The sequence below is a fragment of the Lissotriton vulgaris genome, chromosome 12, assembly GCF_964263255.1.
Source record: "Lissotriton vulgaris chromosome 12, aLisVul1.2, whole genome shotgun sequence".
NCBI lineage: Eukaryota > Metazoa > Chordata > Amphibia > Caudata > Salamandridae > Lissotriton > Lissotriton vulgaris.
Window position 1 is genome coordinate 134,312,138 of NC_141700.1, and position 144,179 is coordinate 134,456,316.

The window sequence follows — 144,179 nt, forward strand, 5'->3', positions numbered from 1 at the left end:
GCATTGCATTTATGCTTTGGTTATTTTCAAATTGTACATAACAATTTTTGCTTTGGTTAATTTTAAATTGTACATAACAATTTTTAACCTTTGTAAATATGAGTCTGTTTTCTACCATGGATGAACTACAATTTATGTGTTTCTTCAGTTTCTATTAATGTGTACGCCCTGCTATTGTGTTAATTAGTCACCCTATAAATGCACTCTTATTGGTTCTATCTGGCATGTGATCAAGGTCACCGTGTAGTGACCGAAACGCGTCATGCTGGCGATTGCGTGTGAATAAACCACCTTGAATTCACCTTTGCGCTGTGGAGTGGTCTGTACCTGTGGGTTCCGTTGGTGAGGATTGGATTTCTGTCCATTTTCTAAAGTAGCGGAGCAGGATTGTGAATCGTATATATATATATATATATATATATATACACACACACACACACACACACACACACATATTACATAAATTATATACTTATCATGCATTATAAAGGCATTGTGTGGTGAAGACATGTGTTGTAGATGCATGTGTGTTAATGTCATACATTCCCCCATATGCTTTGCAACATTATATACTATCTGGAAGATCCTTCCTTACCTACCCTGTAAAGTACAGCCTTGGTACTGATCTTGCACCTCAACTATTCCAACACCTCTTCGTGGGGCTGCCTGCCTACCGTCTGGACAAACTCCAAATTGTCATGAATGCAGCATCTCAGGGCCATTCTGAATCCATCGCCCATGACCCCCTGTTAAACCATTGCTCTCCAAGTTGCATAGTCTTCAGATTCGGCAGGGATGCACTTTCAAGGCTGTCTAGCTGGCTTTTGCAGTCATGGCAGGCACGGTTCTAAGAAAATGGACACCCCTGCATGCATCTTATGTATTATCTTCAATTTAGACCCTGCCAGAGAGGAGGGTGTTCTTTCTTTGATCAATGTGCTAAGCTCTGGAATTATCTGTTCCCTATCTAAGATTACTAACTGGATGTTCTTTCAGAAAATCTCTTGGTTTTCTCAACAACTGTAAGTATTCTTTCTTTTTATTTCAAGTTTTTATTGATTTTCCAAAGAATGATACAAAATGAAATCACAGTAAAGTAACATAAGGAACAAAAATATTGACATATGAGAAACCAAGGAGAATTTAAAAAAAGAAGAAGAAGAGGGCAGCAAGTATTCTTTCTGATGTCTTTTGTAAGGCTTGGAGACCCCTTTCCAGGGATAACTTCTTACGCTATAAATATTTTTTAATTCACGGTTTCTTAACCAATACATTTTTATGGACTTGGGTGTAATTATGTAAGTTATAATCACAATTCTGTCTAAGGTAACCCCTTCAAATCCTAAAATCTTTGATGTGAGGTCAATGGACTGATTTTGCTTGGTGGATGAGGTACACTGTCACAAATGTTGAAGAGCACACTGCCAACAAAACTGATGGACGCTTGCTCTATTTTGAGTTGGGTGACCTGTCATGTTTCCAGAAGCAGTGCACCTGAAGAGGTTTGGGCCCTCAGTGTATATGCATCAGACCTGGTGCCCTATTTTGAACCATACTCCAATGCAAACATACTTGCCCTAGTATGGGAACTCTGGTGGTCAGGAACTGGAAACCAGTCAAAATGACACCTCACACCCTGAGATAAAATACCAAAGGTGTCAGGGTCACTTCTACTTTTTCTAAAACAAGCGCCCACATTGGGGGTTTGTTGATTAAAAGCAACTTTTTGTGTGACCATTCAAAACATGGAAGTCCCTCAACTAACTTTCGGTCAGGTCAGAGGAGCTGTGGTGGTAGCTCTTAAGGCAGAGGTCTCTGTAGGGGTGAAAGAAGATGATCAGCCGTGCGGCCAGGATGGCCAAGACAGCAGCCTCTCCAACCCTGACAGATTGTGGGTGACATGGCTGTGGTCTACGGGGCAGCTTTACAAGCCCTATGCTCTGGCAGTGCGTCACGTTTTGGGACGCACTGGCAGCAGATTTCTCTGCCCGATATTTACAAGGACAGGAAAAGCCACCCTGCGTGGCTTTTCCTGTCCTTGTAAATATGGCCAGTTTACATGCAAGACTTTGCGTGAAAGGAGCGATAGATGGGTGTTGCAGTGGGTGTTCCCATGCAACACCCATGGAACCAGACACATTTGCAGATTTACAAGAAATCGTAAATCTGGAAATGCGCCTGAATGCTTCGTCTCCCCAGGGGAGGTTTAGGGAGGCGCAACAAGGAGAACTATATTAATTTCTCCTCGTTTTTTCCCCTCTTTCTATGTGTGCTGCATTTTGCAGCACACATAGAACAAGGAAAAAACCTCTGGTGATTGTTTATGTACAGGAAGGTTTCCCTTCCTGCACATAAACACTCCCTTAAATAAATAATGTTTTACAAGTTTCATGTGAGCTAATGCAGCACACACAGAAGTTGTAAAATGCCATTTCTGCAGATAAACAACCATCCCTGTGATGCAGGCATCGTTGCACTACGGTGCAAGGGTGCCTGCATCGGAGCATTGCAACAAGAGTTGCACCAGTGCAGGGGGAAGCACACAGATGCAACATATTGTTGTAAATATGTCGCATCCCTGTGCTTCAAAACTAACGCAGAGTGGCAAAATGACTTGCTGCACCGCGCTGCGTTAGTTTATTGTAAATCTGCCCCTAAATGAGCCCCTATGCTGGCACTCCAGAGTGATACTCAAATGCTTTTATCCGATCTGTATACTTAATGTATGGTTTCATCAAGATAAGTGTAAAGGAATATTTGTTATAATAACCGATTTAAAATGTTTTGGATTAATAAACACAATAATTGGGTGAAATGATGTCATAGATGGAGTCTGCAATTACTGCATTAGTACTGCAGAGGTCTTTTGACTTATATTATGTGTACATTGTGTAAACTCTTCAAAAATACATCTGTACTCCCATTGAGCTTATCAAAATACCTCTGGTTTAGTTACACATATCTATTCCAGTAATTTGTTTATCCTGGGCGTTTCTCTACAGCATTTGCTGAGACATCCGTGTTTACATACTAATGATTTCAAGTGTGGATATTAGTCTTTAACCCCTTCGATGCTCATGACGGAACTGTTCCGTGATGGTTCCATAAGCCCAATGGAACGTTGTAATGTAATGTAAAATGGCTTTTATATAGCGCATACTATCACTCCAGGGAGCATCTTGGCGCTGTAGGTCACCCCAGAATAGAATAGGGTGAGTAAGCTGGAACAACTCTAAGAGATCAAACATTACACCAAATCCTTACAGGCTGCATCGGAGAGCGTAAAAACCCAGGTCTTTAGGGCTTTCCTAAACAGAGATTCTGTTGAAATTTGACGAAGTGCGGGAGGAAGTTTGTTCCAGGCTCTAGAGCCTAAGACTACAATGGATTTTCCACCTTTGGTCGCTAGTCTGAATTTTGGGACCACTAGTAAATTGAGGTGGGAAGATCTCAGGTTTCGGGATGGCAGATGTCGTTTAAAGTTGTTGGATAGATATCTGGGTCCTTGTGCATGATAGGCTCTAAAGGTGAAAATCAAGATTTTAAACAACAAGCGCTTATGGATGGGAAGCCAGTGGAGAGCACGGAGTGCTGCAGAAGCCGATGATTTCCTGGGCCAGCCCAGGACAAGACGGGCGGCGGCATGCTGGACCATCTGCAACTTGTGGAGCACGGTCTTATTAGCTCTAGACTGTTGCAGTAGTCCAGTCTTGATGTAATAAGTGCCACCGCCACCGTCTTTCTCGTGGACAAAGGAAGGAGATCGAAAAACTTCCTTAGCATTCTGATGATATGAAAGCAGGAACTTGCTACCCCAGTGGCTTGTTGCTTGAATGATAGGGCATTGTCGAACTTAACACCTAGATTCGGGCAGAGGAAATGGTGTTTGGGGGAGCTTCAGCGCCTTCAGGCCACCACTGCTTAGGGGAGAATAGATTTTGCGAGCCGAATGGAAGTATTTCTGTTTTACCAGAATTACACTTCAAGTGGTTGATCTTCATCCATTCGAACATCGCAGTTAAGCATGTTTTGAGATTTTCTTCAGCTTGTTGTGACTCCCTGTCGAGTACCAGAATGAGCTGCGTATAGTCAGCATAGGAAATAGTGCTGATCTGATACGAAGAGATTAGCTCAATCAGGGGTACCATATAAAGATTGAAAAGTAGCGGGCTCAAAGTAGAGCCCTGTGGTACCCCTGTTTTAATCGGTTTTTCCTCGGATCTGTATTGGCCCAGCACTGTGATTTGTCGTCTCAGGCTCAGGAAATTTTGGAACCACTCAAGCACTACTCCGCCTATCCCTGCGCTCCGGAGACGTTCAGCACAGCGCACAAATTTGCGCCGCGCTGATGAGGTTAAAGGTAAAGGAGATGAGTTAATTCTAGGTAGTTAACTTTGTGCTTATTGGTAACAGTCATAATAAAAAAGATATCCCCGTAGTGAAATGTCTGTGGTAAGTTGTTTCACAATGACATCATCAGCTAATTACTGAGCTTTGTATTTATGTTAATAAGCTTGAACAACTCAAGGTAGATGGGCCTAAAATGGATGGTAAAAGTACAGCGTAGATGGTTAACCTACTAACTATAGATGCTATTGTAACAAAGGGTATTAGCAGAGTTTTTTTAAATACCTGTAGTTCAAAGTAGCAATTTACTCCACAATGTTGAAAGAGTCAGAAACTAAACATTGTGGTATTCCTCTTTGATATCTAAGCACGTTTCCAAATATTGGTAACAGTGTAAGACAACTTCAGTGTGTCGTTTCTCTTGTGTTTGTGGTTAATAATTTTGGGGCATATTAGCAAGAACGTCGTTAAAATTATCGCAGTTTTAGCAGCAGGAAACTGCCACTAAAGCGGCGATAATGGGCTTAATAATATGCGATATAGAATTCCAATAGAAGCCCTGGTTAGATGTCCTGCACAGCTATCCTGGGCTTCTATTGGAATTCTATAACGCATATTAGCAAGCCCATTATCGCCGTTTTAGCCTGCCGCTAAAAAGGCGATAATTTTAACGAGGTTCTTGCTAATATGCCCCTTCGTTACCATGCTGCAACTTAATGTTTAAATTATGTGTAATGTTGGTATGGTAGTTTCTACTAGACCAATCTTATTGATGTCTATTGCAAAAGTGCAAACCTACCTCTAGGCATCCAAGATATTTGGAAATACTTGTCCTTCAAATAACATCCATGAGTCAATTATGGATTATAAAGAAAGACTACGTTTATTCTCTTCTGTGATTAATGTTACTGCGATAATATTTATTTAGGTGTCCTTTCCAGCATTATTTGCAATAGTTTGTCCTCTGCTGTCTGCTATTAGTCCCTCATGGATATCTGCTTAACTATGTGTGGGAAGACTTTAGTATGCTTTTCATTTTGTGTTTCTTTTTTTGTGGAGTGTTTATTTTTATTGTAATAGCGATACTTAATATTCATAGGTACATGTACTACTGATATGGGCTTACTACCAATCAAATCTTATTGACACCAATTGAAATATATGAATCAGAATTTAGACAACCGTATTTCATAAATATTTGTCTTTTACTTATTCCATAGACCTGTGTATTGCTGGCCATAAATCCAGACTGGGGGGCTGATTACGATGGTGGGCGGATCGCCACTGCCTGAATAGATGTATGCAAAGAGGTAACCTCTAAGGTACAAGTCCAGAAATTCTTTGAGATTCAAGGTCAATGTTTGTAAATCTGTGGCATCTTACAAATGTTTCATCACTTTGTGCTATTTTCCATAACAAAGCATCAATAAGAGGTTCCTATAATGAATAAATTACAGAAATGATGAGTCAACGAAGTAGATAGTTTTGTTGTTTTATTCAGTTTTTTTGGAAGTAATTCAATTGCAAGTACTCTTGGTGTTATTTGTTAGAACTTCGTTTTGTTGTAAAATCTAACCGTGTTCTGCTTTCTATATTTTTATTAATACTCTTACTAGTTTTGTGGAATCCAATAGTATTTAAGTAATTCCGTCACTGATATTCTTTAATATTTTTCTTGTAGCATAATATGTCTTCGATGACTAGCATCCTATTTAGCCACCAACTTAATTATGTTTTCATTCTCACCCTGTTGCTTTTGAATGCTAAACTTTACTAATCACTGCAAACTAATCTCAAAGGAACCTCCTGTTGTATGAGATATTGATGCTTTAAAGGTTGTTTTGTAAAAGAAAATCTATTTGATTTTTTTCTATATAAATGTTGTAATCAAGCTACTATCTTCTGGCATTGTTTTTGGTATTAAAAGATTTTTAAAATGTTTCTCACAAATATATTTGCGAAGGTAAACAGTCATAATATCGATTCCAAAATATAGAATGGACATAATATCGAAGTAAAAATATAGAATGGACAAAATATCGAATGGACACAATATAGTGGTTACAAATATCGAATTTAAGGTAAGTAATATCGATTTTTAAAATATAGAAGTCAAAATATCGAAGTATACAATATAGGCATTAAATATATTGATTTTTTAATAATATAAATTTTTTTAAAGTGTTTTGTATGTTAGTATATGTGTGAAAAGTGTATATTAATTGTTGTAATGTATGTTTAATGTATTTTAAGTAATGAATTTTATGTTATTTAATTTTTGCGTAATTTAATTCTGTAGCGGGTTATGGGTTTATAGGGGAATAGGGTGGGAAGTAATTTAATTGTAATTAATTAAATATTTTTATTTATTTATTGGTATTCATTTTGAATTTATTGTTATTTTTTAATTGGTAATGAATTTTTATTAATTGCCAATTAATTTGTATTAATTGATTAATTGTTAATTATGTTAATTTTCTAAATGTATTTTCTGTAGCGGGTTGTAGGTTTATAGGGGAATAGGGTGGGAAGTCATTTAATTGTAATAAAGTAAATAATTTTTTTCATTTATTGGTATTGATTTTACATTTATTGTTAATTAATTTTTAATTGGTAATTAATTTCTATTAATTGGCAATTATTTTTTATTAATTGGTAATTATTTTGTATTAATTAAATATTTGATAATTGTATTAATGTATTTTCTGTAGTGGGATGTGGGTTTATAGGGGAATAGGGTGGGAAGTAATGTAATTGTAATTAATTACATATAAAAATACTTTTTGTGTATTGATAATTAATTTACTGTTAATTTTTTATTGGTATTAATTTTTATTATTAATTCGTTTTTGTTATTGAAAATTAATTAGTTGTTAAATAATTATGATTAGGTTATTAATTTTTAATAACTAATATGTAGTTGTATTTCTAATTAATTATTACATAATATTAAATTGGTTATTCATTTCAATTAATGTTTTATTGGTATTGATATTTAATTTATTTTTAATAATATATTAAATCATTACTTTCCCTACTGTTAAACTCACTGGAGTGGGAATAGTAATTTTCACCCTCCCGCTCTCCAACGCTTTCCCTACTGTTGCACTCTCTGGAGTGGGAATAGTAAATTTTACCCTTATGCTATCCAACGCTTTCCCTACTGCTGCACTCTCTGGAGTGGGAATAGTAATATTTACCCCTACGCTATCCAACACTTTCCCTACTGTTGCACTCACTGGAGTAGGAATAGTATTTTTTTTTACCCCTACGCTATCCAATGCTTTCCCTACTGTTGCACTCTCTAGAGGGGAAATAGTAATTTTTACCCTTCCAATATCCAACGCTTTCCCTACTGTTGCACTCTCTGGAGTGGGAATAGTAATTCTTACCCCTACGCTATCCAGCGTTTTCCCTACTGTTGCACGCTCTGGAGTTGGAATAGTAATTTTTACCCTCCCGCTATCCAACGCTTTCCCTACTGTTGCACTCTCTGGAGTGGGAATAGTAATTTTTACCCTTATGCTATCCAACGCTTTCCCTACTGCTGCACTCTCTGGAGTGGAAATAGTAATATTTACCCCTTCGCTATCCAACGCTTTCCCTACTGTTGCACTCACTGGAGTGGTAATATTAAATGTTACCCTCCTGCTATCCTACGGTAAAATATTGTACATTTTTTATTAATAACTTAAATTAATTATATCTTAATTTTAAGGTTATTTGAGTATTTTTAAATATGTTTTAGTTAATTATATTTATTATTTCATTAATTTTAAATTACTTTTAAGACATTTAAAAAATTTCGATATTTTGACTGACTATATTTTTTACAGACTATATTTTGGATTCGATATTTTTGTACTTACCTGTTTGTAGATAGGAATTCGATATTTTGGCATTCTATATTTTGGTGACTATATTTTGGTAAGTGTATATTTTGTCATTCTATATTATGTCAGTGATCCGGTGATGTACATCTCTGAAGAAATTTTGACAGAATTTCTGACAACTTACTTTAATTGGCAACCTGGGAGAGGGTTTACAAGCTTAATGACTGACCCAAGCATCACCCAAGACCTCCAAAACAACATCACCTCCAAAGTAAACATTAACCATCAGGAATGAGTCAATTACGATTAAACACTAAATCTCAAAAGGCACAGGAGATGGGGCCCGAGGCCTAATGGGATTCCACCAGCCTTCTTTAAGCAAGAATCAGACTTTTGGGCTGGAACCTTATATCACATCTTTCCAGAAATTAGGCAACTGGGGCAACTCACGGCCTCCTGGAAGGGCTCGGTTATCTCCCCAATCTACAAGATTGGAGAATAATCTTCTCTGAAAAACTACCACCTTGTTGCCCTGCTTGATATCGAGGCAAAGTACTTTGCAGGCACTTTATTAGAAGAACTCCAGTGTTGGTCAGTGGAGCATGACATCATACCACACAATCAAACTGGGTTTTCTAAAGCTATAGGTACAACAACCAACAGCTTAGCAATGTCGCTAGCTCATAGACATAGCAAAGCAATCGAAAATGACCCTGCATCTTAGCTTCATAAACTTCAGGGCAGCATTTGATTACATAGACCAAGCAAGACTCTGGAGAAAATTGGTTCACTGGAAAATTCTGTAAGCACTCTTCAGCATGCTAATATGTCACAGACAGCTGTGTGCAGGTGAAACTGGGTGACGGCACATTTCTCTCAAGGCGCATCTCCATCAGTTAAAGGCTCATACAAGGATGTGTGCTTGCCCCAACTCTGTTCAATCTTTATATGGAAAACATGATGCAGAACCTCAATTTCTGCAATGCACATGCCCCAAGGATGGGAGGCAAAGCCCTACCTAGCCTTCTATATGCTGATGATGGGGTTCTGGTTAGCCACACACAAGTGTGTATGCAATGCCTCCTTACTACACAGCAGGGGTACGCAGCAGTCAACTTCCTTGAAGTAAACTTAGGGAAAACATAAACAATGACCATAAAAGGGGCAGGAAAAAATCTCATGTCTGGTATTTGGGCAACCCCCAAATCCAGAGTACAACTAACTACAATTATTGCGTTGTAACTAATGATAATGGTGGTCAATTTGTTAGCCAGATGGAGATGATTAGAAGGAAAGGTCAGGCTCTGGAAATAAACTTGAGTAACTTAAAATCCAAGCTGACACTCCCCATGCTCCCTCCTCTCCTTCAGGTTACACAATCCAAAATATTACCTACTATCACATATGGAAGTGAGCCTGGAGCAGAAGAGACTCCTAAAATCGTGGACATTACATCAGTCAGGGCCTAGAGAATCATGTTTAACATACCGATGTTTGCCTCTGCAGCACAGATCCGGCTGGAGTTCAGCCTTACCAAACAACATCTAGCAAGGAAGGGGGCTTACATGCTCTTTTGGCACAAAATTAGGGGATGTATGACGTGACAACGCATACTGTTACCACGCATACCTTTACAACGCGGTATTTACAACGAATACCGTTACAACGCATAGCGCTTAGAGGTGCTGGATAGTGGTAAGTATAATTTTATATTCCAACTCCAGTCCCCGTGGACACTAGGGAAGGTGTTGGATATAAAATTATACTTATTCCCTATCCTAGAGCGCCCCCCAGCGCAATGTGTTGTAATGGTATGCGTCGTAATGCCTGCGTTCTAATGGTAGTGCGTTGTAAAAATTCAGTTGTAAACGTTGTATACCAAAATTAGGAACGCCACCCCAAATACCCTAAATCCTCTACTCTGGCAAGAGCTCTAGCACAGAACAATATCACCGGCTAGAAACTTCCTACTGGAATCCCTACCAACCACTGGACTCGCTCATCGCTGGGACACTCCAACCATCCAGTTTTTTTAAAAAGCGGCGCGGAAAGCAATAATTAGTCTCCCCTTAGTAGAAGACAAAGCTGCTTTCTCAGTCCAAAGCCATGCCAGGATGATAATTAATTGCTACAAATGCTTAGCCCATAGCCATACTTCAGCCTGGGATATCCCACGATTACAAATGAAAAGTTTTTGAAGTACCTGCGGGGCAAACTTCAATCTATCCTGCACCTCCCAGGCTCCCACCATGGTTTAGGGGGCAAACCCCAACATGTGGCTGCCTGTTCAGCAACGTAATCGAGGACATGGCACATCTGCATGTGCATGTGCATAAACCTGAAGGAGGAGAGTGTCTGCATCATTAAACCGCAGGTCAACCTTCGAGGAATCCATACGTGGATACAGTCTGTGATAGCTTGCGACAAACCAGAGGACCTGTAGCTAAACCGCAAGTTAGTAAAGTTTCCGATACTAGTAGAAAAAAACATTGTCTGTCACTACAACAATGAACTGCATTTCTTAACTTAACAACCATTATTTCCCCTCTGACCGGCCCTGAATGAAGGAGTTTGTGATCAAACTAACTCCGACCAAGACTGTTGCTGCTGAGTCTTGCTACTTTTAACAATTTGTTATTTTATTAAAATTGCTCATTTACTCAGCTAAGCCTATATACCAATGATCACATGAAGAACCACACTTTTATCTCAATGTTCACTCTCTGGAGTGGGAATAGTAATATTTACCCCTACGCTATCCAACACTTTCCCTACTGTTGCACTCACTGGAGTAGGAATAGTATTTTTTTTACCCCTACGCTATCCAATGCTTTCCCTACTGTTGCACTCTCTAGAGGGGAAATAGTAATTTTTACCCTTCCAATATCCAACGCTTTCCCTACTGTTGCACTCTCTGGAGTGGGAATAGTAATTCTTACCCCTACGCTATCCAGCGTTTTCCCTACTGTTGCACGCTCTGGAGTTGGAATAGTAATTTTTACCCTCCCGCTATCCAACGCTTTCCCTACTGTTGCACTCTCTGGAGTGGGAATAGTAATTTTTACCCTTATGCTATCCAACGCTTTCCCTACTGCTGCACTCTCTGGAGTGGAAATAGTAATATTTACCCCTTCGCTATCCAACGCTTTCCCTACTGTTGCACTCACTGGAGTGGTAATATTAAATGTTACCCTCCTGCTATCCTACGGTAAAATATTGTACATTTTTTATTAATAACTTAAATTAATTATATCTTAATTTTAAGGTTATTTGAGTATTTTTAAATATGTTTTAGTTAATTATATTTATTATTTCATTAATTTTAAATTACTTTTAAGACATTTAAAAAATTTCGATATTTTGACTGACTATATTTTTTACAGACTATATTTTGGATTCGATATTTTTGTACTTACCTGTTTGTAGATAGGAATTCGATATTTTGGCATTCTATATTTTGGTGACTATATTTTGGTAAGTGTATATTTTGTCATTCTATATTATGTCAGTGATCCGGTGATGTACATCTCTGAAGAAATTTTGACAGAATTTCTGACAACTTACTTTAATTGGCAACCTGGGAGAGGGTTTACAAGCTTAATGACTGACCCAAGCATCACCCAAGACCTCCAAAACAACATCACCTCCAAAGTCAACATTAACCATCAGGAATGAGTCAATTACGATTAAACACTAAATCTCAAAAGGCACGGGAGATGGGGCCCGAGGCCTAATGGGATTCCACCAGCCTTCTTTAAGCAAGAATCAGACTTTTGGGCTGGAACCTTATATCACATCTTTCCAGAAATTAGGCAACTGGGGCAACTCACGGCCTCCTGGAAGGGCTCGGTTATCTCCCCAATCTACAAGGTTGGAGATTAATCTTCTCTGAAAAACTACCACCTTGTTGCCCTGCTTGATATCGAGGCAAAGTACTTTGCAGGCACTTTATTAGAAGAACTCCAGTGTTGGTCAGTGGAGCATGACATCATACCACACAATCAAACTGGGTTTTCTAAAGCTATAGGTACAACAACCAACAGCTTAGCAATGTTGCTAGCTCATAGACATAGCAAAGCAATCGAAAATGACCCTGCATCTTAGCTTCATAAACTTCAGGGCAGCATTTGATTACATAGACCAAGCAAGACTCTGGAGAAAATTGGTTCACTGGAAAATTCTGTAAGCACTCTTCAGCATGCTAATATGTCACAGACAGCTGTGTGCAGGTGAAACTGGGTGACGGCACATTTCTCTCAAGGCGCATCTCCATCAGTTAAAGGCTCATACAAGGATGTGTGCTTGCCCCAACTCTGTTCAATCTTTATATGGAAAACATGATGCAGAACCTCAATTTCTGCAATGCACATGCCCCAAGGATGGGAGGCAAAGCCCTACCTAGCCTTCTATATGCTGATGATGGGGTTCTGGTTAGCCACACACAAGTGTGTATGCAATGCCTCCTTACTACACAGCAGGGGTACGCAGCAGTCAACTTCCTTGAAGTAAACTTAGGGAAAACATAAACAATGACCATAAAAGGGGCAGGAAAAAATCTCATGTCTGGTATTTGGGCAACCCCCAAATCCAGAGTACAACTAACTACAATTATTGCGTTGTAACTAATGATAATGGTGGTCAATTTGTTAGCCAGATGGAGATGATTAGAAGGAAAGGTCAGGCTCTGGAAATAAACTTGAGTAACTTAAAATCCAAGCTGACACTCCCCATGCTCCCTCCTCTCCTTCAGGTTACACAATCCAAAATATTACCTACTATCACATATGGAAGTGAGCCTGGAGCAGAAGAGACTCCTAAAATCGTGGACATTACATCAGTCAGGGCCTAGAGAATCATGTTTAACATACCGATGTTTGCCTCTGCAGCACAGATCCGGCTGGAGTTCAGCCTTACCAAACAACATCTAGCAAGGAAGGGGGCTTACATGCTCTTTTGGCACAAAATTAGGGGATGTATGACGTGACAACGCATACTGTTACCACGCATACCTTTACAACGCGGTATTTACAACGAATACCGTTACAACGCATAGCGCTTAGAGGTGCTGGATAGTGGTAAGTATAATTTTATATTCCAACTCCAGTCCCCGTGGACACTAGGGAAGGTGTTGGATATAAAATTATACTTATTCCCTATCCTAGAGCGCCCCCCAGCGCAATGTGTTGTAATGGTATGCGTCGTAATGCCTGCGTTCTAATGGTAGTGCGTTGTAAAAATTCAGTTGTAAACGTTGTATACCAAAATTAGGAACGCCACCCCAAATACCCTAAATCCTCTACTCTGGCAAGAGCTCTAGCACAGAACAATATCACCGGCTAGAAACTTCCTACTGGAATCCCTACCAACCACTGGACTCGCTCATCGCTGGGACACTCCAACCATCCAGTTTTTTTAAAAAGCGGCGCGGAAAGCAATAATTAGTCTCCCCTTAGTAGAAGACAAAGCTGCTTTCTCAGTCCAAAGCCATGCCAGGATGATAATTAATTGCTACAAATGCTTAGCCCATAGCCATACTTCAGCCTGGGATATCCCACGATTACAAATGAAAAGTTTTTGAAGTACCTGCGGGGCAAACTTCAATCTATCCTGCACCTCCCAGGCTCCCACCATGGTTTAGGGGGCAAACCCCAACATGTGGCTGCCTGTTCAGCAACGTAATCGAGGACATGGCACATCTGCATGTGCATAAACCTGAAGGAGGAGAGTGTCTGCATCATTAAACCGCAGGTCAACCTTCGAGGAATCCATACGTGGATACAGTCTGTGATAGCTTGCGACAAACCAGAGGACCTGTAGCTAAACCGCAAGTTAGTAAAGTTTCCGATACTAGTAGAAAAAAACATTGTCTGTCACTACAACAATGAACTGCATTTCTTAACTTAACAACCATTATTTCCCCTCTGACCGGCCCTGAATGAAGGAGTTTGTGATCAAACTAACTCCGACCAAGACTGTTGCTGCTGAGTCTTGCTACTTTTAACAATTTGTTATTTTATTAAAATTGCTCATTTACTCAGCTAAGCCTATATACCAATGATCACATGAAGAACCACACTTTTATCTCAATGTTCCTTTAAACGCCACTGGATGGAAATCAAACTGGGTCTGGCCAAAACTGCTGATTTGGGCTTTGCCATTTTTAGGAACTTGCCATTTTCTTAAATTTGCTTATTTGCACAGTTAAGCTCATATACTAATGAGCACTGCATCACTGTATTTTTACTTCTAATTAATATTTTCAATGGCATCAGCTGACAACCTGTTATGGAATGATAAAGGCTGGTTTTAAAAATGTTCTTCCTGTTGTATTGCCAGTGTTACCGTTGTAATTAACTATGTTCTTTAAAAAAAAACTTGAACCTGAAACTTTAACTTCTTTTTATACATATTTTGAACTCACAAACTTCGTTTAAGAGTAAGTACAGTTTTCAATATAAATATTCACAGGTTAGTAAAACGTTTAACTTTTATGCACAATGCAATCCTATGGGAGGAAAAGTCAAAGATGCATAAAGGTAGGGTACAGTCAGTTTCAGGGGGTCCACATACTGGCATCAGAATAGTAGTGGGCCAAGGTTCAACGTACTACCAGCAGTTCTTTGTGAGCTGCCCGGGTTCTACCAGGAGCATGGTGCCTGATGGGACTAGTAGCTGGCATGCTCTGGAGTAGGGGGGGGGGGGCACCTGAAAAGAGGCTGCACAGGCAACTCTGAAGGCTCCCAAATGGGTGCTCAGGTTGCAAGGGAAATTGGAGCACGGGACACAGTTGGTTCGTCGGGACCAGGGCCGGAGCAGATTGGTTAGGTCAGATGTACTCGTGTGCAAAGATGCACCTCGCAGTCAGGGACACACAGCTGAAAGAGGAGAAATCAAGGCAGTTGGGCCACTCTTGAAGTGGATCTCAGTAATGTCCCTCGATGGCTGCTTGGTCCTGGTGCAGTGAGAATCCGTACTAGACTCTTGCAGTTGGTGTTTGGTGCAGGGCGTTTGGTACCCCTGGTGTTGGTACTGCACAGCTCTTGTTGGTCCTGGTGTCTTCACACTCGGTGGGTAGGGAGACAGATCTGAGCTTACAGAGCATGAGTACCTTCTCCTGGTCATCTGCGCTGTCGGTCGGTCAGTTGGCCCGGGAGCTACAAAAAAGTGGACTAGACTCTGCTTGTCATTGCCTACTAGCTTCATGGGAGTAGCTCCTCTAATCCAAGGAAGCATTTTGGTGTTTGTTGAAGTGCTGGTAGGTTACCCAAAGTTTTGATAGTTCTACAGCTCACAGGATGGGTCACTCTGTTGTGATTGGTGAGAGAGGGCTGAGGACGGCAGGGTTGCACAACAAAGTTCTATTGCAGTTCTCTCCAGTCAGTGACCGTTCTTCATCCTTCTTCTGTTGGTTCTTCAAATCTGAGTTCCTAGATTGAGGGTTCCCACCTAAATACATATACATGGAGTGTCAGGTAGTAGACAATGGGCTACCTACCTTAGGGTGTCTACCCCCTTTATAGGACCACTTTCTGTGTAAAGTGGGCACATCCTTGACCGTAGAAGGCTAATTCTGTCCCAAAGCAACATGGAGGAATACGATAAGTGGGGTGGTACTGGCTGAATGTGGGCACACCTCGTAATCCTACTAAGTTCCCGTCTGTCTTGCATCAAAAAGTGGGGTCAGGACAGGGGGTGGGCACCTCCACTATCTGGAGAGGCCCAGGCTAGAAAACAAAGGCAGCAGGGCCTTTGAAGCTTCCCACCTTGGAATTATCATCTTGCATGGAGGAGGAGTGAACACCTCTGCCCAGAGCAGGCTATAGTCCTGTCCTCCGAGAGTGAAGGGTATTCAGTTCAGGAGGTCAGAAACCTGTCCATGGTGGCTGGGTGGTGGAAACCTGTCAGCCAACACACTAGTAGTCGGTAGGTTATCAGGGGGCACCTTTAAGGTGCCCTCTGTGCGCATGTATTAATAAACGCAGCAATGGCATCAGTGTGGGTTTATTAAGATGAGGTGTTTGGTACTAAACACCTTGAGGTATAGTGAAGCCATCATATAGCTCGGGAACTCATAATGATGAGTGTCCAGCCCATGCACTCGTTATAGCTTACCTTTGCACTCGTAATATCTAAGGGTGAGCTTAGATACCACAAGGACACATGTGCTCCGACAAGCATGCCCACACGTGGCATAGTGCACCCTGCCTTTGGGCTGTAAGGCCCGCTGTAGGGGTCACTTACCTATACCACATGTAGTGCTTTGTTGGCATGGCACACAGCAATGTGTGCAATGTTGAATCTTTGGTTGTCTCTGCACCAAGACACACAGGATGCAATGGCAGTTTGTATGAGCTTAGTGAGGGGTCTCTTAGGGTAGAGCAATTCCTGCTGCAGCCCTAATGGACCCTCTTTAGTTCCAAGACCCTAGGTACCAGGGGTACCACTTACTAGGGACTTATAAAGATCCTAAAGGGATGACAATTGTGGAACAATCGTACAGTTTAGAGAAAGAACACTGGTGCTGGGGGCCTGGATAGCAGGAACCTAGCACACTTTCAGTCAAAGTTGCACCAGATACCAGGCAAAAAGTCGGGAGTACCCATATCAGAAGGGGCACTTTCCTACACCTCCCACGAGCAAATCAGAGCTGAATACAATAGGCAGAGAGGACTCAGCTGAACTCCACAGAATATGAAGGGTGGAGGCTGTGGGCATCATTTTTTGACACTAAGGTCACACATTCTGCTTGACCTGCCTTTTGAACAACATGTACCTCTTGACAGCACACATGAAAGGGAGAGAACATTATGACAAGACAATTATTGTGGCTTCCCGGGCTGGTTGCAGAAGGATCCTGATTTTTTCCTATAAGACTTTGATCTATGGGCTTGTTTGGGTACAGCGCCTCCCTCAAACTGCATTTTAGTGTTGGATACGGGGAGACATTACAATTACCACAGTACACTATCCACACACCGCCTGCCCTCAGAGGCCCAAGTTTAGTGCAGTTCAAGGCTTCCACCATCTTGTAAATGCCCTAACACATTGCATTTAGGCCTGTTTGCAGTATGCAGTATGACAGACAGAACTATTGCAAAAGTTGGTAAGTCAAGGCCTAGGAACTTTTACCTCATTGGTCATGGAAGGGGGAGGAATCACCCCTACCTACTAACTAGTACCAGGTATAAATTAATCATCTCCAGGCCCCATGTATGAAAACGTTCTGGACTGGTACTGCAGAGGATCAAAAGACAACTGGACCTGCTGTCACTAACCTGAGAGGAGCCCTGAAGGACTGTGCCTACCCTGCTTCCACCCCTGACAAAGAAGTAATTTCAAGGGACAGTTGACTGACCTCCTGTGTGGCTACAGGGAGGCAACAAGCTGCAAGCAGTATTTTCCTGGATGTACCCAGCTGACGAGCGGCAACTGGACCTGGACTGACCCTTCTGTTCTGTTGGCCTCTACCTAACATCCTGTGAGTCTATAAGTGCCTCGTCCGGAGACCTTGAGAGGGGTACTCCTGTGGTGGATTGAGACTTAAAAAACTAAGTCAGATGGTACACTTTTTGACCAAGACAAACCTGGTTGGTCTATCCAACCCATGCTCCATCGCTGTCACCCTGAAATTGCACCTAGGAACCAGTCTACTACCACCACCACAGACTATCATTGGCACCTTGTACTTTTTTGGTCTCATTTTCCCCAAATCGTTAAAAACTTGAATCTCTGATTCCTCATATTGGATGGATTTTTGTCATTTTCAATATTGAATTGCACTCTATTATTCTAACTCAGTTTGGGATTTTTATTGTTAGTTGTTTTGACTTAAATATTGTTTGAAGAACAAGGGGAGCTTGGCCCTTAGAGGACAAGTGAGGAGTCTGGGCCTAAATATACGTACCGTATTTTCCGGCGTATAAGACGACCTTTTAACCCCTTAAAATTTTCTGAAAAGTCGGGGGTCGTCTTATACACCGGGTACAAAATTTTATGGTATTTTTTCATGCGCTTTTTCATAGCGAGGACTTCACTCGAAGGTGTCAGACCGCTTCACAATACGAAATAACAAGAAACAACACACCTTATGTTAAAAAATACAGCCACCGACCCTGGCAACGTCCAAAAATACAGCCACCGACCCTGGCAACGTCCACACCCAGGCCCCGCGCCATGAATTGTGCAAGTATCGAAAGCGAGCGTGTTTTTGTCATAGCGAGGACTTCACTCGAAGGTGTCAGACCGCTTCACAATAGGAAATAACAAGAAACAACACACCTTATGTCAAAAAATACAGCCACCGACCCTGGCAACGTCCACACCCAGGCCCCGCGCCATGAAGTATCGAAAGCGAGCGTTTTTTTCATAGCAAGGACTTCACTCGAAGGTGTCAAACCGCTGCACAAGCGAGCAAATGGCGCCATGAGTCTTACCTCGACTGCCGCTGCCGCTGTACACGCGCCTCCAACCGCTTGCACATCCCCAGGCAGACGAGGCAGCAGGACGAGGCAGCAGGACGTCCGAAACACGGTACATGGTAATGGGCAGCCAGCGCCGAAGATGGCAGCGCCCAGTGTGTTGACACGTTTGGCACGTTTTGGCACGCTCACCTCTCCCCTTGGCATGGGCGTGGCATAGAAAGGGGACTGTACAATGTTCCCGAATGTTCCCGAAGGCAGTAGAGCACTTGCCGTGATTGGCTGGTTGTTGCTAAGAGGAAAAACAGTCTCGTGACCAGATAGCGTATTTGCCGTACCGTACGTGTGGTGTTGAAGACAGTCTCTGCACCTGTCCATTCTGTACAGCACCAGTACCGTACATCGAGTGCAAATGGCAGACAGCGAAGAACCCGGCAAGGCTCCAGCAGCGCATCCAGAGCAAATGGCTGGCAGTGTAGAACTCAGCAAGGCTCCAGCAGTGGCAAGGAGAAGAAAATATGATGCCAGCTACAAACTCAAAGTTGTGGCTTTTGCCACGGAACATAATAACTGTGCTGCTGCTAGGCAATATGGAGTGACAGAGAAGATGGTTCGGGCCTGGAGAGCAAATGAGCAAGCATTGCGGAGTATGCCAAGGGGCAAGTGTGCACTAAGAAGAGGCACCCCACATTGGCCAGAACTGGAAAAGCATGTGGCAGACATGGTGGCCGAGCATCGGCAAAGCGGGTATGTCGTGACCCGAAATAAAATCCGCTTGGTTGCACTTCAGTGGGCCAAATCTAATCCCGATCTCAGCCACAGATTTAAGGCCACTGTGTCCTGGTGTACCAGATTCTTGGGAAGGCATAATCTGGTATTGCGGCAAAAGACAAAAATTGCCCAGAAATTACCAGCGGATCTTGATGCCAAAATGCATAGCTTCCATCGCTACGTCATTAGGCTGCGCAATGAACATGTGTATGCGCTAAGTAGCATCGGAAACATGGATGAAACTCCGATGAATTTTGATATGATCGCCAACAAAACTGTCCATCAAAAAGGCGAAAAGACAATTTTAATAAAAACAACAGGACATGAGAAGTCCAGTTTCACTGTGGTACTTGCATGCACAGCTGATGGTGGCAAACTGAGGCCAATGGTTATTTTTAAAAGGAAAACAATGCCGAAACTCAAGTTTCCTGCTGGTTGTTTTGTGCATGTGAATGAGAAAGGATGGATGGATGAAGAAGGGGTAAAGCTATGGCTTGATAACGTATGGAGCAGGCGACCAGGTGGACTTCTACAAAGGCGTAGTCTACTGGTGTGGGATATGTTCAGGGCTCATTTAACTCCCAGCACCAAGCAAAGGCTGGCAAGACTGAAAACGGATGCTGCTGTTATACCTGGAGGACTGACATCGTTGGTGCAGCCACTGGATGTGTGCCTAAACAAGCCATTTAAAGATCGCATCCGAGAACAGTGGAATGAGTGGATGGTTAGCGGTGAAAAAACATTCACAAAAGGAGGAAACATGCGTGCGCCACAGTTGGATGTTTTGTGCAACTTTGTCATAAAGGCCTGGAACGACATCGATGCAGAAACAGTCATAAAGTCTTTCAAGAAGTGTGGCATATCGAACTCATTAGATGGTATGGAGGACGACTATCTGTGGGAAGGTGAAGAGGATGCCGAAGAAGAGACCACATCATCTGATACGGAATTGGTACAAGATCCATACGATGACTGCCTTACAGATGTACCACAAGATCTCATAGACTTACTTATGAGATCAGATGACGAAGAGGAGGATTTTGAAGGTTTTTAAAGGGAACGTTATTAATCCTGTAGAAATCGCTTGGATTTATGGGAAGTTATGGAACGTTTAATGCACTTGCACTGTTTCATGCACTACGTTATTTATGTTTGCCGTTATTCAGAAGTGACAGTTTTTGATATGGTTTTAAATAAAATGTTTCCGAGTAAAGCAAGATTGTTTCTACAACCAATTTCTTTGCGTTCAGTCTTTCAGTTTGTAAAATAAACGCTTATAGGTACCCACTGCCCACTGATAAAGCCTTACTGCTCACCCACAGGGAGGAGGACTAGACTAATACGGTAAGTTCAAAATACCGGTACATACTCGGAATGGCTATGCTGCGCTGGAAGTGGGGGGTCGTCTTATACGGCGAGTATAGCACTAAACCTAAAATTTTTCTGCCAAAGTCGGGGGTCGTCTTATACGCCGGGTCGTCTTATACGCCGGAAAATACGGTAATCAAACAAGAGTGCCTCCCACTAATCAATCACAGCCAAAGATCAAGGCAGGTTGAAGACGCTATTTGTCGTTTTCAACAAGGTACTTTTATTTATACCAGTTACTTTTTTAGTTTATACTATGTTTGTCGAACACAACATATGATGAGCAGAAAAGACCTATACATAACATGAATTTTAAACAAAGTTAAGTTATTCAATGCAACATAATGTCAAAATTAAATGTGGACCTAAATGTGATCACAACTATACAAAAATCAATGTGAAACAGACAGAAACATTAGACATGTATACCAAATACATGGTGCAACACATTTTTACATAAGTGAAAGGTTTGATTAAAGCAAAGAGAATGGAATGCAAGGAAAGGAAGAATTAAGAAAAGGAGCGCGAAAGTGAATTCGAGACTCTTTTTTGTCGCCAGCAATAGCTTGAATTTGAATTGTCCTTTTCTAATTAGCCGACGCGTTTCGAATCCAGAAATTAACTATCAGGATTCTCATCAGGGCATAGTTAATCTGTCTGAAAAATTAAAAAAGCAGGGAAAAGGGTTTCAGTGTCATGATTAAGTGCAGAGGCAAAACTCCTTACGTTGTGACAATCAGCTATAACCTACCGCTTTAAATTTAAATTAAAAAAGCAGGGAAAAGGGTTTCAGTGTCATGATTAAGTGCAGAGGCAAAACTCCTTACGTTGTGACAATCAGCTATAACCTACCGCTAGGTTATAGCTGATTGTCACAACGTAAGGAGTTTTGCCTCTGCACTTAATCATGACACTGAAACCCTTTTCCCTGCTTTTTTAATTTTTCAGACAGATTAACTATGCCCTGATGAGAATCCTGATAGTTAATTTCTGGATTCGAAACGCGTTGGCTAATTAGAAAAGGACAATTCAAATTCAAGCTATTGCTGGCGACAAAAAAGAGTCTCGAATTCACTTTCGCGCTCCTTTTCTTAATTCTTCCTTTCCTTGCATTCCATTCTCTTTGCTTTAATCAAACCTTTCACTTATGTAAAAATGTGTTGCACCATGTATTTGGTATACATGTCTAATGTTTCTGTCTGTTTCACATTGATTTTTGTATAGTTGTGACCACATTTAGGTCCACATTTAATTTTGACATTATGTTGCATTGAATAACTTAACTTTGTTTAAAATTCATGTTATGTATAGGTCTTTTCTGCTCATCATATGTTGTGTTCGACAAACATAGTATAAACTAAAAAAGTAACTGGTATAAATAAAAGTACCTTGTTGAAAACGACAAATAGCGTCTTCAACCTGCCTTGATCTTTGGCTGTGATTGATTAGTGGGAGGCACTCTTGTTTGATTACATATTGTTTGTGTACTCCGAAATACTTTACAAATTGCCCTAAATTAAACCTGTCTACTCTGTACCATAGTCATCAGGGAGTTGAACCCAGATTAATTTAGTGACTAAGGGTTTCCAATGACAACGGTTGTGAATATTTCTTGAAGTTGGGTGTAGCCTGCTCCAAAAAGTAATTCAATTTCCTACAGACGCTTTTTGGATGTTTCTTTAATTAAAACCATCCACTATTTTGTAGCCACAGCTTCTTTGAGGCCTAAACAGCCCAATGAGCAAAGACAAAGAAATTGGTAAGAACAAAGACCTTTGTGCTGCGTATTTGGAAACTTTAAAACTGCTCTTTTCATCTACCTGTGACTGTTTAAATTTATCTCTTGGTTTCTGTGCAATTTGTACTTTTAAAACTGCAGTTTCCTCCTACCTGTGATTATTTAAATTTCTCTCCTGGTTTTCCCCTGTATTGTGCTTAGGTCACTATAAGGCAGTCCACCCCTCCTCCATCTTTTATAAAAGCTAAAAAGGCTCAAAACATCCCATAGACTATCCAGAGTCTGTTTAAGGGACTGCTTAATCAGCTTTGTGGTTAAAATTGTGTTTGGAAAATGTATGTAGCACTCATTTTGGACTACAAAAAGTGATTTCTTTAAGTGCGAGGAAAGCAATATTTTTAGTGGCTTTAGATTTGAGCCATAGCTGCAGGGTTGAAGAGGGACTACAAAGTGTGGATTAAGTCTGACTGTATCCAAGGAGATTCTTTCTTCAGGAGCACCTCCCTGTGTACACCAGCCTGTGCTTAAGGTCACATGCACCTTATAAAACTTCTTACGGTTGAGACAGCTTCCCGGGCTCACACACAGCGGCACCCAAGCACTTCACAGGTCTTTAAAAGACCATTTGCATGTTAATGAGGCCTTGCTGTTGTTTCACTGCTTCTAAGAGCCCCTGCAGCTCCACTCTACCTATTGCTTAAATATTCACCCCCTTCCCCCCCAAAATCCTAAAGGGAGCACCACGTCACCCAGGTACACCACTAAACAAGCATTAGAAATGCAATAGGTCTCGCAGCATTAGAGTTAGTGCTTTTAGAATTGTTTATGGGTTTTTTTGTAAATCTTTAGCATGAGGTTGAGGGTGAGTGAGGGTGAGGGGTTGAGGGTGAGTGAGGGTGAGGCTGAGGGGTTGAGGGTGAGGGTGAGTGAGGGGTTGAAGGTGAGGGGTTGAGGGTGAGTGAGGGTGAGGGGTTGAGGGTGGGTGAGGGGTTGAGGGTGAGGGGTTGAGGGTGAGGGTGAGTGAGGGTGAGTGAGGGTGAGGGTGGGTGAGGGTGAGTGAGGGTGGGTGAGTGTGAGTGAGGGTGAGTGGGGGTGAGTGTGGGTGAGTGTGGGTGAGGGTGAGGGATTGAGGGTGAGGGGTTGAGGGTGAGTGAGGGTGAGGGGTTGAGGGTGAGTGAGGGTGAGGGGTTGAGGGTGAGTGAGGGTGAGGGGTTGAGGTTGAGGGGTTGAGGGTGAGGGGTTGAGGGTGAGGGGTTGAGGGTGGGTGAGGGGTTGAGAGTGAGTGAGGGTGAGGGTGAGTGAGGGTGAGGGGTTGAGGGTGAGTGGGGGTGAGTGAGGGTGAGTGAGGGTGAGGGGTTGAGGGTGAGTGAGGGTGAGGGGTTGAGGGTGAGTGAGGATGAGGGGTTGAGGGTGGGTGAGGGTGAGTGAGGGTGAGTGTGAGTGAGGGTGAGTGAGGGTGAGTGAAGGTGGGTGAGGGGTTGAGGGTGATTGAGGGTGAGGCGTTGAGGGTGAGTGAGGGTGAGGGGTTGAGGGTGAGTGAAGGTGAGGGTGAGGGTGAGTGAGGGTGAGGGGTTGAGGGTGGGTGAGGGGTTGAGGGTGAGTGAGGGTGAGTGAGGGTGAGGGGGTGAGGGTGAGTGAGGGTGAGGGGTTGAGGGTGAGGGTGGGTGAGGGTGAGTGAGGGGTTGAGGGTGAGTGAGGGTGAGTGAGGGTGAGGGGTTGAGGGTGAGGGGGTGAGGGGTGAGGGTAAGGGGGTGAGGGGTTGAGGGTGAGTGAGGGTGAGGGTGAGGGGTTGAGGGTGAGTGAGGGTGAGGGTGAGTGAGGGTGGGTGAGGGTGAGGGTGAGTGAGAGTGAGGGTGAGTGAGAGTGAGGGTGAGTGAGGGGTTGAGGGTTAGGGGTTGAGGGTGAGTGAGGGTGAGGGGTTGAGGGTGAGGGTGGGTGAGGGTGAGTGAGGGTGAGGGGTTGAGGGTGAGTGAGGGTGAGTGAGGGTGAGGGGGTGAGGGTGAGTGAAGGTGAGGGTGAGTGAGGGTGAGGGGTTGAGGGTGAGTGAGGGTGAGGGTGAGTGAGGGTGAGGGGTTGAGGGTGAGGGGTTGAGGGTGAGTGAGGGTGGGTGAGGGGTTGAGGGTGAGTGAGGGTGAGGGGTTGAGGGTGAGTGAGGGTGAGTGAGGGTGAGGGGTTGAGGGTGAGTGAGGGTGAGGGTGAGTGAGGGTGAGGGTGAGGGTGAGTGAGGGTGAGGGGTTGAGGGTGAGGGGTTGAGGGTGAGTGAGGGTGAGTGAGGGTGAGGGGTTGAGGGTGGGTGAGGGGTTGAGGGTGAGTGAGGGTGAGGGTGAGGGTACATGCTTTTCACTTTCTTCAAAGGTTGTCCGTGCATCAAGGGTAGTTGACTGAACTTTAAGTATAATAATTGTACGTACTCTTCGGTGGCATTGAGCTCACACCCTCGAATGGTCTTCGGTAGTATTGTTTCCTGTAGAATTCTATTTCCTGCTTATAAAGCAGTGGTATGTGCATGTGAAAGTCGGAGAGTTGGAGGCGGTTAAGGAAATGCAAAACATTCTGCAAAAGTAATGGGAAACCATTTTTATCTTGAAACTGTTTTTAACCGACAGTCTTTTATTCCTAATCATAGATGAGTGGGAGTAATACAGGGACTGGAGCAGCAGCGCCTCAGTTTGGATTGGTGTGGCAGGCAGGAGAAAGTCAGGAGAGGGAGGAGGGGGAACTGCTTGCGAAATGAAATTAAAAGCGGCCGGGCGGGAAATGCTCTCGGTAGCATTTGTGTGAAGCAGGGGGCGGGAGCAGCCTTTGATGTGCGGATAATTAGGGGAGGAGTAGCCAGGAGATCCAAGCTGGGGAACAGATGGCTGGCGCGATGAGACTGACACAGTAAAGACATTACGGTGAGGCCGGAAACTGTCCACTCGCAGAGTCCATTTATCTCTCCAGGTCTTCATTAGACATGTGCCTTTGAGACCAGTGTTTTACAAAGGATTCTCTGGAGCTGCTGCGCATAAGCATGAGTGTGGCTGTTGTTGTTGCGAAGGCACATGATCTATCCTGCTGAATAAATCCATTGGCAAGACAAGATTAAATCTGTTAGCTTTCTTCCTGTTGTATGCTAGTCACATACCCTGCCAGGGGCGGAAACTCTTATAAAACAAGTTATACCTCAAAGAACTCCCTTTCTTGACTTTATGTGAAGGGCTAAAACTAATGGGCATGAGGAGCCAACTGGCATGCAGGTGGTGGCGGCGCAGTGGGGCACCTCTCCTTGTGAGAGAAAAAGGGGGTTGTTAATTGCTGGATGATAAGCTGGATCACGTGATAGCGGCTTGAAGTCAAATCAAAGTCAGAAAGTTGAAAGAGCGCCTCTGCTGCTGTTTCCCCTCTCTTCACACGCGACGCTGCTGTGCTGCCTGTGGACGCACAGAAGCGAAGGCTGCAGCTGGGGGCTGCGGGGGAGAGGCGGGGGCGCTGTCACTGGAGAGAGGGGTGAACAGAGAATGGGAGAGTGTGGCAGATGGAATGTCGGTGAGGGAAGGGGGCAGGCAGGTTACTAGCAGAAAGGTGCGGTGTTACTGTTACGGAGGAGAGTGTGACAGGGGCCAGAGTGGAAAGGGCTGACAGGCGGGAAGGAGAGTGTGCCAAGGACTATTGGACAGAGAGCGCAGTAGTGGAGAAGAAAAAGAGTGATCAAGAAAGATAAACTGAGAAGGAAAAAGAGACAAGTAGGAAATCATTAGAACGTGAGCAAGGTGAGAAGTGTATTGTTGTGAACACATGAGTGACTGACATGAATACTACAATAAAGTTGAAGAGTAATACAAAAACAAAATAGTAAGAGATAGAGATGGCATGTGCCGGACTTCAAATACAGTACAGTATTGATCAATTCTAAACGGTACCAAGTGAGTAGCGTTTCAGCAACAGGGTGGACGTGGCAAGTGTAGCACGAATCCTGAGATAGGTCGGAAAACAGATTACAATGCAATGAAAGAGGCAATAGATAAAATTATATCCATCCGTACTATGGGAGCGTACCATAAAATAGAAGGTACATTCGGAAGGGAATGACATGGGTAAAAGGTGATTCAAAAACACCCGCGCTTCTAACGTGTAAACACTAATGGGTGTCAGAGGTTCATACTTAAGACATATGCAAATGTAAACAGGCAAATTAGGTCTGATATGAAAGCAATACCGCGTGGTTAAACAACATACATCACAGAAAACGGCTAAAAAGACTTGTCCGGTAGGCATAATAATGCGTGATGTCATTATAGCCTTCAGTAGTACAAAAATAGTGTGGGCGCTTCGTGTAAAACAGCAAGTGATACTGTGAAGCAAATAACATGGGTGGCAGGTGAATCCAACATGACGTTGTCCAACAGCAATTAAAACTGCTAGGAATCCCTGATATGAAAGTAAATCATGTGCAGATATAAATAACTGGGTGCCACTGATTCAAAGGATGACTCTGTGCAAATATAAACAGGGAGATGAGTCTGACATAAAAAACAATGTGCAGCGTGGTAATGCTGCAAAAATCACGGTGGTCGGCTATTGAAGACAAAAACTGGTAGGCAAAATGGTCCGTGAATGTAAAAACCGGCGCAGTAGAAACCACAAAGAGGTGATTGCGTAAGAAAAAAGATGCTGAGGAAGGACGGGGTGTGTGACAAGGGAGGGAAGGACATAAGATGGAAAGAAAGAAAACTGTGGGTAGATGAGAAAAAGTGAGAGAAAAAGATAGGAGAAAGGGACGACAGCGAATAGTGGTTACAATGAGGTTCGGAGAGAAGAAAGGTAATTTAAAGGGAAAAAAGAAGGAAGAAAAAGAATTACGCATTGAGAGAAGGAAACTGTGGAGTACAGGGAAAGAAGAAGTAAGCCCTGAAGTGAGAGAAGGACTGTCATAGGGAGGATGAGGAAGACGAGGCAGACTGAGGCAGCTGGAGAATAGTGGAACGTGAGAGAGTGATGCGTGGGCAGAGAGAAGGCAGGCTGGAGAGGGAGGGGGTGGGATGCCTAAACAAGTTAAAAGGAGACTAAAGTGAAAGTACGGCCGGCAGGCCGTGAATAATTAGGGGGTGACAAATGCGCTGCAAGGGCTGCCTTTGATGTGGTAATGCGAGGCAGGCAGGCAGGCGGCTGGTGGCATTGTGCACGCGCTTCATGCACTGCAAGGAATCGCCAGCCAGTGGTGGTGTGGATAAAGACTGGATAAGCCCCTATATAGCTTGCCAGCTGTGCTGCGCACAACAGGCGAGCCCTAACCAGCCTGGGGCGCCGTGGCCACAAAACTATTGTTCAGCAGTGCAGCTTTAGCAGGTCGTTTAAACAAACTGCAGTTGTAACTTTAGCCACTAGATGACAGTATGAGCACACGGCTAGGTTAGAGAGCGTACATTTGATGTATTTGGCAAGAGGTCAGTAATAAGAAAACTACAAAGAGAACGATTCAGGGTTTTGAATGTAATTTATGGTGGTGGAGTATAATTACATCTTTTGAGAAAGCATTGCAGGGAACATCGCATACGTCAAGCATACAAATACGGCAAAGCAGTTTAAGCTGACTTGTTTATTATTTCCTTCTAGTATATTTCATATCTGTTTCACTGTGCAGCCTATACAAAACATATTTGTATCTTTAATCATGGTTCACACACTTCTATGCTGCATTTTTTTAACCCCACTGATAGCTTTCCCACAATGTATTACTTTTAATCTTAAGGCGGGGTTGTTTATTAAATTCAATGCTCACCCGAGTCACCACATGGCCGACAACTTTCCATTTTGCCAAAGTCAGTGAATTGAGTCTTTGGTCACGGAAAAAACATCTGTTCTCCTGTGGCATAATGAAACCCAGTAGGCATGGTAACCTTAACCAATTTACAAAGGACGGTTGTGTAAAAATCCACTGCCTCAATTAGTATTGTAATGGGGAGCCGTGACCAACGACCAATTGGTAAAGTGAGCTGAGGGTTGAAAATGCTTGGAAATAAATTCCATATGTATTACACAACAAGGCTACTCTACAAAAACAACACACTCACAAATTCACTCTCAACCACCATCTCCCCCTCCTACACATGCAGACGCAACAAAATGCCTCCTAAGCCAGCTGGACGAGTATTACGATAAAGAAAAACAACATGATGGCTATCTTCATACAGTTAATAGGAATGCTAAAATACACATGCTACAAGTTCAAAGAGTACTACTGTTAGACGGACCGGGAGGGTCGGCCGAGACTACGGGGAGAGGCCTCCGGGGAGAGCCGTCTCCAACGACTGTACAGACAAGTAACTTCCCCCCCACAGACGGACACCACACAAGATTGAAGGTTAACGAAGCTTTATAGGCAATTCTTAGGTTACGATGATATGATACAAGGAGGTCTGGACTCAGGGGTCCCCTCGGTTCTAGTCTCTGGCTTAGGAAAGGGGTAGCGGGACAGTCTTTGTTACCAATGAGTGAAAAATAGCTCTCAATCCTCGAGCTCGGCGTTCTAGATGATCGGGCCGCGGCGGAGCCAGGCAGGTCCCGAGATGGACGAAGGAAGACGACGGTCCGCGGCGGAGCCTGCAGGTCCCGGTGAAGATGACGGTTACAACGGTCCGCGGCCACGCCAGCAGGTCCCGACGACGATGAAGGATATGAAGGTTTGCGAAGACTGTGGCAGCGCCAACAGGCAGGACGATGGTGCACAAGACAGAGCTACGGCAGCGCCAGTAGTCCGTCAAGGATGAGTTCCTCTTTACGTCTCTCGACTCCAAGATACAACTGCCTTCCTGCTCTGGAGCTGCCCCAGTTATAGGGCTGGCGTGCTTTGATGTCCGGACCCTCGCACTTGGAGGTCGGGAGGTCCGGGATGAGGGAGTCCAGACACCCAGCAGGGGGGTGGAGCCAGCGCCCGGGGAGGCGATGGGCGAGCGGCACTTGGCGGGGGAGAGCCATCGGCACCTCTTCCTCCCATTGACTTGCCAAGTAGCCCGCTCACCTCCTGGGTGGAGGGTGGTGCCGGAATGTCTGAGGCCGGCCAGGCCCAGGGTTGAGGTCGATCGGGGGCCAGGCGGCCTCGTGGTGGAGTGTCCAAGATGGCGCCCCAGGCTGGGCGCGTGGGCCGGCAGTGGATCGGACCCACGAGGTCACTATGCTCGAGGGCAGGGGTCCCTGAGGGGACGGAGGACGTGCAATGGTGGTGTGTGGTACGTGCGTGACTAGACTCAGGCCTGGTTGGGCCGGGGGAGTGCGGCCCTTCATGTGGCCTGTCCAACATGCGTCCCCCCCCAGCTGAAGGCGGGGAGAGTTACCCATCCTCTTGGGGACTCTCCTCGTCGAGGCGGAAAAACCGGGACAGGCCATCCGCGTTGGCGTGATCTGGCCCAGGCCGGTGTTCGACTGTGAAGTCCATACCTTGCAAGGAGATGGACCAGCGTAGCAACTTTGGGTTTTCCCCCCGCATATGCATCAGCCACTGCAGGGGTCGGTGGTCGGTCTGCACCCGAAAGTGGGTGCCAAAAAGGTAGGGCCGGAGCTTCTTGAGGGCCCATACCACAGCGAAGGCTTCCCTCTCTATGGTGCTCCAGCGTTGCTCCCGTGGCAGGAGTCTCCGGCTGATGAAGGCCACCGGTTGATCAAGGCCTTCGGTGTTTATTTGAGACAGAACTGCCCCAATGCCCTGGTCGGAGGCGTCCGTCTGGACGACGAACTCCCGGCTGTAGTCTGGGGCCTGGAGCACAGGGGCGGAACACATGGCGGCCTTCAATTGTTCAAATGCAGTTTGGCACTCTGGGGTCCAGTTGACTTTCTTGGGCTGATTCTTTGACGTGAGCTCTGTGAGGGGTCCCACTATGGTGCCATAGTCTTTCACGAACCTTCGGTAATAGCCCGTGAGGCCCAGGAAGGCTCGTACCTCGGTTTGGGTGATGGGGGGCTGCCAGGCCTGGATGGCGGCAATCTTCAGCTGCAGAGGGGCCACTAGGCCGCTTCCCACCTGGTGTCCGAGGTAGGTTACAGACCCTTGCCCAATTTGGCACTTGCTGGCCTTGATCGTGAGTCCAGCTCGCTGAAGGGCTTGCAGCACTGCCCGGAGGTGGTGGAGGTGCTCGGTCCAATGGTGGCTGTATACAGCGATGTCGTCTAGGTAGGCGGCGCTGAATCCTTCGAGCCCCGCCAGGACCTGATTGACGAGTCGTTGGAATGTTGCTGGGGCATTCTTCATGCCGAAGGGCATGACCGTGAAATGGTAATGGCCATCGGGGGTGGAGAAGGCAGAACGTTCTTGCGCTCGGGGTGTGAGGCCGATCTGCCAATAGCCTGCTGTCAGGTCGAAGATGCTGAGGTAGCGGGCAGCTCCCATTCGGTCGACTAGTTCATCCGCCCGGGGGATGGGATGTGCGTCTGTTCGGGTGACCGCATTCAAGCCCCGGTAGTCGACGCAGAACCGGAGTTCTGGCGTGGTGCCGGGGGCAGCTGCTTTGGGGACCAGTACGACAGGGCTGGCCCAGGGACTGTCTGAGGGCTCAATGACCCCGAGCGTGAGCATCTTGGCTACTTCCTCCTGGATGCAGGCCCGTACCCGATCTGGCACGCGGTAGGCCCGGTGGCGGATAGGGGGGCTGTCCCCGGTGTCCACATCGTGCACACACCAGGAAGTGACCCCTGGGGTGAGGGAGAACAGGCTGGCGAACTGTGACAGGAGGGCTTGACACTCTTGGCGTTGTTCTCTGGTGAGGGCCTCCGAGAGCCGGACCCCATCCACGGAGCCGTCTTGCTCCTGAGTCCGTAGGAGAACAGGGAGAGGCTCGGAGTCTTCTTCAACCCCATTGTCTGTGGCCATCAGGAGGCTAAGCTCCGTTCGCACAAAGTGGGGCTTTAGTCTGTTAGCGTGGAGGACCCGGAGAGGGTTCCGGGAGGATTCCATGTCGATGAGATAGGTGGCAGGACCCTTGCGCTCGATTACTTTGAAGGGCCCCGTCCATTTGTCTTGTAGGGCGCATGGCTCAGTGGGGGACATCACCCATACCTGTTGGCCAGGTTCGAATTCAATGGATGAGGCATTCTGGTCATACCATTTTTTCATGTCCTCTTGACTGGCCTCTAGGTTGGCTTTCGCTAGTTCTCTGAACCGCCGGGTCTGGTTGCGGAGGGTGAGGAGGTACCGGAAGACATCTGGAGGGTTCTTTAACGGGGGCATCTCCCAGCCCTCTTTGACTAGGCTGAGCGGCCCCCGCACTGGGTGTCCATATAGCAGTTCAAAGGGGCTGAAGCCTAGGGATTTCTGAGGGACCTCTCGGTAGGCGAAGAGGAGGCACGGCAGCAGCACATCCCACTGGCGGCGGAGGGGCTCTTCCAACCCCCGATCATCCCCTTTAGCGTGCGGTTGAACCGTTCAACAAGTCCGTTCCCTTGGGGGTGATAGGGGGTCGTGAATCGGTAGGTGACCCCGCACTGTTGCCAGAGGGATTTCATGCATTTAGAGATAAAGTTCGTGCCTCTGTCGCTGACGACTTCTCGGGGGAAGCCCACACGGGAGAAGATCCCCATCAGGGCCCGGCCGACTACCGGGGCTGTCACAGTTCGCAGGGGAACAGCCTCAGGGTAGCGGGTGGCGTGGTCCACTAGCACCAAGATGAATCGATGGCCTTGTTTTGTGCGCGGGTCCAGGGGCCCCACAATGTCTATTCCGACCCTCTCAAATGGGGTAGTGACCACAGGGAAAGGTTGCAGGGGGGCCTTTAGTTTGCGGCCGCTCTTTCCACTGGCTTGGCACGTGGGGCAAGATCGGCAATGCTGGTGCACATCGTTCCTCATTTTGGGCCAGAAGAAGTGGGTCACTAGGCGACTGTAGGTTTTATCCTGTCCCAGGTGCCCTGCCAGGGGGACATCGTGGGCCAGGTTTAGCAGAAAGTCTCTAAAACGGAGGGGCACCACTAATACTCTGTTGGCCCCCAGCTCGGCGATTCTTTGCTCGCTGTACAGCAGATCATTGTCCCAGTAGACCCAATGAGTTCCGGGGGTAACCCCTGCGCTTTGGGCGAGCGCTTGCTGGCGGAGTCCCTCGAGGGAGGGACAGGTCTTCTGTTCTTGGCGAAATTGTTCTTGCGTGGGCCCTCCCTCTTGAGGCCACTGGTCGAGGTTAGCGAGGTCGGAGGGTTGAGCTGGTTCGAGGGGGATGTCATGGTCGGTTGTTTCGGCTGGGGCGACCGGAGGCGGTGGCGCCGGCCATTCGGGTTCTTCTGGGCGGTGGTTGGCACGGGCGGCCATGGACCGGGTGGTGACGCACGCCCAGTCTGGGACGCCTAACATCCCCAGGTGTTCTCTTCGCTCCACGGTTGCCCACGGAGAGCTTTCGAGGTCATTTCCAAGGAGGCAGTCTACGGGGGCGTCGTCTCGGACTGTTACTTTCAACATGCCGGAGACCCCTCCCCATTCGAAAGGGACGCAGGCCATCCGACACAAACTTTCCGAGTTATCGGCTGATCGTACAGGGCAGAGAATGTTCGGTAGATACTGTTCTGGGGTCACCAGGTGACAGCGGACGGCTGTTACACTGGCCCCGGTGTCACGAAGGGCTTCGGCCCGGCGTCCATTGATGTTCACCCATTGGCTGTACTTCTGGGTGTTAGCGGGTAGGGGGACCCGCGGGACCATGTCTTTTCCCCCTAAGCATGCTAGAGCCATGGCGGCTGGCTCCCACTCCTGATGCTCCTGTTCGTATTCTTCCCGCTCTTCGGAGATCTGTTCTTCTCCTAGGGCCGCGGCGGCCACTTGGCGGGGTCTTGGGCTCTGGTACTGCGGGCAGTTTGGGTCGTTTGCGTAGTGGCCGACTCGTTGGCATCGGTGACACGTGACATTGGCTCTGTACCCCGGACGCGCCGGGGTGCTGCCCCGGTTGGCCGGGGGGGTGGTGCTGGTTGCGGGGGCGGTCGGAGCGTTGTCTTTTCCTCGTCCTTGGCCCCCTCCTCCTCCTCTGGGTCGGTGCTGACCATTGTTGTTCCGGTTCTGTTCGTAGAACCCATTCCGGCCTACTCTGGTGATCTCCCACCGGTCAGCTTCTGCTGCGAGCTGCCGGGGATCTGTTAACTTGCTGTCGAGGAGGTGCTGGCGGAGTTCAATGAAGCAATTGTTCGACAGATGCTCCCATACCATCAGATTGAACAGTTGTTCGTAGGTCGTGACGTTGCTTCCTCTGATCCAGCCCTCGAAGGCTCGGCTGAAGTAGGTTACATAGTCCACCCAAGTTGTACCCGGGATGCGGGTGCAGTCTCGGAACCTCTGACGGTACATCTCGGGTGTGAGGCCATAGCGGGTGAGGAGTGCCGCTTTCATATGGTCATAGGAGGTCATCTGGTGGTCCGGGAGCTGTAGCAGGGTATCGCGGCCCTCATTGAGGAATCTCCCCCATAGACCGGCTCCCCAATCGCTTCTATCGATCCGGTGTGCAGTCATCGCGATTTCATAGGCCTTAAACCATTGCTGGATGTCGTCCTCTCGGAAATATTCTCGGACAACATCCTTGGGGATGTGTACCTTTTTCTCTGTGGCCCCTGAGGTGTGGGGTCGCTCGGGCACCCCTGCTTCTTTATTCTGCTTGCGCAGGTTGATCTCGGCTAGGTTCCGTTCGTGTTCGTACGTCAGTTTCTTTTCCTCGAGCTCCCTTTGTCTCTGTTTCTCCTCTCTTTCTTCTCGGAGACGCAGGTGCTCTAAGTTGATTTTTTGTTCGGTCAGCTTGAGTTCAATGTCCATCTTGAGTCGGGCCATTTCCAGCTCGTGTAGTCGGGTTCTTTCTCTTTCCTGGATCTCGTCTTGCGAGAGACCCGTTCTTTGCCCTTCAGGGGCCGTGGTGGTTCTTTCTGCGGTGCTTTGATCGGGGGTTCCGGCAACCCCGGTCTCTGCCCAAGATTCTAGGGCGTGCTTGAAATCGTCTTTGGTGCTTAGTCCGGTGGTAGCGATACCCAGTTCGATGCAGAATTGTTTTAGTTCACGATGGCTGTACTCTTCCAGTTTCTCCATTTGGAATTTCTCGGTTGATCCGCTTTCTTTAGTTGTCATTGTGATTTCGTCGTGGGGTGAGCTACTCTCTGTACGTTATGCGGTGATTCGAATCGCGCCGCTGGCCACCAATGTTAGACGGACCGGGAGGGTCGGCCGAGACTACGGGGAGAGGCCTCCGGGGAGAGCCGTCTCCAACGACTGTACAGACAAGTAACTTCCCCCCCACAGACGGACACCACACAAGATTGAAGGTTAACGAAGCTTTATAGGCAATTCTTAGGTTACGATGATATGATACAAGGAGGTCTGGACTCAGGGGTCCCCTCGGTTCTAGTCTCTGGCTTAGGAAAGGGGTAGCGGGACAGTCTTTGTTACCAATGAGTGAAAAATAGCTCTCAATCCTCGAGCTCGGCGTTCTAGATGATCGGGCCGCGGCGGAGCCAGGCAGGTCCCGAGATGGACGAAGGAAGACGACGGTCCGCGGCGGAGCCTGCAGGTCCCGGTGAAGATGACGGTTACAACGGTCCGCGGCCACGCCAGCAGGTCCCGACGACGATGAAGGATATGAAGGTTTGCGAAGACTGTGGCAGCGCCAACAGGCAGGACGATGGTGCACAAGACAGAGCTACGGCAGCGCCAGTAGTCCGTCAAGGATGAGTTCCTCTTTACGTCTCTCGACTCCAAGATACAACTGCCTTCCTGCTCTGGAGCTGCCCCAGTTATAGGGCTGGCGTGCTTTGATGTCCGGACCCTCGCACTTGGAGGTCGGGAGGTCCGGGATGAGGGAGTCCAGACACCCAGCAGGGGGGTGGAGCCAGCGCCCGGGGAGGCGATGGGCGAGCGGCACTTGGCGGGGGAGAGCCATCGGCACCTCTTCCTCCCATTGACTTGCCAAGTAGCCCGCTCACCTCCTGGGTGGAGGGTGGTGCCGGAATGTCTGAGGCCGGCCAGGCCCAGGGTTGAGGTCGATCGGGGGCCAGGCGGCCTCGTGGTGGAGTGTCCAAGATGGCGCCCCAGGCTGGGCGCGTGGGCCGGCAGTGGATCGGACCCACGAGGTCACTATGCTCGAGGGCAGGGGTCCCTGAGGGGACGGAGGACGTGCAATGGTGGTGTGTGGTACGTGCATGACTAGACTCAGGCCTGGTTGGGCCGGGGGAGTGCGGCCCTTCATGTGGCCTGTCCAACAACTACTCACTCCTCTAGCAAACAATTTCACACCACCACCAAAAGACAATCTCTAGACTGCCTACAAATAAACGCTCGGTCACTCTCTAAAAGCAAGCACCACATCTACAACCTACTCACTGACACACAACCTGACTTACTCTTCTTATCTGAAACATGGTTAGGAGATGACATGGCTTCAGTGTTGCATGAAGTAATTCCTCCATGTTATCAAAGTGTCACACAAAAATACATAGGCAGAAGATGGGGTGTTATATCCAAGAAAACAATACATTTTGCCAAAGCTGACGACATTTCGATACAAGGTTGTGAGGCCCTCATGACCACATGCAACCCTACACCAATTTCCTCCTTCTTTAAAGAACACCACCTAGAGATGCAACATTCTGAGGCAAGTTTCTAGAATCTGTTTAAAACCTTATGACCCTAAACTTCAATTTATGCATACCTGATGACCTAAACATATGGGGGCATATTACCAAGAACCTCGTAAAAATTATCGCTATTTTAGCGGCAGGAAACTGCCACTAAAATCGCGATAATGGATTTGCTAATATGCGTTATAGAATTCCAATCGAAGCCCAGGTTAGATGTCCTGCACATCTAACCTGGGCTTCTATTGGAATTCTATAACGCGTATTAGCAAGCCCATTATCGCCATTTTAGCAGCAGTTTCCTGCTGCTAAAACGGCGATAATTTTAACAAGGTTCTTGCTAATATGCCCCATGGTTTGACAAACCCAATATGCTGCATCCAAGACCTATCACCACTGCCCTAGAAATGCTGAATCTACATCAGATCGTCGATAAACCCACATACATCACTGGACACATCCAAGATGTCATTTTTGCACATCCAGAACAAGTTACCTTTCAAAGGATTACTCCAGTCACATGTTCAGACCACCATCTGGTAGCTTTTCAACACAAAACACCAGAAATCAACATACCTAAGGCCACCAAACATGCATCCAATCATCGACTGTGGGTCAAACTTAATTTTGAATAATTAGTAACACAATTAGCTTACAACACAGATCTAGACACAACAAATTCCCTTCAAAAACTTGGAATGGCTCTAGGAAGCGTTTGATATCTAATATCACTACGAAAAACAAAACAGGACAAAAGAAAACAAACACCTTGGAGGAATGTGGAACTGAAAAAGATGAAACACATTTCAAAGCTGCAATGCACCTAGCTTATAACAAGCAGTAATCAAGATAAGCTTCACCTATACACATTTAACAGAATATACAAGCCAACAATCAAAAAATCTATTACAAAGACAGAAGTCGAAATGATAAATATAAAATTAAATAATTTTATAAAATTCTCACAGAAGTTTGTAAACCTAAATGCACAAAAGGAACTCATCCCATGACTCAAGAATTTACTAACAAGCCGTCAAATCATTAATTATATATCCAAAGTAGACATATTGGACTCCTATTTACAACAGAAGAAAACCCGTAGCACCGATCCATTTCCAAAAATTCCCTCCAAGAGGAGGCTATCCCAGACTCTGCATTCCCTCAAACAACTATTACAAAGTGAATTTATATATCTTGTCAAAGCAAGCAATAAAGCTAGCCGACTGCTCTTCTGACCCTTGTCCCCCACAAATCTTCAAGAACATTCTTTTAACTACCTCTGCTGCCACACCATTACGAAAAATGATTCAATAATTCATTAACTACAGGAATCTTTTCAGGAAGACTTAATAGAGGCATACATATGCCCATTATTAAAGAAAACAAACCTCGACCTGCATGACCCAGAAAACTAGAGATCAATTACAATTGGACCTTTCCGGGGCAAACTGATAGAAAGAGCAGGATTCCCCCAGATGTCACACTTTATTGAAGATAACTCCATACTTTACAACTTCCAAACAGGATTCTGTCCAAGAAGAAGCACTGAAACTGCCCCCGTGGCCATCTGTATGACCTTAAAAACACACTAGACCGCTGCACTACTTCTCTTAGACCTTCCAACTGCCTTCAACACAGTTGACCATGACACTCTAATCCAAAGACTCTCCGAAGCTGGCATAGAGGGGACGGTTCATGACTGGATCGCATCCTACCTTCAAAAACAGAACAAATGCCATCCATACTACCCCTTTCTCATTCAAACTGTACCTCACATAAGCAGGCGGCCCTCAAGGCTCTATCATCTCACCCATGCTTTTCGACATCTACATGAAGTCATTACGGACAATGATCAATGATTTTCAGTTTACATGCTATAACCATGCAGATGACTAAGCATGGGCAAATTTTGCGAATCTCGCGTTCGCGAATTTTGCGGATTTGCGAACTCGCAATCCGCAAAAATCCGCAAATTCTCGCGAATTTGCAGATTTTTTTTTTTGTGTTCGCGCGGGTTTCTGCCAGTTCGCGAGGGTTTTGTACAATTTCGCAAACGCGACCTTACCTGTTGGGTCGCAAGTTTTGCGAACTTGTTGTTTCTACGTGTCCAGCCTGTTTGGGACACTCTTCTTCATCACTGCCACCCTCTGTCACCACTGCCACTCTCTGACTACTCATGCCACCCTCTGGCCCACCCATGCCACCCTCTGTTTCATCACACAGCACCCTCTGGTTGTCCAGTGTACATTATTGTGGCAAAGCAAAGCACACCTTCCCTGCCTCAAGTGACCTGAATTAATTTGGGGCTGATTAATGTGTCACAGAATATTTTTTTAGCTGGCACCTGCTTCCTTAGTGCTTCCTGATTAGTGATCTTTTGCACTTGCTAAGTGCTTTCATTGTTGCAAAATGAGTTACAACACCTGCCCTGCCCCAACTGACAATAATGAATTAGGGGCTGATTATTGTGTCACTATTGGATTTGAACTTCCAGCCTGGCTCCTGCTTGTCTCCCTTAGCTGTAATTCAGGACCTTTGTGGCATATGGGGACACTGAAACGCCGAGGGCTTACCGGCGTCTTTCCACGTTTGCTGCCAAGTTTGTTGTAGCTGCATCTGCCTCTTGCCTCTTGCTACAGCTAGCCGCACCCGCTGCGCGGGTGCCGCGTCGCAGTTTTGGAGAGTAAAGCTGTTGGGAGCACGTTTGCTCACAGCCTCAAGGAAGGACTTCAGGGAGCAGGGTCGCGCTCTATACATCAGCGCTGCCGCTGCAGGGACTCAACTAACCAGGAGTCCCTGCGCCCCGGCACACCTGCAGACCTATTGCCCCTCCCACCATTCGCTCTGAAGGTGAAAAGGAAGCAGATCCCTTCATCCCAGCGGGACACTGAAACGCTGAGGGCTTACCGGCGTCTTTCCATGTTTGCTGCCAAGTTTGTTGTAGCTGCATCTGCCTCTTGCTACAGCTAGCCGCACCCGCTGCGCGGGTGCCGCGTCGCAGTTTTGGAGAGTAAAGCTGTTGGGAGCACGTTTGCTCACAGCCTCAAGGAAGGACTTCAGGGAGCAGGGTCGCGCTCTATACATCAGCGCTGCCGCTGCAGGGACTCAACTAACCAGGAGTCCCTGCGCCCCGGCACACCTGCAGACCTATTGCCCCTCCCACCACTCGCTCTGAAGGTGAAAAGGAAGCAGATCCCTTCATCCCAGCGGGACACTGAAACGCTGAGGGCTTACCGGCGTCTTTCCACGTTTGCTGCCAAGTTTGTTGTAGCTGCATCTGCCTCTTGCTACAGCTAGCCGCACCCGCTGTGCGGGTGCCGCGTCGCAGTTTTGGAGAGTAAAGCTGTTGGGAGCACGTTTGCTCACAGCCTCAAGGAAGGACTTCAGGGAGCAGGGTCGCGCTCTATACATCAGCGCTGCCGCTGCAGGGACTCAACTAACCAGGAGTCCCTGCGCCCCGGCACACCTGCAGACCTATTGCCCCTCCCACCACTCGCTTCACGCCCCCTTAAAGGAGCGCTCCGTCCCCGCGGTGCGGGAGCACGCGGGAGCATCGCGGGAGAAGCCCGGGACAAGGGCGGGACCATCTTAGGCCATCAGGGGCCAGAAGAGGCCGGGCCGGGCCACATCTCTTGGCTCCGTAAAGTGGGTACGCAAATAACGGGAGTATGGCTTCAGGCACTAGATCAAGTAAAACAAAGAAAGCTGCGGGAGACGTTGTTATAGGCACAATGGACCAATTTATAACTCGAGCTGTCTCTATAGTGGAAAAGGAGATAATCTTGGCAGAACGAAGATTATCCCGGGATTCCATGGGCATGTCTAACAAGCGCTCATCCATGGGCGCACTCGCCCTAGCTCCCAGCCCTGTATATGTTTCCCCAACTCCACTGGTGATAATTGATTCCCCGAACATTGACGAGAGAGTGAGTCGGATTAGGGCAAGTTTAGAAAGGGTAACTACCACCGCACCAAGCATTGTTCTTGACCCATCACACCCTAATCCACTCGTCCAAACTGATCATTCGCCGGGGGAGCAAAATCAGGATTTTGACTCTGAAATCAACAAAGCTCTTAGCCCCCCTGTGCTGTCCAATGAAGTCTCAAATCCTCCACCTTCAGCTGTACATACTGAAGTTAGCACCTCCAGAGTAGTGGCTCATCAAAACACCCCTGTTGGGAATCTAGCTTTAGGACTAGTCGCACAAAAGAAGAGAAAGCGTCCTGCTAGCCCCCGCAGGGGGGGCCCTCATAAGCCGTATAGTAAAGTAAGTAGGCATACTGTGACCAAAGGGGGTACCAGTACTAACCAAATCCAACATCCAAAATCCTCTGCGACCCACATCAGTGATATCGCGTCTGAGGGTGTACTGGGTCCGTTGGCTTCTTTAGATACCAGCATTTTCCCCCAAGTTGATAGTATAATTAAGTCTGTGGTGATGCCTCTCGTAGACAAGATTGACAGTCTCACATGTAAATTGGCTACACTTGAGCAGTCAATGCTGGATAACTTTTACGCTGTGAAATCACTGGTCAAATTTCACGCAAAGGCGCAGGTTGAAGAAAATGGAGGGCTAATGAGTGGTGCTGTCTCCTTAGTCCCCTCTGTCACCTTAGCTCATCCTGAGTCAATATCGTGCCAAAGTCACCTGTACCGGGGAAGGCTTCCCAATTACATCAACCCAATAGTGGAACCATACCCGCACCACAAACCCTTACCCTTGAGCCCAGTTTGGGCCACCCAAGGAATAAACCCAGTACCCAGGCACCCAAGGCCCCCAAGGTTAACTTTGCCCCAAACCCTAAACCCATAGTGCCTACTTCTAAGGCAGCAGGAAATACACCGACTACAAAAAATGTAGAAATAACTCCATCTTTTTCCACTCCTGCCAAACAGGCCGCGCCAAAACCCCCAGCAAAAACCGTAGTTAAATCTCCGGCTAAAACACCAAAAGATAGAGTAAGAAGGCACACTCCAAATGCTAGTCTCCCCCCTGGTTGTAAGCCTTATGTGGTAATTTTAACGGGGGTTCCGGAGCTTGAAGAGGGTTCTTGTGAGTTGTATTCTGATCTCAAACACAAGACGCTCTCCTGGCTCAAAGCAAATAGACCCCTCCCATCGCATATTGATGGTAGAATAGCCTTTGTTCGACGTGTGGGATGGATTGGAAATAGACGTAAGGATCTAACCGGGGACTGCGTGCTGATCAATTTTAACGATCCGAGAGCAGCAGGTATGATTTGCAGTCAGCAGTCGCATTATAACTTCTGCGACATTCAAACTAGGGACCTGGGGTACTTTTATCACCCCCCTCCTTTAATGGGGTATAAGAAATCTTCTCAGGATGGGGGCAGAGGCGCATGGTTTCCACATTACCCAACCTTGGATGTCAGAGCAAGGGCATGGACACCTACCCAAGTAGCCCCATCCCAGGGCTGGGGTTGGTGACTTGGTGATAATGCAGTAATAAAAGCCCCCTCTCTTAGGTTTATTACATCACGTATAGCTGGGCGGGCACCCCTGTCTAACATTTCTGTGCTCCAACCCACGCTCAACCCAATTACTCCCCCTTTCTCAGGCGATCGGTCTGAGACTATTAAGTTGGTGGATGGAGCACAAACTTCGGGTACAGAGGGTAGGGAAGCAGGACGCGTTGAGCCTTTGTATCGTCCTACCCTGAAAGCCATTAGCTGGAATGTGGCAGGCTTAAATAGCAAGCTGGACGTTCCGGACTGGGTGGCGCTCATTGAGCCCCACTCAGTCTGTGCTTTCCAAGAAACGTGGTGTGTGGAACCAAGGCACAGAGTGGGTCATGCCACCTTCTTTGTCCCGGCAGGTATCCCAGCATCAGGAAGAGGTCGCCCTTTTGGAGGCCTCTTAGTCTGGGTAGATATTTCGTTAGGTTGGAGAGTACACCATCATCCCCAAAAATCTCCAGATTTGATGCGCCTTACTGTAACATGCCCAAGGAAAGCTGAAAAGTTGGAGATTATTAATATTTACACACGGGGGGATTCAGGGAGAGCTTTGTCACCAACTCTTTTGGCTCTGGAGGTGGCATTGGGGGAGTGCCATGGAGACTCCTTAATTATGGTCATGGGGGACTTTAATTGTACATTCGAGCCCCTGCTGTCCGATGAATCTTTGGACTTGTATGACGAAGATTCAAGGAGAGGTGTCCCGTCACTTGATCTTCCAATTGTAAGCAGATGGACTCCCAGAATTATTCAATTAAATTCCCTTACACTTGAGCACGGCTTGAGAGCAGCTAACGGGAGAACACGCTCAGACCTAGCGGGGGCACATACATATAATAGGGTGGGTCACTCATCCAGGATAGATTATATCCTTTTAAACTTTTCCTTGTGGGCCCACATGAAGGATATGATAGTTCTACCTTCCCTGGATAGCGACCACAACGCACTTTCATTATCCCTAACATGCTGGTGGAGGGAGAGTTGCTCATCTTGTGGAGATTATGATATTCATGAGCTAAGGTCAACGGGAGGGGTGGTTCCCTCAAACTGCCTAAGACGCTTAAAATGGGACAAAGTGGTAATCGATGAAGATAAACTATCATGCATTAGAGCTGTTACCACTGCAGCCTGCGAACTTTTGGATAATGAGCCTGTCAGCCCAAACCAGATTTCAGCAATGTTTAGCGAGGTCTCGACGTCGATTGGGGACCTATTCAAGGTCAAAATAAAAAAGGGAAACAACAACCTTGACAAGCGCCAGGGCAAATTTGGCTGGTACTCGACAGAGTGTCGTGCTGGTAAGAGAGCACTAATATTGGCAGTAAAAAGTGGAGTCGCAACACTAATAGCCACTAAACGCAAGAGCTACAAATCCGAGTTAAAGGCAGCAAGAAGAGACTGGGAAGATGCATTTTGGCAGGAACTCCGTGTCGCCAGTGTAGAAAAAAATGCAAAAGGTTTTTGGGACTTATTGCGAAAGAAAAACAGACCCCTAGATACTGTCATCACATGCAATATAACAGAGGATCTATGGTATTCACATTTCTCAAAATTGTATACAGCATCTGTAGCAGAAGCGACGGATTTTCCATTACCACAGATCTCTCGAGGTGATGGGAGTTATGAGGAAAGTCTGTTTACCAGGAAAGAAGCGGAAGGTGCCATAAAATCTCTTGTCCCGCGTAAAGCGGCTGGTCCCGATGGCCTTCCTGGCGACCTGCTTCGTGCAGACTTAGGCGATTGGAGTACGCTAATTGCATCAGTATTAAACGCGGCTATGGCGGGTGCTCCTCTGCCCGCTTCATGGATGGCCGCCGAGGTGGTCCCCCTGCACAAGAAAGGCTCAAGAGACGACCCAGCAAATTACAGGCCGATCAGCCTGATAGATTGTTCGCAAAAAGTAGGGGGCAAGGTCCTTTTAGCCAGAGTTCAACAGTGGGCAGACGAAAATAGGATACTTTCGGATTTCCAGGCTGGGTTCCGAGCTGGCACAGGAACAATAGAACAATCGTTAAGGCTGCTCATGATCCACTGGAAGGTCGTCACGATTGGGAAGGGTACCTTATATCTGGCCTTCATCGACCTCCGGACGGCCTTTGATTTGGTTCCCAGAAACAACTTATGGAAGGTTTTGTGTGACCTTGGCATGCCACCCTATTTGCTTCACCTGATCATGAGGTTCCATGAAAAGAACTATGCCCAAATACGCTGGGGGCCGAATGGTCAAAAGACCTCAAGAATAGATGTGAATAGAGGTGTACGGCAAGGTTGCGTACTTGCCCCAACCCTCTTCTCGCTCTACGTAAATGGGGTGGTGGATTACTTGACCAGGATACCAGCAGATGCACCCCGTTTGGCAGGCCGTTTAATTCCCACTTTGCTCTTTGCGGACGATACTTTACTTCTGTCAAAATCCCCAATGGGCCTTCAGCAGCTTCTCTCTGGTTTCGACGATTTTTGCAAGCAGAGAGGACTCTGCATTAATACAGATAAAACAAAGTATCTTATCCTGAACCCCCCGCAAAAACTTGGCCCTCCTCCAACACTGGGGTCTGTTCCACTGGAAAGGACCAAGACATTTGATTATCTGGGTATTCGGCTGGTGGACTCAATGAAATGGGACTATCACTTGACTAAAATGTTGTTGAGTTTAAAAAGAGTAACTGGGGCCCTGCTGAAAGAACAGAGAGCAGCTTCCACAAAACCAATAGCAGCAGTAATGGACATTTATTCGGCTAGAGGAGTAAGTGCCGCTCTTTATGTGGCGGAACTCTGGGGAATGTCAAACACGAAAGAGCTTACTCGAGCAGAGAACACCTTCTTGAGAAGTTTGATGTCCCTTGGTCCATCTGTCCCCATCTTACCATTGCAATTGGACATGGGCTGTCGGGCGATTGAAGACCAAGCAAAGCTACGCCCCTTGCTTCTGTGGGCCCGCATCTGGAGAGTGCCAGAGCTCTCAAGTTATGCGGATGGCCTGCGGGAGATAATCAAATCTACAGGTTGGGCAAAAATAAAATGGTTAAGGGACATTAAAGCACTACTTGCCAATTTGGGGCTGGAAGAAGCATGGCATCAACAGACAGCCCCGCCCAAATCAATGTTAAAACAACTTTACTGGAGATGGGTGGCAAACAAAAGAAACTCTTCTGCTACGATTTGCAAAACAACTAGAAACTTTATGGAGTTTAAAGATGTTCCCATTAGAGAGTTGTATTTGGATATTATTTCAGCCCCATGGGAAAGATCCCTGTACTTTAAATTCAGAATAGGTCTTCTCCCTGTAATGGAACTCACATGTCACTGGAAGATTCCTTACCAGACTGCTCCGTGGTGCCCCTTCTGCCCACAGCGCCGTGAATCTGTCCCTCATTTGTTATTTGAGTGCCCTGCCTACAAGGTTCCACGGATGAAATGGCTAAAACCCATGTGTCTCACCTTGGGCACAAGACATTGTAATGTGGCACTAAGGATATTAACTTCAGACACTCGCACATTTTATGCATGCGCCACCTCGAAGTATCTTGGGTGGGCATGGCGGATTCGGTCAAAGAGACTTAGGCAAATTGTTTAATCATGTTTTTACTTCTGTGGTCTGTTTTTTTCTAAACGTACACCTTTTAGGTAATTTATATAATTCTCCCCCTAAAAATTATAGTAAAAATTGCTGATTTATATCAGGCAAGGGGTTTTTTACACTTTTTACATTCAATGCACCAAAAAGAATTTTATATGTATGTTTGCTTTTTAAGATATTTTTAATGTCGAAATAAAGCCTATTTGACTTTGACTCTGACTTTCGATATGTGTAACTATTCTGAGGGTCAGAGCAGGGTCACATAATAGTTGCAAATAGGCAACTGAACTCTGGAGGGGCCCCTCAGGAAGCACTACAGGAAATGGCTACTAATGATGAGCTTGAACTTTTGAACCTGGTAAGTAGTTTCAGTTTTGCTAAGATCGTATTTCTGCAATTTAGCGCTTATTCGCGGGGCGCGAAGTTGAACTGGGAAGCCGCGAACTCACGCGAACAGTGCAAGCAAGCCATAAAATCCGCTGCTCGCGGATTTGCGGATTTCGCGGGAAATTCGCGAATCTCGCGGATTGCGAATTTACCGAAAATCCGCAAAATCCACGAGCGGAACGGATTTTACGCCCATACTTACAGATGACACAAATACTTCTTCAACTGGAAAGCCCCAAGGACATTGGAAACTCAAAAATCTTCAGTTGCCTCAGAGTCGTTGATCAGTGGATGACACTGAGCCACCACAAATTGAAAGCTTCCAAAACTGATGTACTCTCATGTGGCAATTGGAAAAATTATGACCCACTCTGCACTTAGACTGACTATCAGGGACCATCTTCTAAAATACCTAAGTAAGCAGTAATCCTTGGAATTACCATGGACTCCAAATGATCAATGAATGCCCAATTGGACAAAGTACCAATATCAAGATTCATCGCCATGAATCCTCTGCAACGCATGTTCCCACACCCAGGGTTTTCATACAAGGTCCAGGCTACTATCTCTCTTGTACTGCATAAACATGATTACACCAATGGCCTCTACTACAAATCATTGTTATCAACTATGAAAAAAAACTACAACAAATTCTGAGCTCTGCTGCCAGTCTACTCGTACATGTAAAGCCATAAGCCCACATCTCCCTTGCCTTGAGGGCCCTACATTGGTTACTCATTGCCAAAAGATCCACATTAAAGCTGAGTTGCATCAACCATAAAGCAATACATGGAACAGGACACTTTTTCTCAGTAATAAAATCACCAAATACATAAAACAAAGGAAGCTCCGCTGAAGATTGGCACCCCACCTCAAAACCCCGGCATACAAGAAAAAATATCATGGGTGGTACATCTTTCTCTGTTCAAGTTGCCACACTATGGAATTCATTAGCCCCAAACATTAGAGCCACAGATAACTATGTTATCTTTGGAAGACTACACAAGAGCTGGCTCTTTCCTACATAATCACCACACTCCTACACAAATGTTCAGCATATGCCTGTGCATGTAAATGTTTAGAATGTGATTATTTAGGTCTGCATAACAAATATATATATATGTATGCACACACATTATTTTATGCTTAACATGCATATAGGTCACTGCATAGTTTTCATATCTGTTATTTGATTGATTAGTTGCTTAAGGGTTTCCGTTTATTTCATTTATCTATCACAATATGCAAATATAATCTTAACAGTTGTAACTATAAGTGCTTCACTATTGAAATATTGATTAAAACATAAAATAAGGGAAAATATAAAAACACACAAATAAATTAGGTTTTACATACAGCAACATCTGAAATTTTGAATTTCTATAATCATACTGTAGAAATAATTAAAAAAACCTTCCACTCCTCCAATGCACTACTTTGTCTTATCCTATATCTCTCTCCATATATCCTCAAACTCCACTCTCTGACTCACTCCAAACCTCATTTTACTGCAATGCAATGATCTCCCTCAGATCCTTTCTTGAATCTCCCCTCCTCCATCCCTCCTTGACTCACCCCAAACCTCAGTGTACTACTGTGATCTTCAATATAACTCTTTCTAGACTCTTCTCTCCTATATCCCTCCTTGGCCATCCCAAACAGCTTTCTACTACGCTCTCCAAAATAATACTTCATGGACTTTTCCCTCCTGTAACCCTCCTTTGATTCATCCCAAGCCTCATTTTACACCTATGTTCTACCTAGTAACCCTTTCTAGAATCTTCCCTCCCCTATCCATCCTTTATCCTATTCAAAATACCAGACACACATGTCCACCGCTCATGTTGACTACTTATATTTCCCTATACTCACCCACCACTAATCCTTTGGGTTCCATGGTAGAGTGATTTTCACCAAAAAGCACTTCTATGCCTCGTCAGGGGTAGTAACCTCTATATAAATACAATTACAATTTACCTCCCCTATTAGGAACTGTAGCGTAAACTTTTTTGCTACCAGAGATTCTGAGATACTTTGGCATATTTGTTTATGCGAGCTGACCACATCCTCTCTTGCCTTAGTGCGCATTTACTAGCCAATATACAGATTTTTTTGGTTTCACGTTAGTTTGGGGAAAGAGGATTGAAAATGCTGAGAGAACTGAACTTTGGATGCGTTGATCAAATTATCTTTTTGTTTGCTGCACTGGTTTCCATTGTTTTAGAAACTTTTATGGATCTCAGTGCAAAAATCCCCAGTCCACTGTCTTGGCCCTCTAGCTTTCTTGTCCACAAATGCCATTTTTGAGGTACCTACATTACAATATGTATCTGCCAATGTAAGATTCTGTAGCATTTGACTTTGTGGCTGCGGCCGTCACGTCAAAGAGCTATCAAAATTGTGTACGGGATCCTTCTTGTGCAAGAGCCTCAATAACTGTACATTGTACTCCAGAAGTTGTAAAATTGTGGCATGACCGTTCATGGTGGATGAGCCTTCAATATAGAGGGACACCGCGTAATTACGCGATGAACATCTGGAAAAAGTGAGGTATGATTCCAAGTACTGGAAGAGCCCTCCGTTAGGTTCTCAGTGCTCCTGGTACCAGTCTTCTAGACCAGCGCAGCACAAAATGGTTGCTGCTGACCAGAGACACGATTCTACCCTCGTTCTGCTGAGCCAAGCTCAAGCAGGGGAAGGCAGAACAATAGGCAACCTGTCACAGGGAGGTGTGACCACCTTCCAGGCAGGATTTAGTGTGTTGGGGCCGGGTGGGTGCACTTGCCAGTGCCACTCAGCATGCATGAAGGGCAAATTTGGTGTCCCTATGCATAGTCCAGTTCAAACAAGCTCTGGAAGCCGTTGGCCCCTGCTCTGGCGCGAAACTGGACATAGGACATGTAAGTAACCTCCCCCTGTCCACACCCTCCCCTGGGAGGGTCCCTTGAATCATTCCAACCCTTTACTTAGGGTACTTAAGGGCTTACCTGGGTGTAGGTTCCTATATTTGTCGTGGGACAGGATTCAGATCAGACACCACTTCTTCTTCTACCGTCTGGGCACTCTGGACTTCACTGGACTTCATCGCCCTTCCAGTCTGCTGCATCGTCTGCACCTGTGCACCATACAGGAACCTTCCAAGGCCTATGGGCATCAGAGACACCTGAGCGAATCTCCCTTGAAGTGAAGGATTCTCTTCCCTGCATTTGCAGGCACCACAACTAACTCTACCATTCTGCTAGTCCTGAGCTCCTGCAGGCTCCGAAAGGTTCTGGCTCTCCAACCTTCTATCTTCCACAGGGTTTCTTCAAGGTCAGATGGGAAGATTCCTTAATCTTTATAATTCCAAATGCGACTTACACGTTGATTTGTACGAAGCACGCAGTTGTGTTCCCACACTGCACACGCTCTCCTTGGGGTTCTTAGTCACTCACCTTGGGTGGTTCTTTGGGTCCCCAGAGCTTCTACGCCCTCTCAAGACTGTCTTTACCGGAGTTGTGGTTCTTATACCACTTTCTTAGTATATGGTTAGGTCCCCCCCTGGGCCCACTGTGGATTCTGTGCTATTTACTGTATTTCTATGCAAAGTATTGTGCGCATTGTGCTTATCACCAGGTATTAGATATCTAAACGTGTTAGGGAGTATTATTTAATAAATACATATTTTTATAATTCGCTTGGGTGGTTCTTTTTCACTTAAACTATACCATAAATTTGCATTCTAGTAAAACAAGCTGCTTTGCGCTCCTTCTGGACTAAGCCTGAAGGCTGCTCTCCACAGCTACCACTTGGATAGCTTTCTAAGGTTGGCTAAGAACTCTTAAATCACCATAAGGGCTGTCTGGACTGGTGCAGGGTGCCCACTTACATCAGGGGACATCATATACCAGACCAGCTTCTCTCATGATCTAGTCACTGCAAGGTCTGAGATCAGTATCAGATAATATTGTGTGCTCCTACCAGTCATCCTTATTGCATCACCACCTCTGTCATAACATGGTGCCCACAAGCACCACCCAGTTCTGATAGTTCCCTGTTTTACCAGAATACAACTAATCCTTGGAAGTGTCTAAACTGTGGCGTTCTGTGGTCGCATGTGCTTCGTCTTGAGCACTGAGCAGTCTGTGCTGTGGCAGGAGGTCCAATAAAGGGTGTGAGGTTACTGTCACAGCGAGAGCAACCAGGCTTCACTTCGACATAATGGGATGATAAAATAACAAGCTTTGTGGTGTGTACGTGAGTTTTGCATGTTTTCCGTCTCCAATGCATTCCTGCCCAGTGTGTCAGTGTTAGCATGAAGGTATGCTGAAAGACCACAATTTTGACCTTCGCGCATGTTAAGGAAAGGTGTTTACAGATACTAAATGTGATTGTACCCAAAATTCGTGGCCCTGCATGTAAGACAACAGGTCTTGCCAGTTGTGCTACCTGCCTGTCGTTATGCAGTCCCGTTCTGTTCCCTTTTTTGGAGAGGTTTAGTAAACAAAACCTTATTTCAGAGTGTCACATCTTTTAGCAAAATATGGCTTAAGTGCCCTAAGATGTTGCTCAACCGCTTCCACCCACTACATTAGTGAAATGAAACAGGAATGCTCTGCTAAAATGGCTGACCTCCCTCACGTCACCACATTGCTCGCACTTGCTCTCTAATTTAGGCAATTTTGAATTCTAGCGGGTGAACACTGCCCTCTAGAGGCGAACAAGTGGAAATACATGTTGTGAATCGGCTCGCTCGTGCTACATAAATCTAAAGAAATTATAAATAATAAATAAGAATTTCAATTGATTCTCAAGAAGGACATCATGAAAACTGGGCTGAACGAACATGAGGAATGGACAGACTTCAGTTTAACTTTATTCGAATGTTTAAAAAACATCATAAAAGTATACAGTTAAAAAACATTACATATACATAGTACACAAAATACAAAAACAGTGATAGCCTTGTCACATGGTGTGGGGATTGCTGCACATAAATTTACGGGAAAACCATACTAAGTCTGGCTCTAATAGATTTCAAAATAAAAGTGGCAGTATAAAAACATATATCCGGGCTTGAAAGTGAAAAGAGTAGCCTCAAGGCGTTATCAGTGGTATACATGGAATATTTAAGGAACATAGGCTTGAGGAAACAGATGCGTTGCGCTTTATACAAAGGACAGAGTAATAAAAAGTGCATTGTGCTTTGTTTAGAAAAACCGTCACACGGGCATGGGGTAACTGGGTGAGATTTCATTATCGGGAAAGCAACCAAGTTATGTACTATACCTAATCTTAGCCTTGAAAGAACAAACTGGTGGGACTGTCTGTGGATAACATTAAGGTACATAGGAATACCCCGACTATCATCCTTCAAAGACAAGTTAAAAATATGTGTGGAATATTCTCTAGTAGCATAACTTCGCACATCCGATTTCGCCCTAAGATAGACATTTTTTAGTTCCTGTTTGTCTAGAGAGTTCAGACAGGTAGGATCATTACCCAAATCCATGTCAAACAGGTCTTTAACAGTCGAAACTACATATTTTAACCATGGAATACTTAAAACTTTGTCCAAGAGTAAGCAGTCTTTGATGATATCTTTAGTGAATGCTGTTTCCATCTTGGTAAAAATGGATTTCCATACCAACAATGGCCTTAGTCCGGTAAGATCGGACAGGTAATCCAGATCTAGTTCCGAATGAGTTAAAACAGTAGATGCCGAGGAGGGGAGGCAAAGCAGCCGTTTGATGAACTTGTTTTCTTCAATTTGCAGGGCCTTGGCATTGCAATGTCCCCATACCCCCGAACCATACAATGCTATCGAAGTACATCTGTGTTTGTATATAGTCAGCATATCAACAATACGGCGGCTTCCTACTTTGGAGGCAAAGCGGAAGACGCCTAAGGATGCTTTCCCCATTCTGGCTTTGACATTTGTCTCCTCAGGGGCCCATGATCCTCTATCATTAAATGTAACTCCCAGATAGCAAAAATTAGTGACAGTTGCAATATGGTTTTCCTTAAAAGAAAAAGGTTTAAAAAGTTTCAGCTTTTTCCCACACATCATGACAAACGTTTTAGAGTTATTAATTTTGAGTTTCCTTCTCAATATAAAATCATAGAACCCGTCCATCAATTTTTGTAGGCCTATAGGGGTCCTGGAGAGTAGGACTGTATCGTCGGCATAAAGTAATACCGGTATGGGGGTGCCTCCTACTTGGGGGGCATCAGCATGTATTTGCTTTAATTCTTGCTCCACCGAGTTAATAAAGAGCGAGAAAAGCAACGGGGCCAATACACAACCCTGTCGGATGCCAGATCTTACTCTGATCTTCCGTGTGCACTCCCCCTCAGGACCATAACGAATTTGGGCGGATAGGTTTGAATAAAGTGTGGCTAGGAAATGGATGATATCGGGGGGGGGCTCCCATAGCCAGCAAAGTTGTCCATAACAGGGCATGGTCGACCAAATCAAATGCGCTTGAAAGATCTGCAAAACACAAGAATAGTGATCCCGGCTTGGCCTTGGTATACTTCCCTATTAAAAGGTTCAAGTTGATACATTGTTCGATCGTACCAAGGCCCTTTCTAAAGCCATATTGGGATGGGGCAAGAATATTGTTATCTAAGGCCCAATCTTCCAAGCGTGCTAGCAGGACCCTACTCAAGATTTTTAGTGAGGAATCCAGAAGGGAGATAGGGCGGTAGTTCTTAGCCTCTCCTCTATCCCCCTTCTTGTAGATTGGAATAATAATGGATTCGCCCCAGGTAGAAGGGGTCCTGTTATCCATAGCAGCATTAAAGGCTATGGTTAATAATGGGCTCCAAAGGGCTGGGTCAAATTTGTATAGGTCGATTGGTACCCCATCTGGGCCCGGAGCCTTTCCCCCTTTACTATTCATTATTGCCATATCCACCTCATGGATCGTAATTCTCGGGGTTTCAACTGGGTTAGTGCAGATCGAGTTAAAATTGGCAGTGGACTCTCCAGTAGGATCGAAAATCCCTGAGAAGTGGGACACCCAGCCATCTTCATTAACTTGGGCAGTGAGAACAGGGAAGTCCTCTTTTTGCAGGAATGGGCTATTGATGGTACTCCAGAATAGTTTGCTGTCCCGGGGGCTGCAGCTTTGCTCAGGTCTTCCCAGGCTATTTCTCTTAGTTCTTGTTTCCTGAGTTTGAGCTCATTTTTGTAATTGGCCCTCAGGGATTTAACCGCTTCCCTGTCTCTCGGGGTAGTGGAAAGGGCAAGTTTAAGGGCTTTTAGTGCCCTTGTACATGCTTGGTTAAACCCTGTGTATCCCGTCTAGTTTTAGCCTTCTTTGAGGTGAGTGTTTGCTTAATTATAATACCCAACTTCTCAAAGTTATTTACAGATTGTACTGGGGGGGCTTCCTTATCAAGGCAACTAAGTATCGTTTGTAGGCAAGCTTTCACCACCCTGCGATGTAAATTCTCTGCTTTTTCCCCACTACACTTGATGCGAGTCCCATTTGGTCTACATGGGGTAATGTCATCGACAACCCTACCGGAGAATACATCCCTATGGAGCTCACAATATAAGATCATGGTAAGTGCGTTGTGGTCACTCAGGTCGAGATCTAAGATCTGGGGGACCGAACAATGGGGAGCTACCCGGTTGGAGATGATCAGGAAATCAATAATAGAGGTGGTGTTTCTCCCCGTGAAGGTGGGCGCCAGATTACCCTCATTATCAGGGGCATGTTGGTGGATCGATATATCAATTTTTAGCATCAGATTGTTAAGGGAAGTGCCATATGGAGAGTGTAAAAAGTGGAGTAAATTTTCCCCATTTTCCCCATCATAACCACAAGTAGTTGAATATGAGAGAGGGCAAGTTCTGATATTAAAATCTCCCCCCCAAACAATATCATAGGATACAGTTGAATTGCAAAGAATGGAATCCAGAACCGATTCGAGTTCGTCTACTACAGTGGTACTGGAGGGGTCAAAGGTGTTATTGTAATGATTGATCAACAATAGATTTCTGTCTCTGCCAACCGAAATTTCCAAAATTTGCGTATGGGACCCCACAATATGGCTTTTCCTTACATGTAAAGGTAGGTGTACAGACAGTAAAATCAACAATCCCCCTTTGGCCCTCCCCATTTCAGATTCCACCGCATTACAGTTGTATGAGACAAAACCATCAAAGGCAATATCTTCCACTGACCACGTTTCCTGCAGACATAAAATATCAAAGTCCACAATGTGTTCCCTCCAACCCAGGGCTGAAACTTTTTGCCGCCACCCAGCGATGTTCCAGCTCATCAATGAATATCCCTTAAGCTTTGGGTCCAGTACTGTATTAGTGTGGATAGTTGAGGTAAAGGGTGTAGTATGGATCGTTTCTGGGGGGATCAGGTCTGGTTCAGTGGGGGTAGCTGGGGTAGGGGTAATGGGGATGGTTTCGGAACATTGTATAGTAGGGATCATAACGGGTGGGATCTGGGCCGGATTAATGGGGATAGCTTCGGTAGGGGTGGATAAATGAACCATGGGTGGGACATCAGGGTTAGCCAGGATATTGGTCGGCTTCAAGGAGGGAGAGACGGGGTGTAGTCAGTCTACTCCCTCTAGGCCATCTAAACAACCAAAGCGGTTATGATCCATAAAGGGGTGGAATTGGGGTGCGTATTGAGGTTGTCTTGGTGGTCTAGCATCATACGCTCGTTGTCTGCCCCTCCGTTCCACAACGGACCAGTCCCCTCTTCTTGGTTGGTAGCGAATGTTGGTTGGTGGGAAAAAATAGGAAACAGGAAGGGTCTGGATCGTTGAGTCAAAGGATCTGTTGAAACCTGCACATATATGGGATACTGTGCGGGGGTCTCTAAAACTAACGGTTAGGCAGTCCCCATTGATGTTTTTAGGGGTCTTGCCTATCCAAGGAACCCTCCTTACCATAATAATTTCATTGTGTAGGTGGCCCGGGAGTGGTCTATTCCAGTTGAGCCATTTTATTACTTTGTTCTTCAAGGAACTAAAGGTTTCTGATTCCCCTGTTTCTAGTGGTGGTACTCCGGCTAAGATGACAGTAAACCGGTTTGCCTCCGGTGGTAGATCGGGCCGTCTAGGTCTAGGGGTATTGTGTGCCTCACTTGGTGCTCCCTGGATTCCCTCAGCCATATGGTCTGATGGGTTAGTTTGGCTTGGTTGTTGACTCGCCACATTGTCAGTTGTTGAATTATTGGGCTGAGGGGGGATAAGGGGTGGTATGCAGGTATTAGGTGGGGGGATATTAGGTTGGTTCGGAGCCGGATTGGGGGGGCGGGGATCGCAGGGGTTATGGTAGTCGTGGGGATGTGTTGGTTCTGAAGGTTACCAAGGGTGGCTAAAATGGAGGCAGATGTTTTCTCTACATTAGATATTCTGGAGCAAAGCCTATCCAGTTTAGCCTCTAATGGGGATATGATTGATTTAAGTAAGGCCACGGCCCATTCCATAGATATTTCTCTGTTCGGAAGATGGACATCAGGGGGAGTAAAGGTGGTCTGGGGTGGTGCCTCCCGCACCTTAGCAGTTTTTACAGCTATTTCCCGTTTTAACTTCTTTTTTGTTAAACACTCTTTTCCGTTTCCTAACTGCACCCTCCCTTTCCCCTTGGCTCTTAGACTCAGTAGTACTCACATCAGGGTGGGATAAGAGGGAGACATTATCGCTTACGGGTACACAGTTAGGGTCAGCCACAATGTCAGTTGATATAACCGGGGTAGCCAGGAAGCCAGGGTCTTCTCTAGGCGGGGATATTGTATCCGCAGTAGCAGACTGATCGCTGTTTCTAATGGGCGTTTTAGCGTTGGCAAGGGGTCCTATGGATGATCGTTTTAGAGAAATGAGTTCAGTGGATAAACGCTTTTCCAGTATGACTATCTCCTTGTCTATAATGTTATTGGCCCTTATGAGAAATTTCTCCATACCTCCGGCGGTTGACAGGCTGCCAGTTAAGGAGGATTTAATCCTATTGTCTCTGCCGGCCATGGTCCTTAGGGATGGAGACTCACACAGGTTAGAGGGGTGGCCCGGTCCGGTCACTCCGGGTCACGAACGGCCACAAACGGTCCCGCCCTTGTCCCGGGCTTCTCCCGGCACGCTCCCGCACGCTCCCGCGTAGCGGGGACACTGGGAAACCAAATACACAAGCCTGCTTGTTCGTTGGCTGATAGGCAGGGGGGCGTGGCCAGCGGGGAGAGCAGCCCAGGTGTAGCAAGTTGGGCGCGCAGGGGCTCCTGGTCGCTGGAGTCCCTGGCCAACAGCTCGCAGCCCCGCTGGTCTCTACACCTCACCCGCGCTCCTCCTAACAGGTACCAGCAGGTACAAGCAAACAGCCTCCTCAGTCAGGGGATCGAAGCGGGACCCCCGAAGCGGGTCCGGCGAGTTGTGATGAAGAAACTGCTCCGTGCAGCAAGGCACACCAATCCCCAGTCCGCCTCGAAGGGTCCAAGCAAGGAAAGGCTACAAATCAGCAAAGGGTCCCAGCCACTCTGGGGTGAGTGCCGCTTTTCACTCCGTCGGCAGGGGGGCGTGGCCAGCGGGGAGAGCAGCCCAGGTGTAGCAAGTTGGGCGCGCAGGGGCTCCTGGTCGCTGGAGTCCCTGGCCAACAGCTCGCAGCCCCGCTGGTCTCTACACCTCACCCGCGCTCCTCCTAACAGGTACCAGCAGGTACAAGCAAACAGCCTCCTCAGTCAGGGGATCGAAGCGGGACCCGCGAAGCGGGTCCGGCGAGTCGTGATGAAGAAACTGCTCCGTGCAGCAAGGCACACCAATCCCCAGTCCGCCTCGAAGGGTCCAAGCAAGGAAAGGCTACAAATCAGCAAAGGGTCCCAGCCACTCTGGGGTGAGTGCCGCTTTTCACTCCGTCTGCAGGGGGGCGTGGCCAGCGGGGAGAGCAGCCCAGGTGTAGCAAGTTGGGCGCGCAGGGGCTCCTGGTTGCTGGAGTCCCTGGCCAACAGCTCGCAGCCCCGCTGGTCTCTACACCTCACCCGCGCTCCTCCTAACAGGTACCAGCAGGTACAAGCAAACAGCCTCCTCAGTCAGGGGATCGAAGCGGGACCCGCGAAGCGGGTCCGGCGAGTCGTGATGAAGAAACTGCTCCGTGCAGCAAGGCACACCAATCCCCAGTCCGCCTCGAAGGGTCCAAGCAAGGAAAGGCTACAAATCAGCAAAGGGTCCCAGCCACTCTGGGGTGAGTGCCGCTTTTCACTCCGTCTGCAGGGGGGCGTGGCCAGCGGGGAGAGCAGCCCAGGTGTAGCAAGTTGGGCGCGCAGGGGCTCCTGGTCGCTGGAGTCCCTGGCCAACAGCTCGCAGCCCCGCTGGTCTCTACACCTCACCCGCGCTCCTCCTAACAGGTACCAGCAGGTACAAGCAAACAGCCTCTTCAGTCAGGGGATCGAAGCGGGACCCGCGAAGCGGGTCCGGCGAGTCGTGATGAAGAAACTGCTCCGTGCAGCAAGGCACACCAATCCCCAGTCCGCCTCGAAGGGTCCAAGCAAGGAAAGGCTACAAATCAGCAAAGGGTCCCAGCCACTCTGGGGTGAGTGCCGCTTTTCACTCCGTCTGCAGGGGGGCGTGGCCAGCGGGGAGAGCAGCCCAGGTGTAGCAAGTTGGGCGCGCAGGGGCTCCTGGTTGCTGGAGTCCCTGGCCAACAGCTCGCAGCCCCGCTGGTCTCTACACCTCACCCGCGCTCCTCCTAACAGGTACCAGCAGGTACAAGCAAACAGCCTCCTCAGTCAGGGGATCGAAGCGGGACCCGCGAAGCGGGTCCGGCGAGTCGTGATGAAGAAACTGCTCCGTGCAGCAAGGCACACCAATCCCCAGTCCGCCTCGAAGGGTCCAAGCAAGGAAAGGCTACAAATCAGCAAAGGGTCCCAGCCACTCTGGGGTGAGTGCCGCTTTTCACTCCGCCGGCAGGGGGGCGTGGCCAGCGGGGAGAGAAGCCCAGGTGTAGCAAGCTGGGCGCGCAGGGGCTCCTGGTCGCTGGAGTCCCTGGCCAACAGCTCGCAGCCCCGCTGGTCTCTACACCTCACCCGCGCTCCTCCTAACAGGTACCAGCAGGTACAAGCAAACAGCCTCCTCAGTCAGGGGATCGAAGCGGGACCCGCGAAGCGGGTCCGGCGAGTCGTGATGAAGAAACTGCTCCGTGCAGCAAGGCACACCAATCCCCAGTCCGCCTCGAAGGGTCCAAGCAAGGAAAGGCTACAAATCAGCAAAGGGTCCCAGCCACTCTGGGGTGAGTGCCGCTTTTCACTCCGTCGGCAGGGGGGCATGGCCAGCGGGGAGAGCAGCCCAGGTGTAGCAAGTTGGGCGCGCAGGGGCTCCTGGTCGCTGGAGTCCCTGGCCAACAGCTCGCAGCCCCGCTGGTCTCTACACCTCACCCGCGCTCCTCCTAACAGGTACCAGCAGGTACAAGCAAACAGCCTCCTGAGTCAGGGGATCGAAGCGGGACCCGCGAAGCGGGTCCGGCGAGTCGTGATGAAGAAACTGCTCCGTGCAGCAAGGCACACCAATCCCCAGTCCGCCTCGAAGGTTCCAAGCAAGGAAAGGCTACAAATCAGCAAAGGGTCAGACTTATTTTAAACTGGCACTGAAAATGTTTCCTTAACCTGACAGACTGAATATTGTATGGAATTTCTTTATGCACATTCCTGGGTAGTTCCCAGGGGCCTCATCAGTTTCGCATTAATTGTGTGCATTGCGACTATGCATTATCACACCTTTTTTCTTTCTCAGCTGTGATTCTTGTATTTGTCATTTTTCCTAATAATACCTTTACTTTCTCTTTCACCATTTATTGTTATATGTTTTCCAAATATCTTCTTTACTTTCAGCCCCTTTTCCAAGATTGGCGGAAACTAGACACCAGGGGGCAGATTTACAATAACTGGGCTGCTTTTCTTTTATTCACCTGACCTAGCTGTCCATTTTTAGGGGAACCCTTCCTTTATTTCTATTGTCCAGAAGAAGAAGCCATCTTTTGGCGCACTCCCGGCCGACTTCACTTAGCCGAGTCTTGCGGCCCCTCTCCTTTAGGAACTGTGCCCTAAATCCTTCACCTTGGCTCCGCAATGAGGCTCCGTGGTTGCCGAGTCTCGCGGCCCCTCTCCGTCTTTGGGTCGGGTGGTGCATTCTGAACAGCAGGGCTGCTGCCGAAATATACAAGCTCCAAGTTTACCCATCCGGATAAGAATCACTCTAACCAAGGCGTGCAGAAAGCATTTTATTGGTATGGCCACAGGTCCGCTTTTCAGTATCCTTATCAGAATGCACCACCCGACCCAAAGACGGAGAGGGGCCGCGAGACTCGGCAACCACGGAGCCTCATTGCGGAGCCAAGGTGAAGGATTTAGGGCACAGTCCGCTGATTAAGGCCCATCGAGGATTTTAAATGAACTTTGACAGAATTCCGGTGCATCCATACAGGAGGACTTAACACCGGGACTGCATCTCCCACAATGCTCTGCCTTGATGGAACCGCCCAAATCTAAGGGCCAGCAGATGCATTTAAAAAGGAGGCAGCTCGGAGCACGCACCATCTCCGCCAGCCTCTGAAGAAGTCGTAAGATGAAACGCGTCAGGCAATAACGGAGCGGCTGTCTCATAAGGATACTGAAAAGCGGACCTGTGGCCATACCAATAAAATGCTTTCTGCACGCCTTGGTTAGAGTGATTCTTATCCGGATGGGTAAACTTGGAGCTTGTATATATATATATATATATATATATATATATATATATATATATATATATATATATATGTATATATATATATATATATATATATATATATATATATATATATAAATATATATATATATATATGTATATATATATAGATAGATAGATAGATAGATGGATAGATAGATAGATAGATAGATAGATAGATAGATAGATAGATAGATAGATAGATAGATAGATAGATAGATAGATAGATAGATATATATAGATATATATATATTATTTCCCGTTGTGTGCCTCCGGTTCTTTTCAACAAGGAATCCTTCGTGTCATATGTATATATATATATATACTAGCAGCCTGCCCCAGCGTTGCCTGGGGCAGAAAGGGACTGGGGGCCCGACCCCCTCCCGCACCGACTCCCTCCCGCCCTGACTCACTCCCGCCCCCCTCCCGCCCGACTCACTCACGCCCCCTCCCGCCCGACTCACTCGCGCCCCCCTCCCGCCCGACTCACTCGCGCTCCGACATTTTCCTTTACTGCTGCCTCCTTCTTGCCTCCCCCTGCATCACACAGTCTCGCACTGAACTTTCCCTATCCTTACCTGTGCCGCTGCTCCTCACTGCACAGCCGCTCGTCACTGCACCGCCGCTCCTCCTTCGTCGTCATCACGCACGTCGCATCGCGGTCATGACGCACGTCGCGTCGCGGCCAGCGCTAGGTCCCGGCCGGCGCTACTTTCAGGGGACTACTTTGTTTACAAACTTAATTTTTATAATTTACTTTTTTTTTAATTTATATAGCCTATGTCCATCTACACACCCTGACATTTTCATAGATGTATCGGGTGTGTAGATTGGCGCTGTTGTTCCCGAGTTTACCTGGCCAAAAGGTGCAAGTTCTCTCTTTATAATAGTAGTAAATATATATATATATATATATATATATATATATATATATATATATATATATATATATATATATATATATATATATATATATATATATATATATATATATATATATATATATATATATATGTAAACACAACAAAAATCCCACTCCAACACACCTAACACACCCATCACCATACCTGTAAAAGAAACCAAACACAGGGTATGTCATGTTTTAGTATGTTTGCGGATGACACCCTGCTGCTGTCCAAAACCCCTATGGGGATACTGAGGATCCTCGATTCATTTGTAGCCTTCTGCACCGACAGGGGGCTAGAAATTAATGCGGCCAAAACCAAATTCATGGTTTTGAATCCGAGCCAAAAATTGCGGCCGAACCCGCAATTGGGAGCAGCAAGGCTCGAGAGAGTTGCCACCTTTGAATACCTTGGTGTGACTCTTAACGAAACCATGTCTTGGGGATCCCATCAGAGTAGGGCGAACCTCAAACTGACACAAACTACTGGGGGCATCGCTCGGATGATGACCGGCTCCTCATACTGCCCGCTGGGGGCGCTCATCCAGATATACAAGGCCCAGGCCAGGGGAGCGACCATGTACGGGGCGGAATTGTGGGGACACACACCTTGCCGGAGCCTGTCAGTAACGGAAAACAAGTTCATAAGACAGATAGCCGCGCTTCCGCCCAGCACCCCGCTCCTTCCCTTGAGGCTTGATCTGGGTCTACGACCAATAGCTGATGAAATAAGTTTGAGACCCATAGCTTTCTGGCGTAGGCTGTGGAGCAGTAATGATCTTGCAGCATATAGGGCGGAATTGGTGGAACTATTGAACCACCCAAAAGCGCTCCGTATCCCCTGGGTTAAAAACATCCAATCCACTTGTATGGAAATAGGGCTCCCAGATCTATGGATTGACCCTGCCAATGCCGCATTAAACATCTCCAAAAGGTCCCTGGCTAATGTATACCATGAACAAAAATTAGCTAGGGCCCTAGATGCCCAGGCAGAAGGGTCTTTATCCTCTGTGTTTTTGCAAAGTAAGGACCTTTATAGGTTTGAGAGGGTTTTGGATCCTATTTCCCCTGTGCTTGCCAGAAAGCTGTTTCTCCAATGGAGATACGGCACATTGCCCTTTCGGTCCTTTACTAGTACCTGGTCATCGCCTCCCACCACAAAGCAGTGTCCGGCCTGTGATGCCATGGAGGAAACCGACTTACACGTGGCTTTCTTCTGCCCAGCCTACATGGTAGCGAGAAAATATTGGCTCCTCCCTTTGATCAGAAACATGGGCTGTAGGGAATATGCCCCAATGTACAGGATTTTAAAATCTGATGTCTCAGGCCCAACTGTCTTTGCATTAACAAAATTTCTTACTAATGTATGGCACACTCGTAACCGTATTTTAAAGGTGTTGGGTCCCTCCTAAATTTTAGATGCATAGTTTTTACAGTATTTTTAGCATATGCATTTCCAATGTTTTACATATTTTTAATGCATTGATCTATTGTGATTGTATATGTGTATTGTTTATCTTTTATGGCCAATGGCCGAAATAAAGATTGGAAAATGAATATGTTTAGTTATAATATGTGAATCACACAATCAACAGGAGGTAACCTCAGCAACTGCAAAAAAGCGAGCGCTTTTAAGCAAAGGTGAGACGAACAATTTGTATTTTAAAAACTGGCTCTTTATATGAATCGCAAGGTTTCAATAAACTAACAGTGCAAATAGATGATTTTCAATAGCTTCAGGGAAACATAATTGATGCACTGGCTGTTCCGCTGAAAATCCTTCTTTGGGTGAAGCACACTGGTTTAACGCATTTCATTCAGTATAGGGAGAGGCCACACTACGGAACTGTTTTCATTTGCGTTTAAACATAGCATTCTACGGTTACGCACCTTAAACCCTTCTGTGCGCCCGCGATTCTGCGCCTGTGCGGCACATTCCAATCACGGGTGCGGTCAAGACGGCCGGGAGCCGTCATCAGCACACGAGCACTGTGTACCATGACGGCTCCCAGCCGTCATCAGCATCGAAGGGGTTAAAATAAGACTCCAAAATTGACGACAGACGGCAACAAAAAATAGGTACCAAGTCTCAAGTAACAAACAAGGCAACCCTGTGTAATTATTTTTTCATATTCTTTCACATGCACTCACACACATTCTCCAATACTATAAGACACACACTGGCACTCATTCTGTCACTCTCACACACACACAGTCATACACTATCACTCAGACTCCCATTTGTCCAATCTGCATAGGTTGAGCTAAAAAATATTGCACTGCTGCGGCCCATGTAATACCTGCCTTGCCTGAAAGTTAAGTTCAGTGAACATTTTCTCTATACACAATTCAAAACTCAAAACCAATGGCATTGCCAAAGTTTGTTTTCACGTGTGATGTGAAGAAACAGTGCACTTCCATAAAACAGATGAACAGGCTTGATATTTGTTTTTACTTGAATACCAAGAAGTAACAGATTTAGAAGTAGACTGTACACCACTTTATACATTTTTAAGAAAAATGTGCAGTTAGTAATTTTTAACCCCTACTTAAAATACTAACAAAAACTACGATTCAAAGAATGCAGCAATGTTGCCCGAAAAATCAGGACTCGGCGAAGGTATTTCACACAACACAATGGGCCGCTTAATGTAAACATTAAATAAATCAAGTTTCAGATTGTGCTTTTCAGGCTTTAAAAACAATTAAATGCTACCAAGGAAGTAATGAAAGGGCAAAGATTGTGGTTCACCTGCCTATGTTAGAGTGGAAAAACATTAACATTCCTCAAAAAGTACAGCCTTACTAAAATCCTTAGTGCCCACTAGACTCAGAGTCCCTATGGGATGTGGGACCTATGTCATAGCACCACCTGCAGCCCCCACCCCTCCTGTGTTCATGAAGCTTAGCAGCAGCTACTGAACCTGCCTGAAATGAGATACTGAAAATGGCGCTTCTGTTACAGGGCACAGTACAGGCTTTTACACTTACAGAGCTCCTCAGCTGAAATATTACTGGGGCTAAAGTCCTAGTGAAACAGTGACTGTGGTGACTGTTGGACCATTAGGGAAGAGATACGCCGAGGATGTAAACAAACCTGCCTTCTAGTCCTAGCGTCTACAAGCATTTGACTTCATCGGCCTCGGTTTTATGTTGTCTTTCAAAATCGCAAGTACTTTGAACTGGGCGGGATGGACACAACACAGACGTACACATATTCATATAAATAAACAAAGAAATTGGACATTTACAAATAGAAAGAAGGGAAACAAGTAAAAATATATAAAGAAGATTGGTAATCTGGGAGAGAAAGTGGAAAATGTACATAAATGACTAACGAAAAAAGACGAAAGGGAGGCTAGAGATGAGGTACAGACTGAGTGAGAATAAAGGGGGTAAGGATTCGTGCTGCACTGGAAAGAGAAGAGAAAATACCCACTGGTTCTTACCACCCAGCCCCAGCATAGCACCATGGAGCTCTCGTTACTAAATCGAGGTCTGCGCTTCTACCTTCCATCATAAGGAGGTTATGAGACAAACATTTCCAAAGCTGTCCAAAAACACAAAACAAGGCGAATAACAACACAGTCTGTACTACAGGCACTGTTCTCATAGCGGTAGGAGAACTCTGATGTCATGTAAAAACAAGCGCACGCCTCGCTCTGAAAGTTACCCGCGCTCTGCTTAATGACTGTTTTGTAGCACACTCATGCTTGGGGCACCATCCGCCTTGCGGGAGCGAGCAACAGCCAATAAGCATGCGCGCCACTGCTCGCGCCCGCAAGTTGGATGCCACCACAAGCACAAGTATGTGCTTCCAAAAAAAGCAGAGCGACAGCTAAAGGTCCTCCTAAGCAGCGCATATGCACTGCGTAGATGAGACCTAAAAAAATAGGTTAACCATGCAAAATCTCCAATGTGTGATCAAAACATCTCACGAAACTCCCCATGGACTGCAATATCTATATTCTATACAAAAAGTAGACTTTGATAACCTCTGCCGCAATTAGCCTTCATCTGACAAAAAGGTCAATATATATCCTACGGCAACACATGGATAAACATATTGTAATTTCCATCCACATAGATACTCAAGTCACAATACCAAAATATTGCAGCTCACATATACCCATAATTAAAAGGAACAGCCAAACTGCACTCACCAAATGTAGTAATTTCAGCAAAGTATTAGGACAATTTCTCCAATCAACATCCGGTCTTCATAAGACCAGCTAGCATCCTAAAAAATCATGCAGGTAGACATCATTATATTACTTCCTACCACATCCTATCATTAAACTAAATCAGTTACCAACTACAAGATTTACATGAGCGATATAGGTATCTATATATAAATCACGCATCAAAACTTAAATACAATTACTAAGTAGTCGCACTACTTTATAATACTAGCAACACCATCCGTTATTCTAAAAACTGATTCGAAGATGTCATTCGGACACGATTCGACCTCGTGTAGCCCACAAAGTATAGATTATCAAAAGGCACATATTGACCCCCCCATGTGTGTCATGCACATATGATAAAAAACGGGTCAAAATTACTCAAGCGGCGCCTAATAAAAATCTTACCTTAAAATTCTCAGCAAACGTAACAGCGAGTACTCCAATGTGATTCTTGACGTGTTGCATCGGCGCCATCTTAAAGTGATTATTTATACGGTTCCATAGTAAGCAACATAAACAACGGCCTCAAATACGCCGTACTGAAGAACAGTCTCCACACAGGTGCCATCTTAGACGTATAAAATTCACTAAAGCACTATACCAACCAAAAGACATCGTAACAAAAAAGAGACCATATTACCAATAGATGACATTAATGTAAGTATGAAACATTAATATTATAAGTCTAAGATGGCACCCAGGAACTCTGGTTGGCCAGAGACCTCTTGCTCCAACCTGCCCGTTTTCGGAAAAAAATATCCTACAATCGAGCTTTCTCCGGGGCCGCACCAAGAACTTGGAGGCATATTATCAAGGACCGGTGTTAAAATTATCGCCGTTTTATCGGCAGGAAACTGCTGATAAAACGGCGATAATGGGCTTGATAGTACGCCCTTGTTAATTCCCATAGAAGCCCATGTTCTGAAGTTAACATGGGCTCCTATGGGAATTAACAAGGGCGTATTATCGAGCCCATTATCACTGTTTTATCGTCAGTTTCCTGCCAATAAAACAGCGATAATTATAACACCGGTCCTTGAAAATATGCCCCATGGAACTCTCACCCACCCGTCATCAGAAGAATCCCTTCTCTGGTACGCTTCAAAAAGGAGGCCAAAACTTTCCTCATGGGTAAATTCCTCGCCTAATCTCTGCCTTCAACCACCACAGGGAGCCTGACTAATCTACGACTATCGCCTTTTTCTCAGATCATCTACTCACTCCACCAAGAAACTGTGGGGTCCTATACTGATTAACTGTAATTGTAGCCATACACACGTGTCCCACTATTCCCCTATGTGTCCAGCACCCCTGCCCTTCTCCAATCGTTTGTATACTTCTGTTATGTTATGTTATGTTATTAAAAATGTATAAAGCGCACGTACGCCCGAAGGCTTCTTGGCGCTGGAAAGAAATAAAAAACATAACAAGGGGTGAGTCTGCAGGAATCTTTATTTCAAGTAAGCCTGTGTGAAGAGGTGAGTCTTGAATGCCTTTCTAAAGGCAAGGAGGTCCTTACTCTGTCTGAGGGCTAGTGGCAGAGAATTCCATAGGGTAGCTGCTAAGAAATGGAAGCTGCTGCCACCTTGTCGTTTTTTCTTAAAGCGAGGTACTTCAAGTAAGTCTTTGTGGGCTGATCTCAGGTTACGTGAGGGAACATATCTTCCAATCAGCTGCCTGATGAATAAAGGTCCCTTGCCTTGCAAAGCCTTAAAGATGATGCACCCGGCTTTGAATTCGGCTCTTTGAGCCACGGGTAGCCAGTGCAAGGTCTCTAGGCCTGATTTGATCGATTCCCATTTGGGTACATTGCAGATCAGCCTGGCGGCCTGATTCTGCAAGTACTGCAGTCTTCTAAGTTGTCCTGCAGGTAGGCCAAGGTATAGGCTGTTTGAGAAGTCGATGTGGGAGAGGACTAGGGCCATGACCACCTGAATTAAGGCGGAAGGAGTGAGGAAATGGGCGATTTTCCTAATTTTCCTCAATTGGAAAAATCCAGAGGAAACCACGGTTCCAATTTGGGATTTTAGCGAGAGGTCCTCATTGATGGTTATCCCCAGACTTTTTACAGTCAGAGATTTCTTAGGGGGGAGGCCCATATCAGCAGGCCAGAAGTTAGGGCTCCAACTGATTTCTCTCTTGCCGGGCAGGATCAACTCAGTTTTCCCTGGGTTTAATTTAAGGTGATTTGAGGACATCCAACTCTGGATTAAAGTCATAGTGGCTTGGAAGTCCTCCACAGCATTTGGGGAATTAAGAACGAAAACTAGCTGCAAGTCATCTGCATAATTGTATACAGTGACTTTGTGCTTTCTCAGGGCAAAAAGAAGGGGCCGCATGTACAAGTTAAACAATAGGGGAGATAACGAAGAGCCTTGGGGCACCCCACAGAAAGACTTGACTTTGGCAGCAGAAAAGGAGCCTAAGCGGACAGACTGAGTACGTTCAGAAATGAACGATTTCAACCAGGCTAGGGCAGAGTATCTAAGGCCCGCCTGTTTGACACGGTTGACCAGGATAGAATAGTCAACCGTGTCGAATGCGGCGGACAGGTCAAGAAGTACCAGGGCTTGATGAAGGTTTTTGTCAGTGTTGGACCTCAAGGTGTTCTGAACGGCCAATATTACTGCCTCAGTGGAGTGACCAGGCCGGAATCCTGCTTGGTTGGGTTGGAGATAGTCCGATTCCTCCACGAAATTAGAGAGGCAGTTGGTGACATGCGCCTCCAACATTTTGGATAGAAAGGGCAGCAAGGATATAGGCCGGTAGTTCGTGAGGTCCAGCGGGTCAATACCTGGTTTCTTGGTGAGGGGAATCAGTAAGGCCTGCTTAAAGCTATTAGGCACTATCCCTGAAGTGAGAGAGTCGTTGAGCAAGGGTATCATGCTATTGGGCATGGCTCGACCGATTTCTTTCATGATTTGGGGGGGGCAGACATCCATAGGGGAGCCTGATTTGACTCTAGACAATAGTTCCAAAAAAGTTTTCAAATCAATAAGGGGGAAAGAATGTAAAGTTGAGGGATTAAAATAGATGTCATCCACTGGGGCGCAAGCTGGAAGTGTGGAGATGTTCTGTTTAATCAATAAAATCTTATCGCGGAAAAAGTCATTCAGGGAATTGCATAGCGCTTGTGTGGGAACTACCGGAGGGGAAGTTCTATCGTCATTGCAAAGATCGTTTACTATCCTGAAAATTTCTTTTGACTTATTGGTGGAGTTTAGGATTTTGGATGAGTAATAGGTAGTTTTATGGTTTTGTAGAGTTTTTTGGTATGTCTTCCTAGCTAAGCAGTATGTGGCCCTGGCTAAAGGGCAGTACTGGGAGCGCCATGTTCTTTCCTTTTGCCTCACTTCCAATTTCAGTTTTTTTAGCTCAGGTATAAACCATTTATGTGCGTCCGGGCTCCTAGAGCTGCAAAGACGCGTAGGAGGAGCATAGATGTTAATCGCTGCAGTAAGCCATTCATTGAACCGACCATCGGCCTCCTCCACATTAGTGCTGTCAAGGGGAAGGGAGTCACCTAAAAAGTTAAGAAAGGCTGGCAAGTCCATAGAAGTCCATTTCCTAATGGTTTTACTGGTTTGTCTAACTGGAAGGAGAAACTTATGCTGTGGTGATCAGACCAGCAGCAAGGTTTTATGTCTATTGAGGATAGTGGCAAGTTCAGAGACCAGATTTGGTCAAGACTATGGCCCTTCTGGTGAGTCTCAGTGTGGATGTGTTGTGTCAAGTTGAGATCACAGAAAAGTTCACTCATCTCTGCAGCTTTGGGATCCAATGAAATGTTGTCAAACCAGAAGTTTAAATCCCCAACCAAAAGTAGTTGGCTTCTGTATTTCTAAGCCTTTTGTTCACTTCTGTAAACCTTGTAAAGCGCTCTGATACCCACACGGGTCAAGTTCGTGCTCTATAAAACACTAAATGAATAAATAAATGTGCATAGGGTGTTTTGGTCTACTCTTTCCATTTTGGGACTTTTTATCGGTAGCTTGATTATGAGTTTTTCAATGCTTATCCTTATTTTTATGTCTATTTTATTGTATGGGATTCTTTCTTCTTTGGTTAAAGGCTTTTCTTTATAAATTTTGAGGTGTTGTTTTACACTTTTCTTTGTGTGTACACGCTCTTCTTGCCTTTAAAGATTAAAGGCTGTGCACTTGGTGTCTGGTAGTTTTGCCTCTTATCTGATGGAGGTTTGCTCTAATATATAGCTTAAAGCTTGTGTCTTATTTTATAACTTAGTTATATATTTGTTTGTCCCAGTCCTGATGAAGTCTTTGGTTATTGCCATTAGATGAAAGACGTGTTGTCACAAATTGAGACTGTCAGTTGTATTGATGAAGAACTGAAGCGCAATCCGAACTTTACAGGATACAGAATAAAGATCAAAAGATGAACACTTGAGAAAAACGACTGCGTGGATTATTTATTGTCAGACACTATATGATTGTGACTTAGGAAATTGACTTTGCATTCAGTTATAAGTGTGTGGATGTTAGTCTACCCTGATTGACAACGTAGGTAGATGTTGTCTCAATTTCCTTTGAAGCACTATTGGAAGAATTTATAGTCCTAATCAGGGTTTCACATAACCGTGCGCAATCTGTACCCCACTGCCCCTCTCCGACGCATTTAGACTATATTTCCTCTGCTCTCTTTCAGTTCTCTCTTTTTCTCGGGCTCATGTGTTTTTAGACTCCTGATGACGACCCTTCGGCCAGTCTAAAGGATCTGAATGTCATTGAGTAGTTCTACGGACCCAATTTGGTTGTACATAAGAATAAAATAGACTGTGTTGCTCTTGCTTAATACACACTCTTGATCATGCATTGTCACACGTGTGTATCACTTGTATCTGAGGACCGAGCACGTTTCGCATTGCACACCCACTGCGTTGTCAGACTGTTTTCAATGTTTTTATATACAATAAAATTGATAATTCGCTGTATTTTTACATTGATTGTGATATCTATGTTCTTCGTTCCACTGTTCTTCATGCGTAAACTTACCCAAGGTGGTGGTGGGATGGAGTGTGTGAGGGGTGGTGGTGTGGGAGGGGTGGTGGTGCAGGATGGGGTGTGGGAGGGGTGGTGGTGTGTGAGGGGTGGTGGTACGGGATGGGGTGTGGGAGGGGTGGTGATGTGGGAGGGGTGGTGGTGCAGGATGGGGTGTGGGAGGGGTGGTGGTGTGGGAGGGGTGGTGGTGCAGGATGGGGTGTGGGAGGGGTGGTAGTGTGTGAGGGGTGGTGGTACGGGATGGGGTGTGGGAGGGGTGGTGATGTGGGAGGGGTGGTGGTGCAAGATGGGGTGTGGGAGGGGTGGTGGTGTGTGAGGGGTGGTGGTACGGGATGGGTTGTGGGCGGGGTGGTGGTGCAAGATGGGGTGTGGGAGTGGTGGTGGGATGGGGTGTGGGAGGGGTGGTGGTGCTGGATGGGGTATGGGCGGGGTGGTGATGTGGGAGGTGTGGTGGTGCAAGATGGGTGGTGGTGTGTGAGGGGTGGTGGTACGGGATGGGTTGTGGGCGGGGTGGTGGTGCAAGATGGGGTGTGGGAGTGGTGGTGGGATGGGGTGTGGGAGGGGTGGTGGTGCTGGATGGGGTATGGGCGGGGTGGTGATGTGGGAGGTGTGGTGGTGCAAGATGGGGTGTGGGAGGGGTGGTGGTGTGTGAGTGGTGGTGGTACGGGATGGGGTGTGGGCGGGGTGGTGGTGTGGGAGGGGTGGTGGTGCAAGATGGGGTGTGGGAGGGGTGGTGGTGGGATGGGGTGTGGGAGGGGTGGTGGTGCTGGATGGGGCGTGGGAGGGGTGGTGGTGCGGGATGGGGTGTGGGAGGGGTGGTGGTGCGGAATGGGGTGGGAGGGGTGGTGGTGCTGGATGGGGCGGGGGACGGGTGGTGGTGCTGGATGAGGCGTGGGAGGGGTGGTGATGCGGGGTGGGGTGTGGGAGGGGTGGTGATGTGGGAGGTGTGGTGGTGCAAGATGGGGTGTGGGAGGGGTGGTGGTGGTACGGGATGGGGTGTGGGTGGGGTGGTGGTGCTGGATGGGGCGTGGGAGGGGTGGTGGTGCGGGATGGGGTGTGGGAGGGGTGGTGGTGCGGAATGGGGTGGGAGGGGTGGTGGTGCTGGATGGGGCGGGGGATGGGTGGTGGTGCTGGATGAGGCATGGGAGGGGTGGTGGTGCGGGATGGGGTGCGGGAGGGATGGTGGTGGGTGGGGTGTGGGAGGGGTGGTGGTGCGGGATTGGGTGTGGGAGGGGTGGTGCTGGACGGGGCAAGGGAGGGGTGGTGGTGCAGGATGGGGTGTGGGAGGGGTGGTGTGGGATGGGGTGTGGGAGGGGTGGTGCAGGATGGGGTGTGGGAGGGGTAGTGGTGGGATGGGGTGTGGGAGGGGTGGTGGTGGGATGGGGTGTGGGAGGGGTGGTGGTGCTGGATGGGGTGTGGGAGGGGTGGTGGTGCAGTATGGGGTGTGGGAGGGGTGGTGGTGGAATAGGGTGTGTGAGGGGTGGTGGTGCAGGATGGGGTGTGGGAGGTGTGGTGATGCAGGATGGGGTGTGAGGGGTGGTGGTGCAGGATGGGGTGTGGTAGGGATGGTGGTGGGATGGGGTATGGGGTGTGTGAGGGGTGGTGGTGTAGGATGGGGTGTGTGAGGGGTGGGGGTGGGATGGGGTGTGGGGGGTGGTGGTGGGATGTGGTGAGTGAGGGGTGGTGGTGCAGGATGGGGTGTGTGAGGGGTGGTGATGCAGGATGGGGTATGTGAGGGGTGGTGGTGCAGGATGGAGTGTGGGAGGGATGGTGGTGGGATGGGGTGTGTGAGGGGTGGTGGTGCAGGATGGGGTGTGTGAGGGGTGGTGGTGTGGGATGGGGTGTGTGAGGGGTGGTGGTGGGATGGGGTGTGTGAGGGATGGTGGTGCAGGATGGGGTATGTGAGGGGTGGTGGTGCAGGATGGAGTGTGGGAGGGATGGTGGTGGGATGGGGTGTGTGAGGGGTGGTGGTGCAGGATGGGGTGTGTGAGGGGTGGTGGTGTGGGATGGGGTGTGTGAGGGGTGGGGGTGGGATGGGGTGTGGGGGGTGGTGGTGGGATGGGGTGTGTGAGGGGTGGTGGTGGGATGGGGTGTGTGAGGGGTGGTGGTGCAGGATGGGGTGTGTGAGGGGTGGTGGTGCAGGATGGGGTGTGTGAGGGGTCGGGGTGGGATGGGGTGTGGGGGGCTGGTGGTGGGATGGGGTGTGTGAGGGGTGGTGCAGGATGGGGTGTGTGAGGGGTGGTGGTGCAGGATGGGGTGTGGGAGGGATGGTGGTGGGATGGGGTGAGTGAGGGGTGGTGGTGCAGGATTGGGTGTGTGAGGGGTGGTGGTGCAGGATGGGGTGTGTGAGGGGTGGGGGTGGGATGGGGTGTGGGAGGGGTGGGGGTGGGATGGGGTGTGTGAGGGGTGGTGGTGCAGGGTGGGGTGTGTGAGGGGTGGTGGTGCAGGATGGGGTGTGGGAGGCGTTGTGGTCGGATGGGGTGTGTGAGGGGTGGTGGTGCAGGATTGAGTGTGGGGCGGTGGTGGTGTTGAATGGGGTGTGGGAGGGGTGGTGGTGCAGGATGGGGTGTGGGAGGGGTGGTAGTGGCATGGTGTGTGTGAGGGGTGGTGGTGCAGGATGGGGTGTGGGAGGGGTGGTGGTGGGATGGGGTATGTGAGGGGTGGTGGTGCAGGATGGGGTGTGGGGCGGTGGTGGTGTTGAATGGGGTGTGGGAGGGGTGTTGGTGGGATGGGGTGTGTGAGGGGTGGTGGTGCAGGATGGGGTATGGGAGGGGTGGTGGTGGGATGGGGTGTGTGAGGGGTGGTAGTGCAGGATGGGGTGTGGGGCGGTGGTGGTGTTGACATGCGGTGTAGGAGGGGTGGTGGTGGGATGGGTGTGGGAGGGGTGGTGGTGCAGGATTGGGTGTGTGAGGGGTGGTGGTGCAGGATGGGGTGTGTGAGGGGTGGGGGTGGGATGGGGTGTGGGAGGGGTGGGGGTGGGATGGGGTGTGTGAGGGGTGGTGGTGCAGGGTGGGGTGTGTGAGGGGTGGTGGTGCAGGATGGGGTGTGGGAGGCGTTGTGGTCGGATGGGGTGTGTGAGGGGTGGTGGTGCAGGATTGAGTGTGGGGCGGTGGTGGTGTTGAATGGGGTGTGGGAGGGGTGGTGGTGCAGGATGGGGTGTGGGAGGGGTGGTAGTGGCATGGGGTGTGTGAGGGGTGGTGGTGCAGGATGGGGTGTGGGAGGGGTGGTGGTGGGATGGGGTGTGTGAGGGGTGGTGGTGCAGGATGGGGTGTGGGGCGGTGGTGGTGTTGAATGGGGTGTGGGAGGGGTGTTGGTGGGATGGGGTGTGTGAGGGGTGGTGGTGCAGGATGGGGTATGGGAGGGGTGGTGGTGGGATGGGGTGTGTGAGGGGTGGTAGTGCAGGATGGGGTGTGGGGCGGTGGTGGTGTTGACATGGGGTGTAGGAGGGGTGGTGGTGGGATGGGTGTGGGAGGGGTGGTGGTGGGATGGGGTGTGGGAGGGGTGGTGGTGCAGGATGGTTTTAGGAGGGGTGGTGGTGGTGCGAAATGGGTTGTAGGAGGGGTGCTGAGGACCGCACTGGGCAGTGGAGGATCAGGCCTGGCAGAAGAGAGGGTGACATGCTCCCCTGTGCTGAGGTGGGGGGGGGGTGGTAGACGCAGCAGGGCCTGGAAGGGCTGGCAATGCTTGTTAAGTTGTAACTTCAGGAATCAACAGTTTTATAAAGTCGTAGGGAGAGAAGCGCATCAGACTGATACCCTGCCAATGGTGTGAGGTCAATGTAAGACTTACTGCTCCAGTCCAAGCTTTGTTTTTTTGCATTCTGGGAGTTGTAGTCTTCTTTGTCCCATGATAAAATCAGCCCTACGGGCCCAGAAGTCATGCTAACCGCATTTAACGTGAGAAGTTGGTTTTCTTCTTTAGGACTTCAAGACACGGGCCTGCCTTCGGTCTGAAAACAAATACGGAAAGGCACTCCCTGGGGAGCGGGGAGGGTGGGGTTGCGGGGGCGCTGCACGGAAGGAATCCATCTGTCCATCAAGGGGTGGGGGGTCGTTACTCCCAGAAAAGAAGAGATCAATGCATTTCTTTGAGAAGCAAACAGAACTAGTATGGACCACAAAAACAAGAAAACGTCCCTCAGCACACCCAGTTGTTGCTCTTTGTCTTTTAAAGGCGTGGACGAAAAATTCCATCCTCGGGGGATGACGGATAAGTCCACAAACTGCCCACACATTCCAAAAACAATGTGAAACCATTAAGAGGAAAGAGATAACTGAAATGTGTAGGTTTTTTACTGTTAGTTCAAACATTGGCTGTTTTAAACAGGCAGGGCCACTTTTGCCTGGGGGAGCGGAGGGAGGGGGCGGGGCTGGGGGCTGGGAGGGCATTAAATAGTCCTGCGACATCTCAATGCACCTCACTTCCAGTGCCAGCTGCCAGTGCCTTCTTCCCCCGGCTTGTGGTTGAGGTAAGGTTCATGCGCAGCTGTCAGGAGTCTCTGCTTGGCGGGAGGGTGGGTGTGGGGGGCACCTTGTGGCTGAATATGTTGTTTATGGCCAGAATTCACGGGTCTGGCTTATAGGTATTTGTGGCAGGAATAGGGAATGATATTCGGGCCAGTATTTACTATCTGTGCGCGTCATTCTCATTCCGGAACAAACCTGCTGAAGGCGGGAAGAGCGCGAGGGCTGGCAGGAGCGGGCATCTGTGCCGCCCTAATGCCACGCAGAGAGGTTTTAAGACAGGGCCAACATGGGTCCTCGCTCAGGCTCCCCGCCTTGCAAGGGCCCCCGTGAGAGTGAACCTCTCTCTCTTTGACTCTGTCTATTCTATTTTTCGATCGAAACCTCTCTGCCTCTTAGCCGACCTCTTTAACTGGTTCGGCTAAGCAGCGTCATCTTAAGGATGTTTGGGGCCGAAGCAAGACATATGTCAACTGATTGGTGTGACCCTGTTAAAGGTTAACATAATTTAATCATATCTGGCACCATGTGGGCTAAATTTGGAAGGTGATGGGTAATACGATTCATAGCTGTTCTGTACAGGGGCCCCAAAATATTTGTGCACTCTACAAATTGAATAAATAAATAAATACATAAAATTGAGGACACTGTGAATGAATAGAAAGTTACATGCCACTTGTGTGTTTTGCAGGTTTTTTTTTTTTACACAAAATGCATACTTCCATCCAAAAAGGGTGCAAAAACGAATTCTGCACTAAAATACAGTTTTAAATGTCGCATTTGCATTTCATGTAATTTTTCCAAAATTTTATGTAATTACACAATAGGACATTTCGTGAGTTTTGCACACACCTACTTAATTCTGGTGACCTGCCCCAGGTAGGTATTGTATAATGTACACTTAAGCTCTTGAAAATATTACAAGTCTTATGATTAGTTAGGAAGCCTTCACCACCTGTGACGGGATAGGCGTGTGTGGGAATTGTTTTATTGCCCACATTTAATTTTGTAAATATTTTATTTGTACCTTTTAGCATCATTTTAACATTATTTCCCAAATAACAATAGGGAATGCTACAGGGTCAACATAGCTGGCAAGCAAAAGACTGCTTTATAATTCTTGATTTAGAACAATTCCAGGTAATGGACAGCAAGTGTGATGGGGGGGGGGGGAGATATATTTTTCCAGTTGAGTGCAAAAGGATTGTTTAGGGATGTGATCTTCCATAGTGCTAGTTTTTGAGGGTTTTCTTGGAGAGAAACTTTTGTTGTACTTTCTGCCCTGGGGATGCAACAGGTCATTGGGCCTGTATTTTGTGCTTCCGGGGCACTGTAATGTTACAGAAGGGGCCGCAAATTATTGGGAAGACATTTCTTTAACATAGGCTGTGTCAGGTTAAAATGTACGCTGGAGCAACCCTAAGGAGGCATTAATTTTGTTTTATGGGGACGTGATCCATGAAAAGACAGGAAAACCTGTGCCATTGTGCCTGTGCCATATTACAGAGGCAGGAGCAATGGCAAACAAGCCTTCTGGAAATGCACCACACAGGTTGTGGCACCCAGTTACTGTGCCCCCTAAGACAACCCACAGAAAGAGGGTACAGAGGTTTCATGGACTCCAGGCATTCCCCACAGGTGGTTGCAATTACACACTGCATCTACCAGCTGGAGGATCTTTGTCTCCTCTTAAAAATGGGGGAGGGGCTGCTTCCATTCTACTGTGTACTGCGTCCTGTCGCTATCATACAAAATGAATGACTTCGAACAAGGGATGACTTCATAACTAGTTGCTCAGTATTTTAGTGATTTGTTTTGGACACACCCATCAATGTCGATCCTGGGTATTGAAGACATTAAAAGAAATTAACAAGACAGGAACTGCCACCTCTATAATGGACCTCTCCCAGCTATAACTGTATTACCACCATGAGAGCTGAAAGACCCTGAAGAATCCACACTGATTCGTATTACTTTGAAACTTGGCTTTACGGCAGCCCCAGGAGCAGAGGACCACTAGCTCCGGGATAACCAACCACCACCAGCCCACAGCTCTCTCCAGTCTCTAACTCTAAGGTTTGAGCAGCACTGTGGGCTCTATTCCAGGAAAGAACTTAGAATACAGAATTAACAACACAACACTCCCAGGCCAAGAGCTGGCTTGGCTTGCATAAGTCCCTTCCAATACCCCTTCTAACACACCCATGTTCCAGGTGATGTTGCTAAACCAAATGTTACTCATCTGGTGCACCTTGAAGAAACTCAACTTGATGACATTGCATCTGTTAATCTGACCCGGTAAAATATTTGATTATTTAAAATCTTACAATATTGCCAATACAAAACATATACAATAATAGATTAAATTGCTCCATAAAAGTCATTACAATTCATTATACCTCTTCATTTTATAACTTTATCTCCCAATTTTGTCTTAGCTATCAATAAAAACCTTAGGAAGGCAGCGTTCATACTTATGCCATTAGAGTGGAGACACATTTTCAGTGCGTGCCTACAAGTCCTTATTCCTCGTATATTAAAAGGAAGTTTGAGTAAAGTTCTTCTTTCATTATGAAGTCCAGGACAAATGCATAAAAGGTGGACAATATTCTCATCTCCATTTTTACACAGTCTAAATAATGTGCAACTCTCCATTTTTTTCCACGGGGGAAGATGACTAAGACCCGGGGGTATTCCAAATCTCGCTTTAAGAAGAACTTGCTTATTTTTTTCCGACCAGGGTGTTTCCAGATATTCATGTACCTTCTTTTTCGTATAACCATTTATTATTGACCATGCATGTTTTCTTTTTGCCAGCATATCTTTATCATTTACAATCGATAGTTGGTTTGTTGTTCGATTGACTATCTTTTTAAAAGATGCCTTACTTATCATGTTATTCCAAATTGGCATAACCTCAAACTCTTCTATCGCTTCCTTGAGATAATTCCAGGCAGGTGACTTCACATTATTATTTATTTATTTATTTCCATAATAACTGTGATATCTGATTATCATGGTCATTTTTTATCCGATACCAGGTTTTGATAAAATGACCCTTTCTTGCATAATATTGATTATTTAAACCAAATTCCAATCTAATTTGTACAGGTGAGGCATTATTTGGGAGATAAAAAAGGGATTTATATGTTTTAGAAAGAGCATTATTTGTTATTTCAGTGACCTTCCCCATTAGTGCTTCACTGCCATATGTGATGGTCGGAAGAAGTTTTGCCCCTATAATCTTCAAAAGGGGCTTGTTGGACAGGCCTCGTGAAGGGGCCGCTCCCTCCCCGCGTAATAAGGCCCGAGCACCGGCTCTCCCGGTGTCGCCAGAAGAACCACCCCGGCAACCCACAGAAGCAACCCGCAACCCGTCCCAATGGGACGCCTGCTCCCGAACACCCCGACATCGGCCGGCCCGGGCCGTCATCAGCAGCATTGCCCCGGCCCAGCCGCCATCTTGGACACTGCACCACGAGGCAGCGTGGCCGCAGCTCGACCCCAACCCTGGGCCTGGCCAGGCCCCGACATCGAGGCACCACCATCCACCCAGGAGGTGAACGGACCACTTGGCAGGTCAATGGGAGAGAGGAGTGTCGATGGCTCTCCCCCGCCAGGTGCCGATCGCCCCCAGCCTCCCCGGTCGCTGGCTCCACCCCCCTGCTGGGTGTCTGGACTCCCTCATCCCGGACTTCCCGACCTCCAAGAGCGAGGGTCCGGACATCAAAGGAGGCCAGACCTATAACTGGGGCAGCTCCGGAGCAGGAGGGCAGTTGTATCCTGGAGTCGAGAGACACCTAGAAGAACTCATCCTTGACGGACTGCTGGCGCTGCCGCAGCCCGCCTTGTGAATCATCGTTCCTGCCTGCTGGCGCTGCCGCGGCCCTCTGCAACCTACACCTTCGTCGGGACCTGCTGGCGCTGCCGCGGCCCATCCTCGTGAACCATCGTTCCTGCCTGCAGGCGCTGCCGCGGCCCTCTGCAACCTACACCGTCGTCGGGACCTGCCGGCGCTGCCGCGGCCCATCCTTGTGAACCATCGTTCCTGCCTGCTGGCGCTGCCGCGGCCCTTCTCAAACAAGACTTATCATCCTAGCCTGCCGGCGCTGCCGCGGCCCGATTTTCCAGAACTCCGAGCTCGAGGATTGTGAGCTACCCATCTTGCCACACCCGTACCAGACCGGTACCAAGACTGTCCCGCTACCCTTTACCCTTCAGAGACTAGAATTGAGAGGACCCTCGTGTCCCGACCCCACTGTATCGCTGATAACCTTACTTCAAGAATCGTATATAAAGAGTGTTGACCTCATCCTTGTCTGGTGTCCATCTGTGGGGGGGGAAGTTACTCGTCTGTACGATCGCTGGAGACGGCCCTCACCGGAGGCCTCTCCCCCTGTCCTCGGCCGACCCTCCAGGTACCCGTCTAACATTGGTGGCCAGCGGCGCGATCCGAACCAACGCGTAATCGTACAGAAGGTAACTCACCCCACGACTCAACCACAATGACAACCAAAGAGAGCGGATCCACAGAAAAATTCCAGATGGAGAAATTAGAGGAGTACAACCACAGAGAGCTAAAACAATTTTGCATAGAACTAGGCATTGCTACCACAGGACTGAGCACGAAAGAAGACTTCAAGAAGGCCCTAGAATCTTGGGCAGAAACGGGTACGGCCGCACCCCAAAACCAAAGCCTCGAGGCACCGGAAACGAGCACCCCTCCGACGGAAGGAAGAAGAACGGGTCTCTCCCCAGAGGAGATCCGAGAACGAGAGAAAAGCAGACTCCATGAATTAGAGCTGGCACGACTTCGGTTGGACGGAGAACTGAAACTGGCGGAACAAAAGATAACATTGGAACACTTGCGGCTCCGAGAGGAGCGGGAAGAGAAGCAAAAACAGAGGGAGTTAGAAGAGAAAAAACTGGCCTACGAACATGAGCGCAATCTAGCAGAAATAGAGCTTCGGAAACAGAATAAAGATCTCGGGGTGCCCGAGCGCCAGAACACTCCTGGCACTACAGACCCTAAAGTCCACATCCCCAAGGATGTCGTCAGAGAATATTATCGGAACGACGATATACAGCAATGGTTCAAAGCCTACGAGATAGCCATGACCTCCCACCGGATTTCTCGAAGTGACTGGGGAGCCGGGTTATGGGGGAGGTTCGTCAACGAAGGGCGCGACGCCCTGCTGCAACTCCCGGACCATCAGATGACGTCCTACGACCACATGAAGGCCGCCCTCCTCACTCGATACGGACTCACGCCCGAGATGTACCGTCAGCGGTTCCGCGACTGCAAACGGATCCTGGGTACAACTTGGGTGGAGTACGCGAACTTTTTCAGCAGAGCATTCGAGGGGTGGATCAAGGGCAGCCAGGTAACCACCTACGAACAACTCTTTAGCCTCATTGTGTGGGAGCACCTCTCCAACAATTGCTTCGTCGAGCTCAGGCAGCACCTCCTCAACAGTAAACTGACTGAACCTCGGCAACTCGCCGCCGAAGCTGACCGATGGGAAAGCACTCGAGTTGCCCGAAGCGGGCCCAGCGAGCCAAACCGAACCAACCAGGGTCCCCATCGCCCCCGAGGAGGAGGAGACCAGGGTCGGGGCCGAGACGCCGTCCCGGCGGCTCCCGCCAGCAACACCCCGCCCCCGGCCGGCAGGGGAAACCCCCCGATGCGGCCGGGGTTCCGAGCCAATGTTACTTGCCACCGGTGCCAGCGGACCGGCCACTATGCCAACGACCCTAATTGCCCGAAGAACCAGAACCCTATACCCCGGCAGGTCGCTGCCGCCGCCCTGGGAGAGGAGCCAGCCCCAGAGGATTATGAAGAATACGAACAGGAACAGCCCGAGTGGGAACCAGCCGCCATTTCCCTGGTCTGCCTAGGGGAAAGAGACATGATTCCGCGGGCTCCCCTACCCGCCAATACGAGAAAATATAGCCAGTGGGTAAACATAAATGGGCGCAAGGCTGAAGCCCTACGCGACACCGGGGCCAGTGTGACGGCAGTCCGCTGTCATCTGGTTACCCCGGAGCAGATCTTGCCAAACGTCCTTTGCCCCGTCCGATCAGCCGACAACTCAGAAAGCCTGTGTCGGATGGCCTGCATCCCCTTCGAGTGGGGAGGAGTGTCCGGAATGCTGAAGGTGACTGTCCGCGATGATGCCCCAGTGGACTGCCTCCTGGGAAACGACCTCGAAAGTTCCCCCTGGGCAGCCGTTGAAAGAAGAGAGCACCTGGGGATGTTGGGCCTCCCTGAATGGGCCTGCATAACGACCCGGTCCATGGCCGCCCGCGCCATCTCCAGTCCCGAAGAACCCGAATGGCCAGAACCTCCTCCCCCGATCGTCCCGGAGGGAGACGCCCTAAGTACCAATCCCCCAGAACAAAACGGAGAAGGGCCCGTTCAACTCCAGGACCTTCCCGAACTGGCCCAGTGGCGTCAAGAGGGTGGTCCCACCCAGGAACAATTCCGACAAGAACAGAAGACCTGTCCCTCCCTCGAGGGACTCCGGCAGCAAGCCCTCGCCCAGAGCACAGGAGACACCGCAGGGGCCCACTGGATTTATTGGGACAATGACCTGCTCTACAGCGAGCAAAGAATTGCTGAGCTGGGGGCCAGTCGGGTGCTAGTGGTGCCCCTCCGCTTCAGAGACTTCCTTTTGAACTTAGTGCACGATGTCCCCCTTGCTGGACACTTGGGACAAGACAAAACATACAACCGCCTGGTAACACACTTTTACTGGCCCAAAATGCGAAATGATGTCTCCAACCACTGCCAGGCCTGCCCCACCTGCCAGGCCAGCGGGAAGAGCGGCCGAATGATCAAAGCACCCTTGCAACCCTTTCCCGTCGTCACCACCCCGTTCGAGCGGGTCGGAATAGACATTGTGGGGCCCCTAGACCCCCGAACGACCCAGGGGCACCGGTTCATCCTAGTCCTGGTGGACCACGCCACCCGGTACCCCGAGGCCATTCCTCTTCGGACCGTGACAGCACCCGTGGTAGGCCGAGCCCTAATGGGGATCTTCTCTCGAGTGGGCTTCCCCCAGGAGGTCATCAGCGACAGGGGCACGAACTTTATCTCAAAGTACATGAGGTCTCTCTGGCAGCAGTGCGGGGTCACCTACCGGTTCACGACCCCTTATCACCCACAAGGAAACGGACTGGTCGAGCGGTTTAACCGCACTCTCAAGGGAATGATCATGGGCCTGGAAGAACCCCTACGTCGCCAATGGTACGTGCTGCTCCCGTGCCTCCTCTTCGCCTATCGAGAAGTTCCCCAGAAATCCCTCGGCTTCAGCCCCTTCGAGCTCCTGTACGGACACCCCGTCCGGGGCCCCCTCAGCCTGGTCAAGGAAGGATGGGAGATGCCCTCCCAGAAGACCCCTCCGGACGTATATAAGTATCTCCTGACCCTCCGCAACCAGACCCGGCGATTCAGGGAACTCGCCAAAGCCAACCTTGAGGCCAGTCAGGAGGACATGAAGAAATGGTACGATCAGCATGCCTCCTCCATCAAGTTTGAACCAGGCCAGCAAGTCTGGGTGATGTCTCCAGTCGAACCCTGTGCCCTGCAGGACAAATGGACAGGACCCTTCAAGGTGATAGAGCGCAAGGGCCTTGTCACCTACTTAATAGACATGGAGTCCCCCCGGAACCCACTCCGAGTCCTCCACGCCAACAGACTCAAACCCCACTTCGTACGCTCGGAGCTCAGCCTACTAATGGCAACAGATAGTGGGACAGAAGAAGACTCCGAGCCCCTCCCTGACCTACTGAGGACCCGTGAAAAAGATGGCTCAGTGGAAGGGGTCAGACTCTCCGAGGCCTTGTCCCCGGAACAACGCCAAGACTGCCGGGCTCTCCTGCTACAATTTGCGAATCTGTTCTCCCTCACCCCAGGGGTCACCCCCTGGTGCCTTCACGACGTGGACACTGGGGATAGTCCACCTATTCAACACAGGGCGTACCGAGTGCCAGATCGGGTGCGCACCTGCATCCAGGACGAAGTCTCTAAAATGCTGGCCCTAGGAGTGATCGAGCCATCTGACAGCCCCTGGGCCAGCCCAGTCGTACTGGTCCCCAAGGCTGCCGCCCCGGGCGTCGCCCCCGAGCTCCGGTTCTGTGTAGACTATCGGGGCCTGAACGCTGTTACCCGAACAGACGCTCACCCCATTCCCCGGGCGGATGAGCTGGTTGACCGCATGGGGGCTGCCCGCTATCTGAGCATCTTCGATCTAACAGCAGGCTACTGGCAGATCGGCCTCACCCCCAGGGCCCAAGAACGATCCGCCTTCTCTACCCCGGATGGCCACTACCACTTCAAAGTGATGCCATTCGGTATGAAAAACGCTCCAGCTACTTTCCAACGACTTGTGAACCAGGTATTGGCGGGCCTCGAAGAATTCAGCGCCGCCTACCTGGACGATATCGCTGTGTACAGTCGTCACTGGGCAGACCACCTTCACCACCTCCAAGAAGTCCTGCACGCCCTCCAGCAGGCCGGCCTCACCATCAAAGCCAGCAAATGTCAGATTGGCCAGGGGTCCGTGACCTATCTCGGACACCAAGTGGGGAGCGGTCTGGTGGCCCCCCTTCAGCTCAAGATCGCTGCCATCCAGTCCTGGCAACCTCCTGTCACCCAAACCGAGGTCCGAGCCTTCCTAGGGCTCACCGGATACTACCGGCGGTTTGTAAACAGCATTTTGGCAGCATTGTGGGGCCCCTCACAGAACTCACATCCAAGAAAAATCCCAAAACCGTCAACTGGACTCCGGACTATCAAGCGGCCTTCGAGCAGTTGAAGGCCGTCATGTGCACCGCCCCCGTGCTCCAGGCCCCCGACTACAGCCGGGAGTTCATCGTCCAGACGGACGCCTCAGATCATGGCGTTGGGGCAGTACTCTCTCAACTCAACGCCGAGGGAGTCGATCAGCCAGTGGCCTTCATCAGCCGACGCCTGCTGGCTCGAGAGCAGCGCTGGAGCACCATCGAGCGGGAGGCCGTCGCAGTGGTATGGGCCCTCAAGAAACTCCGGCCCTACCTCTTCGGTACCCACTTCAGGGTACAGCCAGACCACCGACCCCTGCAATGGCTGATGCAGATGCGGGGGGAGAACCCAAAACTGTTACGATGGTCCATCTCCTTGCAGGGGATGGACTTCTCTGTGGAGCATCGCCCTGGCCAGGACCACGCCAACGCGGACGGCCTGTCACGCTTTTTCCGCCTCGGCGAAGAGAGTACCCAAGAAGATGGGTGACTCTCCCTGCCTTCAGCTGGGGGGGACGCATGTTGGACAGGCCTCGTGAAGGGGCCGCTCCCTCCCCGCGTAATAAGGCCCGAGCACCGGCTCTTCCGGTGTCGCCAGAAGAACCACCCCGGCAACCCACAGAAGCAACCCGCAACCCGTCCCCAACGGGACGCCTGCTCCCGAACACCCCGACATCGGCCGGCCCGGGCCGTCATCAGCAGCATTGCCCCGGCCCAGCCGCCATCTTGGACACTGCACCACGAGGCCGCGTGGCCGCAGCTCGACCCCAACCCTGGGCCTGGCCAGGCCCCGACATCGAGGCACCACCATCCACCCAGGAGGTGAACGGACCACTTGGCAGGTCAATGGGAGAGAGGAGTGTTGATGGCTCTCCCCGCCAGGTGCCGATCGCCCCCAGCCTCCCCGGGCGCTGGCTCCACCCCCCTGCTGGGTGTCTGGACTCCCTCATCCCGGACTTCCCGACCTCCAAGAGCGAGGGTCCGGACATCAAAGGAGGCCAGACCTATAACTGGGGCAGCTCCAGAGCAGGAGGGCAGTTGAATCCTGGAGTCGAGAGACACCTAGAAGAACTCATCCTTGACGGACTGCTGGCGCTGCCGCAGCCCTGCCTTGTGAATCATCGTTCCTGCCTGCTGGCGCTGCCGCGGCCCTCTGCAACCTACACCTTCGTCGGGACCTGCTGGCGCTGCCGCGGCCCATCCTCGTGAACCATCGTTCCTGCCTGCTGGCGCTGCCGCGGCCCTCTGCAACCTACACCTTCGTCGGGACCTGCTGGCGCTGCCGCGGCCCATCCTCGTGAACCATCGTTCCTGCCTGCTGGCGCTGCCGCGGCCCTCTGCAACCTACACCGTCGTCGGGACCTGCTGGCGCTGCCCTTCTCAAACAAGACTTATCATCCTAGCCTGCCGGCGCTGCCGCGGCCCGACCATCCAGAACTCCGAGCTCGAGGATTGTGAGCTACCCATCTTGCCACACCCGTACCAGACCGGTACCAAGACTGTCCCGCTACCCTTTCCCCTTCAGAGACTAGAATTGAGAGGACCCTCGTGTCCCGACCCTCGTGTCCCGACCTCACTGTATCGCTGATAACCTTACTTCAAGAATCGTATATAAAGAGTGTTGACCTCATCCTTGTGTGGTGTCCATCTGTGGGGGGGAAGTTACTCGTCTGTACGATCGCTGGAGACGGCCCTCACCGGAGGCCTCTCCCCCTGTCCTCGGCCGACCCTCCAGGTCCCCGTCTAACAGGGCTGATATGCGAGGTTGCCAAGTGACTTCTGTAAAATCCTAAATGCTGCCGTCAAGGCATTTGCCTTCCTTTGTATGTCCATTTTTTGTGGTTGATAGTTTCCCTTCTCATCGAATAGTACACCCAAATACCTGTATACTTCAACTTGTTCCAATTGGGTGTTCTCCATATACCATTTGCTTTTATGTCTTAAATTTATATTCTTAGTGACCACCATGATTTTTGTTTTGGTTTCATTTATCACTATTTCATTTTCTTTTGCGTATATGGTTATTCGATTAATTAGTCTCTGTAATCCAACTTTAGTATGGCTTAGAAGGATGGCATCATCTGCATACTGTAAATTAGAAATCTTTTCGCCAGCAAATTTCGGTGGATGTGAATTTAATTCGTCCAGGTTTCCTGTTAAATCTGCCAAAAACAAATTAAAAAGGAGGGGGGCCAATACACATCCCTGTTTTAGTCCTTCAGTTGCTGGGATTTCTTTTGATAATGTTTGGCCATCCCCCATCCTCACTCTAACCAAGGTTTTAGTATAGAGTAATTGAATCAGTTTTAGAAGTTCAGTTGGAATATTTTTTTGCTGGAGCTTTTTCCATAGGAGATTTCTTTTGACACAATCAAAGGCAGATTTAAAATCTACAAAACATAAATACAGTGGCTGTTTGGCTCTGATTGACTTGTCAATTAGTAGAGATAATACTAAGATGTTTGTCGTTGTTCCCAAACCTTTAATAAAGCCAGTCTGATTCGGTGGCAATATCTTGTTTTCTGTTGCCCATTCATTTAAATTCGTAAGCAATATCCCAGCAAACAGCTTAGCATCTGTGTCCTGTACAGTGATGAGCCTATATTTTTCCAGAAGCGCCCAGTTTCCTTTTTTGAAGATTGGTGAGATTAATGACCCTCGCCATGGCTCGGGAATAGCACCTCTCTGTATAATTTCTTTAAATACCTTTACTAGATATCCTGACTATAATTCCGGATTTTCTTTGTAGAGAGCAAACGGAATACCATTTGGTCCTGGTGCCCCATCTTCTTGTTTCTTAATTAATTTTGTTAATTGGGCTTTTGATATTTCAATTTGTTCTTCGATCTCATAGTCTAGTCTCTTTGAGGATTGTGCTTCAATTTGTGTTATTATGTTCCATTCTGATTTAGATGTTTTTCGAGGAATGTGACCCATTCTTGCTCAGTTAAAGTTGATGAAACTACCAATTTATTTGGTCGTACTAGACGATTTATGATTTTCCAGAACTCTCTAGCGTTTGGTTGTTTACTTGCATGGAATTACTTTGCCCAGAATACTTGTTTTGCATGTTTTTTTCATTCCATATTAACTTCTTCAAGTTTCGATTTAAAGATTTTAATTTACCCAGTATTTCCTCATTGGCAATGGGAGTTTTGATTTGTCTTCGTATCCTATTTCAAGTTCTTTTTAGTTTTGTTATTGTATATGGAAGATTTATATATGTTTACTTTTCATCTCATTGCTCATTTTTGTTCATTTTATCCAATTGCACTTGAGATTGAGGATTGACCAACTTCCTAGTAAAATATACCCAGTGTTCAATCAGCGAGTCCATTGTTCTATCATTGAAGCAATTCTCTATAAGTTTCTGGACTTGTTCATTCATCTCATCCTTATTTTGGACAGTCCAAATACATTTTTTATAATTTATCGTTCCAAGGTACCCCGGCACAGTTTGGTATGATTGATTTGTATTACTCCTGATGTTGGTAATTATTATCTGCTGACAGTGATCACTATCTGCAACTCTGACGAGCTGATATGAGGTGATGTTCTGAAAGATATTAAGTGATGTCATTATATAATCGATCCTTGTCCTTGCAATATGCGAGATATATGTATATGCTGGAGGAGTATCTGCTTTAAATCTCCCATTAAGAATGCACAGATCCATTGCTTCTATGTCCTTAACAAATTGTATGCCGATTTTATTTCGCAAAGGGTTTGTCTCCATTCCTAGGTCCTGATGGGGGATTGACCATTGATGATTTTGGGATTGGGAAATATCATCCCCTATAAAAGGTGCGAGTAAATTCAGGTTAAAGTCCCCAGTCATCATCTAGGGCCCGATGTAGGAGCCTTAATACCGGTTGGAAACGGCCGATTTTGGCCGTTTCCGACCGGTATTAGGCTTTAGAGATGTAGGGGACGTTTTATTTAAGAATCGGTAATTTTACCGATTCGGTAAATTTACCGATTCGGTAAAATACCGAATCGGTATTTTTACCGAATCGGTAAATTCCACATGTAGGTGGAACTGAAAACAGTGCCACAGGCCTTTAGGAGTCGGTATTTTACCACCCAATCCAATTGGGTGGTAAAATACCGAATCCAGGTGTGCATGCACATCTGTGCATGCACACCTGTGCCATGTGACACACAGACATGCCCTTAGGGCATGTATGTGTGCCACATGGCACACATGCCTGTAATTGGGGTGCCAGAGGGTGTCAAAGTGACACCCCCTGCACCCTTGCAAAAATCGGTATTTACCGATTCGGTTAATACCGATTCGGTAATGCCCATTTATTCCTATGGGCTTCAATGCCCATAGGAATCAATGGGCATTACCGATTCGGTATTTACCGAATCGGCAAATACCGAATCCTTCCGATTCGGTAATTACTTACCTACATCTGCCCTGCTCTTTTTTACCACTTCTTAAATACCGATTCGGTATGAATCGGTATTTAAGAGGTGGTAAAAAAGATTTACCTACATCGGGCCCATAGTCTGCTAAAGGGTCATCCACCATTTGTTCCAGCAAAAAGTTATTAAGTGTTGCACATGTTGATTCTCTACTACTGCGTGTTGGATGTATATATACATTAATCAGGATTAAATGCTTTATTTTCTGATTAAATGTTTTATATTTCAATTTGACTATTAGAATGTTCGCGCTATTTGAGTCCAATTGCTCATGCTCGACCTGTAGGTTACTTGAAATAAATGTTGGTTAGCCCCCCACTTTGCGGCCATATTTATAAATTTTATTTGCATATTCAAAATAACCAATATGGCCCTGTAACATAAATGGATTGCTTTCCCATGTTTCCTGCAATAGGATAATCTGACATGGGTGTGGTATAGAATCTATGTGTGCATTATGAATCTTTGTTCCCACTCCATTTATGTTCCATGAACAAATCGTCATTTTTTCGATCTTTTTTACTTTCCTTGGGTGGAGCATGGTTCTATTCCATCATTGATCCTTATTGCTATGTAATGCCAGGGCAATCCATTTTTCATTTATTCCTAAATCTTTTTCTATTTTCCTTTGCGGCGATGTTACTCCTACTTTATGCGCAGACCTGCCCTGAGCATTTTTTAGTACGGTATCCTTTTTCATATTAGTTTTTACATTCTGTTCCTGATCTATCTCACTAATAAATGGTGTCGGATAAACCTTTGGAACTTGCTTACTGATTAATATGCCCCAAGCCTTAAATGTCTCATGTTCATTTAGAATTTGTTCTGCAATTGACATTGAATTTAATGTAATTAATGTAGGTGCCTGGAAACTATCCTTATCAGTCATAAATTCAATTGAGTCAATATCCTCACTCACAATTTTAGCTAATGATGGGATTGATTTAAATAGTCTAAGTATATTCCCTCTATTTAGTGTATCTTGTCTCCCTCTCGATTCAAATACTGGTTTAATAATGAGTTGTGCTTTCTCATTTGATAGATGGTCGTCCTGGCTATCTATATTCATAGCTTGCTTTGTTTTGTAAGTAATTTGCTTTACTCCTTACCGATTTTCAATAACAAGGTGATCCCAATATGGTAATTTTGTTTTTATCTCTACTATTTTTTGCGTATTCCTTTTATCTTCATCATTTACATTAGATTTCAAATATGTTTCTGTTTTTTCATCAACATATTGATGTTGTGGATGACTTGTTTTTATCATTACCTTTATAGGAGTGCTATCATTCCATCTCTTAGAACTGTAAATGATCGGGCAACTATCATGTTCTTCTTCTTTTTCTAGTAGCTTTTCTTTGATTTGAGGTGGGCTAGCTATAATCCTTAGTTCCACCGGTTCTTCTAATTTTCTATTTTTTACAAGCTGCAGTGCTTGCTCTATAAGTAGCCCTTTACCTGTTGATTTTATTTTTCTCAGATTGATACCTTCCTCCGTATTTTTTTGTTCCATCCCTGGCTGGCTTGTTTTAGCGCACATAATAGCTACATTTTTTGGGGGTCTCACTTTTTCCATTGATGGTTCTTGTTCAAATATGGCAAAGTATTTATTATTCCCAGTCTTAGTTGTTGGTGAGATCTTTTTTTCTTCTCTTGGCAATTCATTTCTTAAATCATATTCTTGCGTGTCTATGGTTGTTATCAGGTCTTCATCCGATTGTATTGCTGCGCAGTTTTTGGTTTTTACATTTTTTCTCGCTTTGCGTAATTTTTTCCTGTGGCGTTTTGACATAGTGAAACCGTGGGTGTCCTGCTCTTTACATTCTTGATCTACCCTTGTTTCTATACTGGTTTTCTCATCCTGTGTTCGATCCAATAATTGTACGTCTATTGTTGTTAATCTTTCGCCTTGTGCCTTTGCTTTTGTCTGCGTTTTTTTCGGTGGTGTTAATTCTAGCCCATCAATACTTTTAATGTAACTGTTATTTTCCTTATCAATAATAAGTTTAGATTTGCTTTTCATTTTTTCATGATATTTTCTATTTTCCTTTTGTATGGTCTTTTTGGTGTCTTCTATTATGATATGGAAAACCTCAGGTATTGTTGCTAGCTTGTCTATAATAGGTGTACAGATACAGTCTGTGGCCATTTTTACGTTGTCATTTTGAGCTCTAACTATCAGACCATTAAGCTCAGCAAGTTTAGTGTTAATCTGAACCCTGATATGCAGTAGGTGCTTTAGGAGACTGGGCTGTGTTGACCTGCAGAAATGTGGGTCACTCAGATCAAACTTAACAATGGAGAGAGCAAGATCACACAAAGATAGTAAATCTAGGCAGAGACAGATGAAATGGAACTACAGATTGTGGGGGCAAGACTATGTCTGCACATGAAATTATTATCCAAATGCACTCTTGTGTTTTGTGTCGTGGGCATGTTACATTTTGACTCAGTGGCCGGTAATTCAAGCAAGTTGACAGACAGGTGGGCCACACATGCACACACATATTCAGGCTCACCCACCTACATGCACACTCACTCAAGCCCATCCATTCATAAGCAAACATACATACATCCAGTGCTCACAAGCACATACTCATGCACACACCCATTCACAGCAAGTACACACACACACACACACACAAACACATAAATGCATGCACCGAACAATTTAAAAACAAACTTGCCGAGATTGGTGATCTCAGGTCGTGAGAGGGAACGCTTGGTGGGTCATGGAGAATTAGGACTGCCGTCTCATCATTAACTGACCTTGTTATGGGTCAGCCAATGAGATAAGGCAGCAGTCCCTTACTCGTCACAGAGTGGGATGGGGTCAACAAGACTGCTCACCGCACCCAATTCTGTGATGAGGTGTCACTGATCGACAGTCGGTCCTGGGCACCTCAGAGCTTAAAGATAAACCGCCCAGGTCAGAGTATATCTGTGACGCACCTCCTCGTCATGGGGGGGGGACCTCAAAGCGCTTTGCCGGGTTGAGGCAGTTCATAGACACTTTAAGACACAGGTATTTCAACTGTTTTTGTGCCTATAGGAGCCCCTAAATTATCTCTTGCCCAGGGACCCCCAAATCCTTAACATAACAATACTGAGGAGGTCACGCGCACAGGGCTGTGAAATCTTTGGCCCGGCAAAGTCCAGCCCAGGCAGCCAGACGCCTGCCCATTTACCCCATGTACAGTGCCTGGCTGCCTAACCTGACATGAAGAATGTCTGTCAGACTGACCTTTGCTCAGACTGACAGACACTCTTCATATCTGCAAAAAAGGTATGTGGGGGGGGGCCCTTTGCCCTAATGGACGGGCCGCTACTGAAGCCCACACGAAGAACCAAATCATACAGGAATCAAAATAAAAGAACTGTGCTGGACACTGACAAATACACGTAGGCAGAAGCTGTCCTTCACACTAGGAAAGTGAAACTGCATAACGTTATTTTTGCTATAATTTCCCTATGCAAAATTTGCTAAATAATGGTTTTAATTAAAAAGAGGATTGTCTGTCTCTTGCTTGAATTTTTAAACGAACAAGTCCTGTAAGATCCAGAAAGTAAACTTGGTCATGCGGAAAACCCTGCGAGTCTCCTTCCAGCAAAACGTAATGAAATTTAACATAACACGCAATATGTCAATTTCACTGAAGTAATTACATATTGTGCCCAGGCCAGGCCTAACTGGAGTGCACCAGTCATCTAGAGGAGTTATAGAGTGATCCCTTGGGAGGGGACTGTAGGGAGTTCTTACTTATTGGTCAGAGGGTCACTACTGCTTGATAAAGACTCCCTTTGCCATTTTAAATCCTAAACTCTGACTGCGATTATTACTTTCTTTACAGATCGAAGCACCCCTTATAATGCTCCTGGAACAGCACTGTACATACATGCTCCAGACCTTCAAAAAATACTCTGGAGCAGATGGCAAGTGTGGCGAACTCGACCAGGCCCAGTTGAAATGTCTAGTGAAGAATGAGTTCCCATCTCTGTGTGTGAGTACATTCTGGAATGAAGATTGGCAATAGTAGGAAGTTTATTTCTTCGTTTCATAGATGTGACATTTACAACCAATTTGTCCTTTTTTTCCCGCCCAAAGCTTCTTGTAATTATCCACCACACATATGCCCTCTGGGTCCTCTTAATGTCCCAGGTCGAGTGCTGCCCTAGTCCCTTTATGCCACTCTTGCCCAGTTTGTGATGCTTTTTTGACCTCTCCACTGTCTACCCAGAATGATTGTATATGTAAACTTTAGAAGCTGATGGTGTTGGTACCGGTGTCACTGTGGAGATTATCGTGTGCCTGTTCCCGTGCCTAATGCTCTCCTTTTCAACATGTAGCCATGCTTCAACCCGAGGTTCATTGTAAAGATGGATGGCATCTGCCAACATCCCTTGTGGTTTAAGTATAGTACTGATGTTTTGCATCACAGCCGGAAAGGCATGACCATAGTCTGCTTTAGAAATAGCATTCCACATCTAGCTCTTCTACAAGGCCTAAAGAGCAGCCCAAGGGCCATCTCCTAAATGACCCCATTAGGAGTGCCTTTGGAAACCACCCCCTGAGTGTAGGTGCAAATCACAGCAAGAAGGAAGTAGGAAGACAATTCGGGCTAAAATAGCATTCCAAGACATCCACTCATGAGCAAGCCTTAAAAGTGGAGAACCCTGTTCTCCAGGATATATGGGCACCATCCATACAAACGGCCTGTTTCACACGAGTAAAATCATGGTCTACTCCTGACTATCTAGAGCGGGATGTGTAATTCCGCCACTGATTCTGTATTGGCACAGCACAGGTTAGTTGCTGGACCTGGTCATGCCCCAGCAGATTCAGCGTGATTTGTATGGCATGTCTCGGAACCTTCTACTGGTGCCCGTGGGTGAGGCGAGGGCTCTTGGAGGTTACAAGGTACCAGGTCGTCTAAAAGTGAAGGGAGTCCCCATTAACAAAGCTGATTCTTGAGCAGGAATGCAAGCTTCCCAGGTAATGCCCAGGGTTTAGGAATAATCCACCTTCACATTGTCTTTGAGCTCTTACTCTCTCTAGTGGGGGCCTCTGGAAGCATCAATACACTCAGTGCAGTGCTCTTGTGTGTTTCAGCTGAGCAGGTTCTCCTTTAAGGCTGCTGGTGACTGACAGCAGCAACCCCAAGGACAGAGCTTTAGGCTTGATCTCTGGCTAGGAGGAAATGAGCTGAACTGCTCAATGGAGCTATCTTTAGATGCCTCGAGAGAGCAGCCACCTAGAAGACAAAGTGGCGAAGTCACTTAACTCCGAGGCTGAATTGGGCCCACAGAATCTGCCAGGGTTTGGGGATTGAGCGATCCGTGCTATTGGACTCCTCCCATTGTAGGGGCTGGCTCGCCAGTTCAAAACTAATACCTGCGTCTCCAGGGGCAGGACTTCTGTGTCCTGAATATACTGATGACTGAGGGATGGGGCACGGCTTCCAATCCATGCTCACCGTGAGGGCGTAGAACGGGCAGCAAGCAAGTAATGAACTTCACTTTTATAGAACTTCCTACTGATTGTTGCCTCCTCTTCTGCAGGCCTCCGGGAAAGACGAGAATGTGATGGAAGAAGTGATGAAAATGATGGACATGGATGGTGACAACAAGGTTTCCTTCAAAGAGTTTTCCATGTTTCTGGCTATTCTGACTATGGCAATGGAAGACGAAGAAGGAGCATCCTCTTAAAATGGTGGTCTAACTTGAATAAAAAACAAATTATTTGTACTTTTTGTTTATATTTTCTTGTTTCAAAAAGTGCCTGTCTTTGTACGCGAGGTTGCTACATAGTCAATATGTTAAGGGGGGATCTCCTGATGATTGTTTCCATAGTGTGAGAGGGAATGGAAACCACAGTAACACAGGGCTAAAAAATTAGGCCCAAGAGTTTACTGGTGTGCTCTGATGCTTTGGGGCCTCACCAAAGATGGCGTTGCGTTGTACAAGCTTTATTCGAGATAATTTCTCATAAAAGCACAGCATAAAATTGGACATGACAGAATAAAAACATATCATTTAACAAATACAAATTCATATAAGCATTTTGTGCAAGCTCATACAATGCCGTCATAAAAAGGTTTACATGTATAACAAATTGTGTTTGGATTTTATAAAACAATTAAGAACCAGCTTAACTAAGCCCCCCCATAGATCGCCGCCTAATTGCCCAGGCCCACCCCAAGTATTTGGCTACCCCAAGAACTATCGACTCCTGGGTTGATGTACACAAAATTCTCAATGCCACTGCACTATCTCGTGTCCCAAGGTTTTTACATACAGGGGTAAGCCATACCCTCCTAGGTGATGAATAGGCTTTACAGACAAATAGAAAGTGGCCTAGGCTTTCCACAGCTGCTTCACATACTGGGCATGACATATTGGTCGGCCTCTGCCAACCTGCAGTTAGTTTTTTTAGGGGAATGGATCCAGATCTTAGCTGGAAGACTAGCTTCCTATCCAGTGGGACCGTAATAGTGTCCCAGTAATTTTCTAAGATAGGATAGATTTTTGCCTCCAAGAAGCGACCCGCCATAGAGTCAGATCTGGCACCTCTCAGCAGATTGTTGCCAACCCAATCCCAATATTGTGATTTGAGGGCTTCCTTGCTTGGGAAGACTTCCCCCAGTGGATTGGTCCAAAGATTAGAAAACCCAAGGTTAATTAACATTGCCCTTAAATTTTTTTGCCACTTTATCTTGTGAAAATTATCTTCCTTGATTATCGAAAGGAAACCATCAGCATATTGCCTAATCTCTGGAGTTGTCCAAAGACGTCTCCAATAGAGAACAGGGCGCAGTCGCGCTCTATCGCTAATTGGCCGTCTACCCAACTCCAGGAACAATGGTATTAGGGGGGTGCTCTGTGGGAGGCCTGTAATCCCTCTAAAGAACCTGTTTTCAGATGTCTGTAAGGTCGAGAGGTTGTCCCAAGCCCATAACTCTGCACCGTATAAGGTCGCGCCTAAGACCTTTGCATCATAAACTATAAGGGCAGGTTTAATCGGTTTGGTCTTGGATTTTCTGTGTTCCCCCCGCAAAGCACCTGATAGTTGTTGGTGTTTTAAGGCCGTTTTTTCCAGGTGGTGGGACCAACCTGAGCCCTCTGATATTTGGACCCCTAAATATGTAAACTCCTTGACAGTCTCTAACTTGCTATTGTTCAGGGTTATCTTGGGATACATTTTACGGCATGGGGAGAAGGCCATTAGTTTTGTCTTCCCCACATTTACTTCTAAGCCGTGCTCTTTGCAAAAGACATCAAATATATTTAATGCGCGTTGTAGCCCTGCAGGGGTTTTTGACATAATCAGGGTATCGTCAGCGAACATCAGGATCGGGACCCTGGCGTCCGCTAACGATGGAGCATCTACACTCGCTTCCAACATTCGCTCGACAATCCCATTAATGAATAATGAAAAGAGTAATGGTGCCATGGCACAGCCTTGGCGGACCCCCCTTTCCACCGGGAAGTCCGATGTTGACTCACCATTCCCACCCCACTGAACTCTTGCGAAATTAGATTCGTGCAGACGCATGATTAGGGTGAGCAGTTCAGCGGGAATGCCCAGTTTTTGCAGGACCAGCCATAACTTAAACCTGGGGACCAAATCAAATGCCGCCCGCAGGTCGACAAATGCGACATACAGGCAGCCCCTCCCAAGCAGAACCGTCTTCCACCGCAGTATGGTAAAACGGAAGACCTGGTCAATTGTGCTGGTTGCTCGCCTAAATCCTGCCTGGTATGGGGAAAGAGCGTTGTTGTCATCCACCCAATCCATAAGCTGATTTGTAACCATTTTCCCCATTACTTTTTGTACGGTTGCTATCAGACTTATGGGCCTGTAGTTGGCGGGGAGAGAACGATCTCCCTTTTTGTAAATGGGAATAATGATTGCTCCTTGCCATAACTCAGGAACCAACCCCCCCCCCCCTTGGCTAGAGCATTTCCCAGCAGAAAAATATACCTCACCCATCTCTTCGTGTCATGCTTGAAGATATCCGGGGGTATCCCGTCTAACCCTGGTGCTCTCCCGCATTGTACAGAGATAATTGCATTCTCTACTTCTTTAAGGGAGAACAAATTGTCAATAGCAAAGACTGGCAGTATGCCCTCCCCCATCCCGGGGCGCTTTACTTCGGCATATTGTGGTCTGAAGTACTCAACGCAGGCTTCTTCGGCTACGTTGTTGTCAGGCCTTGCGGGGATACCTCCTCTACCCCACTTAATGATTTTCCAGAAGAGCCTAGAATCCTTGCTGCTAGAAGCCTCCTTTAACTCTGCCCAGTGGTCTTCATCCCATTTCCTCTTGGCCTGGGAGATGGCTAGTTTATACAATTTCCTAGCCGCTCTAGTTGCAGCACTGTCCCTGTTTCTAATGGCTTGGCCCAATTTCAATCGTGCGGATCTACACTGGCAATTGAACCACCTACCAACATCCGTTTTTTTTTCCCTTTGCTGGTCTTAGTCAGAAAACATGGTTTAAGGAGGGAAAATAGCTTGTTATGGATATCTGTGATTTCCCTAGCCCCGGGGGTTGTGGAATCTACCGCCTCCATGGCGGAAATTGCCTTATCCACCTCAAGGTTAATGTAGGTCATTGCTTCATCATTTGCCAATACCCTTGGCCATTTTAGCCTACGTCCATCATTGGCCATAACTGGGATCTGGTCGTTCCTTGAATGCAAGTTTTCGGATCCAACATTCCACCACCTATGGATCACACAAAGGGGATTGTGGTCACTTTCTACTCTGGGCTTGATGGCCATATCAATAACTCCCTGCCACAGCTGGAGGCTACATAGTACGTAATCAATTCTACTCCTGCTGTGGCCGTTATCAAAAGTACAACTGCCCTCCTTGTCCCCTGGTGTTCTCCCATTCAGGGCTCTTAGACCGTGCTCCATACAAATAGCGTTTAATAACAGGATGTCCTTTGTCCACCGCGTGACGGGATTTAGACATAAAGATGGTACTCCCCAAAGAGTGTCTTCTTCCTTCCCTAAGGGATCGTTTGTACAGTCGAGAGGTTTGAAGGTCCTGTTAAGATCCCCGGCTACTATTACCCTACTATCTTGGGACTTAGTTTCTAAGGAGGCAGACAGCACCTCTAGAGTAGAAGAGTTAGCTGAGTTACTGCCTCTTGCGTAGACGTTATACAAGTCCATTGAAACCCCCTTTTCTGATGAAATTCTTAACAGTTGTAAATCGCTAGTTCCCAAATCCAACATTTTGATAGAGATGTCCAGGTCCTGTTTTATCCATACAGTGAGACCTCCCATTGGCCGACCCCTACCACCTTTGGAGGCCGGTATAGAGAAATTTAGATAGCCACAAAGGAAAACGGGGTCACAAGCCCAAGTTTCTTGGAAACAACACACATCAAACCCATTAATGAATTCCACCCACGTTTGAGAGTCTAGCTTGCTTCCCAACCCAGCAATATTCCAGGATAGAAACATACCAAAGCTAAGCTCGATCCCACCGGATTTGTTATTATTGGAGCATGGTTGAGAAGACATTGGGTTTTCAATGTTGTTAGCGACCTTCACAAAATCACCATTGATATCGTCATCCTCATTTACTGTAGGTGTGGATGATTCCCCTACACCAGCGTTGGTATTTGCTATCCCGCCTCCTTCCGCCACAATCAGACTCCCCTTTCCAGTGTTCCCAACAATTGTGATTGTACCAGCAGTAACATCATGCTCTTCACAACTCCCTTTAAAATCATTGGTACTTCCTTCTATACTACTGCACAAGTGTTGCGGGGTTTGTCAACATCCCCACCCTTGGTCTTGCCATCCGACAGGAGGGTTATAATTCATACATGTAGTATAGTTTTGGGGCAGTGGAGGTGGAGCTGGTGTGGGAATAATTGGCCATGGTAGGGTGGGGGGATTTATGTGTTCGTTGAGCAGGCTAGTCAATACACTGGTTGGGCGGGGGTAAAAGAAGGTGAGATTGACAATTCCAATACCTCCCTTGTTTGTACCCCATCCCTGTCTAGTTATCCATCCTGCCACCCTTGGATCTTGGAAATTAACCACAATACAATCCCCACCCAGACTTTTAGTTGTATACCCTATCCAATCTATTCTCCTTACCCCCAAGATTAACCCATCGACGTCTCCAGGTAGAGGCCGATTCTCCCTTAACCAGTGCATGATCTTGTTTTTAAGCATCTGGAAGGTTTCTCTCTGTCCTACAGGTAATGGTGGAACATTTATGAGGACTGCTACGTAAGGGAAAGAATCTGGGGTAAGGTTCACGGGGGGTTTCCTATGTGGTGGCTTTATCAAGGGTGGAGGGATTGATTTGGTAACTGTAGGAGCAGGGCGGAGTGCAGGTTTGTTTGGTGCTAACTGATTATTAGTTGGTTGGGTAGGTACTGTAACTTTGCCCACTGAAGGACATACGTTACCCCCTGGCCCAACAGCAGAGGGAGGAATTGGTATTGTTGTCGATTGATGCACCACAGTCTGGGCTGGATTTACAGTATTAGGAGGATTTGGAGCAGGGCCTGGATGTACTAATTCAGTAGGTTTGGGAGTTCTATTTGCAATCGCACTTCCTGACTTGGGCGGTAATGGGGGGTTAGTTTGTGGCTTTCTTCCCTTATCCTGGGTAGCACAGTGGGTGTTGCCCTGGTGCTTGTTACTTACATCCGCCCTTGCGTGAGTTTTAATCAACGTTTTTGTAGAATAGAAGTTGTCTAACGTTGCCTGCTCGAAGTGGTCTAGTCGATCAGAGAGTTTACCAATTCGGTCCTCTATCGGGGAGAGAAGTAATCTAAGCAGCTTTTCTAGCTCAGGGATCAGGTTTGCGAATGGTGATAACTTGTCATCAATTGGGGGACCTATCTCAGGAGAAATATTCTTTCCAGGGACTGGGCTATCTAATAAAACAACATTCCCCTCCTGAACACTTCCTGTGCTACAGCTTGCTTCAGTGGCAACCTCTCTAGTACATATAGTTTTATGTAACTTCCTATGCTTTTGTGGGGGTTTAACAAATTTACATTTTCTCGGTATGGTGGTCCTTTTCTTTTTAGATCCATGCTTGGGTTGAGCCAAGATAGCCTGGGCACCTGAGTCAGGAAGCAACATAGAATCAATATGACTCCCACAAGGTGAAATCAGTTCGGTAACATTGTCCTTACTTGTTACATTTGTGGGTACATCAAATCGCTCATTTACAGCTGGGAGATTTACTGAGGATAATGGTGTTACCAAAGCAGGATATATTTGGGCAGGGTGCTTATCCGTAGAGTTTTTGAGTAGTTCAATGGATAATCTGCGCTCAGCGCGCCTCTCTGCCAGTGTTATCTCTTTATCAATGGATAAGGATGAGCGGTTAAAAAAGAATTTATCCAGTGGACCAATTGCCAGTGGTCCGGTCTCGACCGGTGGAGTTGTCAGAATGGCATTACTTGTGGAGGTAGCCATTGATCTGCTAAACGCCAACAATATACAGCACTTGGATATCACTTACTGTAGGGTGATCCGTTAAGCAAATAAGCAAATATCAGGGGACTGGCCCAGCCCAGCCTCTTTCGGCCCCTGACGGCCACAGACGGTCCCGCCCTTGTCCCGGGCTTCTCCCGCGCGCTCCCGCGCTGCGGGAAACTCAAATTGAAAATATACTGCCTGAGGAGGAAGGGGAGGAGCCTGCAGGGAGAGCGTCCCAGCTGTTGGCAATTGGGAGTTGTGGGCGCTCCTGGGACTTGGAGTCCTGCGCCCACAACACGCTCGCAGCCCTGCAGGTCTCAGTGCCCAGAGGATGACTTTAGGCAGTAGCGCTGTGCAGGGAAGGCCTCCGGCGAAGCGGGACCCACGCAGCGGGTACCCCGAGCAGTTGAAGGAGGGAGGCAGAAAGGTTCAGCAAATGCGGAAACACGGCAGCCCAGCGTCTGGTCAGCAGCAATGAGGCAATGGAATCCGCCAATGCAGGTGAGGAGGCGACTTTTCTCCACGTTCACAAGCCAGGGGAGGAGCCTGCAGGGAGAGCGTCCCAGCTGTTGGCAATTGGGAGTTGTGGGCGCTCCTGGGACTTGGAGTCCTGCGCCCACAACACGCTCGCAGCCCTGCAGGTCTCAGTGCCCAGAGGATGACTTTAGGCAGTAGCGCTGTGCAGGGAAGGCCTCCGGCGAAACGGGACCCGCGCAGCGGGTACCGCGAGCAGTTGAAGGAGGGAGGCAGAAAGGTTCAGCAAATGCGGTAACACGGCAGCCCAGCGTCTGGTCAGCAGCAATGAGGCAATGGAATCCGCCAATGCAGGTGAGGAGGCGACTTTTCTCCACGTTCACAAGCCAGGGGAGGAGCCTGCAGGGAGAGCGTCCCAGCTGTTGGCAATTGGGAGTTGTGGGCGCTCCTGGGACTTGGAGTCCTGCGCCCACAACACGCTCGCAGCCCTGCAGGTCTCAGTGCCCAGAGGATGACTTTAGGCAGTAGCGCTGTGCAGGGAAGGCCTCCGGCGAAACGGGACCCGCGCAGCGGGTACCGCGAGCAGTTGAAGGAGGGAGGCAGAAAGGTTCAGCAAATGCGGTAACACGGCAGCCCAGCGTCTGGTCAGCAGCAATGAGGCAATGGAATCCGCCAATGCAGGTGAGGAGGCGACTTTTCTCCACGTTCACAAGCCAGGGGAGGAGCCTGCAGGGAGAGCGTCCCAGCTGTTGGCAATTGGGAGTTGTGGGCGCTCCTGGGACTTGGAGTCCTGCGCCCACAACACGCTCGCAGCCCTGCAGGTCTCAGTGCCCAGAGGATGACTTTAGGCAGTAGCGCTGTGCAGGGAAGGCCTCCGGCGAAGCGGGACCCGCGCAGCGGGTACCGCGAGCAGTTGAAGGAGGGAGGCAGAAAGGTTCAGAAAATGCGGTAACACGGCAGCCCAGCGTCTGGTCAGCAGCAATGAGGCAATGGAATCCGCCAATGCAGGTGAGGAGGCGACTTTTCTCCACGTTCACAAGCCAGGGGAGGAGCCTGCAGGGAGAGCGTCCCAGCTGTTGGCAATTGGGAGTTGTGGGCGCTCCTGGGACTTGGAGTCCTGCGCCCACAACACGCTCGCAGCCCTGCAGGTCTCAGTGCCCAGAGGATGACTTTAGGCAGTAGCGCTGTGCAGGGAAGGCCTCCGGCGAAGCGGGACCCGCGCAGCGGGTACCGCGAGCAGTTGAAGGAGGGAGGCAGAAAGGTTCAGCAAATGCGGTAACACGGCAGCCCAGCATCTGGTCAGCAGCAATGAGGCAATGGAATCCGCCAATGCAGGTGAGGAGGCGACTTTTCTCCACGTTCACAAGCCAGGGGAGGAGCCTGCAGGGAGAGCGTCCCAGCTGTTGGCAATTGGGAGTTGTGGGCGCTCCTGGGACTTGGAGTCCTGCGCCCACAACACGCTCGCAGCCCTGCAGGTCTCAGTGCCCAGAGGATGACTTTAGGCAGTAGCGCTGTGCAGGGAAGGCCTCCGGCGAAGCGGGACCCGCGCAGCGGGTACCGCGAGCAGTTGAAGGAGGGAGGCTGAAAGGTTCAGCAAATGCGGTAACACGGCAGCCCAGCGTCTGGTCAGCAGCAATGAGGCAATGGAATCCACCAAAGATGGCTTTAGATGTTTGGGAGAGCTCATGTTGCCAATACTTTAAACAGTGAATATAAGGAGTGCTGCAGAGGCAGTGGCTGCCCTGACCTGTTCAGCCATTGGCTCAAATGTATTTTTAATGGTTTGCCATTCCTTGGATGAGCTGTCAATCAACCACATGGCTTGTCAGGGAAGGTTATGTTGTCCAATTACTGTTCACTTTAGGCTGTGGTCCTGGGACAAGATGAAGTAGTCATAGACATCTCTGTCCCTTGTTCTGAGTCATTGTACCTCACCACTTTTGCTTCTCTGTCATTGTGCATTTTGTATTCTTTCTTTGCCCTATTTGCTGCTCTCCTCACACCCCATGCTTTTACTTTCCCTCTCTTGCTTTTCTCTTCTCACAATCCTCACACACTTCCAGCTTTCTTCACCTGCAGTGTTTTCTCTTGCCATCATGTTTGTGTGTTGTTCCTGTCTTTCTATTCAAGCAGCCCATGTTCTTCCATGGTAACCAGGATGACGTCCTCACCCCAGACACTATCTCCAGTTCTGAACATTTCACTGCACGGATTGAATTCTGGTGCATTAGTCTTATTAGTTTAATGGAAGCCAAACTCGGAGGTCATTAGGCTGTCACACAGAAGTCCAGCGCTGGGCAGTGTCCATAATGACCTGGAGGGAGATGGTCACTCTAATCGTAATACCTGCCCTTCGCAGGTTGCTCTGTGGTATTCTCCGACAGGGTTAGATTGGGATAAAAAATTGGCACGGGCACGCTAAAAAACTACGGCCTACATTTGCGGATTGCCTCTCCACAAGAACACAGCTTCGGCAACTTTTTATGAAAAGAAGGGGGGGTCTCTGACAGAGGAATGTTTTCTTAACTTCATTTAATTTTTTTTTTAAAGTGCATGGATTAGGTCACACTGGTGAACCTCACATGAATACAAGTGAGACCACTTCTGCTCAAGCCCCCTCCCCCCCTTCAATCTGCATATATTAATGGGCAGGCCCTGCGAGAGAAAGGGAGTGACACCTCCGTCCTGTTGGTAAAACAGAGGTAACAGAGGCCCATCTACCTCCAGAAAGGCCACTCAGGCCCCCACTGGGCCACTTGCGGTATCCAAACAGCACAGATACTGCCCAAATCAGTCCGCAGGCGGCCCAAAAAAGCGGTCCACTGCTGGAACTCGGATATTGGCCCGTCGGCCATTGCCCGAGTGCCCGCCTTCCCAATCCGACCCTTTTCTCTGACTCTCGTATAGACACATCTGCAGTGTTGGTTCTTCTGTGACCTTGTTGTGGTTTTTCACTTGTACTTAGAGCCACTGACTCTACGTGCTTTGATGGGGCGTGAGTGTCAGAGCGGGCCTGGCATCTGAGCCCTCCGCTGTCCCAATTCTACACTGGGCTGCCACTGGCATTCAGAGGAGAGGAGGCGGCTGCTGCAGGGGCGTGGCTGCTTATGGCTGCCCCACCCAGCTGTTTCCTGCTCCGTTTCACAGGAACTTTGACAACAAGGTTGGTGGTTAGTTGAGTCATCTGGTGAGTACAGCAATGCTGGTCATCATGGAGCTTCAGGAAGGCATCAGAACTGGGTTCCTGTTCAGATCCTGTGCAGTTTTCACATCATTGAGTCCTGCCTCGGCGTGTTGCTCTCACACTGTTAAGACTCCTGTTATAATTCCACGCATTGTAACTTGCTATCCTGGGACTGAGATGTCTGCAATGCATTAAAGGGATTAGCAGGCTTGGAATTGGCGAGCAGGAGTTTGCTATGTGCTCCGCTCTTTTCTGGGTCTTACTAAAGATGAATACATGTGCCTGGGAGAACTCATGTTACCAATACTTTAAAATGTAAATATAAGTGCGGCAGAGGGATTGGCTGCCCTGTTCAACCATTGCCTCTTATCTATTAGTATAGGTTCCCCATTACTTGGATGGGCTGTCAATCAAGCCCATGGCATTTCGTGGTAGGTTATGTTCTCCATTACTGTTCCTTTGAGGTTTCGGTCATGGGACAAGATGAAGTAGTCGTAGACATCTTTGCGGCTTGTTCTAAGTCATTGTAACTCACTGCTCCTACTTTGCATCTGTCAAAGCTGTGTTGCCATGATGCTCATTCCTTTATTTTATAAACTAATACTGCAGCCTGTGTGCAGGGCCTGACTGACTTCAGTCAACCAGGCATTCACCCTGGAGATGCATTGGTGGAAGCTGACCCGGCTCTCTGCATGGCGTCGAGGCGAGTCCTGACACTAGAAGACCCTGTAGCGAGCGCAGCTTTGTAGTCACACAAAAGTTCATGCAGTGGTTTAGCGTGCCATAAGGGCAACTGCAGACACTATGTCAGACATACCCGCGTACTAAATACAGGCGGGCGACTCCCCATTTTAAAAGCAAAAAATTGTGTTATGGTGGCTTTCTCACGCCTAAAATTACCCCATGGAAATAAATAATTCCACCGATTTATTTTTGAAAAACCTCCGTCTTTCCCACTTACAAATGCTGACAGTGTGTAACCCTCCACTACATAATATGATGCATTATTGGGGCTGGTGGGACAGATAAGTCATGGCACCACACCACTTGGGCACACACATTCTCTGTAAGAGAGATTACTTGAGAGGGTATGAGGGTGCAAGATTGAGAGGCAGTCGCCTTTGCAAACTCTGCCAAATGAAAGAGAAAGAGCTCTGTGTTCTGCCAGAAGATGAGATAGTTCAGTTCCAACGAGGGAAAAGTGTCTGCTAGTTATATGCACAGAGCACAGCAGCGCCTCTCAAGGAGCACAGCCCCTCCTCAAGGCAACCTCACACTGGAGAGCAGGGCTGTGGCGGAAGGAATGGGCATCCATGCCGGGGCAATGGCTGTGATGATGTGACTTTCAAATACAAGGCCTATGTGGATAATCAAATATGGGCACATTAGCAGGAAACTGCCGCTAAAACGGCGATAATTTTAACGAGGTTCTTGCTAATATGCCCCATAATCTTTTAAATACCAATGGCAGCGGGCAGTATTCCGAGGCAATTGCACTTTAAATGGATGGCACTGGGGCTTACTTAGGCACTGCAGCCTGCTAAGCAAGCTCTCTGTCTGACTTGAGGGAACTGGTAATGGCCTTAGGTACTGCCACTTTTCAAAATTTCAAGAGCACGAGTTTGCCAAAAGTGTTTTTTTTAAAGCAATACCTCTCAGCTTTGCTCATGCTTGGTATTTGTAGGAACAGCAATGGAGTCCAGTTATCCCAAGACCTGCTAAGGCTACACTTTAAAATGGTGACTTATAAACAGGTGTTTACTTAATTGCATGTCAATACTCAAATGTGCATCACGCAAGCACGCCTGACCTAGAATGGGACATTCCATAACATACCCATTGGAATTATTGGATTGTTCGACACTGCTGTCAATTAAATGCCTAAAAATGCCACTGTAGAACATGATTTGCAGAAAACTCCAAACCAAGAAAGGCCAAAGTGTCAAGACTTTTGCTGGTTACCAGTAGGTACTCTGATCTAATTAAGACCGCAAGGCTTATATGCAGGGAAAGAGGCAACGCCCATCTCTGAGCCTCAGGCGCCTTTCCCTACAAATCCTCATATACAATATGCATCATCATCTAATCTATACATTCGAAAATGCAAAAGTTGGAACTTGGTACAAATTGGAGCACTTTTTGACTTCAATGGGGTATAAGAAGCTAAAAAAAGGTTTCAATACAATATGGAATCTGCCTGAGAGGCCTAACAAGTTTGACTGGTCTGGGGATGCTTGTGTATCTGTTCTGATGGGACCTGGCCTGGCAGTTTGAACCAGTCTGTTCCTATAAGAGCAGGGTCATGACTGATTTGCATATGGCTAGGCCCTGTCTGACGTGGCAAACCGGGTAAAAAATGAATGATTGACTGGAATATAGATCTGGGTGACTGTCAGTGGTTTAGATTTTCAAGCATTCCACTCATCACCTTTTGTTGTTTTCTTGTGATGCCCTATGTGTGATGAGTATGACCAGACCTTGGTACTGTGCTCGCTGTGTCATGGGATCCAATGCACACCTCAGTGATGAGGTCCAACAAGTCTAAAGCCAGTCTTTGTTTGCTTGTGCTCCATTCAGAGGGGATGTGCCCTGGCAGGTCGGGCTGACAGTTCTTACTGGAGCACAGCCAAAACTGATTGCATTTAGATGATACTTGTCTGGAGTGGAGCAATGGCTGATAAATAATTGACTGGACTATGGCCAAAGTGGCTACTAGCGGCTGATTCATTTTCAAGCATTCGCTTTGCGTTGTACCCACTATGGAAAGTCTTTATCTCGTCCTGCATCCATGTTGGGTGTCGGCTTTGGTGGCAAAACGCAAGGGCGTAGCTTCATATGGCATTGGCGTGGGAGCACAAATCTACTGATAAATGCTGAAAGTCCAGTTCTGAGAAGCCCTCTTGGCCTTACAGTGGATGTCATCTTTCATATGGGTCTTACTTGTCCTATCCATGGTGTATGCTGAGGATGTTCACCAAATGTCTCTGGACACTAAACAAGAAGCCTTAATGCTTGGTTTGAGTCAGCAGCGCTGAGTTTACTTAGTTTTGTACCAGCTCACGTGGACCGAATAACTCAGAGGCAGAGCTCCTGCAGTGTCAGAGGTTCAGAGCACACAACTGGGCCCTGCAGACAGTGGAAAAGAAGAACCATGAGATGGTGTGAGGTCTCTAAATTCTGTCAGAGTAGGAAGGGAAGGAGTTCAGGTTTGTGGGCTGGCATAACAAGACCTTTAGGTAAATAAACTGAGAAAAAAAGAGAGCCACTGGTTACATAGCTAACACCCTGCCATTTCGAAAGGGAATCCTGTTACGCCACACTTACAGGTTTAATACATTATTAAAATTAAAAAGAGCTTGCAAAGCAGTTGTTAGATTGGTGCTTTGCAACAGAGAGCACAAGAAGTGGCTCAACCTGTGCAGGAGCTGAGCACTACTGATCATAAAAGTGACTTGTTGCAAAAGTCTCATGAATAGAACTTTGGCCGTGTCAATATTAACACAATCAGTTATTCTGCAGAGTCCACCCTGAGGTCCTTTAAATGTGAACATCTTGACCAACACCACTGGCCCAAGTAACACAGGTGCAAAACTGGATACTGGAGCAGAAATGGACAAATAGGTGGCAAAAACAACTATTTTGTCCCTATCACTTCATCAAAGTCTACTTTGCCTTCTGTGACATCGAAAGTTTTCACATGAATATATTGTTGCCTCCATTTCCCATTCATCCTGGAGATGAGATTCTGAAAGTGCTGCATGACTCTGCCTCAAGTGAGGTAGAGAAGCAGCTTCTTCAGCTGTGCTGTTTCCATATTGCTTTTTCAGGTGGTGGGGTAGATTTAACGATGGCACAGAAGAGTGTTTGTGAGGTGGTAACTCTTCTAGTATGCAAGTGTGCTGTGGGTACTTGAAGCTTTCTTCTGCTTACTTCCCCCATGTGCCTGTGAGAGCTATAACAGCTCACCAAACAAAAGGTGTACAAACACTATGACAAAACAAGCATTTCAAAGGAAAAGGCTGTCTGCCAACCCTAGACCCATTCTCTTTGTAAATGCTTGTGTTGAATTCGGTGCACTACAGTGCTTGTTGGAAGATCTAAGACTCACACCACATAAATACCACAGATTAAGCTTTGCACTTGGGGAATGGGCTACTTAACACCTTAGCTGCTTCGCAAATATCCCTCCCCAGTGCTGCGCTGTCCATTGGAACTAGTGCTGAATAGACGTCCAATGGTCGTGCGCAGCACTGGGGAGGTAGCGCTCGTGACGACCGTTGGCCGTCAGCAACGCTTAAGAGGTTAAGGTGTGGCACACTCTAAAGTCGGCTGGGTGAGCTGGAGAGGCAGTGTCTTCGCCGCCTTAGCTCTTCAGCCTGCTAATTCCTAAATGCCTCTGTATCAAAAAAACCTCCTATTTAAGGCTGCTGGGGCAGTTGGGGCGTGGCTGAGACTATCAGAGGTCTTTCAACAGCTGCTTCGGGTCACTGTGTTGAAATGTCCAGGAAAACAGTGAAGGATGGTTGGGCAAGGGTGATGTGATGATGTGTCACTCTGGGAATGGGCAGAGGCGCCAACATTCTAGAACTTTCCACCCCATATAAAACCTCCTGCACAATAAAGAGGTGGTTGAGAACTTTCCGTACAAGGGGAGTGCTGTGGTCGAAGGAATTCCCAGTTTTAAGGTGAAGCCACCCGACTCCATTGCAACAATGGACTGAAGGGCTTTTGGACTGCGGCTGGGACTCAAGGGCCAGGTGAGCTGGCGCTCTTGTGACCTCTGAGGGATAGTAGAGAGATACACCTGCTGATGAAGACCATGGACTGCTCGCCTGAATCTTCTATGGACTCGTCCTTCAGGTGGGTGACCTCCATTAGAATGAGACCACTGACCCAGCTGCTGACACGTGGGTTCTCTGCAAGACCGCCAAAGCCATAGGACCTGGGGGGTGCGATAGGGTGGCTGCTGAGGAAGCCCCCGGGTAAAGGCAGGGGCTAGGAGCCCTAACAGAGGCCAGTTACATTACCAGGAGCTAAAAGGCAGATGGGCAGGCCCTCAGTTTTCCCTCACTGAAGGGAGAGCAGTGTAAAAATCAATCTCCACTGGGAAAAAAACCTTGGAGGCCTGAAGAGAATACTCCTGGTGGCTAGGGCTTGCCACCAGGAGTAAAATGACACAGAGATCATGGGAAGCGGTCCAACGGGGCTAAAGAAAGGGACTGGGGAATTCAGCCCTGTGGGGGCATCTGGTGGGAAATGGAGTGCATAGGGCTCTAAAGTTTCACCTTATCCCTGGGGAGGGCCAAGTCCCCAGGGACCAGTACACAAACAGATTGATGCCCTCTATTTACCACTCCAGATGCCCAGATGTCCCCATGTCCCCTAGGCCAACGTCTCCTCTGCCCCCTTTCCCATTCCTGGGGAGCAGGTAAAGCAATACCCAGCAACAACCTGCTTGCACATAAACAAGCAGAGGAATGAAGAAACTGGCTCCCTTGTTCTGTGTCGGCCAAGTGGTTAGCCGACAGGGCCACATGTAAGTGGCTCCCAGCACAGCCCTGGGCAGCCAGGGATCAGGGATCTCCGTCACTGGCATAACGAAACCTGAGGGGGCCCCTTTGCAAGGTACCTGGAGGGCCTCCCTCCAGACTCAATCAGGAGCTCTCCGGCCAGAGCACTGTGCTGAGGGGGCCCCTTGGAGCTTGGGTACCACGGGGGCCTGTGTAAAGCCACTGATCACCATGGAGGAGCTGGGGCACCCAGGCCAAACATTAAAATAAAAGTATCAACCCCCATTTTCAATAGTGCGAGACTGCAGGATAGAAACTAAAAAGGGAATCTGTGGTGCCTGGCCGATTCTAAAATAATCACTGCCTCAACAAAGTTGTTTCCTAGAATCATCTGGAATGCATGGCCAATATGCCTCTTTTGTTTCTGTGGTGCCCCAGATGGGGCAGGGGCACCACCACCTGTAGAATTGGGTGATATGGAGACTTTCAGACGTGCAGCAGCCCCAGCTTAATAACCCCAAAAAGGCACCAAAAGTCTTCTTGGTAAGACATTACGTCTGAATGACAACTATGAATAGGCAACTCACCGACTTTGCCTCACAAAACGTTTTCTCCTTTTTAGGTCTCGGCTAAGCGCGCGGAAGCGCGTTCTCGCCGAGAACCTATTGTTGCCGTGTCTGCTTTCCAGGAGACAATCCTGGCCGCGCGCATCGCCTTGGAGGCGATTTCAAACTGGCACGCGCACCTCCCTGCACGCATGCGCACACACACACAAGCGCACATACACGCACACACACAGAGACACCCCCCCCACACACACAGAGACACACACAGGACATCCCCCCCCCCTGCCGTCGCACACAGAGACACACACACAGGAGCGCACATACACGCACACATACAGATACACCCCCGCTGTCGCACACACACACACACACGCGCGCACACACACACACACACACACAAGCGCCCCCCAAGGCCCACTTACCGCCAATCCGGTGTTCTGTCGCCTCCGCGGGGCTCTCCCTCAGGCATGGAAGCCCAGCGTCACCACTGCTCTTTGGACCAGGAACTCCGTGGGCGCGGGCTTCGCGCACAAGACGGAAGTCCCGCCCCCACGCTAGGTTTCGTTTTCGAGTGCGCGCGCACATATTGCAGTCATTGGCCATTTTAAGAAGGGCTCGCTCTCATGTTCAGCAGCTCTGTCGCTCTGCTTTCGTATCTTATCACGGTAAAGTAAAGTAATGTTCAGCACAGATTATATGTATATGTCAGGGGACCTCCACACTGATTGTCGGATCGCAACACACAGGAATTTAAGTTAAATATTATGCCTCTGCCTTTGTAAGCATTTTATTTGGAAAGCAAATCTTGAAATACTAAATGCAGAAAGTGACATTTTATTCAGAATCCAAGTTTAGGATGTCCCTCTGAGATTAGAGACATGATTTCCAATGACAGGAGTTCCTGAATTAATCTTAAAGGTGGCATTGCTTTGATTAACATTGTTTTAAAGGATGGCTTTAATGCATGTTTGGTTTGTTTTCAAAACTTTTGAATGGTGTGCCCATGCCTGAGGTGCATCATCAGAGCTGTGTGAATAATAACAGCTGTGAGCCCGTGCGTGAGGTGCATCATCAGAGCTGTGTGAATAATAGCAGCTGTGAACCCGTGCCGGAGGTGCATCATCAGAGCTGTGTGAATAATAACAGCTGTACACCCGTGCCTGAGGTGCATCATCAGAGCTGTGTGAATAATAACTGCTGTGAGCCCGTGTGTGAGGTGCATCAGAGCTGTGTGAATAATAACTGTCAGCCCCGTGCCTGAGGTGCATCATCTGAGCTGTGTGAATAATAACAGCTGTGAGTCCGTGCCTGAGGTGCATCATCAGAGCTGTGTGAATAATAACTCCGTCAGCCCCGTGAGTGAGGTACATCATCAGAGCAGTGTGAATAATAACAGCTATAAACACGTGCCTGAGGTGCATCATCAGAGCTGTGTGAATAATAACTGAGTCAGCCCCGTGCGTGAGGTGCATCATCAGAGCTGTGTGAATAATAACAGCTGTGAGCCCGTGTGTGAGGTGCATCATCAGAGCTGTGTGAATAATAACTGTCAGCCCCGTGCCTGAGGTGCATCATCTGAGCTGTGTGAATAAGAACAGCTGTGAGCCCGTGCCTGAGGTGCATCATCAGAGCTGTGTGAATAATAACTGCGTCAGCCCCGTGCCTGAGGTGCATCATTAGAGCTGTGTGAATAATAACAGCTGTGAGCCCGTGCCTGAGGTGCATCATCAGAGCTGTGTTAATAATAACAGCTGTGAGCCCGTGCCTGAGGTGCATCATCAGAGCTCTGTAAATAAAAACTGCGTCAGCCCCGTGCGTGAGGTGCATCATCAGAGCTGTGTGAATAACAACTGTGAGCCTGTGCGTGAGTTGCATCATCAGAGCTGTGTGAATAATAACTGCGTCAGCCCCGTGCGTGAGGTGCATCATCCACATTGCTCAGGTCATCCAAATTCCTGCACTCTGTACAATACTGCTTTCAAGAACAGCATACTCTTGCACACACTCTGACTGCTCACCAATTCAAAGTTTGCTAAAACAGTTATGCAACGCATTGTCATACACAATGCCAATAACTCAAACTTTAATGCTGCGAGACCTATTGCATTGTAAATGCTTGTTTCTTTCCGTTTCCATTTCTCATTCTTGATTTTTTTCGTGTGCATTCATCAAAGCCACAATTGATGAGAATATTCAGTAAAACTAAAGAGTGAACATTAAGTAATCAATAGACAAATGCATCCAGTAATAAACGTTCAAAGACAAACACTGGCAAAACCAATTTGTCTGGCTATTTGATAAGTGAAAGTGTATCAGTGCCATAAGTTTTTGAATTTGAATGGAGTAGTTTGTGATAATTAACAAATGTCAACAGATGGATGAGTGAGTGACTGAGTGCAATGATAATAAATGGATTGATACATTGGCAAGGGAGTAGTTCAAAAACCTTCTACATGAATGTAAGGCCAGTTGGGTACATAAATCCTTGAATGCAGGCTGTACTGGTCTTAAAGGCTGAACCCCTGGATTGAACTACTTGTAATGATACAAACATGCCAAAGATGAAAAATATTCTAGTGGAAACAGTACTTGAGGGCTGCAAACTCTGGTGGCAACAATGTTCACACTATAGAAACAAGCACTGACAAAGCCAATTGGTCTTGCTTATGGGAGATATATGGGCTTTCTCACTGTATTTTAGCTATTTTGTTAGTAGCACAGCTGCTGTGCCACATGGCAAAACATTAGACAAATAAGCGCTGTGATGTGACCAATGCTGGGCAAATCATTACTCACTTATACAGTTAGTCATACAGCCACTGAATCATCCATACAGACAGTCATACACCCACAGGTTCACCATTACACCTTGGTATGTATATATATATACTGAATGAGTCTGGAAGTAAAACTTGAATCATTACGTGATAGGATTGAATTAACATTCGATTTTGTTTCTGCATTTTAAGAACATCAACATTGTATGTATATTTGATTTATTTATCCTTTTACACTAATTGTGATTGCACGATGAATTTAAGTTTATTGTTAGTCTGTTTTCACTTACCATGTTGTAGATAACCACATGTCCCCTTTAAAATAATGGGGGAACATACAACCACACACTCGTGACCAAGGGAGTAATCCCGAAACGCGTTGAGTGTTCCTGACACTCTGCATTTCTTTATGTCAATAAATCCTGCTGTTTGAATAGTCCGTCTACGTGTCCATGGTTGCTGTGTCTAATGGCTGCGGCGTTCGTCGGATATATATATATATATATATATATATATATATATATATATATATATATATATATATATATATATATATATATATATATATATATATATATATATAAGGATCTTGCAAAATTTGCGTGCTATTATACACAGTGACCCCGCATATCCTGTGGCACGTCATTTCAAGAGAAGTCATAATAATGATGTGGCTTGTTTACAATACTACTTAATAAGTGCAATACCCAAAACCACGTAGAGGAGGCAACCATGAGGGCCAGTTGCGTCGACTAAAAACAAAAATGATATTAGAGTTCAACAGCAAATGGCCTTAATAACACTGAAGAAATGCATAACTTTTTATAGTCCTCTGCACACATCTCCCCTGATCATAATCTGCTGTGACTAGATAGAAAGAGCTTCTTTTCAAAAATGAATGAAATGATTTCTTGTAGGAGAGATAATGGATTTGGTGCCAATGTTCAGATATATAGGTTCCCTAATATCAAGAACTTCTGCTAATAACAAAATATAAAAGAAAAACATGTATATATTTAAGGCACCTTTGTAAATAACTCTGTCCTTACATTTTTATGTAAAGTTATATATATATAAATATGTATAGTTTTTAGCACCTCCTTTTTTATACTGTTTTTACCAATAGGATCATTAAATATGTCTTTTAACAAACTACTATTTATATGCTTTTAACAATTATATCAAGAATGATGGTTTATTCTTGTTAACAATATCAATAGATTAATTTATTCCTGTCGGTTTTGCCCTTTCCTAGCTTATTTTGCACAAATTTTGCCAAGTTTTGCACAGTGGAGTTGTTACCTCCGTATATTTTGCACAGTGTCTCGATATACTTCTTGCATTAGCCATGGGCAGCATTTGGGTAGGAATATCTATGTGATAGTTGAATTTCTGTATTTAAAAAGTAAGAGTTACAAGTTGAATTAAGAATCTCCACGAAAATAAATAATGATATGAGATTCAGTATGTATACAGTTATAGGCTTTTTCCTTAAAAATGTACCCATTTGTGCTTATGATAGAAATCAAATCCTGATTCTATTATGTATTTAACTGTGGTAAAATGGCGATTCATTATAATGCAAATAATCAATGTATATCGTGCCACACGTATTTTTATGGTCATGTGACCTAAACCACGTGGTAGTAGGTGTGCACTAAGCAAACATTTAAAAAGGTACATTTCCCCTGTAACCGATGTGTGATCAAGGGCTGCCCAGCCCAAAATGCGTCACTGCTGGAAAACTTGGTTAATAAATAAGAACTTGCCTCATTTGGAGTGGTCCTTTCTACTTCTTCGCCGGCGAGTGTGCTGGAAGTGGTTTGGAGTGTTGCTTTGGATATATATATATATATATATATATATATATATATATATATATATATATATATATATATATATATATATATATATATATATATATATATATATATATACCAACCAAACAAGTTGCCTGCAATGAGAGGGACCACACAAGGAGAAAGGATATGCCGTTTATTAGTTGAAAAACACCGTGGATAACAGACGGCTGTCTGTTTCTGCCAAATTCCAGTTCTGCTCGACGCGTTTCGTGCCTCCTGGCACTTAGTCATGGGCTTCTGGCATTTGTGAAGAGTCGGCAAAGTTTTTCCGGGACACCTGGTAAGTTTATAATCCCAACTCCGCCCCAGTGGGCGTGGCCACATTGCTCCGTGGCTTGATGGAAGTTGTAGTGCCCCAAGGGTTTTACTCCAGTGAGTACTTCGCTGTCTTCACCTTAAAACAAGTGAAACACCTCAGTGGGTTGCAGTAAGCAGAGAAGCTGCCAGTCCACTTTCGTGAAAAGTTTTTCAAAAGGCATCCTTGTCCATAGCCTCAGCGTCGCTTGGCGCTGCTGCCGGACTGCACACCGTGCAGCGGGTTCTCCCTCGCGACCCAGGCAGTGCCGCTCATATACCAACCAAACAAGTTGCCTGCAATGAGAGGGACCACACAAGGAGAAAGGATATGCCGTTTATTAGTTGAAAAACGCCGTGGATAACAGACGGCTGTCTGCTTCTGCCAAATTCCAGTTCTGCTCGACGCGTTTCGTGCCTCCTGGCACTTAGTCATGGGCTTCTGGCATTTGTGAAGAGTCGGCAAAGTTTTTCCGGGACACCTGGTAAATTTATAATCCCAACTCCGCCCCAGTGGGCGTGGCCACATTGCTCCGTGGCTTGATGGAAGTTGTAGTGCCCCAAGGGTTTTACTCCAGTGAGTACTTCGCTGTCTTCACCTTAAAACAAGTGAAACACCTCAGTGGGTTGCAGTAAGCAGAGAAGCTGCCAGTCCACTTTCGTGAAAAGTTTTTCAAAAGGCATCCTTGTCCATAGCCTCAGCGTCGCTTGGCGCTGCTGCCGGACTGCACACCGTGCAGCGGGTTCTCCCTCGCGACCCAGGCAGTGCCGCTCATATACCAACCAAACAAGTTGCCTGCAATGAGAGGGACCACACAAGGAGAAAGGATATGCCGTTTATTAGTTGAAAAACGCCGTGGATAACAGACTGCTGTCTGCTTCTGCCAAATTCCAGTTCTGCTCGACGCGTTTCGTGCCTCCTGGCACTTAGTCATGGGCTTCTGGCATTTGTGAAAAGTCGGCAAAGTTTTTCCGGGACACCTGGTAAATTTATAATCCCAACTCCGCCCCAGTGGGCGTGGCCACATTGCTCCGTGGCTTGATGGAAGTTGTAGTGCCCCAAGGGTTTTACTCCAGTGAGTACTTCGCTGTCTTCACCTTAAAACAGGTGAAACACCTCAGTGGGTTGCAGTAAGCAGAGAAGCTGCCAGTCCACTTTCGTGAAAAGTTTTTCAAAAGGCATCCTTGTCCATAGCCTCAGCGTTGCTTGGCGCTGCTGCCGGACTGCACACCGTGCAGCGGGTCTTCCCTCGCGACCCAGGCAGTGCCGCTCATATACCAACCAAACAAGTTGCCTGCAATGAGAGGGACCACACAAGGAGAAAGGATATGCCGTTTATTAGTTGAAAAACGCCGTGGATAACAGACGGCTGTCTGCTTCTGCCAAATTCCAGTTCTGCTCGACGCGTTTCGTGCCTCCTGGCACTTAGTCATGGGCTTCTGGCATTTGTGAAGAGTCGGCAAAGTTTTTCCGGGACACCTGGTAAGTTTATAATCCCAACTCCGCCCCAGTGGGCGTGGCCACATTGCTCCGTGGCTTGATGGAAGTTGTAGTGCCCCAAGGGTTTTACTCCAGTGAGTACTTCGCTGTCTTCACCTTAAAACAAGTGAAACACCTCAGTGGGTTGCAGTAAGCAGAGAAGCTGCCAGTCCACTTTCGTGAAAAGTTTTTCAAAAGGCATCCTTGTCCATAGCCTCAGCGTCGCTTGGCGCTGCTGCCGGACTGCACACCGTGCAGCGGGTCCTCCCTCGCGACCCAGGCAGTGCCGCTCATATACCAACCAAACAAGTTGCCTGCAATGAGAGGGACCACACAAGGAGAAAGGATATGACGTTTATTAGTTGAAAAACGCCGTGGATAACAGACGGCTGTCTGCTTCTGCCAAATTCCAGTTCTGCTCGACGCGTTTCGTGCCTCCTGGTACTTAGTCATGGGCTTCTGGCATTTGTGAAGAGTCGGCAAAGTTTTTCCGGGACACCTGGTAAGTTTATAATCCCAACTCCGCCCCAGTGGAAAACTTTTCACGAAAGTGGACTGGCAGCTTCTCTGCTTACTGCAACCCACTGAGGTGTTTCACTTGTTTTAAGGTGAAGACAGCGAAGTACTCACTGGAGTAAAACCCTTGGGGCACTACAACTTCCATCAAGCCACGGAGCAATGTGGCCACGCCCACTGGGGCGGAGTTGGGATTATAAACTTACCAGGTGTCCCGGAAAAACTTTGTAGACTCTTCACAAATGCCAGAAGCCCATGACTAAGTGCCAGGAGGCACGAAACGCGTCGAGCAGAACTGGAATTTGGCAGAAGCAGACAGCCGTCTGTTATCCACGGCGTTTTTCAACTAATAAACGGCATATCCTTTCTCCTTGTGTGGTCCCTCTATTTGCAGGCAACTTGTTTGGTTGGTATATGAGCGGCACTGCCTGGGTCGCGAGGGAGGACCCGCTGCACGGTGTGCAGTCCGGCAGCAGCGCCAAGCGACGCTGAGGCTATGGACAAGGATGCCTTTTGAAAAACTTTTCACGAAAGTGGACTGGCAGCTTCTCTGCTTACTGCAACCCACTGAGGTGTTTCACTTGTTTTAAGGTGAAGACAGCGAAGTACTCACTGGAGTAAAACCCTTGGGGCACTACAACTTCCATCAAGCCACGGAGCAATGTGGCCACGCCCACTGGGGCGGAGTTGGGATTATAAACTTACCAGGTGTCCCGGAAAAACTTTGCCGACTCTTCACAAATGCCAGAAGCCCATGACTAAGTGCCAGGAGGCACGAAACGCGTCGAGCAGAACTGGAATTTGGCAGAAGCAGACAGCCGTCTGTTATCCACGGCGTTTTTCAACTAATAAACGGCATATCCTTTCTCCTTGTGTGGTCCCTCTCATTGCAGGCAACTTGTTTGGTTGGTATATATATATATATATATATATATATATATATATATATATATATATATATATATATATATATATATATATATATATATATATATATATATATATATATATGTATATATATATATATATGTATATGTATATATATATATATATATATATATATATATATATATATATATATATATATATATATATATGTATGTATGTATATATATATATATATATATATATATATATATATATATATATATATATATATATATATATATATATATATATATATGTATCATCAAGACATCACGCGCTACATCTGCAACGTAATCCAGGCCACACCAGCAATACTTGAGAGATTCTTTTATTAAAAGATTAAAAGGCATGACGCATTTCGAGTCTCATGACTCTTTCTCAAATGCCATCAGCTGCATCAGTGGGTTCGTTTAGAGTCTTAAGTAACGTAACTTCTTAGACATTGAGAAGGGACTAAGTCCAAATGCTTCCAAAATAAAGGGACAGTTCGGTTTTCTTATGTTTAATGATTTAGTTACCTTATTCTCTTCCAAACAGCAAAGGTGAGTACCAATTATTATTTCAGGCTGCTCTTAACTCCCAAGTGGTATGTTATCCAGGTTGCCTTTGCTGTCAAACTTTCATTGGCTTCACCATCCATTAATAGGGACTACAGTTCCCAAAATGCTCTATGACTGTCCTCCGGTTTTTTCACTGGATTCCCAATGTCGATCTTGGTAACACCACACTCTTTACACTGTGTACCGAGTGCAACACATGCTTTTAGAAGAAAAGTTCCATACCTCGGTCACGGTGTGTCAGGTACAGCCTTACTACCAAAGTGCAGCTTGTTTCTTTTAAGCCGTTGCTGAAAGTACGCCGTGCTTCGGACAATTCCTCCGCAGACCCTAGCTGCTGACAAAATCCATTTCCATCGTTGAGGCGGGCCTCGTTTAGTGGCCCTTCCATCATAATCCTGTTCCTGTGACTTTCGCAGCCGGGAGGCACTCTTAAAAAAGCTCCACGCTTCTGTAACATTTTCCGACAAGAGAGCGCCGTTTGGAGTGTTGCTTTGGATATACATATATATTTTTCCATTTGTTAAGTTATCTGACAAAATCCTAAAATCCTCTTCTAATTACCATGCATATGGTGGTAACGCTGTTTGAAATTGGGTTCTATATGATTTGTGAACTACAGTGTTTTCTTACAAGAAAATGATTGCACTCTGTGTACTTTTTGCACTCATGCATAATGCACTTTAATGATGACCTAGTCTGTTCTCTCTCTCAATGAATAAGAGGGGAGGGTCTTAATTGATTCATGGTATTTATGGGTGTTACTTTCCTAAACACGTCATGTGATCAAGGCAGGGGAAACCCGGCATGTTGTGTATGGCTGATTAAAACTGCACTTTAAACCTAACCTCTTTGTGTCTTTGTGTTGGTCCGTTCCTGGCGTGTGGCGTTCTGCAGTCCGTGGAGGAGGACTGTGCTTTTCTTCCAGGATCTGGTTCCCATATATATATATATATATATATATATATATATATATATATATATATATATATATATATATATATATGTATGTATAACACTGATAAACTTTTTAAAAACATTCATGTCACTGACCAAGTCATGAGTGATGTAATATGTGAGGGGCCATAAGCAGTGCATTGCGGAAGTGTGAGTTATAGTTAGCTCAGCTAACTATAACAGCTGAATTTCTGGTTTCTCGTTTTGTATGAGTGAAATGTCAGCCTAACTATAACATCCCTGTAATCTTAATTTTTTCAGTGAATTTCTAAGGTTTTTTAAATGCTGATTCCTAACTATAACATCCCTGTAACCTTTGTTTTTTTCAGAGAATTTCCATAGTTTGGTAGTAGCAATACCTGTGACAAAAAACTACTGCCTGATAGCCCTGATAGACATCGAGGCAAAATAGTTTGTGGGGCTCATCTTAAATGACCTAGCCACCTGGGCTAATGAGAATCATATAATCAGAAAGGGCAAGGCACAATAGCCAACATAATGGTGCTGACCTTGCTCATGGACGCAGCTAAACAGGGAAAATACCCCCGTTTCTTTGTTTCATAGACTTTGTAGCTGCGTTCGACTATGTTGACTCTAGCAAAAAATGGATGGCTGGGGGCTATCATACCCTCTCCTACACCAATTAAGGAACCTGCATACTAACACATGGGTCAGGATAAAGCTTGGCGAAGGTCTACATATATAAAAAAAATCCCTACCACAAAAGGGCTAAAACAAGGGTGCATTCTAGCCCTCTTGCTTTTCAATCTTTTTTTAGCGGACCTTCCGGGGGAGCTGAATAGATGAGTAGCCCACATACGAAACCTAGGAAACACAACTTTGTCAAACTTGTTATACGCGGACGGCTTAGTTCTGATAAGTCGGACCCCAATTGGACTTCAGCATCTATTGAACGCAACTCATAGATTCTCACAACAAAATGCACTAAAAATAAACTTCAATAAAACCAAAATTATGGCAGTCAACTATCATAAGAAGAAACATCTTAATTGGTTTATCGACGGCCTTTGTTTGGACCAAGTTACAAGTATCTAGGGGTAATACTGGATCAAATTAACTAATCGAAACCGCAAATAGATTCCTTGCGGAGAAAGGGGGTAATGACCTATCTAGTCATAAAGCCATTGAAGAAGCTCTTACCAGACCTGATGCTCTACCCTTTGCTAAGGGTCCAGCAAGCTAAACTTCAGCTAACAATAACTTACGGGAGCGAAACTATGAAGGGAAAAGACGCAACAATCCTCGACAATATAATATCCAACTCTTACAGAGCGATCTTTTAACTCCCCAGAAACATCTCCCCAGCCAAAATACGGTTGAAATTTGGGCTTTGAAAACAGTCTTTGGAATGAAGGGGAGCATATGTGAAATGTTGGCATAAGATCAAAGGTGATGATGAAGGAAACCTGAATGACCAACTCTGGATGGAACTGTCTCTCTCAGAAAAATCGCCAGCAAGTGAATATCTCCAGGAATCCATTAAACTTTTAGGTCTAACAGACTTGTGGAACTCCTCAACGAATCTTTAAAAAAGCTACAGCAAAGGTAACCCACTTATTATCCGCTATAGAGGACAAAAAAACATTAGCCAAACTATCTCATGGCTGGGTGGTCCTAAATACATACAAAACATTTAAACCCTAACTCTACCTGAAAATGGGAATAAAAATTAATATCAAGGAAAAATTCCTAAAACTCCAGCTGGGGGTTGGGCTCTTTAATCAATTCCTACCTCCTTGGGAGAAAAAAGGAGATGACCAGTCTTGTCGTTTATGCGGCTGTGATGTCGAGGATGTTATCCATGTTATATGAATCTGTAACAATCTAAGGGCTAGATGTAGGTAGCTAAATACCGGTCGGTAACGCCGAAAATCGATAATTTTTCCATTACCGACCGGTATTTAGCCCTTTCTAATGTAGGAGGCAGCTTTTAAGGAATCGGTAATTTACAGATTCCTTATTTTTAGATAAACATATTGTATGCAAAGTTTGAGTCTAGCTGTTTAGTAACATAATTGTTCCTTTATTTTAACAACACATTTAACAAAAACAGCCATAAAAAAATAACTTTCAACATCTGAACTCACGAATAGAACATAACTACAAAACAGCCATCAAACTACCCATTCTTATCCAAACTCAAAAGGAATGAAAAAATAGCTCCAAAAGTAGTGCAATACACACTCTGAGAAAAGACCCACTCTAGAGGGACGAACAAAAAAACATTCATGTGGGATGACTTCCATGTTCTATCATCTTAAAACCTAACATAGAAAGTGTCTCCAACAATAAAACCAACAAACATTTTTTCTAACTTTACAAAACTACAAAAAAAATTCAAAACGAAAATAAAAATCATGTCACCGGGAAATAAAGGAATACCATTGGATAATACACTTTTCAACTAATACAATAAGAAGAACATGCCCATTTATCTATCTATCTTGAACATTATCCAAGAGCATTTCATAGTGAACAGATTTGCGCAAAGCATAATATTTCACAAGACATTTTCAAGGGGTACAAGTAAAAAATATTTGTCTCATACTACGTCCATGTTTTACCATCAAAAACATACTAAAGCAATACTGTAAAACCAGCAAGAAAGCAACGCAAAGCTGAAGAACCCTGAACTTCAATACCAGCCACAACAACACTGGGGCAGAGAGTCCCTTCAGAGGTCCAATGTCAACTTCCAGTTTTGGCTCCACAGTTGTCTAGGATGGCATCATACTGCATGGATTGTGGAGTTGTAGTGAGTGCTGGAGAGCAGTCCATAACAGCACTTTGCAGTGCTGCAAAGAATCATTTTTATTTTTTATTTTTTATTTTTAGCCATTCATAGTTTTTCTGCATTAGTAGGCATTTTATTATCTCACAAAATGGGTACCTAATTTCTATGTTTAGTATAACACTACTTACGTATAACTTGCCGTATCTACAAATAAATGCACAGCTAACTTTTGCCAGTTATAATTATTTACTTTTTCTATACGCAAGACAACAGTATTTGTTTAAATCTTCTAGTGAGTGCTTGGACAACATATACAAATATACTCGGGTTTTGGGGACACCATTGTGTTAAATTTTGTAATCTCTTCTATAAAACTATCAACTGCAATATCTGTGTCCTGTCTACAACTCCTCCTCTAACCAACTCTAAAGTTTCCCAACAATCCTACTGAGAACCAAAGAAACGAAACTGCACATTATCACAAACCCTTTCTATATCTGCCAAAGAACCTTCCAAAAGTGCTCTATTCATTTCTCCTAAACATAAATCAGGAGTTTTCACATAGTAGAGCCTCCTAACTAAAGTTCACACTGTTGAGTGGTGTACAACTAACATCCTGAAATTATGAAAGGTGCTGTGTCACACTGTGTTTGATAAACAGGCTAGTGAGTGTCCCTGCAAGTTTGCATGCTTTCTAATCTTGCAAGTATCCAATCCTTGTAAACTACTTATTTTGTGTTTTAAACTTCACCTTGGAAAGATATGTAGAAATGTCCTTAATATATCTACAAACACTACTACAGTTCCAATTCTATACAGGCACCTGACTCCTCCTTCCTTGTACCTGTTCTCCAATAACTTGTTCTACAGTTGTAGATACCATCATCTCTTTCGCTATAGGAGTGCCAATTTTTATTTCATAACATCGGCCTCCATAATCAATAGCATGAGCTAATCTATTATCCTGGAGATAGCTTTCTTCATTAAAGAAAGACTCTATACTAGAACTATGTATGCATTCTCCACTAAAATCTGTACAAAATTACTTCTGTTCATTAATATTTCTTCTGGTTTTGTCTCCTCATGCACAACATCCTTTTGTCAAGAGTCTTCATTCTATTTATAATCAAAACGAAAAGCTTCCTCTTCAAAGCAAAGGCCTTATCAACTACTCTCTCAACTCGTTCTTTCTGTTTCAGCGACTCGTCCTTCTCCTATACTTCTAGATATTTCCCAGTAGATTTATAACTACTCTACTACGAATCATCCTGGCTCTGATTTTCCTAAACTGCTTCTGTATCCTGGTTAAGGTGTCTCCATCTTTGTCACATTCTTACTGTTCTTGTTATGTAGATTTTGTCAACTGTTATTCTTTCACATAGTTTGTTTTTTATGTTCATTATTTCATAATCTTTGGAAATGTCCACATACATTTTTAAGAAATGACTTTGTTCTCTTACCAGAAGCTCTTTTTACTTTCACAACTTTTTTGTAGGCATTCTATCTGAATAATATAAGAACAGTTTTTATGTTATGTTGCAGTTTTAAATCTACAAATCAACCTACCTACATACCAAAAAAGCACTTACTTCAATTTACCAATCCCAAACGAAAACACAAAACTTAATTTCATTACTTACCTTTTAATATTATAGTACCCTCTCCTACAACTCAGCTGCACCATATCTCAGTTATCACTTATACACACTAAAAGACCACTTCATTACTTTTGCACCAATTTTTAAAATAAACATCAACCAAAGTGTAAAAGTATACAGTGTCTCAATACCTTAAATCGAAAACACAACATAAGAGCTATTTCTGTGCCTCTCTACCACTGTGTCACTGGTAGATTTATTGTTCCAATACTTTTCTACTTAGATGTGTCAGATTTAAATTTTGAGATACGCTGTATATACAAATCTGTACATTAATCTGTATCACAGCATATAGCTCACTTATTTTTCTGAGTACATGCAAACAGTGTGTGACAGGTTACATATATAATTCACCACATGGTTCTAAAAGAGTACGTATTCCTCACTAAAACTTGTAAATACAGGTGTTTCTGGTTGAGTACAACAATACTCCCAGGATGATTGAATGAGTGCATAGATAGTGCCTAAGTGATTCCCTCAGAATATAGGTAGTGCCTGCATGACTCCCTGAGTATGTACGAACTACGGGAGACGACCTTTACTATGCGGGCGTTTCACCGCGATAGGTTTACAATGCGGGCTTCACAACGAAAGTCGTTTTAACGTCTTGCACTGGATGGCGCTGTAAGCTAAGGAATAGTACGATTTACTATTCCAACACCTTCCCTACTTTATATAGACTGGTGTTGGAATAGTAAATCGTACTATCCCTAAGTCCAGCGCCCTCCAGCGCAAGTCGTTGAAACAACTTGCGTTGTATCAGCGAGCACATGCATCAGTAAGTATCTAAAACTGAAATCAACAATTCTCACCTTTTGAAGACACAAAGGGCTAGATGTAGGTAATAGCAAATTACCGAATGATAAATACCGAATTTTACCGATTCGGTATTTACTAATCGGTAATTGCTATGTAGGAAAACAAATCGGTAAAAATACCGAATCGGTAAGATTCGGTAATTACCGATTCGGTAATTACCGAATCAGTATTAGCCATTGATTCCTATGGGCCTTGAAGCCCATAGGATTCAATAGCAAATACCGATTCAGTAATTACCGAATCGGTAAAAATACCGAATTTCCAAGGGGGACAGTGTGTCACTTTGACACCCTGTTGCACCCCTGTTTCTGGCTTGTGTGCCATGTGACAAATATACATGCAATGAACAAAAAGAGTTGGGAGGTCTATTGAACGATGTAGCTGAGTCTATGTGGTCCTAATAAAGTGACCCTTTTGGATTGCACTGTGCCAGTCCCAATGGTCACATGACACGAATATATGTTAGATATCCTATCAGCCCACCCATCTGGCGGAGCCTCGTCATGTAGGACATCCAACCAGGGTGGTGAGTCCAAGCCCAGATGTATTGGCCAGACAACACACACTACTGGTTCATCTTATGAAGGTGTCCGTGCCACAGAATGGTGCTGAAAAAGTGCAGTGCAAAACAGGGAGTGAAGACTAGGTGATCTTAAAATGACGGTCAAGGCAAAGAAAAAAATGTTTTTATTAAAGATATTCACCAAGACGCCAGGTTAAAAAGAAGTGTAAAACAGTGTGAAAAAATCACTGTGATGCTTTGCTGTATTCTGAATTAGGCCAACATGTTTCTGCCGAAGGTGAAACTACACCGGCATTCTTCAGGGCCAGATACAAAAGGACATTGCTACTGCAAAAGTACACTCAGACAACTCGTACAAAGTGAAACAGAAAAAGAGCAATTTGTCCAAACCAAGGTGTGGTCTTGTAGACCATCCTACCATATCCTCCAGACCAGAAGTTGAGGAGGAAGAATTCCCAGCAATATGTGGGAGTCGAGCCTCACCTCACCCGGCAACGGCTCGGAGATAGAGGCCCCGCTCTCTCCGTCGGTACCTCGAGGCTGACACCTAAGCCTTAGGGCTTGTATGTGTGCCACATGGCACAGGTGTACATGCACAGATGTGCATGTACACAGAAATCCGTAATTTACCACCCAATAGTATTGGGTGGTCAATACTGAATTTCTAAGGGCCTGTGGCACTGTAAACTATGCCACCAACATATTGAATTACAGAATCGGTATATTTACCAATTCGGTATTTTACCGAATCGGTAAATATACCGATTCTGTAATTTTCTAGCCCCCTACATTACAATGCCCAAATACCGGTTGGTAACGGCCGAAATCGGCCGTTACCGACCGGTATTTGGACTCCTACATCTGGCCCAAAACCTTTTGTTTATGGCATACCTACATTATTTCGCAAATATTTCGTATATGTCTTAAAAAAATATATTCAGCATTTCTCAAAGAAAAGTTACATGCTAAGTGAAGCTGACACACAAACCCTCAAAAGATATTCTGCACTATTAACCCTCTCCAATGTTAACCACAGCATGTTGAAAGAAATGCACCACCCTCACTATATACATTACATTTTCAACAGCCTTGAAGAACATAGATCACCATGTAAACATATATATGATTTCTTAATAGATATACACCTTCAGGTCATCTTTCTCAAAATATATAGTTCTCTGCAAATTTAGGTAAACTCAACAGTCTCATACATATAACTATCTGCACCCAAAAAAAACATATTGCACAATCAAAACTTATGCAAACTGGTCATATAAGTTAAAAACCACATTGAGAAACACTTCCTTATACATACCTAACAAGTATTACTACTTTATAATTTATATACAGGAAAAGCACATTTTCTTATGTTTTACGCATGAAAGGGGGGGGGGGGCACAAAACACTTTTCCCCATCCATTTGAAATAAATACATTAGACAATAATACAGCCAAAATGACTGAACCGAATTATACCAAATTTGGTAGAAAGCTAGATCTTTACCCAGAAAGATTGATTTTGTAGATAGATAAATTTCTTTATTCAGCATAATGTACACCATAAAAGTTCATTTTAAAAAACCATACAATACGTGACAAACTTAATCTCTATACCACAGGTAGCTAAAAACACACAAAAGCAGCAACATTCATTACGATTCAATTATTATACAGTGATCCAATTTTCTAACCCCCGCTTCCTTCCGTTAAGCCTCTTGTCTCTCTTAGTTTCAATGCTAGCCTTAGGAAGCTTGTGTTGGCAAGCAAGGTGAGGGGATCTTGCGCCAATTGTAGGTATAAAAGGGCAACCCTAGCATGTCTAAATTTCATTTTTTTTAACCAATGCTTTAAATACAGGCGCCTGGGCAATAGATAAAATGGGCAAAGTAATACAAAATGAAGGGTATCCTGCGGAGATCGGTGATCGCAGCCGCAAGGACCCTTTGGCTCTCCATAGTTTATAAAATCTGCTGGATCAGCTCATAAATAATGTAAAATGTTGAGCCTAAAACGTGTTATTAAAAATCTATCCTGAGCATTATATGTGAGGGCTAAATATGGTTCCATTCCTTGGCAAGATTTCACCAGACTATATGCTCTCACTGACTGTTTTCCCCACTCCATCTCCTCTCTAAAGGCAATCTTGTAGGTGAAGAACTTCTTCTTCACACTAGCCTTATCCCGAACTACACCTCTAGCCGGGTCTGGGAAGAGGTCATTACAGTCAATTTTCCCGAAGGCTACCTTGAGTGATTTCAGCCAGGGGATATCCATTCCCTTGACCCTTCCTAGACAATCCATAATAATTTCCCTGGTCAGTTCAGCCTCTGGGTTCCCCCAAATTTTGAGCCATGCTACCAGGGGTCGAACTTGGATCCTATCTTCCAAAAATTGCCCCCCCCCCCAATTCTTTGTGAACAATGTAGGCTGGGACACCCTTTGGAACTCGCAGGAGCCTTCTCATAAACTTATTCTCTTCGGCCTGCAGCTTGTCTAAATCGGTGAAACCCCAGAGCCCCGCTCCATACGCTACTTTAGAGTAGCAGGTGGAGTTAAACAACGTCATCATTTGCTCCGGTGACCACCGGCCCAATCCGTGGCCAAAGTTCATTATAGCCCCTGTGCTTGACACTAACCTATTACAGCGTTCCTCACGCAAAGCTTTAAAATTTAAACGCCCATCTATTAATATGCCCAGATAGGAGAAGCATTGCACCTTCTTCAATCTACTTTCTCCTATACTGTAGTTAAAACTTGCCCTTGGCTTTTTCCCCACTTCCATGACATATGACTTGGTTAAGTTGGCTGATAAGTCTAAATTTTCCATAAAAGTCACAAAGCCATCTATCAGTGTCTGAAGGCCACACGGAGTACGAGCCAACAATACCGAGTCATCCGCATAGAGTAACACTGGGATTGCTCTTCTACCTATTCTTGGGGAATCAACGTGTAGACGTAATAACGATTCCTCCAAACTATTTATATACACCGAAAAAAGAAAGGGGCCAAAATACATCCTTGTCGCACACCACTCGTGCAAACAAAGGAGCCTGTGCAACCACCCTTCATGTTGTATCTTACATTAGTCGAGGTGTTCCAGTGAAGGGCTTTTAAAATATTTGTAAGATTCTGGTCTATGCCTAGACTATTCAGTAGGTCCCACAGCTTCTCCCTGTTAACTCCATCAAACGCTGCCGTGATATCCCTAAAGGCCAAATAGACCGTTTCTGTGCCTGCAATTGTGTATTTGGACACCAATAGATAGAGATTCAGACACTGGTCTGAAGTTGATCTATTGGCTCTAAAACCATACTGGACATCAGAAATAATGTGATGATCATCTGCCCAGGTCATCGACGATTAAGAACTACTCGGCCCAAGATTTTTGCTGTGACATCAATAAGAGAAATTGGGCGGTAGCATTGGGGGTTGACTTTATTCCCCTTTTTAAAAATCGGCACAATTGTAGCCAAAGAACATGAACATGGAAGCCCTGTAGCTACTGCAGCATTCAATATTCTAGTTAGAATTGGGGCCCACAGATCTATTTTACTTAGGAAGAGGTCCGGCGGGATCCTGTCCGGTCCCGGCGCTTTGTTTTTCGTAAGACCCAGGATACTCACATTGACCTCCTCCAACGAAAATTCCAATGCTACATTCCATTGCCCGGCCCCCACGCGCTGGTCTGAATGCCCCTTTTGACTCTGGTTATAGAGGCCAGAGAAATGCTCTACCCACTGCTCCGGTTGAATATTAGAGCCAATCTCTGGGCTATTAGCCTCTTTAAAGCAGGGATTATTAATTATACTCCAAAAGGCAGCTAAATCCTTCCTTTCTGCGGCTCCTCTTAAATCCTCCCAGTCTTGCATTTGGCTGAACCGAATTACACCAAATTTGGTAGAAAGCTAGATCTTTACCCAGAAAGATTGATTTTGTAATTTGGTGTAAAACTGTTCATCCATTTTTTTTAAATTAATCTTGAAAACATGGTGCCATCTATTGCTGTGGGACTACTGTGGACTACTGGCAGTACTGAACTACAAAATAAAGCATTCTGATTGGTTGTCCCTTGCAATTGAGATGGGTCCCAAGAGACAGAGAGCTCTATTTTTTCTTGCTGCAACATGAAGAGAAATGTTGCAGCCGTCAGTACAAGACTCAGGGACTCAGTCCTTGAGTCCTAAAAAGTGTATAAGGTGGCAGGGCAGGGATACCCTGACCTCCAAGCCCTTACAGGGACATGATACTCCAGCATGTGCCCTGTTTTTGGTCCTGCAGAAGTATCTTGGGAATGGCAAACTATATATTCTTTTAACTAACGTGGTGTAGGAGTTTATTGGGCATTGTCCACCACAGGAGGTTAGCTGTGCCTGTGGGTGTTGGCCGCCCGTAGAGTGTTGGGCCCTGTGGCCAATCCGCCGCAGTGCATGGCCTTTAGCCATATGTAAGGGGGGCTTTGGATACAAAGATATTGTAGTAAAATCTTACTTTACGTAAAAAATTAAACAACTTTAGAAATTCACTGAAAAAAGGTTAATGTGTATTTATATGTATACTGTCTAATAATAAAGAAATACTGTTTAAGAACTAAAGAACACAGAAATTCAGCTGTTAAACATAACATACTGTACTTACATTTCACTAGCAGTCTACAACAAATTTATTCAGACCAAGAAAGAGTCAGTGGAGAGATCTTGCCACAACAAATGAAAAACTGAAACACCTTTGCTGCTGATGACAAGTAGCCTGACACCAGTACTCTGCCTCCTATATGTTGCCCCTAACCTCACTGAGAAACTTTAACAATGCTGCATTTTAATCCTCTGCATGATAAACTGAATGTAAACCCTGTGAAGGGTTAGATACATGGAGGCAATGCTCCCCAGGAACAGTTACACTCACCAGTTACAATCACCCATGTCAGACAGAGCCACACTAAGCATTACTCTGGCCTGGCCCACTCACTCAATTATGACACCAACCTGTGCATTTTCCCTCTAGATCTTAACAGAAATGTAAATCAATAAAAGAGAAGGGCGGGGAATTGACCAAATATTAGCACCCAAGAGGAGAAAGACAACATGAAGTCAAGGTACACAAGAGACAGAGAGGGGGGAAAGCTGTTAACGAAGAGACCATCACAGAGTAGAGGGAGACGCGAGAGTAGGAGTCAGTCAGTGAGAGTGACGTCCACTGATAAGGACCAATCAAGGAGGGACAGGGAGAGGCAGCGAGCAAGGGTGGTCATGAAGAGAATGACTGGAGCTGAGAATGGACACCAGGGGATGAAAAGGAGCCTGGAAAGAAGAGATGGAATACAGTCAAGGCCCCAGGGAGGGAGATCAGAATGGGGGGCGGGGAGGGGGAGGGGGGCTTGTGAGAGGCAGGTGGTACGGTAAAGGGAAAACCAAAGCATGTGACAAAAGAGGACAAAGGCCTAGAGACGAGGGGCATGCAGGGGAGAGGGTGCATTGGGAAATGGACAGAAAATGAGAGAAAGTGCAGAAGAGATGAAGAAAGAAAGAATGGAGTTATTAAAAATCAAGAATGACCACCACAGGAGGCGAACCGGTGAGGCATAGATCACATATATATTGTAGTGACATTCAAAGAGAGGAGATGAGAGAGACATATACATGTAAAAGTGTATTTAAAGGGTAAAGAGAGGAGGAGAAAGAAGTCAGCAGATTGTGGAGGAAGAAGTAATCCACAAATGAAAGAGGGAAAGCAAGTAACATCACATTTAATGGATAATGAGAGACTTACGGAATAAGCACCATAAATGTAGTACAAAGCAGTGAAAGAATAAGTTTGACGTTTCACAGTTTACTATGGCAGTAGCTAATTCAGTCCATGTATGTTCTATGCATTCTCCAATTTTCCAATTTGAAGCTCATTTTACCCCAATATAAAATCATGAAATCAGAGCTACATGTCCCAGAATGCAAGGAAACAACAGTACTCGTGTCATATTCAACCACGGACATTGAAATGTTCATACCTCAGCAAATGTATCGTTTAAGTAGAGCAGTCGAAGGGGATCACACACAAATGTTTGTCAATGCTCTGCTTGCAGGACCTCGGACTCGTGTTTTAAAGATATGCGAGTGACAATCATTGGAAAACCAGAGAAGTGCTGCATCTTCCATTGCTTCAATGTCCTTAATTTAGCAGAATAAAACGTACAATTCAAAGCATCGCTCTGAGGTGCCTTAAGGAAGAGCTCCAGGTCAGGGTGCACAGAAACAACAGCATCACTCCCAGGGCCCAGGGTCTGAGGACGGCCTGCTTCTCCTGTCCTCAACTAAAGATATTCCTAGTTCTTTGCATCAGAGGCACCTTCAGAGATGCATTTCCTGGCAATGTGGAAATTACATCTTTTGGCATCATTTTTAGGTCTCGCCTGACCCAGCCCATGCGCTGTTTCAGGTGAGACATTTAGTGAGGGCTCAAAAAATGCTACCATGGCCAGCCTGGCCAGCCTAGAGCTACAGTGCATGTGCACGGGTGCGTGCTTAGGAGCTGGGGCGCCAAATGGCAAACCTCATCATACTCATTAAGCGCCCGAGATCACTTTCACCCGTGATCACTTTAGCAGCGCCACTTTGATGTTCTCGTTCAAAGAACATCAAACATCAAAGAACATGTTGTGTTAATGCTTTGCTGCTGCCCATTTGACTTACAACGTGCTTTCTCTTTCCATAAAGTCAATGTTTGTGTTCCTTTATTTTGAGATGCTTTCAGTATTACTGTCACACACACAACCACACACACAACCATAACCACACGCACATCCACACACACAACCACACACACACAACCACACACACACAGTCACAACCACACACACAACCACACACACAACCACATACTCACACAACCACACACATACACAACCACAAACACAACCATGCACACAACCCCCCACACACACAACCACAACCACATACACAACACACACAACCACACACAACCACACACACAACCTCATGCACAACCACACACACACAACCACACATACACGCACCCACAACAACACACACAACCACACACAACCACACACACAACCACACACACAGAACCACACACACACACAACCACACAACCACAACCACACACACAACCACACATACAACCACACACACACACCACCACACACACAAACACAGATACACACACAACCACAGCAACACACACAACAACCACACACACAACCACATACACACACAACCACACACAACCCCACACACAACCACGCACACACAACCACACACACAACCACACACAACCACAACCAAAACACAAAACCACATACACACACAACCTCACACAACCACACAAACACACACAACCACACACAACCACACACAACCACAAACACAAAACCACACACAACCACACCCACAACCACACACACACAAACACAACCACATCCAACCACACAACCACACACACAACCGCACAACCACACACACAACCACAGCCACACACACACACAAAACCACACACACAAAACCACAAACACACAAAACACACATGACCACACACACACAACCACACACAACCACATACACACAGCCACACACACAACCACACACACAACCACACACACACAACAGCACACACAACCACAACCACACGCACAACCACACAAAACCACACACACACAACTACAAAACCACACACACAGCCACAACCACTCACGCGCAACCACAACCACACACAACCACACACACAACCTCATGCACAACCACACACCCACACACACACAACCACACATACACACAACCACAACAACACACACAACCACACACAACCACACACACAACCACACACACAGCCCCACACACAACCACAAACACACACACAATCACACACAACCACACACACACCCACACACACACAACCACACACACAACCACACATACAACCACACACACACACCACCACACATACACACACAACCACAGCAACACACACACAACAACCACACAACCACATAAACACACAACCACACACACAGCCCCACACACAACCACACACACAACCACACACAACCACAACCAAAACACACAACCAAATACACACACAACCACACACAACCACACAAACACACACAACCACACACAACCACACACACAACCACGCACACAAAACCACACACACAACCACACCCACAACCACACACATACAAACACAACCACATCCAACCACACAACCACACACACAACCACACTACCACACACACAACCACAACCACACACACACACACAAAACCACAAACACACAAAACACACATGACCACACACACACAACCACACACACAACTGCACACACATAAACACACAACCACACACAACCACACAAACAAACACACACAACCACACACAGCCACACACACAACCACATACACAACCACACACACACAACCACACACACAACCACAACCACAGGCACAACCACACAAACACACACAAAACCACACACACACAACTACAAAACCACACACAGCCACAACCACTCACGCACAACCACAACCACACACAACCACACACACACAACCACACACACAAACACGCACAACCGCACACACAACCACTAACACACACACAACCACACCCACAACCACACACACAGAGCCACACACACAACCACACACACAACCACACCCACACACAACCACGACCACATCTGACCACACAACCACACACACCCACACACACAAGCACACATACACACAACCACAAAAACACACACAACCACACACACAGCCACACACACAACCACAACCACACACACAACCACACACAACCACACACACAACCACACAACCACAACCACACACACAACCACACATACAACCACACACACACACACCACACACACAACCACACACACATACACACCAAACCACAGCAACACACACACACAACAACCACACAACCACACACACAACCACATACACACACGACCACACACACAACCCCACACACAACCACACACACAACCACACACAAGCACACACACAACCACAACCAAAACACACAACCACATACACACGCAACCACACACAACCACACAAACACACACAACCATACACGCACAACCACACACAACCACACACAAAACCACACACACAACCACACCCACACACACAACCACACACACATAAACACAACCACATCCAACCACACACACAACCACACACACAACCACAGCCACACACACAACCACAACCACACACACACACACAAAACCACACAACCACAAACACCCAAAACACACATGACCACACACACACAACCACACACACAACCACACACACAACTGCACACACATAAACACACAACCACACCCAACCACACACACAAACACACACAACCACACACACACAGCCCCACACACAACCACACACACACAACCACACACACAACCACAACCACACGCACAACCGCACAAACACACAAAACCACACACACACAACTACAAAATCACACACACAGCCACAACCACTCATGCACAACCACAACCACACACAACCACACACACACAACCACACACAACCACACACAACCAAACACACAAACACGCACAACCACACACAACCACTAACACACACACAACCACACACAACCACACACACAACCACACACACAGAACCACACACACAACCACACACACAACCACACCCACACACAACCACGACCACACCTGACCACACAACCACACACAACCACACAACCAAAACCACACACACAACCACACACACAACCACACACACATAAACACACACAACCGCACACACACAACCACACACAACCACAGACACACAACCACACATATACAACCACACACACAACCACATACACACACAACCACACAAACACACACAACAACACACACAACCACACACAACCACACACACAACCACACACACACACAACCACACACACAACCACAACCACACACACACAACCACACCCACAACCACACACACACACAACCACACACACACAACCACAACCACACACACAACCACACATACAACCACACACACACACAACCACACACACACCACCACACACATAACCACACACATACACACAAAACCACAGCAACACACACACAACAACCACACACACAACCACACACACACACAACCACACACATTCATTCATTCAATATACTTTATTCGGTTTTCTTGTACAAAACCATAAAAGTTCATAGAACAGAATACATTTCTAGCTTTCAGTTAAAATACATAGTACAGTGTACACCAGTGAAAAAAAAAAGAAAAAAATAAGAAACTAATTTTTCATAGCGTTAAACTCCAATTATTGCACATTAAGGGGAGCATCAATCAGGGGGTTACTTATACAGTTCTAGGTGTCCAGGCATTTTCTATACTTTATTGAGCTTTTTAAAAAAACGGCCACATGGGGTATACAATCAGGTTTTAACATTTGTAGGTAAAATAATGCGGGGCGAACTTGTACAAAATTCAACCTTTTTAAAATAGGTTTAAGATAAAAAGCCTTGGGGAATTCATAATATTTACAAAAAAACATAAAGTGCAACAAATCCTGTGGAGACAAATTGTCACAGCCACAGGGTACTAACACTATCCCTTTATGACACCCCCTTGGGACTACTAACAAAATATGAAACAAATTAAACCTAAACCTGATTAATAAAAAACGCTCATAGGCTGGTAGTGGCCAAAGTAGATATGGTTCCTCATCAAGCGAGGTTTGAGCATCATATGGAGACACACATTGGGCTTCAACAGGTCCTTTTCCTCCCTTTCCATTATTTTACGTGTAGTGAAGGACGGTTTAATATACGCTATGTCTTTACTAGTGATTCCTGCCGGTTTTAAAAACAAATCCAAGCGTCCCTCCTTATTAAAACTAGTTTTGAGATATTTCATCCAAGGGATTTTGGTCATACAATCTAGGCTCAAGATCTCTCTTAGGAGGCTTAGAGTAAGACCAAGCTGTGTATTAAGCCAACATTGTAGCCAAAAAATGAGGAGTCGCAGGGACAGGGTATCACTAATAAAAGGCATGCCAGTCTCATCATGCACAGACTAAGCGTGGGCGGAAAATCCGTTCCGCTCGCGGATTTTGCGGATTTTCGGGAAATCCGCAATCCGCGAGATTTGCGGATTTCCCGCAAAATCCGCAAATTCGCACGCAGCGGATTTTTTTGGCGGCGCGCGGCGTTGGTGATACAATTTTTGCGGCGCGCGGCGTTTATCATCGTTTGCCGAGTTGTTTTTTTCGATAGTTTGCGAGTGCTGCGCCATTTTGGATCTTGCTGTGTGATCCCGCGGGAATTGGCGAGCGCGATTACGTCATCGCGGCTTGCCAGCGATAGTTTGTCAACGCGAGTACGGCGAGATCACGTCTCGCGGTACTTCGCAATTGCGAGATTTGAGATGCGGCGAGCGAAAATATAAATTTGCAATTCTGCACAAGAAATCCACCAGCAAGCAGCATAAACCTTCTAGAAATGATGATTTTTATGTGAATAACTCCTTAGTTTCACATTTGCCTGCACTTTTTTAGCGAGGAGTCCATTTTGGGGAGGGGGGCAGGGGGGTGGGAGGAAGGAAGTGCCCCATAGTCTTCAACTTCCTGTTCCTGTTCAGCAGGCTCCTCCCAGTGCTTTGTCCATCTCCTGGTCACTTTTCATTTGGATGTGGACCTGGAAGGATTACTTTTTGTGGATGCTGCTGGATCTTTGGATTTGAGGCCTTTTTGACTTTCTTTGGATCACTGTTGGATTAGAAATTTTACAAGTAAGTTTGTTTGAGGCATTACAGTTGCTGCAACTAAAATTTTGGGATTTTCGATTTTTGGGCTGTTTTGGGGCCTTTTGCCCAGGGGTACTCAGTGGTGGGTGGACTGATTCTTTCTGTGGGTTGTCTTGAACTTAAACATCATGGAGGCCATAGATGAATTGGGATTGTGCTGATTTTTCTGTGTTTTTCGATTATTTTTTTTTGTAAAATTTTGTGTTTTTCGATTTTTGACCTGTTGTTGGGGCCTTGACCAGGGGTAGTGAGTGGTGCATGGGCCTAGTCTTTCTGTGGGCTGTCTTGAATTTAAACATCATGGAGGCCATGGATGCAATGGGATTGTGCTGATTTTGCAGTGTTTTTCGATTTTTGGGCCTGTACTTGTGGCCTTTTCACCAGGGGTATTTGAGTCTAGCATGGGCCTAGTCTTTCTGTGGGCTGTCTTGAATTTAAACATCATGGAGGCCATGGATGGAATGGGATTGTGCTGAATTTGCAGTGTTTTTCGATTTTTGGGGGTGTTCATGGGGAGGGACATGCCATGTGGCTGGTGGCCATTTTGAGTGCAGCTACAGGCACTGGCCATGTGCTGGCAGGCAAGTGGCCATTTTGAATGCAGGCTTTGTTGTTAGGCCTCCAACGATTTTGCCTACTTTTCAACCTTTATTTATGCCCAGGGGTAGTGAGTCTTGCATGGGCCTAGTATTTCTGTCGGTTGTCTTGAATTTAAACATCATGGAGGCCATGGATTGAATGGGATTGTGCTGATTTTGCAGTGTTTTTCGATTTTTGGGTGTGTTCATGGGGAGGGACATGCCATGTGGCTGGTGGCCATTTTGAGTGCAGCTACAGGCACTGGCCATGTGCTGGCAGGCAAGTGGCCATTTTGAATGCAGGCTTTGTTGTTAGGCCTCCAACCATTTTGCCTACTTTTCAACCTTTATTTATGCCCAGGGGTAGTGAGTCTTGCATGGGCCTAGTATTTCTGTGGGTTGTCTTGAATTTAAACATCATGGAGGCCATGGATTGAATGGGATTGTGCTGATTTTGCAGTGTTTTTCGATTTTTGGGCCTGTACTTGTGGCCTTTTCACCAGGGGTATTTGAGTCTAGCATGGGCCTAGTCTTTCTGTGGGCTGTCTTGAATTTAAACATCATGGAGGCCATGGATGGAATGGGATTGTGCTGATTTTGCAGTGTTTTTCGATTTTTGGGCCTGTACTTGTGGCCTTTTCACCAGGGGTATTTGAGTCTAGCATGGGCCTAGTCTTTCTGTGGGCTGTCTTGAATTTAAACATCATGGAGGCCATGGATGGAATGGGATTGTGCTGATTTTGCAGTGTTTTTCGATTTTTGGGGGTGTTCATGGGGAGGGACATGCCATGTGGCTGGTGGCCATTTTGAGTGCAGCTACAGGCACTGGCCATGTGCTGGCAGGCAAGTGGCCATTTTGAATGCAGGCTTTGTTGTTAGGCCTCCAACCATTTTGCCTACTTTTCAACCTTTATTTATGCCCAGGGGTAGTGAGTCTTGCATGGGCCTAGTCTTTCTGTGGGTTGTCTTGAATTTAAACATCATGGAGGCCATGGATTGAATGGGATTGTGCTGATTTTGCAGTGTTTTTCGATTTTTGGGTGTGTTCATGGGGAGGGACATGCCATGTGGCTGGTGGCCATTTTGAGTGCAGCTACAGGCACTGGCCATGTGCTGGCAGGCAAGTGGCCATTTTGAATGCAGGCTTTGTTGTTAGGCCTCCAACCATTTTGCCTACTTTTCAACCTTTATTTATGCCCAGGGGTAGTGAGTCTTGCATGGGCCTAGTATTTCTGTGGGTTGTCTTGAATTTAAACATCATGGAGGCCATGGATTGAATGGGATTGTGCTGATTTTGCAGTGTTTTTCGATTTTTGGGCCTGTACTTGTGGCCTTTTCACCAGGGGTATTTGAGTCTAGCATGGGCCTAGTCTTTCTGTGGGCTGTCTTGAATTTAAACATCATGGAGGCCATGGATGGAATGGGATTGTGCTGATTTTGCAGTGTTTTTCGATTTTTGGGCCTGTACTTGTGGCCTTTTCACCAGGGGTATTTGAGTCTAGCATGGGCCTAGTCTTTCTGTGGGCTGTCTTGAATTTAAACATCATGGAGGCCATGGATGGAATGGGATTGTGCTGATTTTGCAGTGTTTTTCGATTTTTGGGGGTGTTCATGGGGAGGGACATGCCATGTGGCTGGTGGCCATTTTGAGTGCAGCTACAGGCACTGGCCATGTGCTGGCAGGCAAGTGGCCATTTTGAATGCAGGCTTTGTTGTTAGGCCTCCAACCATTTTGCCTACTTTTCAACCTTTATTTATGCCCAGGGGTAGTGAGTCTTGCATGGGCCTAGTCTTTCTGTGGGTTGTCTTGAATTTAAACATCATGGAGGCCATGGATTGAATGGGATTGTGCTGATTTTGCAGTGTTTTTCGATTTTTGGGTGTGTTCATGGGGAGGGACCTGCCATGTGGCTGGTGGCCATTTTGAGTGCAGCTACAGGCACTGGCCATGTGCTGGCAGGCAAGTGGCCATTTTGAATGCAGGCTTTGTTGTTAGGCCTCCAACCATTTTGCCTACTTTTCAACCTTTATTTATGCCCAGGGGTAGTGAGTCTTGCATGGGCCTAGTATTTCTGTGGGTTGTCTTGAATTTAAACATCATGGAGGCCATGGATTGAATGGGATTGTGCTGATTTTGCAGTGTTTTTCGATTTTTGGGCCTGTACTTGTGGCCTTTTCACCAGGGGTATTTGAGTCTAGCATGGGCCTAGTCTTTCTGTGGGCTGTCTTGAATTTAAACATCATGGAGGCCATGGATGGAATGGGATTGTGCTGATTTTGCAGTGTTTTTCGATTTTTGGGCCTGTACTTGTGGCCTTTTCACCAGGGGTATTTGAGTCTAGCATGGGCCTAGTCTTTCTGTGGGCTGTCTTGAATTTAAACATCATGGAGGCCATGGATGGAATGGGATTGTGCTGATTTTGCAGTGTTTTTCGATTTTTGGGGGTGTTCATGGGGAGGGACATGCCATGTGGCTGGTGGCCATTTTGAGTGCAGCTACAGGCACTGGCCATGTGCTGGCAGGCAAGTGGCCATTTTGAATGCAGGCTTTGTTGTTAGGCCTCCAACCATTTTGCCTACTTTTCAACCTTTATTTATGCCCAGGGGTAGTGAGTCTTGCATGGGCCTAGTATTTCTGTGGGTTGTCTTGAATTTAAACATCATGGAGGCCATGGATTGAATGGGATTGTGCTGATTTTGCAGTGTTTTTCGATTTTTGGGGGTGTTTATGGGGAGGGACATGCCATGTGGCTGGTGGCCATTTTGAGTGCAGCTACAGGCACTGGCCATGTGCTGGCAGGCAAGTGGCCATTTTAAATGCAGGCTTTGTTGTTAGGCCTCCAACCATTTTGCCTACTTTTCAACCTTTATTTATGCCCAGGGGTAGTGAGTCTTGCATGGGCCTAGTCTTTCTGTGGGTTGTCTTGAATTTAAACATTATGGAGGGCATGGATGGATTGGGATTGTGCTGATTTTGCAGTGTTTTTCGATTTTTTTGTGCTCTATAACTGAACTGATGTTCCTCTGTCTTCCATTTTTTTTAGGTGCACAAGACTCAAGAGAACCACCAGTGCCAGGAAGAAGTCCTGCAGCGGTGTGTGTGTGCAGCATAACGTCACGCGACGTCACGTCTGGCCTCAGACAACTCTACAATTCGTGCAACTGCGGCCTGCTGTCTGACCTGCTCTGAAGAAGATGGCCCCGCCCCCAAAGAAAGTTCTCCGTAGCTCCTCTAGCAAGAAAGTTGCTAGTAAGGAGCAGAAGAAGCAAGTTACCAAGGAGGCTGGTGTGCCACCCGCCACTTTTTTTGGGAGCAAAAAAAAAAGTACGCCTGCAGCAGCAGGATCTGCTGGGGACCAAGCTGAGAGCAGCACCCCTGCTCCATTGGGTTCAGTGCCTCCACCACCACGCCAACTTAAGTCAAAGCCCTTGAGTGCTTCAGAGGCAGTCAGTGTACTTCTCCAATCACCATCGACCAGTGATGTTGGCTCATCGCAAGAAAGTAGCAGCAATGTCCCTGAATCAACACAGGTTGTTGTAACTCATCTGACAAGTGTTGAACAACCACAGCCGCAACAACAACACCATGTGCAAGTACACACCCAAGTACATGTGGAAGGAGAGGCAGCAAAAGGAGATGCGCAAGCAAAGGTGCATGGAGGTTCACAAGTGCCCACAATAGTTGTTCCTCCCGAAGTAGGGGCACATTTGGAAATCGACAATGAAGCTGAGGTATCATTGGAAGCCACTCCTCCTGATGATCATTCATTGTCTTCCACATCCCTAGCAAGGAAAAGATCAAGGGGGGTGTCTACATCTTCTTCAAGCCCACCTCGTTCTGATGCAAGTGATCTGTCTTGGGAACCACAACTGCGGTCTGACAGTGAGGCACACCATGATCTGACACCGGTACCTAAGCCTAAAAGGAAGGTCGTCCAAAAACTCAAACCTATGGAGTGTGATGAGGCTCAACAAGAAGTGACAGATACTGCTGGTGATGAAGCCTCTCACGATGACGACGAGCCAGTCATCACAAAGGTCACTGCAGCCCCACCGGGCATGCAGCAAAGAGACATTTTGACCCTATCCCGAGAAGCTGCTGAGCGTGATGATGATGTCGGCGAGGAGGCAATGGAAATGGAATCATTAGATTTGGAGTTAAGTAGTACACCAAAACCTACCGCTTCCATATTTCTTCGCAAGAAGGTACCCACCTCGTCCTCGACCTCAATTTGTGGTGGTGAAAGTGCAAAACGTACTGAAGTTCGGCAATCCACATCCTCCACTTCATCTGTCATTAGCAGCAGGACCACCACCACCAGTATCGCCGCCTCCTCCGGCCCCCGAAGACATTTCAAGTCTCCAGTTTGGGACTTCTTTAGTGTTTGCCCAAAAAAGGAAAACGTAGCCATTTGTAGCCTTTGTAAGCTTCGATTTAGTCGTGGTAAGCTTGGTTCTAACTATGGTACCGGAGGCCAGAGAGGTCATCTTGAGAGAAGGCACGCTGTCCAATGGTTTCCGCACCTAGAGGCGGTCAAGAAAGCCGGAATTGCACGTAATGAAAACGTTGATTTGTCATCTGCTGATGACGAGGAGGTAGAAGAAGACGATTCAAACACTTCACTTACACCCAGTTCCCATGTCAGCAGCACACCCCATGGGAGCCACACTAAGAGTGTGGGAGAGAGTGAGACATCAATGCGGGAAAGTTCATCAGCGAGCGTAACTGGGTCGAAGAGATCATCATCATCCCGTAAATCATTGGTCCAGGGCAACATTAAAAAGATGTTGTTTACAGAAGCGCAATATGAACGCAACCACCCAATGACCCGTCTGTATAACACTAAGCTGGCTAAAATGCTAGCTCTGGACCTTCTCCCTTTTTCTTTTGTAGAAGGGGTTGGTTTTCTAGAATTAGTGACAGCGCTCTGCCCTAAATGGAAGGTTCCTAGCCGGTTCTATTTTGCCCGAGTTGCGGTTCCAGCACTACATGAAGATGTTCTGAAGGTGATTGGGGCAGCTTTGCAGAAGAGTGCTGTTCACACTATACATCTGACAACAGACATGTGGACCAGTGGCGCAGGCGCTGATTACATGTGCATCACTGCACACTGGGTCTCTTTTTCAGGGGCTAAAGCAAAGCTAAACTCAGGTGTTGACACTAACATTGTTTTTAAAGGTGCTCGGAAACATGCAACACTAGCCATGTTTGGTTTGGAGAAACGTCACACAGCAGAAAACATTTTGGATGTCTTTAACACAAAGGTCCTTAACTGTCTGTCCCCACTAAAACACAAGGTTGGTTATGTTTCCACGGACAATGGCTCCAATATAGTTAAGGCCATGAGGGACGGTTACTATTTCAGAGTGCCGTGTTTGGCGCACTGTATAAACCTGGTTGTCCAAAAATTCTTGGGTAATAAACGCAGTGCAGCGTACAGTGTATTGGAGAACTGCCGAAAAATTTGCAAGCATTTCAGGCATTCTTTTAAGGCCCGGAAGCAGCTGAGGAGCATGCTATATCAATGTCAAATGCCAGTGAAAGCACTCATCCAGGAGGTGGTAACACGTTGGAACTCAACCTTCTACATGCTTGAGCGTCTGTATGAGCAGTATACGCAACTCGATCAATATTTCTTGAAAGAGGGTATAGAGGAGCTGAGGATGGGTGGGCCGCAATGGAACATAGTTGAAAGCCTAACACGCATGCTTCGTCCTTTTGAGGTCTTCACGCGTGCAGTCAGCAAGGAGGACTCTAATTTGGGAAAAGCTATCCCATTGTTGTACATGCTGGAGGACCAACTGAAGGAGGTGTGTTCTGTGTTTGGAAAAGATGACAAAAAGAAAGACTCTTTGCTTCTGGCTGAGCAATTATTAGAGCTCCTACAAGGTGATGAACGTCTTAAAAAGATCCACTCAGCACAGCATTACATTTGTGCTACTATTCTGGATCCACGCTACAAAAAGGCGCTGGCAGGCAGAGCATTCTTTCCTTTTGGTGATGAAGATGTTACAAAGTACAAACGTTGGCTAGCCTTGTCAGCCAAGAAGTTTGAAACAGAACGGCTGGAAATTGAAGGAAATGGCAGTACATCAGCAGGCCATCCCCAGTCAAAACAATCCACTTCTGCACCTGTGGCTGTGGCACAAGTGACCTCTCAGCCGTTAAAGACACCGGCAACCGGATCATCTGCACGAAAGACAACAGAAACATTGGAGGCTGAAGAGGATTGGCTAGCTCTGCGTGGGTTTGGTTCTCAAAAGGTCAGAGGCACAGCAAGAGCTACGCAAAGTGGAGGAACCTTGGAGGAGGACCTTGAGTCGATGGTGAAGGACTATCTGAATGACTCCACAGAGGTCTATGTTAATTCTGACCCATTGGCGTATTGGCATGGGAAAAAAGAATTGTGGCCACAGCTCACCAACCTGGCTTTAAACTACTTGTCTTGCCCACTCGCAAGTGTGTCTTCTGAACGGGTTTTCAGTGCGGCTGGTGGGATTGTAACTCCCAAACGGAGCCGCCTCTCGCCCAAAAATGTGGAGAGGTTAACAATGATCAAGATGAATCAGCACCTCATACCACCAGATATAAGAGTACGAGAGAGCGTGCCGGATGAAGAGGAGGTGGCCAGCAACATAGATGAGGGAATTTCTACTCTGTCAGGTGGCACTGACCTCACCCTGGCTGAATTCGCAGAGTATGATGACGAAGCCTTATTCTTATTCCTGGACCGTGATACCGACTTCGAGCCCTGAAAATGAGACAACGAATCAATAACTTTCTTTTTCATCCTTATTCACTTTTATTCCTGTGTGTCTGTCTTTCTTTGTTGTGCACAGTTAATATAATTCAAACTTTAATCAGATAATCACAAAAACAAGCCCATCAGCAGAACTGTCTTCACTTGTTTGCTAATTTATTTGAAGGTGCCGCAGTCTGCATTCCTCAGGTTCACAAGTTCAGAAGAACATGCTCCTCTATCCTCCTCCTCCAGACTCCTATTTCCATCAAAGCAGAGGGCTGGTTTACGCCCAATGAAGAAAGACTCAGCACTTGTGGGGGTGTTGTTCTACCTCTTTGCAGGTGAGTTGACGGGTCTGGGGCCATTGCTGGGAAGCACTAAAAGTGGTTTGGACCAAATCCGAGGCGGAAATTTTTTTGTGTTTTTGATGACTTGCTTGCCTTTGAGGTGCTCTTAGGGGGGGTTCCGTCTGTTTGTGGGTGAGTTTCGTGGTCTGAGAGCATTGCTGGGACACTCTAATCTTGATTGCATTTGCTTTTCAGGAAATCCGTCGTGCCAACCCCGACTTATGGCCTAGCTACGCAGCGCGTTTGGACCGAAGGCCCAGAAATATTGCAAGTATGAGATTTTGCTTTTGGCCTGTTTGGGGGTGTTATGCTTCTTGGCGGGTGGGTTGCCGGGTCTTGGGGCATTCCTGGGAAGGTCTAATACCGGGTAGAAGTGGTTGGGACAAAATCCAGGCCGATTTTTTTTGGGGCTATTTCTGACATTTTGCTCTATGTAGCGTTTTCGGGGGCCTGTTTGGGGGCTTCCTGGTGTTTGTGGGTGAGTTTCGTGGTCTGGGAGCACTGCTGGGACACTCTAATCTTGATTGCATTTGCTTTTCAGGAAATCCGTCGTGCCAACCCCGACTTATGGCCTAGCTACGCAGCGCGTTTGGACCGAAGGCCCAGAAATATTGCAAGTATGAGATTTTGCTTTTGGCCTGTTTGGGGGTGTTATGCTTCTTGGCGGGTGGGTTGCCGGGTCTTGGGGCATTCCTGGGAAGGTCTAATACCGGGTAGAAGTGGTTGGGACAAAATCCAGGCCGATTTTTTTTGGGGCTATTTCTGACATTTTGCTCTATGTAGCGTTTTCGGGGGCCTGTTTGGGGGGCTTCCTGGTGTTTGTGGGTGAGTTTCGTGGTCTGGGAGCACTGCTGGGACACTCTAATCTTGATTGCATTTGCTTTTCAGGAAATCCGTCGTGCCAACCCCGACTTATGGCCTAGCTACGCAGCGCGTTTGGACCGAAGGCCCAGAAATATTGCAAGTATGAGATTTTGCTTTTGGCCTGTTTGGGGGTGTTATGCTTCTTGGCGGGTGGGTTGCCGGGTCTTGGGGCATTCCTGGGAAGGTCTAATACCGGGTAGAAGTGGTTGGGACAAAATCCAGGCCGATTTTTTTTTGGGCTATTTCTGACATTTTGCTCTATGTAGCGTTTTCGGGGGCCTGTTTAGGGGGCTTCCTGGTGTTTGTGGGTGAGTTTCGTGGTCTGGGAGCACTGCTGGGACACTCTAATCTTGATTGCATTTGCTTTTCAGGAAATCCGTCGTGCCAACCCCGACTTATGGCCTAGCTACGCAGCGCGTTTGGACCGAAGGCCCAGAAATATTGCAAGTATGAGATTTTGCTTTTGGCCTGTTTGGGGGTGTTATGCTTCTTGGCGGGTGGGTTGCCGGGTCTTGGGGAATTCCTGGGAAGGTCTAATACCG

General features: G+C 46.6%; 1 protein-coding gene across 1 annotated transcript; it reads left to right on the plus strand.

Moving 5' to 3' along the window:
• Positions 1–5,592: 5,592 nt before the first annotated feature.
• LOC147673654 (protein S100-A5-like) lies at positions 5,593–92,705 on the plus strand. The gene is made up of 3 exons (XM_086946393.1): positions 5,593–5,669; positions 90,816–90,965; positions 92,524–92,705. The coding sequence occupies exons 2-3, from the start codon at positions 90,834–90,836 to the stop codon at positions 92,668–92,670; spliced, it is 279 nt and encodes a 92-aa protein (XP_086802519.1). The 5' UTR covers positions 5,593–5,669; positions 90,816–90,833; the 3' UTR covers positions 92,671–92,705.
• Positions 92,706–144,179: the final 51,474 nt, after the last annotated feature.

Coding starts and splice junctions, on each gene's coding strand:
- LOC147673654 (XM_086946393.1), top strand. CDS start 90,834: ATGCTCCTGGAACAGCACTGTACATACATGCTCCAGACCTTCAAAAAA. Junction 90,966..92,523: donor ATGAGTTCCCATCTCTGTGT/GTGAGTACATTC, acceptor CCTCTTCTGCAG/GCCTCCGGGAAAGACGAGAA.